Source organism: Populus alba, chromosome 2 (assembly GCF_005239225.2).
Source record: "Populus alba chromosome 2, ASM523922v2, whole genome shotgun sequence".
Classification (NCBI taxonomy): domain Eukaryota; kingdom Viridiplantae; phylum Streptophyta; class Magnoliopsida; order Malpighiales; family Salicaceae; genus Populus; species Populus alba.
In genome coordinates this window covers 10,757,210-10,901,388 of record NC_133285.1, presented here as the reverse complement: position 1 = coordinate 10,901,388, position 144,179 = coordinate 10,757,210, and the positions used below count along the sequence as shown (strand labels likewise).

Here is a 144,179-nt window from a genome sequence, read left to right as displayed (position 1 = left end):
ATCCGATCATTCTTCTAGGAAGAGAAAAAGCTAAAGAATATGTTCTTAATTTGATGTTTCGTTGTCATATTATATGAATATAAATATAGCACGGAGACTATTCATGGAATATTTGCCTTTCCACAAAGTATAAATAAGTAGTAAAAGCATATTTGTTCTCTTTAATTTCTATACTTTCTTTATTCATCTTTACATGGATGAAAACTCTGAGAAACCTTCAATGCAGCACGGTAATTAATATAAAACAGCGTTGAATTTTCTTAATTAAAAGACATGGTCATATTTTAAATAATTATTCCAAATTAATAAATAAAACTATCATTTTACCATGAAAATTTTATTTGACTTTTATTAATATGGGAAATGTAGTTGTAGTTACTTTAAAATATTTTTAACTTGAAAATGTATCAAAATGATGTTTTTTTATTTTTTAAAAATTATTTTTGATATAGTGTATTAAAAATATATGAAAATACTGAAAAAAAATATTAATTTAAAATAAAAAAATAAAAAAAATTAATTTTTTTAAAAATACTTTTAAAATAAAAAATAAATAGTACTGTAATATCCTGGGTAGTTGTACAAAGGACTCGTGCTGCTTGGTTTACTTCAGGAAAGAACCTGCGCGTCTCCAAAGCCCCTTTTAAATACAGCAGCAAGATTCTTTTTCCTGTAGGGTAAAAGGATTTAGGAAGAGGTGACTATAATGTATCCTCTGCCTTTTATTAAATCCAAACTTTGGAGAGGGTGGGACAGATACTTGATTTAAGTTTACTATGTTGGTTTGTTTTTACAATTTTAAAAATGTTTTTTAAAAAAAAAATTTTTAATTTTTTTAATTTTAAATTAATATGTTTTTAGTCTTTTCTAATGTGCTAATATTAAAATAATTTTTAAAAAATAAAAAATTATTATTAACATGTATTTTAGTATGAAAAGTTATTTAAAAAGCAATCGCAATTACACTGTCAAATAAATTTAATTAAATGTGTTCTTGATATAGTGATTGAAAATACTTTTTATTTTAAAAATATAAAAATTAATATTTTTTTTATGTTATTTTATGATTTTGAAAATTATTATAATAAAATTATTGAAAAATAATTAAAAAACATTAACTTTATATTTATTTTCAAACAAAATAATTTTATAAAATACTTTAAAACACACACCTTCAATGTCAAACATTGCTTAATCAAGTCGATTAAATTGAGTAGTACTCTTTCTCGTGATGTGATCAAACTTTGGATTCACAAATCAAAGAAATAGTATTAAAAAACTAATTTTAAAAAAGGTTCAAAAAAGGATCAAAGTTAATTTGTGTACAAAAAGAGAATGGTAAGCCGCTCCAAACACCATCCCGTAAGACAGCTTTAATTTGGCCACAGGTGGCATTGCATGCACCACTCTTTTGCTAGCGCATGCAATTTTGTTTTTTTAAATAATATTAAATAATGCTAAAAGACCAAATCAACCCTAAAATAACTTATTAATCACAAAAAAACCACTTTAAAAATAATAAAAAAAATAATTAGACACAAACTTGATAAATTTTGCTTTTAAGGATAAAATAGTTTTTTACACCGTAATTAAAAAATTTTAAAAAACCAAACAACTCCATTAACTTTTTAACAATTTCATTAATGAGGATAATTAAGTTTTTATATTGTACATGTAAAAGGTAAGAATATCTAATTACCCCCTCATCAATCTTTTTTAAAGATTTTACTTTTATGAGTAAAACATAGTCTTTGCATTGTGCATTTGAAAAAAAGTAAAATAACTAAATTATCCCTTATTAATTTCATCATGACTAATAATGGATCTTATAAAAATACTAAATTATCCCAATCTCAAACTTACAGTGTTTTTATTAAAAAGATAAAATAGTAATTATATTATTCTCATCTATAATACATTGTGCCCACAATCAGTGTTTTTTTTTTTCTTCCCGCTTGGACAGAAAAATGAATGGAAATTCAACCAGTAAGTAGTTGCATGGTTCTATCGTTGGAGGGCAGAAACGACACTTTGTAGCAAGAAAAAGAACGACAGTTGAAAATAATCTAAAGAGGTTGTCTCCACTAGTTTCTAACTCAAGAGGTAAGAAACAACTTTAGAAACTCCGCCATACCACTTCAAAAGCAAAATATGGATTTTGGTCAGCCTATTCCATATATTTTGCCTAAACTAAAAATAGATGATAACAATTTAATTATATATATTAAAAAATATATTTTCAATAAAATTAATAATAAAGTTATTATGAATGCAGTTTTAAAATATAAAGCTCAAAAAGAACAATTACAACGTAAATTTTTTTCATTTTAAAAATATTTTAAATTAATTTTGTTTGATATGAATTAATACATATATTTTAAATTAATTTCTCTATATAATACATAATATCAAGCATTTATTAATAATTTGCCTTCTCATTCAAAATATCTTGGCTCCGCCACTGCCTGAGCTCCTATGTAGGTTATAAATTTTTTAAACTATTTTAATATGTTTTTTACATAAAAAAATCAAAGTGTAAATTGAAAAACCTATACAAACATCTTATTAAATAAATTGATAATCATCTATGTAAATAAATAAAAAAAACTGTTAACAATAACCAAAAGAGAAATATAAAAAAATAATTAAGAGATGAATGTAATTAAAATATTCAATCACAAAAATAAGACATTCACCCAAATGTGTTAGCCAAACTTATTTATTTTCAATAAAAAATAAATCCACACCGTAAAAAACTTGTGACCTAAAAGATAAACATAAATGAAACTGACTAAATATTCATTCCCTAAAAAAATATTATGTAAGGCTAAACATATCAGAATTATTATTTAAAAAAAAGAATATTTTTATTTTCAAAAATAAAGCTCATTTGTGTGTGTGTGTGTGTATAAAGAAAACATAGATGAATTAGAATAATATCTTGAAAAATCAAACACATACAAAACAATTCTAAAAAAGCTTGCAAACCCGCAACCTAGCTCATGAGACTAAGATAAATCTATAGAAAAGAAATTGAAGAAAGCACAAAACTAACACTTTTCTGACAAAAAAAATTAATGCAGAACAATAAGATCGCATGAAGTCGAATGCCTAACAAATAAAATGTTGAAAGATGAAACCAGAAAAAAAAAAAAACCAATCACACAAAAGGATTCTAAAAAAAATAAGGGTGAAAATAAAAAAAAAATTAACAAGAAAGCAAACACAAATTTTTAATTGGAGGGTTAAATTAAATTGAAAAATATCTTTAACAAAAAGGGAAAAAACAAAGAATGAGGGTCAAATTAGAAAAAAATAAAACAAGAAAAATTTTGATTGAAAGATGAAATTGAAAGCTAAAAACTCTTTAACAAAAGGTCTAGGAAAAAAAATAAAATAAAAATCAAAAGAATAAGAACCGAAATGAAAAAAATATGAGAAATTGTAATTGAAGAACTAAATTGAAAAAAAAAACTTTTATAAAAGGAATAAGAATGAAATAATAAAATTAAAAAAATAAGGACTAAAATTAAAAAATAAAAAATAGAGGATAATCATGAACTTTTACTTGGTAGGAGAGAAAAAAGAAAAGGAAAAAAAAATGACCATCGACAACAATCCAATCATTGTACACTGTCATATATCAACCATATGGAAGAAGATATGGTGGCAAATCTAAAGAGTTGATAGAAGGTGAGGTTTGACAACTGGGCTAGGTAGTGTTAAACACGCTGCCTGAAAAGCATGGATGTGACTACCAATTAGCGAGTGCTAACACGCGCCAACAACTTTTATATTTAAAAACAATAAAAAAATCAATGTGAAAAATACCAAAACATCTCTCATGACCTTGGTAATTACAAAAACAACCCTTACTCAACATCTTTAAATTTTGTTGATTCAAGGGAAAAAAAAGTATTTTTACTGGGTAAAAAAAATAAAAAAGATCTAGACACCTTCCAACAATATTTTAATAACCAATAGGCCAATGGAAAAGACCAAAAAACTCCTAAACTCAAGGCTTCTTCTTTTTTTCAACTCTAGGACAACTAGATAATTTTATTATAACAACGCACAATAAACCATGTTTATAGTTACAGTAAGAAAACCCACGTCCTATAGTATTTTGGTTAATATATATGAACACCTTCAAGCTATATTAAACTTGTTTATATTTTCATAAAAGAGTTATGAATTTAAGTGGTTATATAATAAGTTCAACAATAACTTTTTGAATTAATTAAAAGAATAAAAAAATTTAATTGAAATAAGATTCTTAATTTCATTTCAAAGAGTGAACAAATATGTAGTTGAACCTAATTTTAAAAACAGGATCTTAATTATTTTTAAATGTAATTATAATTATAAATAGATAAATGATGATATACTTTTGCAAAAAAATCTACATTTCTCAAAATATAGGTAAATAATTTTTTTTAATAATTCTTAAAGCAATTAGCAAAATTAGGAATTATGCATTTGAGCGATATTTCGATGTGGTTTTGAATTTAAGTGGGTAATTTAAAAAACAAAAAAACCTTGATAATTTTTTATGTAATTCTAAGTTTATATAAGTAGTAGAGTTTAGCTACTAATTACCTAGTCAATCGAAACAAAGGAAAATAAAAATAAATAAAATAAGGTTTTAAGGTATTTAGAAGTGTTTTAGCTATTATGAAGAATTAAATAAATTTGTGGACTTCAAGGGTTTTTACGTAAATATTTTAGATATAAGGATATAAATTAACATGAAAGAAATATAGAGATTAAAATATTTCAAAATCAAGGTTTTGTCTAGAATATTTTGTAACAATGGACAAATTGAACATTTATAAATGGTTAACAATCAAATGTATTTTTATTTCAAGGACCGAGATATAAAGGTGGGTGAAATTTCTTTGAAAGGGAAAAAACTTATCGAACCCTCGTAAAAAGATTAGTAAAATAATTAGTTGTAAATTAAAAAGATAATATAAAACGATCATAATATTTTATTAGATAATTTTATTTTCTTATTGAAATATTTTGTTCATACATAGTTTTTCAAAATATATTGTTTATTCAATAAAAATTACAAGTATAATTTGGTTTTTGAACAATGATGAGTTTTTACTTTATAATAAGTATTTATTAAGGATAATTAAAAATTAATAATTAAATTTAGAAATTTTTTCTAATATGATTTGTGATTATAAATAAATGAACAATGAAAATCAACAACTTTTTCTACATATCCTTACTTTTTAAGTTAACCTAGTATTTGTGCCTGAATTAACTCTAATCACATAATAACCTTCATTAAATAGATAAAATTTAATTATGTGATATTATTAAAATTAAAATTGATGCTATTGACTCATGATAATTAAGCGCACATAGAGAATTATTTTAATAAATAATCAAACATGGATTCAAAAACTATACTTCTCCTATCTACTTGAGTTAATTAGTCATGCATCATATAGAATCTCGATCGTCAATCATCAAGTTTAATCATACAAAATATATAAAGATATCCATGCATCACAATCATATATGTAATAATTTTAAGCACAAATCCTCGTGATAATTTAAAATCCAAGAGTACTAACCTTTTAAAATTAAAAATCATGCTTGTCACAAATTCAGAATAGGACAAAGATAATTTTTTTTTTTTAACGAAAACCATAGAATCCCTCATTCTCTTCTTCCATTCTTTGAATGTGATTCCCCTTCTTTCTTAGAGTTTAGGATTAGTTATGTCGTACGTGTGTGACGTCACAACGATTATTTTCTCAGGTTGGGATCTCTCTAGTGATGGGGAAAGAACAAAGAATTATTGTTTCTTATCACTAGAAAAAAAAAGAAGGATGGAGTCACTATATAATATTTTAGTCACTAGAAACCCTAAGTGGTCTCAGAGTATGGATAAGAAGACTGGTTGTGTATAGAGAGGACATATCATCTTTAGTACACCTTACCTAAATTAAGTTGCATTATTTGTTTGTTTGATATAAATTAAAGTTTGTCATGTTGTCTAGTCATTGATCTGTCTAATGTTTTAAAAAAGTGTTTCCTCGGTAAGAAGATCCTTATCTTACAAGGTTTAAGCTGGCCAATCTAGAATCAAAACATATTTTTGTACTCTTTTCTTTTAATATTAGAAATACATCTTATATATAAGTTCATAATTTGGATATTGGGACAAACAAAATAAAACTATTTTTGGTATTTTTAAAATATAAGTCAAGTTATCATAATTTTAATAAATTGGTTACTAAATTCAAAAATACATGTAAAAATAAAAATATTATTTTTTTGATTTTTTAATATGTTAAAATATATAAATATAACTTAATTTTGAGAGACTTGCCATATGCACATATAAATAAAAATAATTTTTTTTGTGTTTTTCTTAAATATAAGATTTTTGAATTTTTAATTAAAAAAATATTGTATTTAATATTAAAAAAATTCACGTGTTGTGAAATCATATATTCAAATATTAAATATAAAAAAGTGAAAAAAAATATATAATATAAAAGACCTGAAATTAAATGCAAAATCAAACACACTCTCCTAATCTTCCATGATCATGATAAATCACAAAAATCATATTGAACAGCATTACACCCATAAAAATCAAATCAATGTGTGGACCAATTTCATCAAACATTATTTCCAAATTAATTAATCATATAAATCATTGCAAGCAAACACACAAAAATGATTCATTAAAACTCTTTTAAAGGTGCATGCTTCAAAGTCTTGAGAATTCGATCTTCAATAGCAAAGAAAAAAGAGGATGCAAGGCTGCTGCTACTTTTCACAGTTGGGTCAAGTGTTTGCTGCTCCCGGTTTGAACCAAAGAATCATCCACAATTGAAAATAGAGCTAATGCTCATGATGGAAACCCGCTGCTGTTAAGGAATGAGGGACTTTTTTGCTACTAAATGAGAGGCTCTGCTGCTGTTGTCGACTGAAACAGGAAAGAGGAGATGCCGATGCTGTTTGCTGATGTTGCTGGAGTTCACGTGGTGCAGAGCTTCTGGAGTAAGCTGATGTCGCTGGATTTCACTGTTGTTGTTGAGGAGCAGTCGGTTGAAACTCCTGCTGTGGCTAGGACAAGGAGGTGCACGGTGCAGCTGCTAAAGACTTGCCGGAGATTCACAGTGCTGTGCAAGAGCTAGTATTGTTGGCGTCTGTCCATGAGACTGTGGAGCTTCACTGAAAAGAGAGGTTAACCGTTGCTTCTGCTACTGAGAGGTCACGTTGCTGCTACTGGAAGACTGTGTTTTGCTACCGGAACGGACAAGGCGAAGCTGCTGTTTGTTGTAACGAGAACCTGCAAGAGCTGGAAGTAGCTGCACTATTATATAGAGAGGAGGAGGTCATTGTGCTACGGAGGAAGAGAGATGCGAGGGAAGAGTGAATTATTTTTCTCTCTTCACTCCACGGGTTTGGTGTTTTGCTTTGTTTTTGGAGAGAATCTGGGAGACAGTTTTGGCTCTTTCTTTTTCTTAGCCAATTTAACTAATTCTCTCTCTCTCTCTCTCTCTCTCTCTTAATGTTTGGTACAACCATTTATATTTATAGGTAAAATAATTTGTTTTTCTCCTTTTAATTGCTTGGTCCCAAGCAACTAAAAAAATCACTTAAATCTCTCATTTTTCTTCCTTTATACTTTTGATTCTCCTTATCCAAATATTTTTTATTTTTGTTATTTTTTTTTTTTTTTGTATTTTAATATTTTTAAAAAAGACCATATCAACATGGTCTCAATATGAGAAAATCGATCAATGATTTTAAAATGAGTGTTAAAAAAATAAATGTGTCAAAATTAAATTTTTAATTTTTTTAAAAAAAGGCACTAAAAATGCCAAAAATAGTGCCAATACATCAAAAATATATTTTTTGGATTTTTGTTGTTGTTTCTTACCATTTGTTTTGGATTTTACAAAAAAATAAAGAGTATAGAAAGGGTGTAAAAAATCGATTTATGACAAGTTATTTAGAGTTGAGGAGGTGGAGAAGTTTTCTAGTTAATAACTAATTTCTAATTATATCACTTTTAAATTTCCTTAAACTAATCTCATTCTAATGACTTATACATTGACTTTCATCTTATAGAAAGGTTTCATGAGACCACACTTCAAACATGTCATTCTCTTTCATTTAGATGAAAAGATTGATGCCTTGTTTGTTTCCAGGAAAACCAATTCCTGAAATTCATTTTCCTCATTTTTCCCATGTTTGGCATCAATATGGAAAACTAGTCAACGGAAACTTAATTCCAGTCAAAACAGAAAACATAATTTTACCAGAGGAAAGTGTTTTCCTTTTGAAAGAAAAACACTTTCCTTTCTTTCATTACACACATTTTTCTCAAATTCTCAAATCACGGTCTTTCTCTTTTCGTAAACAATTGTGAAGCAGGAACAAGTGCATCATTTCTCTGGAACAATTGAAGCTCTTATTTCAGATATTTGTTTTCTTTTATTTCCTTTATTATGTTTTTATTTTCTTCTCCTTTATGTTTTTATCTTTTTTGTTAGATCTGTAAGAATTATGGCATAAATCCTTCATCTTCTTGATAAATCTGCTACCTGTCATATTTTTCCCATAACATAACACAATTTTCTTCTTCATCTTTCATTGTCACATTCGGTGTGTTCAAAACAACCCAAATTCATCAAGCAAGCCATAAAAAGCAAATGTTTTCCATTCTTCCTCACTCACATCCTGTAGAACCGGCATAACCAAACAAACCACAAATAAAAGCAAAATCCCTACCCTGAAGATTACTGTGAATCAATCAAAGCAAAATGCCCAAACTTCCCCAGCAAAAAGCAGTCCCTACCCTGTTTCCCCGTCCCCGGATCCAGCCACCGTATCCCGGGTGGAAGCATAAAGAGAGAGAGGCAATGTGTAGAACTAGAATTAGCCACCATATCAAGGAATTAATCAACCCTTTCTCTTTTTTTTTTTTTTTTTCAAGTCCCAATAGAAGTAGTAGGGGGAGAGAGGGAGGAGAACTGAGAATGAGGAGCGAGTCTTTGAGGTATAGCCCTCTTGCCCCTATAAGCTTCGATCTTTGTCTTGCTTCTTTTTGCACAGAAAGAGGAAGTTAAGGAATTAGAGAAAGAACAGGGGAATGGCGAGAGAAATCGAGAGGGAACAGGGGAAGGGGAAGGGGAAGGGGATGAGAGAAATCGAAACCGAACAGGGGAAGGGGAATTAGAGGAAGGGGCATGAGAGTTGATTGCAGGGGAACCCACCGAGACCGAGAGGAAGTTTAATAAGGGGAATTAACAGAATCAAATATAAAAACATTGATAACACTAAAAAGCATGATTTTTTTGCCACAATTATTGCTTTATTTTGCTATATTTATAAATGTGCTTGTTTTATTTTGCTTTGATTAATTCATGATTAGTGTTTGATTATATTTGTTACATATGGATATATTTGGAGTAGATGTTGATTTTATTATAAGTTCTTATGCATTTTATGTATTCTCTTTTAAATATTAATTGTAGTTTTTATATGAAATTTATTAAATCTAAATATTATATGATTTTATTTTGTATAAATTTGTAATTTAGTTTTTGTAGAAATGAGTTCCACCTAGAATAAAAAATGCAAGGGCAAGCACTTCACATGGTCTAAGCCTATGTCACACATGTTACTTGAGATATTAGCTGATGAGGCACTTAAAGGAAGCAAACCTTCTTCCACCTTTAAAGCATGATATTTTGTTAAGGTGGCTACAGAAATCAGTCAAAAGTTCAACGTGCATTGTGAGCCTAAGCTCTTGACTATATTCAAAATTTGGGTGTAGACTATGCTTGTTATTTGATAAGTATGTTTACTTGTTTAATTCGGTCTACGATGTTTATGTTTGTAATTTGAACTAATATGTATGTATATGACATTCAAAACTTAATATTTATGCATGACTATGTTTGATGTTAGATATTTATATTTATTTCTTGATGCTTATTTGATATATATTAAAGGGATATTAAAGGGATAATTGCCTTTACCAGTAAAAAAAAAAAAAGTTATCCAAAAAACCCATCAAAAATATTTTTTATATATATTTATCTTTTAAAAAATTCTTCATACCAAAAAAAAAAAACCCCAAATATATAACTCTTACCATAAACTAATTTGGCTTTTTTCATATTTAAAAAAAAACTTATTTTAAGCTTTTAAAATTGAAAAAAATATATTAATAGGTTTCACTTAAAAAATATTTCACAAGCTTATTTCTCTATAATATAATATGACATATATAGTTATATTTTATAAAATAAGCTATGTATGAATATCGGATATAATAAAAAAAATTCATCATTATACTTTTTAGATTTCATTCTTTTATTGTAAGTGATTAAATATTTATATTAAATATTTTATATATATTAGATAAACTTGAAAAACAAATTAATTTATTAATAAATTATTTTCCAGTTCATTTTCCATAACACTACCAAACATCGAAAAATACTTTTCCTAGAATTCACTTTCCAAAAGGAAAACAACTTTCTTGCAAACAAACGGAGCCTGAGATGTCTTGTTTTCATTTCAACTTGAATCATAGTAAAATTTTGTCTATAGCTTCATATAGAATCCAAAAAGTATATGCTTAATCCCACTAGGATTTCTTGTTCAAGTTGGATTGCTACTACAATTAGAATTTTCACTTCTTAGCTTCAATGACTTCTCTCAATGTGCTTTTTATAGTTATTTGCTTGAAATCACCCTTAAAATACTTCATGTAACTTCTTTTTATGCTTTGTGTCTCCATAGAAATTAAGTAAGATATTGTAAAACATAAAAAATGCATAAAAGACTAGTAATTAGGTACTAAAAAGACAAAATAAAATGAGTGTATCAAAAAATTTAAAATAAGGTTAAAAAGGTATCTTTTGAATCAAAACTTCTTCATCTTATTAATATGCTCCTTTTTTGTGGCATTTATCAACCAAAATAATTGTTTTGTGAATAATATCTTATCTAAACCATAAAAAGAATTAATTATATATATGATAATGGAAAAAAAAAAGCGTTCATATAAAAGATAATAAAAAAGATTAAATCAAACAAGTCCCATATATACATATATTCTTTCTTCTCCAAAATAAGGAGGCTAGGGCTTGGATTCAATCTCTAGAAAAGCTCTTGCATATTAAGAACAAAAAATAAAGTCTACTCCATGAAAGTGGGGTTAGCAATTTATTTTAAAAACATGGGTAATTGGTATAATATTTAAGATCAAATTTAAAATAAAGTCCATTTATTTTTAGGATTAACTTTGTTGAAAATTATTTTTCAACAAAAATACTTTAACATGAAATATTAACTTGTTTAAAATAAATTATATGTGAATGAAAAAAAAAACTCTTGGTTGACATGTTTTATAAAATCCAAAAACCCATAGTCTCATATTGAAAGATTACAAGATTTTCTTATAGCTTATATAATGGAATGTTGAAAAGTTAAAATTAGACTTATATGACACCAAAGTTTTAAGAGAGAAAATGTTTTATGCTAAGTGAGCTTTGGACTAGTCACATGCGCTCACTCAAGTCTGAGGATGAGTTTGGATTTGAGATTACTGTAAAATGATTTTTAGGTTCATAAAAAAATATTTATTACCAACCATGATTAAACAATCTAAATAATAACATTTCTCTAACTAGACTGTTTATTTTCAAAGAGAAAATGTATGTCTTTTCAAGGAAAAAACTATCATTTTTTATTTTTTTTATGACGGGTAATTAAGATAAAAGTACAAGAACTAATTCTAGTAATTCCACATCAATTTTATTTTTAAAAATCATTATAAAAATGAGTTTAAGGGAAAATGTTCTGCACACTAAACATTAGCTCTTCTACCTTATTCTCATCTATTTTTCTTTAGTATTTTTTGCTCTATTTTCTCCATTCATTCTAGAGCTTAAGTTCAAGTTTTTTATAGAGAGATTTTTAAATATGTTTTCATAAGTTCATGAATTTTAATTAATAGTGCAACTAATCAAGGTGATGTTATCGGTATCTTGGACGACTAATTACATTAAATCTATTTGTACCAAGTGACGAGCAATAAAGCTTTAAGGATAAATAATACAATCCTTGACACTACCGTAAATACCTCATTTTTTATTTTAAGTGCTCTAACAAGTAAGTATACTAAAGATTTATTTAAAATATTGTTTTTTTTTTATTGTATGTTTAAGACCTTAAGGCTATTATATGTTCTTAAGTTGTTAGTAATTCAATGCTAAGTTTACAAATTAACAAAGTAAAGATACTTATTTTATATTCATATAAATCCATCAAGTTAAACTAAACTTTATCCTTTGCATTTTCGATAACAATCTTAAAACTTTATTTGTTTGTTTAATTTGTCTAGTTTAATTTTTGTATGTGTTTATATGCTTGCTAGCAACTTTGTTTTTCAAGGTTAGGTTCCTCTAATTTGTTATTTCAATGAAATTTAATTTATATGTTAAATTTGAATTAAACCTTTTATAGAAATTGCTAATCCCTAGATCTTAGACTTGTATTTGAATTAAATTGTTTAGTTCAATAACCATGTTTTAATTTTTTGTTATTTTATTTACTTGTTATCTAAATATGAAAAGACAAAAAAATTTAATTATAAATATTTGGATATTATTATTGAAATCTTATAATGAGTTCAGGTTAAGAAATGGTTATTATAAGTAATATTGTTTCAACAAGTATTATTTCGGTAGGGAGGATTCCACCATTATATTTTATGGTTCAAGTTGAGAAACCTAAAAAGTTTAATGATTTGAAATTAAGACTTGGCAACTTAAGATATTGTTCAATCTAACCACAATGGAAAGCAAAGTTCATGATTAAAGAAGCATTAAAGTCTTTAGATGATAAAGTTGATCCTATTATTATGAAAGTTATGGATGCATGGAATCTTATCAATTTTGTGTGTAAGAAATACATCTTGAATGAATTGCATAACTTATTATATGATGTTTATAGTTTAATTATGAGAGGCTTTGGATTAAAAGTATAAAGCCAAAGATGTTGATATGCAAAGGTTCATAGTTGAAAAATTTATGGACTTTAAGATGGTCAATTCAATGATTGTGATAAGTCAAGTTAAAGAGTTCCAACTCATCTTAAATGATAATTAAGATATGATTGTTTTGAGTGAATCCTTCTAAGTGGCTATAATTATTGAAAAAACATGTCATCATCTTAGAAAAACTTTAAAAACTACCTTAAATATAAGTGTAAGGAGATGAGAGTTAAATTCCTTATTTTATGATACAGGATAAAAGAGGCAATTAGTTATCTGAAAAAAAAAAAAAAACCAACTCTTTCATCATGATCCTAAAGCAAATATAGTTAAACAAGTGGCAAAGACCTATAATAACAAAAAAAGCTTGTTGTAAAGAAAATTGAATTACCAAGAAATTCAATGGTAAATGCTTCATCTATAATAATACTAGACACCAAACAAATGATCATAGAAATAAGGCTCAAATGGCAACCCTAAAAGAGAAAGAATTGCTCAAGCCAATGTCACTAATATTGATAACTTCATAAATGAAGTGTTAGAGATGAAATTGTTCGTGGCCGTCTCCGAAGTCAATTTGATCAACAACTTTGAGAAATGATAGGATGATAATAGTGCAACAAGACATATATGTACTGATTAGGATGTTTTCCACTTATACATAAGTGGATGATGGACAACTATAGATGAAAAATTTATCAACATCAAAAGTACTAGATGTTGGGAATGTCATGTTAGATATGAATTTCAAAAAGCTTCTTACCCTTGATAATGTGCACCATGTTGTTGGCAAAAGGAAGAACTTAGTATATAACTCATTATTGAGCAAAAATAGTTTTAATATTTTCTTTTAATATGATAAACTAAAATTAGAATATTTGTAAAAAATGTGTTTCTTTGTGATGACCTTTTCAAAATGAGTGTAATGGTCATTATGACAAAGTATGAGATGAATAATAATAATAATAATAATAATAATAATAATAATACTTTTTCATCTTACTTTTTTTAGTCTTATGATATGTAACTTGGTAGGCTAGGATACATGAATTATAATTCTATACAAATATTAATTAATCTTGAATTATTACCAATTATAGTTTATGAAAAAAAAAATCATAAATATAAAGTTTGTGTAGATTTCAAATTCATAAAGATTTTTTTTTTCAAACAATTAAAAGTAATTAACCTCTAGATTTCGTTCACTCTAACATTGATGATTTAAAATTTATGCAAATTAAAGGTGAGAAAAAGTATTACATTGTTTTTATAGATGATTATACAAGATACTATTATACCTATTTGCTTAAAAGCAAATATGAATATCTTAAAATGTTTAACTATTAAAAAAATAAAGTTGAAGATCAATTTAATAAGAAAATAAAGGTAATAGGAAGTGATAGATGTGGATTATATTTTCAAAATGGCATTATCTATAAAACCACTACTCTTTATTCACTCAGCAAAATAACATCGCTGAATATAAAATCTAATATTAAAAGAAATGATGAATGTCATATTGATAAATTCGGGAGCACCTCAAAACTTATAAAGGGGATAATTATAATTGTCAATTATATACTTAAGTCTTTACTATATAAATTTTGGAAAGATAAAAGACCTTTCTATAAATACCTCAAAATATAGGGGTGTCTTGCAAAATAAAGTCTTCAAGTTTTTCGTAAAAAGGTTTTTTTTAGTATGTTTTTCTAAGTTCATAAATCTTAATTAGTAGTGTATCTAATTAAGATGATATTGTTGGTATCTTTAAAAATTGATTGCATTCCATTCATTTATACAGAGATACAATCCTTAACAACAACATAATCTACTTCACTTTTTTTTATTCCAAGTCTTTAACAAGTAAGTATACTAAACCATTTGTTTAAAATATTATTTTCTTTTAAGTATATATTAACATCTTAAAGCTAATTATGTGTTTTTAAGTTGTTAGTATTTCAATGCTAAGTTTACAAATTAACCCAGTAAAAATATTTATTTTATGTTCATGCAAATCCATAAAGCTAAACTAAATTTTATTTTTTGCATTTTAGATAACAAATGATTGTATGGCTTTATTTAATTTCATCCTCTAATTTTCCATTATTGTTTAACTAGGTTATTTGACAAGCATGTCATTTATTAAAAAAAGTTGTGTGCGGCATTACAAATAAATATGGTTGATGTGTGCAATGCACACAATAGCATGTGCTTGCCGGGTTCAAGTGTTCTGTGCGACATCGCTTGATGGTTGAACACTTGATTTCATGGTGCCATTGCAGACTGCATGGCATATGCAATCAATTGACCTCCAGTTTGACGCCGATGACTTTTTTTTTTCTCTCTTTCTCTTTAATTTCATGCAAAACCCTCTATTTTTTTAAACTAGCCCTTCAATTTGTTTTTTTTTCTTCAGATTTGGCCTATATTTTTTTAATGATTATTTGTTTTATTTGAAATAATTTATAAAACTAGAATTGTTTTTGAATCTTATCCTCCTTCAATTTCTTCATCTATCATATTTGGTCATCTTTTTTTAATTGTTAATTTTTAGGTATTTTTTTAATCATTTTCTTGATTTATTTTATTTTTTTAAAATTTAATACATTTTATTATTTCATTTAATATTTATACTAGATTTGGTTCTTATTCTTTTGATTATTATTTATTTTATTTTTTAATTTTAGATGATTATAAATTTTAATTTGTAATTTTTTTTATGTTTGTCTTCTATGGTAACTCAGTCTCATTACCAATGTCATAGCTTTTGAAGATTAGATTGATTTGATTTTAGTATGTTATTTTTAATTGTTTTTTATAAAAGGGTTTCTCGTTCAAAATGACTTCGTCTTACAGAGAGTAAGGCTATATTAACGTTTTGAAGCTTGAATTATCGATCCTGATGGATTGAACGTCATTTTTATATGGCCCAAAAGCTCAAACCTTCGTCATTTCTCTCCGCCATGAAACTGTACAGCGGCGGGTTGTACTGTTCACCATACAGCAGAGGCTGTAAGTAAAGGAAGTGCAAGAATACTTCAAATTGGTTACAGAATAAATGGTTCATTAGTCCCATATGATCATGATGGAAGTAAAATGCAGCAGACTCCCTTGCGCCATGGCTCATATATGTAATGAAACCACCCTCAGTCGTGAATATGAGATTTTTGTTTTAGTTTTTATCTAGTTAAAGATTATGTATTAAAAGGAACACGGAGATTAAAACCACACGTGGCCGTGTTTGCTGGTGGGGTTGGCGGTGGCGGGCAAAACTATATAGCCGGTGGTGGGCCTGGTGGTGCTGGTGTGGCATCTGTGAGCTAGTGGCGGTGGCTTTCTTAATGATTAATTAGCTAGAAGATTAATGGTGTGAACGGGTGATGAGTTGACCTATCCTCCGGCGACATTAAAGATTTATTTTGACCAGTAGGCATCACAGCAACAAAGAAAAGTGGTCAGTGTCAAGAAATTTCTTCAATTTGTATGTCTGCAAATGAGCCAGAAAAAGAACTAAAGATGGATATTCATCACGGCAGAGAACAATACTATCTGTACAGGAACGGTAAAACACAACCACTACGTACTCCTTAATTGTCAATCAATTTTATGTAATGATATTTGGCTGCATCACTTTAAATTTCATTTAGCAGAAATTAGAAACATTGGTGGGTAGCCGTGTTGACAAGGGATCCCTATCTTGAATTTTTTTTTCTCCACACGTGAGGCCAAATAAAATAAAAAAATATTTATTACATTAAAATATCAACCCTAAGTAACGTTGATATTACGTTAATATTAAAAATAAATTTTAAAAATATAAAAATATTATTTTTATAAATTTTCAAATAATATATACTTTAAAAAATAATCTAATGCATTACTAGTAATTATAGACTGTATTTGAAAACGCGGCCAACCTATATTTCTAACAAATTCAATTTTTTTTTATGAAAAATTAATTTTTTTATATGATTTGAATCGTTTTGATGTGTTGATTTTAAAAATAATTTCTTTAAAAATAAAAAATATTATTTTGATATATTTCAATACGTAAAACACTTTAAAAAATAATTATAATTATACTTCCAAATCATAACTTTAGATTTCATTAGAAATGACAAGATAATTTATTTTTATTTTTTTAAGAAAATAACTGAAACAATTTGTTCTTTCGACGTAATGATGAAACTTTTGTAGGTGATCATGATTCGGAAGAATTGCCCCAAAAAGCTCAGAGTAAAGAAGTGACAGGAAACCTGTTTCTTTGAACCACTAGAGTTGTTATGCACAAGCAAAGGAATATTACACACAGTCCCATTCATTCTTTCTTTAGGCACAAAAAAATTTCTCTAACTCTTTTCATAAATTTATAATCTTCAATATTAATCCATTAGACTAAACACTCATGGATCATCAAGGCTTCTTTAACGCGTAAATATTTTTTTATTAAGTGTGAGTTTGATAATATAATTTTTGTTTTGTGTTTTTTTTTAATGTATTTTCAGTTATTTTTTGATGATTTTGATAACCTTAAGTTAAAATCATCTAATAACTATATGATGGGAGATTGATTGGATTAGAAAGGGAAACACCGAATATTTCTATATAATGTGAGGTAATTATACCAAATAGGGATATTTTAGAAGGCAACCACACCCCATTATACTTGAAAGTAGTCATAAGTATTCATAAACTATATGATGTGAGGTGGATTGGAATAAGAGGGGAAACATTGCATTTTAATATAGGAAGAGAGTTAAGGAGAAGCAAGCACTATTTATGAAGAAAGAAGTCATGAATTGAAGTTCTTCATTATTCTATGATGAAATAGATGTGAAGTGAGATTATCTACCAATCTATGATGTTTATTTTAATGATAATTATGATTTTAATTATATCATCAACAATCACACTAATAGTACAGATGATATAATCAATGATGTTCTCATTGATAAGCTAGAAAATTGAGTGTAAAGAGAACATGAAATGTTTACAATAAAAAATAACAAAAAACCCTCGTTGATTTATACTAAGATGATCTTTTATTACAAGTTTTATATAATCATAAGGTGCTTGATAAAATGATTATATGGATACAACATATGTTGAAGGAGCAAGTTTAAGGTTTGCAACTCATTGCTTTAGAAATTAATGAAAAGGAAATAAGTTGTCGTTAATGTTTCTTATGCAAAATTTAACATGAAATGACTAAAGTCGATATCTAGAATTGTTATATCCTTGATTTAAAGAAAGAAAAAGGGTTGGAGAGTCTTGATTAAACATTTATGAGATCGAGGCAAGAATGATTTCAACTAGAAGATGAGTTTCTTCTGACCTAAAAAATATTTATAGTATTAAGATTACTTAATTGATTAAGGGACATGTAATTAGCATGTGACTTTTTAAAGTATTTTTTTTATAAGCTAAGTGGTTTTACTAGCGGACCAAGACCGTGAATCATTTTCTTTTTTTATAAGGATCTAGTGTTTTAACTAGTACTAGATAGGAGGCCCATTATATGCCGCAAGTCAACCCAAACTTTTTTAACATAAAAAAAAATGTTTAGGCAACACAAGCGTTTCTAAAAAAATGAGTCATTGACTTGATTGTGTTTAATAAGCTTAACTAATTCAAATGATATGATTAATAAAATACAACGATGATAAATAAACTAATAAAGAAAATTGACAACTGATTTGAGCCCATCCATGTTAGCATGTCAAATCTATGACTTGGTTGTGATACTAGGTAATCCCTTTTAAAAAATAACTGAATAAAACTTTGAAACTCAATTATCAAATAATAAAAATATTGAAGGGCAAAACTAAAAAAAAAAATTAATTAAAAAATTCAAGTCAACTCGGGTTAACCCACTAACCTCATAACTATAGGCATATGATTGAAATAACCTCATAAAAGAGATTAAAAAAAAAGTATGAAGACCCTTTTTTAATAAATTAAATATTGAATGATAAAATTAAAAAAAATAAATAAAAAGGATCTAAAAAAACAAAGTCAACCCATTTTAACCTTCAAAATTCTTAACCCATGTCATGAGCTCAGAACTAACCCCATAGAAGGTAAACCCTAAACAATAACGAAGGAAAATTGCAAATCATCAAAGGGATGAAATTGAAAAAAAAATTACAGTAAAAAAAGATCTAAAACAAAAGAAATAACAATTAAAAGAATAAGAACTAAATTTGATATGAAAATAACTCAAATTCAAATGTTAAAAGATGATATTGAAAATAAAATTCAAACAACAATCATAAAAATGATGACCAATTTGATATAAAGATTAAATGAAACCAAATGATGAGAGGAAAAATTAAAAAAAAAATAAAATTAAATGACACCTTTTATATTTTAAAAATAGGAGAGAGGGAAAAAAAAGGAGGAGAAGAAAAAGACCATCAGAGCCTATCCACCACGTCGTTGCGCACATGCACTAAACTAACAAAAGAAGGATGGTGAGGCACTTTCAATGCCGTAGCAGAAGGCTGTGTTTGGAGGTGGGATGACAAAGCACACACAACCCACTCGCAAGCACCAATAATTTTTTTTAATAATATTTATATTTATCAAAAGACCAAATCACCCTACACCAACTTGTTTATTAAAAATATGAAAAAGCCTTAGATATAAGTTTAATATATATATTTTTTATTTTTAAGGTAAAATAATCTTTCCAGTATGACTTTACAACGTAAAAGATTGATTTGCCCCAATACATCATTTTAAACAATGTTGTTTTTTAGAGCAATATAGGCATTACATTGTGTATTTGAAAGGTAAAAAGATTAAATTGTCTATAATCAATTTTATAATGACTAAGTGACATTTAGAAAAACACAATTCTATTCGAACAGGAAGGCCATTGATTTTTTTAAAAGGACAAAATGATAATTATATTATTGCGATGAAGAATAAAATGTATATAAGAGCATAGTAAATTCTTTATGGATTATTATTTTTTTAATTTAAAAGATGTTACTATGGTATAAAGTAACAACTTTCATTTTATGATAATTTATAAAGTTTTTTTTTTCTACAATTCTACTCAAACAATAAGCTTTAGCTATATGAGCTATCTTTAGTTTTTTTTTTTTTAAAAAAACAAAATAGAACAGTAACCTAAAAACTTTGGCAAAATAGCACCATTTAAGAACGTTTTGGCAAAATAACATATTTTCACATTGTCACGCTTCTAAAACATGACATTTATTAAATGTTGCTATTTGCAAGAACGATAAGATAGTTATCATATTTCAGAAGTGTGACAACTTAACATGTTGATATTTACAAACACAACATGTCATGAAATTTAAACTCCTTCCCAGATTGAAGAGCACAGACATACACAACCCCCCTCTAAAAATCATCCTGTACAACCTTTCTCTCTCTGAAAAAACCCACCAATCACTTTTTCCCTTAAAACACCTGTAAATCAAACTTATCTTAGTCTGCAAGCATTCTATGACGTTCTCTTATTCAAAATTCACTACAGTTATTGAGGTAAACATGCTTCATTATTATGAATTTGTGCTTGGTTTAGTTGAAATGAAATCATTGTTTAGGGTTTAGGTTGACTATAGGGTTTGTTGAATTAATGATAAATTAGCTATGAATACCATCAATTATGATTAAACATGAAAATAAAATAAAATAATTATGAATTAATTATTTCAATAAATTATATCTTGCGTTAAATTTTGGATAAGTTTCTAAAATAAAAATTTTGTGTGGATTGGTTAGAATCAACTAATAATGTTATCAACTATGCTTGATGATTTCATACAAAAGAGTATGAATATGGTATGCACAAACATATTTGTAATGTTAGGTAGTGTAGTGGTAGAGTATTTAATAACAATCCAATACATGTGTTGTTATTTTATTGGAGCGAGCTAGTTAGGTAGCAACTGAAATTATTTCTGGATTTTCATGGATAAGTTGGGAGGCTATCATAATTTAATTGATGTCACAGTTTTGAAATGCAACATCAATTAATTATTGTATTTTTAAACTGCAACATTAATTAAATATCACGGTTTTGAACTATAACATTTATAACATTTAAAAGTGTATTATTTAGCTAGAACTTTTTATTAAATTGTCAATTCACCTATTCTTTTAACTTTCTATGCTAATTGTCCAATATGCCCCCTCATCTTTAGCCTCTCTTTTTTTCCTACATCATATGTCCTTGGAAGAATCATAAAACAAAGAATCTTAATTGACAATCATCACAGGAAATTTATACTTTTTACCTCTATTGGAAGGACTGTGCATGAGCATTCACTGAGATCTTGAACAGCTTGCGAACTTCCGTCCGTTGGCGTTGAACTTACTTAAGTTACAAGCATAGGTTATTATCAACCATTGTTTAAATTTCGTCCAAAACATATAATACAATCAATGAGATGCCCCACCATTTATGCAAAAGACATTATTTCTGAGGCCCCCTCTGATGAGACGTATGTATGCAACTCAGGCTGTACTGGTAATTCATTTCCACTTCCTGACAACAAAATGAAATACATAATCATCAAAAAAAAGAAAATGAAAATAATATTAAGGGAGCAGAGAGAAATGGAGAGGTGACTTTAGCACCTTATTGATGGTGACTTATCTCTCTTGAAGGCTACCCCGTATATTAACTCAACTCCCTTTCTCCGCTGATGCTTCATTTTTCTTGGCCTCTGTCTCTCTCTCTCTCTGCCTACATCTTTTCTACTAAAGCGCTCCTTACAAATCCATTTCACAGACATCTGTGTTCATTGCTGACACTTCACCTAGGATTCAACAAAATTTGCTGTTCTAGGAAAGCTCTTTCATTATCTTACCCTCATTGCAGGGGAGTCTTTCTCTAAATGGGGAGGCACTCTTGTTGCTACAAGCAGAAGCTACGGAAAGGCCTGTGGTCACCTGAGGAAGATGAGAAACTTTTAAGGCATATTACCAAGTATGGTCATGGTTGTTGGAGTTCTGTCCCAAAGCAAGCTGGTAAGAACAACTTCACTTTCTTCATCACTTTGTTTACTGTATCCTTTGAAACTAAAGTGTGTTTATGCAATGTTCAGTATAAAAAAAAGTGCCCTGTTGATGGCATTAATCAGATTTGTATTGTGTTCTTCAGGTCTGCAAAGGTGTGGCAAGAGCTGCAGACTAAGATGGATTAATTACTTGAGGCCTGATTTGAAGAGAGGCACATTCTCACAGCTGGAAGAGAACCTCATAATTGAACTTCATGCCGTTCTAGGAAACAGGTATTCTCACTTCCCATAATTAGTCACCCCTCATTTTGAATGTCTTCTTTTTTCTCATGGAAGCTGATACTTTTGAGCTTGTTTATATGAATCCTCAGGTGGTCTCAGATTGCGGCGCAGTTGCCTGGAAGGACTGACAATGAAATAAAGAATCTGTGGAACTCTTGCTTAAAGAAAAAACTTAGGCAGAGAGGCATTGACCCTGTCACCCATAAACCGCTTTCTGAGGTTGAAGACGGAGAAGACAAGAATCCAGCTGCCAGTAGAAACCAAGATAAAGCCTCTGCAGTATCCAATACTGAACTCAAACTCCTCAAAGCTGATCATTCTAAGCCATTAGGAGCAAATTTACAGGAAAAAAGATCATCTTCAATTTCTCCTCATGGCAATCAATTGGAGAGGGAAAGTACTTCCAGCTTCAAGGCCATGAATGACAACAGCAACAATACCAATGACCATGGTAACAATAATTTGATGACACCAACAAGCAACAAGGACTTTCTCTTGGATAGGTTTACAGCTTTCCTCCATGAAGGCTCCACGAGTAATTGCCCGCCCTCGGGTTTTGTGGGACATTTCCCTCTTCCGCAATTGAATTATGCATCCAATGCCAGGCTCGCGACGAACTCAATTCCTTCTCTTTGGTTGAGCCAAACCAGTAAAGCTTCTGGCATGAATTGTGAATTCTCTTCTACTATGATACCCTCCATTCCTCCATCAGCTGTAACAAGCTCATTTCTTTCTTCTTCTATGGGCTACAAGCCTTCCATTATTGTTCCACCAGACAATCCTTCATTGCCCTCTTTTACAACCAACAGTTATCGGCCGTGGGAAACCGGTGCTCCCAGCAACAACAGTAACAGCAGTACTGGAAGCAATGGCAGTACTGAGCTGCAAAGCAACAGCTCCTTCTTTGAGAACACCATCTTTTCTTGGGGATTAGGAGACTGTAGCTCAACGGAAAAGGAGGCACAGAACCACTTGATTGGAAGCCAACAGGAGGACATCAGGTGGCCTGAATATCTTCAAAATCCATTGCTCATGGCTGCTGCTTTGCAAAATCAAAATCAGCAATCCTTGTACAATGAGATAAAAACAGAAACACATCTCCTAACAGAAAATTCAAGTGGTATGTGGCCTGATAACCAGCAGGAACAAGAACCTTTGCAGAATCCTGATATATGTCCGAAAGATATGCAGAGAATCACAGCATCTTATGGATATGTTTAGCTTGCATTGGTACATGGAGCGTCAATTTAGAGGAAATATTAATTATAGAGGCTTGAACAGAAGCTTTTTTTCATTTACAGGTGTGCGTGCCATAGATTTTTCTCTTGTACATAGGTCTGATACAGTTAAAACATTTCTTAACCTCTGGTTTTGGAATAGTTGTGAGCAAAACAAATCCTTTTTTTCAGCTTTTTTACTTCTGGGTGTGGGGTAGAATTGCAGAATAAGGCTACTACTGCCTGTGTATGTTCTCTTCTTTGCCTCATTGCATATTCATCATCATGTTGCAATTCTCTCTGTAAACAATCCAAAACAAACGTTATTTGTCGAAGGGTTTTTTTCAATCTTTCTTCTTAGTGCAGCATGAGTGAATATCTGACCATCCTTGTCAAATTGGATAATTTAGTGTTTCTTTTTTTCTTTTCCGTTTATCCAAAACCTTCCTCTAGGAATTGGTAAATTGATAATCAGGTGAACCTGAAATCTTTTTCTCCGGGAGACAATTGATACTAATCACTTGAACAGCTGCATCTGTTCACTTTTTTCTGCCTACAATTTAAAGAGCACAGCACTTGCAATACGTCTCATTCATTTAAGACTCAAGAAACCATTCCTCCCCGCTCCCTTTTTCATCTGCATGCGCCCCCCCCCCCCCCAAACGCACGCACACACGCAATGAACATAATCACACATGTGAAAGTGTGCAGATTAATATGCATGAAGAAGAGAAGAGGTGAGGGCACCATTTAATAATAGAAGCAAGTTAGGAAAGGGAAACAGAGAGTTCTTCACTTTCTAGTCCGTACACGGGGGATAATGACTGTCAATCTAACAAGGGCCATATGTGTATGTACATATGCTCATGACCTCTAGCTTTCTTAGAACACTAACATTATCTTAAAAAAAAACATTTTATATGTAAAGCAAGAAACTTCCAATTCATGTGAAAAGATCTGTCAAGTCGATAGTGAATTAAAGAAGAAATTGTATATCTGTACACGCACATATATAGCAAATCACTGTCATCTACTTGTCAGCATTCTGCAGAGAGTTGTCCTTGTACGATACTGGGCCAACGCACAACTGATATGAGACTACACACATTTTCATTACCGTTTATTGGCCGCAGTTGAAATTTGCTTGGGATTTAAGAAACGAGCCTGAAGAGTTAAAATCAGTTGAAAATGCTAGGCCTCCTTCCTTCCTCCCTTCCTTCCTCGGAAGTCATGATGAGAAGGATCATATTGTTGGCACAGGAGTGAGGAAAGGAGAAGGAAACTCCCTTGCAAACCAAAAGAGATCGGTATCTTTATAGCACTTGTATAATCAACTTCAGAACACAAGCACACTTTCCAGTTGTTTCTACTTTTTCATAGGCACCAAGCTCATAGGATCAGCTAGAGAGGTTGGAGGAAATTGATGGGAAATTAACATTCAAATGAAAATAACTAGTGACATTGATGGGTCTGGATAAAAGGAAGGGCAAGCTTTCTCTCATCAGAATTCCAATGATTAATGGACAGCAGAACTAGTTGTGGACTGGATTGGACTGGGTCAGAGGAGGACCCACTATGGACAGATAATCCTTCTTACGTGACTCGAAGCCAGCCGAGGAAGATAATCCTTTGCGCAGCCGCATGGGCAGCCATGCCCCCCTCCACTCTCAGCTCACCAGATGGATCATCAAATGAGCAGGCCAAATTATTGGGCCTTTTTGTTTCATCTGTGAATTCTTTCAAACTAATAATTGATGGGTGACCACCGTTCAATTATTTGCCCTTGGAATTTGGCTCTAACACATACTCCCCACCGTCCCGTTTCTTTCCCCAAGGCCACAGCGCTGCAGGCATCGATGCTAAAATCTTAACCACGCAAGGGCATACATATTAAAATGTTGATAAGGGACTATATGTTATATCTAATTTTTTTTTTAATTGATATGATTTCCATTTGCTGGGAGCTCCTTGGAGCTCATACTAACTTCAAGAAATGTGGTTCATTCTTAAATAATTGACAGTAGAACGAACAGTATTCAAAAGAAAATAGAATTATTTGCAGTTTTGGACCATAAAAGAAAAAATAAATAAATAAACGAATTATTTCCAGTTATGCAATCCAATTATTGAGGAAATGACTGAATGGCAATGAGACAAGACAATTGTCAGGAAATTACGAAGTCAATACTATCCAACAAATTAAAAAGACCTCCAGTCCTTGATTTGACTTTCAAATTTACAAGAATTTCAAATCCCCAATTATTTTGTTTTCTTTTTCGGGGAAACCCTCTAATTAAAGTCGAAGAACACCCAGGACACTAAATGTATTTTATTATTATTATTATGAAAGTAGATCATTATTAAAGAAGATAATTATTTTAATAATAATAATAATAATAATTTTCTTCCTCTAACTACCATTCCTGCTTTGCCACTCAATTTTCTTATAACCATTTCTGAACTTCAGCCGGTGTGATGGAGAGGCGTTAAAATCCAATCAAAAGACAGAAACGGAAAAAGAATTGTCAAAGAGTTTAAATTTGAAGAAGAGGGAAACGTGCTTAAATTGTCGAGTGAAGAAAAAGATAACCATTATTATTAATTTTAGTGTAGGTTGTGAGGAGATTTATTGTATATTTAAACAGTGTAATTATTATTATTTTACCTTTCATGTTTTGGCATCGAGGGTAAAATTATATTTTCTATAAGATTCCAATGCTATTTGAGAATTGATTGGGAACAAGAATGTTATTCTATACAGTACAGTAAAAATACTAAATTGCCTTTAGACTCAAAAGATTTGGCCTTCGATCCAGGGGTGTTTGTGTCTTGACATGTTTATTTGTATAGTGAAATAACATTTGTCTTAGAAATATTAACCTTTTAGTGAGGGGTTGTCATGTCTTTGTATGCTTTATGTACATTAAATTTCACTTTTGCCCTTTGAGTTCGATAAATTAAAGGCTGTTTGGGAGAGTATTTTTGTATTTGTATCATGGTTTGTTTGTTTGTTTTTTTTTTTTTTTTTTGTAATATTCGTATGCCCTTAGAGCTGTTTTATCAATTTGCATTATTATAATTTAATAAATTGATAAAGTTAGCCCACACGTGCCATGCATGCATAGGCTCATCGTCACCCCCCACTCTATTCAGGTGGCGTATGGGGGAACATACGGTGGTAAAAAAAGGTTGATCGCTTATTCACTCGACACGGAAGGTGATAGATCATCTTTTAGGGTGGCGTATGTTGTCATGTGAGCGGCGGTTTGATGACGATTGATCTTTGTCCCCCTCCCTTTCTTTTCTCTTTCTCATGCCTCGGTATATGTGCAGAGCTTTGACAAATTCAATTGTGTCCTCCAATTTGTATTTGTTTTAGGTTTGGTCCTCATTCTTTTGATTTCTATTTTTGTCAGATTTGATGCTTCTTTAAGTTTGTTTTGTTTTTAATTCATCCCAAATCATTTAATCTAATTAGATTTTTTTTATCAATCTAGTTTTTATTCTTTATATTGCTATATATATATATTTATCATTTTCTTCATTTATTTTGTTTTTCAATTTAGTGCCTAATTAGTTTCTTTCAATTATTTTTGTGCATTGTTTAGTCCTCATTGTTTTAATTTTAGTTATTTTAAATTTTTATTTTTTTATGGTTTGAATTTTTTCTGTGGTTTTTTCATGTTTGCCTTTTATAGGGTAATCTCAGTTTCATAACCTAGTCCACCAGTTTAGACGATTAACCTAGTTTAAATTTGATCTTTTTTAGGGTTTTTATTTTATTTATTTTGTTTTGTTTTCATCATTTGATATTGAATTGTTGGGTTATGAGCTTCTTGATTTATTCTGATTTCATTTTTATTGGGTTATCCTTGCCTCACATTTCAGATTGAAAGTTGAGTTAAACTGAATTGGCTTGGTTTTTTTTTTTAATTATGTTTTTTTTTCCTTTTCCATTGAATTATTGATCATTGAGCATGTTTTATTAAATATTATTTAAAAACAAATGCACGCGTGATGGGTTATCCCGAGTGTGGGGTGGTAAAATTAACTCGAGTTAGCTTGCATTTTCTTACTACGTTTTTTTATTTAACTTTGGTATTTTTTGTCAAGTGCTTCTTTTGAAGGTTTGATTCTTTTTCCTTGATTTTTTTATGGGTTTTTATTTTTTTAATTTCATCATTTTGCATGAAATAATTTGCCCTTGAGCTTTGTCATTTTTTCAGTTTTCTTTATGTTTGGCTATTATGATGGTGGGTTGGTAAAGTTAACTCGAGTTACCTTATGGTTTTTATTATTATTATTATTATTATTATTATTATTATTAAACTTTGTTTTGTTTGCTAGGTGCTTCTTTTGAAATTTTTTTTTATCCCTTTCTCATATTGCAGGTTGTGAGTTTTTCAAGTTAGGCCGAGTTGATTCGGGTTCACTATTTTGGCATTATATTTTTATATGTTTTTTCGTCTTTGACTTTAGGTTATTAAGTCTTGAACTTTGCGATTTCTTTTTTATTTTCTTTCTGCGTGTTATTTTATTCTTATATCGTGAGTCATGCTTTAGTAAATTTAACCCGATTTATTTCGTGTTATCATCGTTTGAATCTTATTTTTTTTTCCTTGAGAAAATTTGGGCAGGCTCGCGGCATAGCGCGGGTCACCTGTCTAGTTCTCTACTAAATAATAACACGTCATTTTGTCTAAAACGTTTCACCTCACTTACTTGTTACGCATCATTTTGTTTAATATTACAATTTTTAGTAATGCTATATGTGTGGAAGAAGGTTGATTTTTTTTTCTTATTCTCTTCTAGAATGCCTAAGATGTTATAGATGCAATAAATACATGATTATGAAATGATGAAAGAATGATGAATTGATTAGTGCAATCTCTTTCCCCCTACCTTTCTTCTTCTTCTTTTATGTGATTTCAGTGCAACCTTCATTTTAGGCCACTACGAAACATAGCTTTGTATTTTAGCCACTCCTAGGTTTTGTTTAGGTTGGTTCTATTACAGTGTTGTTCACAAGAAGTGGTATTAAAGTCATTGATCTTCGGACTCAAGCTATTGTTCCTGATGCCAGGTCCTAAGATCTCAGAAGGTTTGAGGAATCATTGGAAGCTGCGAATAATGAACAATTACAAAAATATAAGCAACTTATGAAATCACTAGAAGTTACCAAGTTTGTTAAAGAAACTAAGTTTAAGAAGCTCAAAGAACTCATTAATGGGTTGTCCTACCAGCAAAACACTTTTTTATAGAAGTTACAACATACTCCTAGTGAGCCCAACACTAAAAGTGACTATCCAGCATTCAACCAAGAGGATCTTGTTACAATATCAGATTAGGCTTGTGATGGTAGCCACTCCACTTATAAGGTACACAAACCCAAAATAGACTTTTTTAATTTTGATAGTGATGATATGCATAAGTGGTTATTAAATGTAATCATATATATATATATATATATATATAAAAGAGATTTTTAAGGCTAAAAAACTTAAGTTAGCTCTTTACTATCTAGATGGAATGGCCTTGTACTAGCACCAAGAACTTCATGAAAAAAGCAAAAGTGATCAAAGGGTGACTTAGGGTGAATATGTAGAGGCAATATGTTGTCGGTTTAGGGGTCAGAATGATCCACTAAAATAGCTTAAGGATCTTAAATAGATGAGAGATTTGGAAAGTTACATTAGGGACTTTTACACGCTATGGAATAAGGTTTAAATCAATGAGAAGCTACCTTAGTATTTTTCTTAGCAGGATTCTAAGTGAAAATCAATAACTTAGTTAAGATGTTTGAACCTAAAGTCTTAAATCAAGCCTACAACCTGACACTTTTATAAGAAAACACTTTAGCTTATAGAAGATTTCACCAAAATTACAATAAACTTGTCTCATTAACATCAACCAAACAACTCAATCTAGGCCTAGCAATAATAATAATAATAAATCTTATAAAATTTCACCTATATTAATCTCTAATAATCTTAAACAACCTATTACCCATTTCTAACCACATCTAATACAAACCTACCATGAAGCCCATTAAATCTATAAGGAATAATGGGTTTAATGAGAAGAGAGCCAATGAATTGTGTTTTTTGGTATGATGAAAGGTATATACCAAGCCATAAATGTAAAAATAGGAAACTATATTCCTTGTGTATAGTGGATGGTGATGGTAAAGAGGTAGATGATGGTAAGAATATTGTTGAGAAAGAAGCTAGCCTTGAACAAGTGACCCCTTACATATCTATCAATATATTGAAAGGAGTTACTAGTTTCCACACTCTCAGGATGATTGGTAAGGTGGATAAACACCCGTCTTTTATTATGGTAAACTCAAGAAGTACCCATAACTTTATTGACTCCAACATAGCCATCAAGTTATAATACGACCTTAGAATAATCAAGCTATTAACAATGAAGGCAGTTAATGGGGGGAATGATGTTGTTTATAATTATTTAAAAGAATTTTAAGTGGAAAATACAGGGGAATAATTTCATAACTAATCTATTCATTATTGAACTGAATAGTTGTGATGGTTGGCAACTTTAAGAGACATTGTATCAAATTACAAGGAGATATGAATGTCTTTTAATTGGTAAGGGTATGAAGTGGTGATCAAGGGGGATAATCCCATCAAGTTATAGACTATCAGATTTGAAAAGTTTAATAGTCTACTAGACAATTCTACTTGAATAATAGAGGTCAATTTTTATAGCCTAAGACTAATTTCAGAAATGGCTGGTGACTTGTATTTGATATTTGTTACCCTCTCACCTAACAACGAAGGGAACCCTACTTTAGAACTAATACTAAAAACATATCAAAACCTATTTAAAGAACCTAGAGGCTTACCACCACTAAGGCTACAAGATCATTCAACTCCTCTAAAAGATGGAATTAATTTGAGGCCTTACAAACATTTTAGACTTCAAAAAGATGTGGTAAAGAAGATGATGTTTGAAATGTTAGAATATAGGATTATACAGCCAAGCCACAATCCTTTTGCTTCCTCAATTGTCTTAATGAAGAAAAAAGACAATTCATGGAGACTTTGTGTGGATTACAAAGCATAAACTCATAATCAATAAAAAATATTATATACCTCTTATTGAAGAATTACTAGAATAATTAGTAGGTGCAACTATCTTTTCTAAGATTGATTTAAGGGCTGACTACCACCGAATTAGAATAAGTCATGAGGATATTTCCAAGACTGCATTCAAAACCCATAATAGCCATTATGAATTTTCTATTATACATTTTGGCTTAACCAATGATCTAACCATTTTCCAAAATTTGATGAATGAAGTCTCTCGTGAGCATCTTAGAAAGTTTGTCTTAGTAATACTTTGATGATACTTTAATCTACAACCAAACTTCCAATGATCACCTAAGACATCTACAAATTGTGTTTGAGTTGCCATGGTCCCAAAAATTGGTTGCTAAAAATAGTAAGTGTATTTTCTGTAGTGACATAGTGGAGTACTTTGGGCATATTATCTCTAAGATAAGAGTGGCTACTAACCTTAAAAAAATACAAGCAATAATGGACTGATAAATTTCCAACATTATCAAACAACTTAGAGGGTTCTTGCAGCTAATTGGTTACTATAAAATTTTTATTAAAGACTATGGTTCCATATATAAACCCTTAACTAAGTTACTTAAAAAACATGGGTTTGAATGGGAATGAAAAAGCTATTCCAGCCTTTAGACTTCTTAAGAAAGTCATGACTAAACCACTTGTTCTAGTATTGCCATATTTGAATAAATTATTTATGGTAGAGTTTGACACTTTAAGTGTGGAATAAGGGTAGTTCTTATGCAAAAAGGACTTATAGCAAGCCTCTAGGTTACAAGTAACAAGTATTGTTTGAGTATGAAAGGGAAATGCTGACAATATTCCATATTGTCACCAAGTGGAGACATTGTTTATAGGACAAACATTTTAAAGTCAAGACCGACCATATCATCCTGAAGTACTTATTGGACCAAAGGGCAACTTTTCCCTTTCAATACTTATGGCTAGCTGAATTAATAGGTTATAACTATGAAATTGAGTATAAAAAAGAAAGAGAAAATGTAGCAGTTGGTGCACTTACTAGAATCACTAATATAAAACTATGTACTTTGGGGTTATCTACCATTTCAACGAATCTTATAGAAGAAATCAAAGCCTTATAAGTGAAGGATAAGATAGTAAAGGCTATTATCCAGGACCTTCACTGGGATCCTATATTCTATTTTCACTGCAAATAGGTCAATAACCACTTTAACATGAAGGGAAGGTTTGGTTGGTAATGATCTTACATTGCATTAGAAACTAATATCATTTTATTATGATATTGCTATGGGAAGGCATCTATGTCTTTATTACTAGTTGAAAAAGCTAGTAATATAAATATATTAAACAATTAACAAGAAAATGCTTTGTATATCAGAAGAAAAAGGATGAAAATGTACTTCCATCAAGATCGATACAACCTCTCCCTATTCTACAAGCACCATTCATAGACATTAGTATATATCAGAAGAAAAAGGATGAAAATGTACTTCCATCAAGATCGATACAACCTCTCCCTATTCTACAAGCACCATTCATAGACATTAGTATGGATTTCATCGAAGGCTTGCCTAAATTTGATGAAAATGAAATCATTTTGGTGGTGGTGGACCAATTTAGCAAATAAGCACACTTTATGATCTTTAACTCATCCCTACACTACTTCATGAGTAGCTAAGATCTTTACAAATTACATGGCTTATCAGCTATCATTGTAAGCGATCGAGATCCAATCTTTCTTAATCAATTCTGGAACTAACTTTTCATTCATTAAGTGGTTGATTTACATTACTCTACTGCCTATCACTCTTAGTCTAATGGACAAACTAAGATAGTTAACAAGTTCCTATACATGATAGGTGAATTACCAACAAACTAGATCAAATAGTTATTTCTAGTTGAGTGGTGGTATAACACCAACTTTCATACTTCAACTAAGGCTACTAGCTATAAGGTATTGTATGGTCTTACTCCACCAACTCATATACCCTATTTCCCTAAAGATTATATGGTGGAGGCTGATGATAATCACTTGACTACTTAGAGAAGAAATGTTAAGACCAATTTACAACTGCTCAGCATATGATGGTTCACGTGGAAAACAAAAAAAAGGAGTGAAAGAACATTTGAAACAGAAGACCTTGTCTATCTCAAATTGCAACCATATCGATAAAAAACCTGTAGCACACAAAATTTCCTCGAAAATGGCATCAAAATACCATGGTCAATACTTGGATTTGGAGAGAACTGGCATTGTGGCATATCGTTTGGACCTACCCTCCTCCGTAGCAATACAATCGGTGTTCCATGTGTCACAACTGAAGAAGCATATTGGCAACAAAGTGGTTGAATCTTCTCCACCCCAATTTCCCAAGGCGCCAACTCTTCAACCTCAGGTTGTTCTCAACTGCAGAATGGTTGAAAGGAGTAATAAGGTAGCAACCCAGGTTTTGATTCACTGGAAGAACCAATCCCCATCGGACGCTACTTGGGAATTTGTGGAAGAATTCAATTTCAGGTTTCCTCAGTTCTCCCATGAGGACAAGGTTGAATCGAAAAAGAGAGAACTGTCAAGAGTTTAAGAGGGAAACATACAAAAATTATCAAGTGAAAGAGATAACCGTTTATTATTCTCAACCAAATAACAACGCATCGTTTTGTCTTAAGCACTGCACCTCACTTACCACGAACCATTTTGTTTAATGTTTTAGTATTTACTATTTAGTATATGCGCATGTGTGGAAAAAAGGCTGATTTTCTTTCTCCTCCTCTTCCAGAATGCATAAGCTATTATATATGCAACAAATTGTAACAGAATGCATGATTATGAAATGAGGAAAGAATAATGAATTAATCAGTGCAATCTCTCTATCTTCCCCCCTTTACGTGATTTTAGTACAACCTTCATTGCAGGACACTACCACATAGAGCTTTGTAAATCGGATTTTATTCAGGTTGGTTCCATTACAGTGTTGCAGGCAACAGGAATATGTGTTCAGCATTATTCTCTTCAACACAGTAATTTCTTAATGCAAGAGAAACTGCTTACATATGTTCCACGGGATACACCATAATTAGCATTCCTAATTATGTGTTCAGGAGTCACTACCTCCTACTATACTTTCTCGTAGAGACAAAATACTCCAGAAGTTCACAATATGAATGCTTGTGATGATAAGACACCAGGAAAATTATAGCAGCATCGCATCCCTCAAACAGACCTCATCCAGTGCCCAGGGGAGCACAAACAGAAGTTGGGTGTTATCACAATGCATTTATCATCCTCTTCATCTCAGCAGACCTCCTGGGATCTAGCTCTTCAATTGCTCTCTCGGTGAGAACATGCTTGATACGACACATTGACTTCCTCACCTGAATTTCATTGTTCATTCACACAGAACAGAATTTCCCATTAGGTTTGTTAGAGTATAAAAGGGGGCAAAACAAAACAAGAGTCTGCATCATAACACTGACATAAGAAATTAAAAGAGAGGCATTATTCCAGGAATCCTTCTTTTACTTGATCGTCTTTGCAAGATATCAAAACACAAGTGAGAGTACATGGCAAGGCAGCTTATAATTGTCCTAATTCATCTGCCATGCACGCAAGCTTTTTAGTTTCTAAATGCATCGGCTTCTCTATTAGATAAAGCTAGGGTGAACAAAAGGGAGAAAATGATTATGAAACACATTAAGCCCATGTTTGCATGCATATGAAAAGCCAAATAATTTCCTTGGTCTTTCTGATTAGTAAGAAGATTATGTGAGATTTATTTTTAATGATTCACTGGTTTTAAGGCCAACATATTTAAGTCAGTATTGGTGCAGGAAGATAAAGGAAAGCATTTGAGCTGAGAGAAACAATAATGACACGCTCATATCACTATACAAGCAAAGAAAATTGGATATACCTTGGGTAAGCGTTCTGGATTGGGAAATCTGAAGTTCTGGGCATGAAGCATCTGGCGTTGAGTCATCAGCATGTTTTTCTCCTTCAACATAACATACCATAACTTATGAAGATCGTCCCAAGCCTTTAAGCGTAGTTCAGAAGCTTTCCAACTTCGCCCTGGAGAAGGTACAGGTTAAGAGGAAAACACATTCAGTAAAAATAAAGGTTATCGTTTTGCTGAGAGGAACAGAACATAGAGTTTTCATAGATAAGACAGTTTTCTAAGTTGAATAAAGTACTTTGTATTACACTTGCAAAGAAAACGCCATGATGTGCAGAGTAAGATACCATAAAATTGTCAAAAAGAAAATAATTTACACTTGGGCATTTTCAGCACGTTCAGAGGCAATTTATCTGCGAGGTTAGTATCATATAAATTAATATTGAGTCTTTGCTCTATCATTCATTCAGGAAACACAAAAACTAGGGTATAAGAACCACCAAGCATGCAAGTGCACAAGTCTAATATAGCAGGCTTCAAAATAATATCAAGTCATGCAAATATGTACTGCTAATTTATCAGTTCAATTGTTCCAGCCAAGAAAACTTTGGACCTTAAAGCACTTGGACTCATGAACTTTTTGTCACACAAATTGAATCGACAATGAAGAAATTGCAGCAAAATATATAATTGCCCATACAACAGTTTATTTTATAGTGCTCATTATCACAATCCCACACATCCAATAAAATAGGTTTCAGAGTAAGCCAGTCCAACAAATGCATCCCAATCTTTCCCAAAATCTTATCTTGATTCCACATGGCTTGTTGTAAGGCCCTTCTATTTCAGCTATGCCTGTATGTAACACTATATATATTTTAAAACCATGAGCTCCACCAGATTGCCTAATGGGCAAGATGGTAACAAGGAAATAACTCTGGTAAACATTCTAGAAAATGAAGAATATCTTGCATTTATAAAACCATATATGCATCACCTTTGATGACAGAATCAACCACGTGAAAGGTGATCAGTTAGCTACAACCAGAGGCGTTTGATCCTATGTATACATAAATGATTGGATATTATTCTGATATTATTGTGCTTCAATTTTTCCTTCTGTTTTCTTTTCAATTTCTTAACCTTCATGTGTTGAATGCTGCTCTCGTTTCACTAATCAGAAAAGAAACAATAAATTGTTTACCAGCAATATGATGAAATGAAGGGTGGTGTGGTACTCAATTAGTAAAATAAAAGAAAAGAATAAGAGCATCATATCATACCGTATACAATCGGTTTATCCCCATCCTCGCTCCTGTCAAACTCAAAGAAGTCCTTAAGTGGGTTATGTCCAGATGTAGCTGTAGCAGCAGCAGCAGAGGCAGCGGGAGTTTCAGATTTAGCAGCAGCAAGGAGTGTCCTCCCAGTAAATCTTGTCAAAAACATGATTGAAAAATCAGATATCTGCATACACAATTGAGCAAGAAAATGAATTAGGGAAAACCAGAAAATAAAAACAAAGACAAACACTAGAAAACAAATCGTTTGTGGTGATGGGATATATATCAACATTTGAGCCTGCATTCACATATTTTGGACCAAATATGCGTTGGCATGCAATTTTATTGTCAATAAATAAGTAAATAAATAAAAAGAAAGCCATCTGAGCTTTCAAAACCAAATCATTCAATTTTTCAATTAAAATCCTTCTAATCAACTTAATCAAAATATAAATGAAAACGGCAGCTGGGATTTATGATGCTTCTGAAATCCAAAATAGATGAGTGTGAATCCCACGTCAAACAGTTAATACAGATTTTTTATTAAGAAATTATTCCGAGTGATTATAAATTTCAACAAAAGAAAAATTATGCCAAACATAAAGCAAACAGAGAACAAGCAAGTGGAATTTTCTCAAAAGCCCAACACTTGTTTGGCACCGTCATCCCTTGAGATTTCATGCGATCACACAAAACAAAATAACAGGTGAACATAAATTATCATGAGAAATGAAATAACATTTTAACAAACTTGTCTAGTTTGTAAAGTCTCAGAATCATTAAACAAACGAACACCTAAGAGTGACAAACACGACAGCAAAGTGGAGATGCAAAAGCAAGTGTCCCAAAAAACCAGTGCAAGTCCAACAAACCAAACTATTGTTCAACCAAGCTACCAAGACAGCGCCTTTATCTTAAACCACCATATGCAGCAACATCTACATGCATTTCGAGCAAAAACCACCCACAACCACATCTTTACCCTCTAATCCCCACAAAACAGACTCTTTTCAAGCATTTTCAAACACAAACAGCAGAATCATCATTAGTTACTTCAAGCCCTAACTGTTCTCGAGTTCCTTTTAAACTGAAAATCATCAATGAGAGATACCGAAACCAAACGACCCTAAAGCTTATTAACTGAGTTAATGACATATTAAGACTCAATTCATGCTTATGAAAGTTCCAATCATATTCGAACAATCACCTACACTTCAAGTCGTTTCAAAATAAAAGTTATTTGTACCTATATGCAGTCTCTTAAATCGGATTAGTGCCCTAAAGTCATCCTCTAAAGTGTTATGGCGTCGACTGGGGATGCAGGGAAGTCAGTTGAAGAGGCTGGTCGCGCTTCGGCTGTTGGGGTATTGGAGTGGTTTTGCAGAACTGAGGTTTTATGTGGAAATGGGCTTTTGGACTTGGACTTTCTACAGAAGTGTGCTATTTGAAGATGCTGGAAATGGGCTATGTGAAAAGGTTTGGGTTTTACATCTTTTCTCTGTTTTTCTTCTTTGTTTGTTTTTTTTTTAATTATTTTATTATTTCGGAAATTCTACGGAAATTAACATTAAGTCGGATAAAAGAAAAATATAAGAAAAAAATTATGTTTATAAAGTAGGGGTTTTTTTTTTTAAAAAAAAAAATTCAACATCGAAATGAGAATAATCAAAGAGTCAAATGATCAAAAAATAAAAAAAAAAAACATTATTCCAAAAATAGCTTAAGCTCGCCAATATTAACCCATCAAACTAACATGTCAGATTATAAAATCGAAATAACCTGAGGAAAAAAAATCATGAAATTTAGTTTTTAAAAAGGTCAATGTTGAATTATGAGATGAGAGAAAAATAAGTCAAAAAACAATTGATGTCAGCCCTTGTAAGCTTATAAACCCCATGTCCCGAGTCATTTGATCGAAAGCATCAAACACAAAAAAGCCACAAATACTAATTCTTAACAAATTAAATATTAAATGATAAAATAAATAAATAAAATCAACCACATAAAATGATCTAAGAGAAAAAAAAAACAATAATATAAAGCATAAGAAAATATATGAGCCCACTTAAGTTAATCTATCAAACCAATACGCCAAATCATGAGATCAAGATAACCATATAAAAAGAAAATTAAAAAAAAAAACATGAAGCTTATTTAAAAAACAAAATAAAAATTTAATGTCGAGTAATGATATTGAAAAAGAAAATAAGTAAAAAAATAATTTTGAACCGTGACTTGAGCCATTTCATTATAAGCATCAAACCTTGAAAAACCACAAGACCTATTTTTTAATAAATTAAATGTTAATTAAGAGAAAAATCAATCACATAAAAAAAGAATTTAAAAAAAAAATAGCAATTAAAAGAATGAGAACCAATTTTTTTTTTTAAATAATGGATGGATAATTTTGGATTTAAGGGCTAAATTGAAAAGAAAAAATCAATTTTACAAAAAGAATTAAAGAAGAAACAACCAAGAGAATGAGCACCAAATCTTAAAAAAATAAAAATTAATTTTTTTTATTAAATGATAAAATTGAAAACAATTGAAAATTTACAAAATATGCAAGAAAAAAATTAAGGAAAAAAAAAAGAATTATGACCAAATTTGTAAAATAAAAAAAAAAATGTAGATTGAACAATGTAATATTACACACACACACACACACAAAGACCAATGATAAAAATTATAAAATCAAAAGAATAAGAATTGATATTCAAATATACCTAACCAATAGGACTACCTTGAAATTTTAAATGTCAAAAGGGAGGAGAGAAAAAGAGAAAGAAAAAAAAGAGAGAGAGAAAATGGCTAGCAACAATTTATCCATCAAAACCCATCACGTGCTGCTTGGGAAGGAAAAAGGATGTCGTGAGGAATCCAATGACATAGCTAAAGCAAATTTTTAACTGTCATATGACAGCACACACGCTGCAGCATCTCCCACGCACGTGACAAAATTTTTTCAATATTTTTTAAATAATTGTAAAAGATTAATTTACTCATCAACCAATCTTATTATAACAAAATAGAACCAACTTGATATGAAAATGCCCCCCAAAAAAGCTCAAATTGATTTTGAAATTAAGGTTATTTTAGTAAATTTATTGTGTTTAAAAATGTGAAATATCAAAAAAGCCTCTATAAACCAATTATCTAATTATTATTTTTTACTTTTAAGGGTAGTGAAAGTATTTTGCTATTTTAAAGAAGGGATAAAGACTTTTTTACTCCCAAACAAAGCAATAATGACAAATGAATCACATGAAAAAGACCATTTTACCCTTGATCTAAGTCTTTTTTGGCTGATTTGATGAAGGGAAAAAAAATGTTAATTCACTATTACAATCTAGTAAACTCTCTCTAGTGCTACTATGTATTTTCCATGCCAAATATATTTTTGATAAATTAAAAATATGAATTAATTAAAAAAGAAAATAAAAAAGGATGAAAAAAATATTGTATCTCTTTTATCCGTCTCTTCACAAATAAGTATTCAGAAACATAATGCCTTATGCATGTTTCTTTTTAATCCTTAAATTATTTTTTATGGTTATCTAACTTTAGTTTCTTTCAATTTTTGTAGAAGTTCCCTTGTTTTTATTCTATATTTTCTCATTGTCTTTATGGTGTTTCTTCCATATTTCCTAGATGGTTTAGATTGTTTCAATAGTGAATGATATGTCAATTTTACATAGAAAAATATGAAATTTATTATAAAAAGTAAAAGGGTTAATTACACTAAGTCTCCTATATGACATTTATACGTCATGAAGTATCAATTTGGTAGTCTCACAATGACAAGAGGCAAACATGTTAAATTTTACATTGAAACAAAGTTGTTATTTTTGAACAAATCCCAACCAATTTATCAATCTCCATATCATGTCATTGTAATTCAATATCAATTAGCAATAACAAAACCAAATCATTGAAAGATGAAACATGGATACTGTCAAGAGACAATCCTAAATCAATTGAGACTAATCACGGTTGCAAGAAATCAACAGAGGAAATTATTCTCTAAAAAGTCTTGCGCCCTCAATTTCTTTCTCCAATACCATAATTAAATTTCACTTCAATTCCCTCATCACTACCATTATTCATACACTACTAAAAAATTGACAAATACAAATAAAAATATCGATAAAAAAATTTTCATCAATAAATTACAATGACATTTATTGACGGAATATTTCATCACTATGTCTTTCAATATATAGCAATAATTTTTTTTTTGTTAGTAGGGATAAGATTTGAAAATGATGGTTAACCTATCTATTTGGGACTTGACTTAAACTAAGTTTTATATCAAAACAGGTTGAAAATTGATCTGGTTAATTTGTGAGGTAGTCTAAATCTAAGTGAGACTCAATTTACCTAAAGCAATCCATAAACAATATTGTTTTTTTTTTTAATAAATAAATCAAACTATATCATTTTGGATTTATCCAGGTCAACCTAAGTTGATCCGCCAACTATAATCCAGACCTTGGAGTGGATCATGAGCTAAACTAGGTTTTATAACTTTGCATAACTAAATCATTCTATTATAAGGTTATATTTTATAATTTAAATGCTATTGGTATAATACCACTGGTAGAGAAATCAGAGTAGATCTCCATCATGGTTTGGTCAAAATTAATACAAAGGCTAGACTTTACATACACTTCTTTTTTAAGTAAGGATTGTTCTAAGGTTTATTAGTTATCCATAGTAAAAACCAAATCTAAGGGTCGTGTTTTAGTTGTTTAGGAAGGTAACGGTGAATTAAATATGGCAGACGATGTCTTTCAAATTGATGAGTTAGTTGATGCATATCGAGTTGCTCCGTGTACCGACTTATAAGAAAATTTAATTTTTCGTGTACCTAAGAATATTTTTGTTGATGTTGATGTTGAGAAGTTAAATGATGTTTTGAATCAATGAACATCAATTCAATGAAAAAGACTATGATGGACATAACGATGATAAAATTAAAGAAGAAAAAGAAAAAGACATTTTTTTTATTAAATTGTAAACGTCAATGTATAATGAAATTGATTTGAATATAATTAGATACATAATTACCGACGAACTAAGTCAGTCGGAGAGTTCTAGAGAGTTGGAAAAAAAAATTATATGACTTTGTCACTGACCATTACATAAAGAATTATTGATGGACTGAAAATTCATCGATAATTTTAGAGTTTCTTAAACATTTAGGTTGTAATTGAAAATTTCAAGTTTTAATTACTAGTGGAATTACTGATAGACATTTAAAAATATAAATATTTAATATTTTATTGGTAATTTTATCAATGCAAAACCCCTAATTTCATAACAAACACGTCTTCTTGTTTCTTCTCTCTTCCTCTCTTCTCTCTCTATCAATCTCTTTTCTCTCTCCTTATTTTCCCCTCAACTTCTTCATCCACGATGAATCCACAACTTTTCAAGGTAAATATCCTGCCATTTTTAGATTTTCAAAGCTTAATTTTTTGCCTTATGATGCTCCTAACTTGTGAATTTTTTTTTTAATCCTTCAAGAAATGATGCAAGCCTCACTAAGTTGGATTAACATGTAAGGTTTGTAATTTTTTTTTTTAGGTTTAATGTGCTATTTTTATGAGTTTTGAGCATGTATTGCTTTGTGATAGCTTCTGCTTTATTTTTTAAAATTTCTTTGTCTAAAAAACGTTATCTAATACCAAAAAAAATTTCATTTAGTTTGTGTTTATTTTACATTATATGTTTTTTATTTTTATTGTTGTTGTTGGTAGTTTTGATATGTTTGTGTTAAAATTTTGCAATTTAGGGTTTGGGGTTTGTTCAAAAAAAAAAATTATAATATATTGTTCATAAATAGTGTTTTTGTTAAGTTGAATTGAATCTTAATTTAAAGTTATGTCTAAAATTTCAGCATGTTGGGAATGAATTAATTTACAATTTTGGATTTGGTGTAAATTTAGGAGAAATTGATTAGTAAGTTTTTCGTAAAATAATTATTTTTTTTTGTTGTTGTTGAATTGAGTCCCAATTTAAATTTTAGTTAGTAATGCATGTGTTAAGAGAAAATACTATTGTGATTTAGAGTTTGATGTTAATTTTGAAATAATTAATTAGGATGTCTTTTTCATAAAATAAATTGTTTTTATGGTTAAACTCAACTCAATTTAAAGTTGACTTTGGAATTACCTAGTTAGAAAAGATTTATTTTGCATTTTAGGATTTAGGGTTAATTTGGAGGGAATTGATTAGGACGTGTTAAATAATGTCTTTGTTAGGGTTAAATTGAATCTCAATTTAAAGTTTGATTGGTAATATAAGTATATGGAAATAATTATTTGTCAATGTTATATTTCCTTGTTCAATTCTCTTTCTTGTTCATCTTATAAAATAATCAATTTATAAAAATATATTAGTCATAAATAAAATCAACTAGTTTTATGGCTTTATTTATTGATGCAAATTTATAGGTAAATTTTGGATAGTTTCTCGTATAAGAAAGATACTGACAATTTTTTTCAAATAGAAATGTTATTACCCTTTTTAATCCTTTTATTTGAATTTTCTTTTTTAAAAAATAATAAATACATTACTAATAAATTACGACAAACTAAGTATGTTGGAAAGTTCTAAGGAGTTGAAAACAATTTCATGAAATGTCACTTACAATATGTTAATCACCAACGAATATTATCCGTCAATAATATGAAATAAATCACAAATGAAATTATAAATAATTTTATCTATCAGTGATATGACTTACTCACCTATGAAATTACCGATAAAATGATGTTTGTAATTTTTTTTGGTTAGCACACTTTTTCTATTTGTAAATCCATCAATGTTTATATTACTGATGGGTTGACCGACAAAATAGAAATCACAAACAAAATTTTTTTCGACAAACAGTAATCATCTATGATGTCATTGGTAAATGTTTTCCTAATAGAATTACTATCTAAATAGTGATAGAATAATTCGTCAGTAATATACAAAATTCTAGTGGTGATATGGCCCAAAGCAAACCCCATCACATGAAAGAGAAATGGGTTATGATGAATTTGTTGTACCAGATTTTAGAAGACAATGGGTGAAGTAATAAACATGTGAAATTATATTGTAAGTTATGTTTGCTAAATGTTATCATTGGATTTTACTAATATTATTCTTCTGAGTCTTTTCCATTTTGTTGTGTGAAGCATAAAAGATGGGTTTTTAGGGAGAGGCTAAAGGGTTTGTGTGAGCAGGGTAAGATGGGTTAGTGGAAGGAAAAGAATAGATATGGTTTTATCTAGGTTTCTTTTTTTGTTGTTAAAGATCTATGTTTTGGTTAAGTGGCTAGGATTTATTTCTAATTCAATGACAAAGTTGAAATTTTTAATATAAGAGCTATTTAGTCATTAATTGAGATAAAGTAACAATCTTATAAATAATTTAATTTTTTGTTGACCCTTTTTTAGTGTGTGTTAATGGAGATTTAAAGAATTATAAACTTGTAAACTCTTAGATGTAAAGTGTAATTTTTTAAAAAATAAAGGTAAAATGAAAAAAAATAAACTAAAAGAGACTCAGTGTAATTAATTTAAAATAAAATCAAAAGAACAACTACCAAAATTGATATCTGTCAAATTTTCCATATTTATTAATACCAAGTGGGTAGTTGTATAGTTTATTCGCTAAATTTTAAATTTTTTAAAGTTTGGTGATCACTTATAGTTTTGGAATGTTCATTTATGTCCAAAAACTCATTTATTTTATGTTTCAGTCCTTGAAATTAAAGAGGGATGTGAAAACATCACTTAAAATTTTCCAGAAGAGATAAAGCTTTGAATTTGGTGTCTATGGATTTGTGTTTGAGAGTGAAACTTAATGTATACCAAAAAAAGTAGATTAGAGCTTGAAATTGTTTTCTATTTTGGACTAATTAGAATGCGTTTTGTTTTTAGAAGCGAGGTTATAATGGTTCATAAGATGTTTTTTCATGTTCTTAGATGAAAAATAGTTGAAATATGGGTTTTGGGGGTGCATAACTAATCTTGATTTTCTGGTCACTAGAGTTACCTTAGAATGTATAATTAGCTAGTTAATGCTAATTAATAAGTTTTTTTTAATTAATTTTTCATCAAATGATGTATAATGAAAATCTACAATAGGTGAACATAAATTTAAGAACATTAATTATTGATATTATAGATATGTGGTGACACTTACACGTGACTTGCAAATACTTGGAATGTATAATTGTGTTTCTTTAATAATGGTGATATCACATTAATTTTAAAGTTTGATCCCAATTAACAAAAATTTTTATGAAGAACTTTAATATATATTCTAGTCCTTATTTTTATACGCATTGGGTCATTGTTATCAAAATCACGAGTTATCTCTTAAAATTGTATGATGTTATAAGTCAGCATGTATCTAATGTGCAAAACCAGACTAAAAAAAAAAAAAAACAAATAAAACCATATTTGACTCATGCAAAATTGATAAAATCAAACTGATTTTATAAGTTTACTAAATTTGACTTTTGTAATTAGCTTTGACTCAATAGTTATAAATATTTTTTTTTTAAAAAAAGGACTCATTTAAACAAACAATTTATACCATTTATATTCTTGCCTATATTTTTATTTTCTTTCATTTGAAATATAATTTTAATTCTAAAATAATAAATTACATTAAAATTTAAAATATTATTAAATTGGATCTTACTATTTTTTTAAAAGGGGCATTTAGCTAAAGTCTTATTTTATATTTAACATTATTAGATTAAATTATTTATTTCATTTGAGAAAGTCTTCGTATTAAAGAAAACCTATGTCAAAAGATAGCATAAAAATTTTATATTTGTCTATATTTTTTTATATTTTCCTCACATTTATTAAAAGAAAACTCTTTAATATTTGCCTGTATATTTATTAAAAAATATATAATTATGTTACAACTCATATCATGTGGATAAGCATCAAACTAGATATGAGAAATTTTGTAAGAGGTGGGAAAAATCTTGAGTTTTATAGGGTTACATTGTGTGCTTCCTTCAGTAATTTGAGTTTCATTTAACATGGAGCTTTACTGATTGAGAACTTGCTACGATGGAAACATTCAAATTGTCACTAGGTTCTTGTGTACTTCTTATTATTCAGTGATTTCCTCCCTGTATTCAAATGTTTTATTTTGAGATATTTTATCTCTTTATGTCATTAATTTTTTTATTCATACTCTCTCACACATTCTATTTAGATCACTCATTGATTATAATATTGTTGACTCTATTTATCAAATTTTAATATAATTTAATTTCTTGGATGAAATTATACATATATAATTCATTCAAAAATTTTACTTATAATTTTACGATCCAAGTTTACATTGTATTTTTTGTGTCATGTTAAAAAGGTATTTTTGACAACCTTGCATTGGATATTCCATTCGTTTGTGCTTTGCAACTAAATATTCACATGCTTATCTTTAAATTTTACTCAGTATTGATTATGATTATAAAACCTAATTTAGTAAAGTAAATCAACTTGCTGATACAAACTCTAAGTAAAGATCACTTAATTTACATCACAAGGTTTAGGATGATCTCAGAGTTGAATCCTATAAATATGGTCTTGATTTTTTGAAAGTTTCATTAATTCATTCAAAAGAGTGGACTTGGTATTCTAAGGTTTTTATTTTTAACATTAAATAAGAGTGTTAATTGCATGCTAAGGATTTTAAATTTTGTATTTTTTTTTTAATTTATTTAAAATTGACCTTTTCATACATGGTACATAGACAACTTGTATTGAAAGAGCTTAGGCACTCTACTTAATCCCGTCATATAATACATGGAGAGATAAAATTAAGCATAATTTTTTATATATCATAGATTAAAAGTAAACTATCATGATATAAATCTTAAATTAGAAAAACAGTTATCGATATTTGAAATAACATGCTAATAATAAATATATGTTGTGTTTTCTAACATAAGTGGAGCAAGCAAGTCATCAACCTCATCAAAAGTAACATGACAAGTATTAAAGATAATCCTAAAAGTTGTATATATGGACTTGGTGAATAAAAAGAAAATGCCCAAGAATAGCAGGGCGGTGCTTCAGTATTGGGCGTAATGGGTTTTATTCACTTTCAAACACATATTTTTGTTAGATTTGATTAATATCTCCTCGGTTTTGTTAGTTTATTTATCATTTCATGTTTCGAATTAGATTCAATTGATGTCTCGTCAAGTTTATTTATTTATTTTTTTACTTTAATCATTTCTTGTTTTGAAAGATAAATAATTTTTCCAATTTGTATCTCAGCATCATCTTAGTAACTGATCACCAAAGCCAAATTAGTTTTTTTTGCCCTTCTTTTAATCTCTTTGTTGCTATTGCTTTTAACTACCTCACTAACCAATGGATTTGATTTGCTAATTATTATAAAGTACTAAATTGGTATACTTCTAAGACTTGATCTCTTACACTGAGTTTTTCTTCCCATCAAGGTGACACGAGGCCCAGCTTACAGCTGCAAATGACAAAATGTTTCATGTCACCAGATCCATCCACTTCCTATTCTTCTTCAATTTGTTGAAATTACTAAAAACCCTTTCAATTTGTTGAAGCAAAACACTTCTCTCTTCTTCTTCTTTGTTTTTTTTTTTTTGTTTTTTTGCAGTGCAAAAAATCTCCTTCTCCGTCCAATCAACTTTTCTTCAACTGTCCATCCTTTAATGTTGTTCTGTTCTCCAAAATTACAGAATCTCAGGATAGCAACAAAATGTTTGGTCAAGTATTGTATTAAAAAAAACCCCTTCTGACGGACTTTTCAGGCACTGACCAAACACTATTTCTCCCTCAAAAAACAATCCATGCCTTTGGAGCCCTTTTCCCCGCCCCCTTTCTGACTTACCAATGCGTGTGGTCGCTAATTAATATTTAAATGTAAGAGCATTGCATCTATCATCAATGCCATGTTTGAAAATCGAGGCCATAATATCTTGCAATATATATATGTATAATGAAATTCAACTCTCGTGTAACACGTTGATTGATTGCCACATTTCTGTCTTATTGTAATTTATATATCAGATTGATGGAGCCATTGTATTGTATAATGTGGACATTACCACGTTTCTAATAGAAAATTGATCGAAGGTCCAGCCCTTTTTTTTTTTTTTTTAGTGGGGTTAAACCTTGCCTGGCTATAGAGACTGGGTTTAATTTAGCCTATATAACTTGATCATTAACCCAGACTAATGACCAAGTTGCAACAAAACTTGCAGGATGTGATTAGAATTCACGTTCTAGAAGCTTGTACAGTGGGGGAGTTGGTACAAGCATAGTTTTGAAACTCGGCCTGGTATGACGAATCGACCTGGAACCAGGCTGAGCCGGAGCTAAAACCGGGCCAGATTGAAGAAAAAATAAAGAAATGAAAAACCCAGTGTGACCCAACAAGACCCGGCTATAAACCTGTTGACTTTTATTTTATTTTTATTTTTACTAAAATAACATCATTTTGATTTTTTTTAAAATCTAACCCAGCCGACCCGGTGACCCTGTTAAGACCCGATGACCCAGTCAAGACCCGAAACCCGGGCCTTAGACTGGGCTGGGTCTTAAAACTATGGTTACAAGTGCTACTGGACTGGAATGGAGCTCATGGTGCTATGCCAAGAAGGTGTTGTTTGCTAAGGAGCTGAACTATGATGTTGTTCGCTACGCTGAGAAGAGTTCAACGTTGGTAGGTGCAAAGACTTAAATTACGGCAATTGCTAATGGAGATTGTCACAATGCTAGTGTAGAGAGCTACTAGACATCCCTATTGCACAGTCTTATGTTATGATTGATTCTTAAACTTTGATTTTCTTGTAATTTCATTCCTGATGTTATCTAATTGAGTTTGGAAAAATTACATTTGATCATCTAAAATTTCAATCTTCTCAATTAAGCTTTCAAGCTTATTTTTTCACCAATAAAGTTCCCTAATAAATTTAATTTGACATGTTAAAAGTTCAATCAAGTCATTGCACTTAATTAAATCTTTTAGTTTGACCTAGATTAATTCTTAAAACTTAATCAAGCCTATGATTAAATCAAATTGACTTATTAAAAGTCTAATTAAGCCCTCTTACTTAATTTTATGAAGATTCATCAAATAATCATTTAATTTGACTTTAAATTTATATTGTCTTTTAGTCTTTGGTATAATGGGATACAATTAGACTTTCAATTTTGTTCAAAATTCTAACTTGGTTTCTCCATACATTTGAAACCCTTCTTAGCTAGCTCTTGTCAAGTTGTCAATCTTTTTTATTTTTTTTATTTCTTTTTTATTTTTTAAAAAAAAATGGTAATTTTGGAGGTAAACCTAAAATTAGGTTATAACAATTGTCCTCCTTTTACAATGCTTATGACAAAAAATCTTATAAGAGACTTTAAATAGTAAGCTTTTAATGAAGAAAAAAATAAGAGATTGTGGTTTGTAGATTCACCAAATCAAGAAATGACCAATCCTTAAAAAGTATTAGAAATAAGGGTTCAAAAGCTCGCTAGGAAAGAAAAGAGATAGGCATAGAAAGCGTATTATCTTATGTATAAGGACTAGAAAGCGCACTTAAAGAAAAATGGATAGAGTAAGAAAATGCATTATCTAATATACGAGGACTAGAAAGCGCATTCAAAGGAAAATGAATAGGGCTAGAAGGTGCACTATCTGATGAATGAGGACTTGAAAATGCACTTGAAAGGAGAGAGATAGAGCTTGAAAGCGTACTATTTGATAGATGAAGGTCTAAAAACACACTCGAAAGGAATGAAATAAGGCCTGAAAACACATTATCTGATGGATGAGGGTCTGAAAGCGTGCTCAAAAGAAAAGAGATATGGCATGAAAACACACTATCTGATGGATGAATGCCTGAAAGCACACTTAAAAGAAAAGAAATAGGGCTTGAAAATGCTTTATCTGATGGACAAGGATAGAAAACGCACTCAATAGAAAATGGATAGGGTTAAAAGCACACAATCCAATATATGAGAGCTAGAAAATACACTCAAAAGGAAAGAGATAGAGCTTAAAAGCACATTACCTAATGAATAAAGGCCTACAAACGCACTATAAATGAAAAAGATAAGGCATGAAAGCACATTATTTGATGGATGAGTGCCTATCCAAAAGCTTACTCGAAATGAAAAAGATAAGGCTTGAAAGCGCAATATCTAATGGATGAAGTCCTAAAAGCGCACTTGAAATGAAAAAGATAAGATCTAAAAGGGCACTATCTGATAGATGAGGGCTAGAAAGCATAGTCGAACAATGTCAAATATATTGTCTTTAAGAACCTTGTTTCGAAAGAATGGGAGCCTTGTTATGATTAGAAGCTTACTAGGTTCTTTTTGTTGGAAAAGTTTGAGTTTGTCAAAGATACTTTTCATGGACTTCCTAAAAATAACCTAAAAAATAGCCTTATTTTTGTGCATATCAGATTTTGTAACATTGTCCATATCAATTGCCTAAAAACATTGTGTTACTATTAAAAAAAAATAGAAAAAAAAGAGAGGAAGGCATGCTAGTTTATTTGATATAAAAAGTAAAGGTTTTAACTGAAAAAACTACAAAACGTTTTGGCATCTTTGTTGTGCTTTTAACTATAAAAACAAATTTAAATTTAATATCAACATCTAAAATTTCAAAATGAAAGTAATGTCATTAACGTGCCACGCCCACTAAGGTTTAATTATATGTTTAGTTTCAACTTCTTAAGCTATAAGACTTTTTTGCTCAATCTAGATATATTTTTTACTATTTTATTCTCAGCCCTTCTAATTATATTCTTTTTATCATATAATTATGTTTCTAATATCTAGAAAACTTATTACACATTTATGGATATATTAGATTAATATATAAAATATGTTTTTAATTTCATTTGTAGAAAAAAAAATTTAATTGATATACAATTTGATTTAAAAATATTTCTTATCGAAGAAATAAAGTTACAACGACTGGCTATTCTAGTATTCTTAGAATATCTATAATTAGTGAGAGTTTATGTATTTCAATATTTTCTTCAATTATGATTCGAATTTTGTGAATTATGGTAGTAATAACTAATGTTGATATTTTTCATTATGTGTCTTGATCATGCCAAATTACCTTCCCCCCCCCCCAACCAAAAAAAAAAAAAAAAAAAAACTAGAGTAAATCCTAGTTAGTTCATTCTTCATATGAAAGTAAAGGAATTACCATATTTATTTTTTATTTTATCTTTCAATTGTTTTAATTGAATTTTTTTTAGTTTATTTTTTTAATTTCATCCTTTAATATTACATTGATTTTAATTTGGTTTTTTTTTATTATTATTATTTTAAATGAGGTTATCACAATCTCAAACAAACATCTCCCAATTGAATTGATTCCTAATTTTGTTATCATATATATATATATATATATCATCACACCATTAAGTGAAAAATAGTAAAAAAAAATAAAGTTGTTAAACCCAATGGAATCCGTGATCTAGATTCACAAGTTTGACGGGTTAAATCGTGAAACCTGAATCGATCCAATATGTCACCTTCTCAATATGATAAAAAATGTCATCTTGAGATTTTCTTAAAGCCAAATCATATTTTTATTAGTTATCCAAATTGTCATTGGACTTTTCAAATCGATTAGATCATATCAGAGCAATTTCTATGCTGATTAATTTTAAACTCATGCTAGGCAAGTAGTTGATTCAAGAGATTTCAAGGATGACCCACTGGATTGGGGCCCTTTTCCCCTCGTTTGTTTTTTATAAAAATTATGTCTTTTTTTTTATTGAATCTTTTTTGGCTTTTACTTTTTCAATTTCATTATTTAAGATTAGATTTATTTTGAATTGATCTTTATAATTTATTTGAGTTTGCCTTTTATAAGATTATTGCACTCTAAATAAATATCATGATAATTGATTGATGCTTAATTTTATAAGTGTTTATTTTTGTTGTCATATTATTAAGTAAAAAAGTAATTTATTAAAAAAAAAGTTGTTAAACCTAATGAAGTCCATGATTTAGGTTGCATAGGCTGTGTGTAATGTTGTAAGACAAAACCTTAGGAGGGTAGACCTTGAAGAAGAAGCCTCTTTAATAAAAAAAACTTGCTTTTCTAATTCTCTATTATTCAAGCTCATTTTTATCTTTACATTTTAAACTATAAGCTTTTGTTATCATCCAATAAGACATGACTTTAATGAGTAGCTGTTAAGTGCTCAAAAGGATGGCCGTGTTAAGCCACTTTGTTAGAGTATATGCCTAACAATTGTGGTATCAGAGCTAGTTAAACTGTAAAATTCAGATTAATTCAATGTATCGTAGTCTCAATATAAAAAATGTCATCTTGATTTATTTATTTTTTAAATTAAATCATGTTTTTAACTAATAATTTGAATTTGTTGTAGACTTTTTAAGTCGACTGGCGTCATGTTAAGACAACTCTTAAACAAGTTATTTTAAACTTAAACTAAACAAAGAATTAGGTAAGAAGATTTTAAGATTAATTACTTGGGTTAAAATTAATAATAATAGCAAATAGTTTTTTAGAATTAAATAATTTTTTTAATATTCATTTTTTTTTTAATTCCATGGGAGCGTAGCGCGTGATAGTAGTTCGTGGTTATGTCTAATTAAAAATACATGCATAATAATATTCAACCCTTGCGTGCTTGAAAGGATCATGACGTCAAATATCAGGTGGGGTCCAGTATCTGAAGAGCAATCCTAGCCACATAAACTCCGAGCCGGCCTAAATCATAAGTTTTGGGCGTGAGATTGTCCTCTCCAGATATATTTAATGTTTATTGTGATCAAGAAAAACAAATACGTGTACTTATCCCAATCACTCCTCTTGCCATACCAACCGTCCATTTCCATTGCTACCAAGAGAGATGGCTAGAAATAGCAGCTAGTCAATAGATCAACGGTCGGTGAGCGGCAGTGTTTACCATGCCCATTAAGCCATGCTCTGTGTCTAATTTTATCAATATTCTTGGTCCAAAGCACATTGTCTAAGTAATTATCTAGAATTTATTATATAATCTTGGCAGATAAAAAGGGTGGCTGAAGAAATTATATAAAAATAAGATTTTCTAGAGAGAGCTCCTGATATGTATAGTAGTGAAATATGGGGACCCACTCACTCCTCTTCAATGGAATGATGCCATGTGGCGTGTGCGATTGATGCAATAATTTAAGCTGGTGATTCTGTGTTCGTGTTGATGGGTGGACCCCGTTGGGCCCTAGGTGCTGTAAATCCTCCACTCCCTTGGCTTTGAGAGGAGGAGTGGAAGAGCAGAGAGAGAGCTGTAAACGCGGACAGCTGTCCTATTAAACGCATCATCGTCATCAACAGCACAAACATCATTATCAAATCAGGCACTGTCTGGCGGGCCTGATGGAGCCAAATTTATGGCTTAGACTACCAGAATTACTCTCCACACTGCACGTACTGGAGAGGGTAATCTTGGAAATGCAAGTGCAATTTCGAGTGCTTGTTTTATGTGACTGAAATGTTTTACGTGATTGACATCCGTGTATGGGTGAGAATATTTAATGTCACGTCTCAACTCGCTTGCTAGATATTCTAAAGTGAAAAAGTAAGGCATGCCAGTGGCTTCAAATTAATTTTTAAAAAATAAAAAAAATATATTATTTTAAGAAACAAAATCGATATAAAACGCTGTCCACTTCAAAACCAAACCACAAAAAACATGGGCAAACAGCGTGAGAAGAGATTGAACAAGGGCATCCATGTGAAGATCTTTTGTTTTTTGTTTTACTTGCGGTGGTGTTATTCTGTGACTAGCCACAGGCACGGCAAATCAGGGCAAACCGAGCTGATATGAAGTGGTTGTTGGTTCATCAGACGGACCCGTGAGCATTGCCTGTATTAATCTCTGTTTGGCCATGTCCAGGACCTCGTGCTAGGCATGTCGTTATCTATATTCCTTTCCTTGGTTCACAATTGCTCTAATGGTGTAGCTAGCTAGCTAGTCGTGTCCGCCCATTAACACTAACGAATCATTCGCTGCTATTATCTGTGAGAACGTGTCACTAACTACACCGATCCAGCTCGTCTATTCTCTTTAACCTTGCCGTGTTGATTTTTTTACCGTCACTGTTACAGTATTAGGAAATGCAGTTGAAATTATATATATATATATATATATATATATACACACACACTTTAAAATCATTTTAATATAATATGTTAAAACTAATTTTAAAAAATAAAAAAATTATTTTAATATATTTTTAAAAAGAAATATTTTAAAATACGAAAATACTTCTAAACACTCAACCTACGACGGGTCGCATTAGCGCTTAAAATGTCGCGTACCCTATTCATATTACCAAAACAGCCCTCCCAGTCAAGTCCTCCCATGCGAGAAAAGATAGACACAGAGTGAGACCTGGAAAGGGCATATTAGGGATGCAAACAACAACATTGTATAAATACGAATATTTGGTCCGGGAATCATGTTTACACTTTACCTCATCGTGGAACGAGAAACGAATGATTCACAAGAATCCAAAAGCAACAATCATTTAGTTGATCACTTCTACACAAAGTACTGCGCTTTCTCTTTCGCACTTCCTTGAAAAAATTGAAACACCTTTTACGACTTCACTTCTCCTTCCTTTTCCTAACACACTTCCACTTTTGAATTTTGGTAGCTGGTGATCCTCAGTACTTGTCAGTTGGCAAATGGCTTCTGATGCGAGCATGGCCACGCTGTCTTCTTCTGTTCAAGAAGATGATCAATATGATCATGATCATATTGATGGGTATCACCCCCCTAGTCTTCATAACTTTTCTAGGTTGTCCATGTGTACAAGTTCCACGTACACTAATGAAGATGATGATTATCAAGATTGTTATGGGATGACGATGTTTGCGTCAGGACTGAGTACAGAAAGTTTCGATGCTGATGCGGAACTCTCAGATGATCAAAAAGAAGGTAATCACAAAAACATACTGCACCTCTCTTATGATTCTGATAAAGAAACAGGCTGCTACTCGCTTCCAGCAACACCACCTCGTCGGAGAAATCGCGGTGGCTTAAGAAATCAAGTGCAATTAATCGGAGCAACAGATTATGCTAGTGAAAATGAAGCTCAAAAGGGTATTACGAGGCAAAAGATGAGAAAGAATTTGAGGAAAAGAAGGGTCATAAGAGAAAGAAGGATGGACAACAGCAATATGAGTAGTTTTAAAAAGAAAGAAGAGGAGACCACAGGGGCGAGTAATTACGGTTCTTGCAATAGTTTTAGTGGGGAGAGTGAAGGTGGTGGGTTGGTAGTGATAACAAGGCCAAAAGGAGGGAGCAAGTCATTGTGTATGGACTTGGAAGAAGTGAAGGCTTGTAGGGATCTTGGGTTTGAATTGGAACATGAGAGGATGCTGGAGATGCCTAGTAGTCGTGTCTCTGTTTCAGGATCCACTCTTGACAATAGTAGTGGTGGCGATTCTCCTATTGCTAACTGGCGCATCTCTAGCCCTGGTTAGTGTACATTTACGAGTGTCTCTCTCTTTCTTTCTGTGGTAGGCTTACAGATAACAAAAGATAGAATCCTTGATATGATTTAGGGACCATAACTTGAGATCATGGGTGATTGAGAGTTCTGAATATTATCACCACTGTCACTGATTCTTGACTTGGCGTGTTAGGACCGTTGAGTTTCACCTAATATTTTCAGTGTTTCTCATAGTGATCTGAAAGTTAAGTGTTTGTGTCTAATTGAGAGAGAAATTTCTTGTGTAGGTGATGATCCGCGAGATGTTAAGGCCAGGCTTAAAGTATGGGCACAGGCAGTGGCAATGGCGTCTGCATCTAGACATGGTGGCATCTGACTGCTGATGTTTGCGGATTCTAATCTATACTTTTTTGTTTTCACTTTATTTTGGGGGTTGAAGAGAGTTTACCTTACTTATATTAAATGAATTAGTGTGAACATATACTTAGTTTATAATAACAAGTTTGAAGTTAAAAAATAATAAGTATGTATTGATAATTTATCATCACAAAAATATGTTAAACAAAATGTACTCCAAAAATGATAAGAGTTTATACATGTTTAAACATATAAATTCAAGACAACAAAGCTTAAATCAATTATTCTTATATTAAAACAAAAAAAAAATACTTACTTGTTGAAGCGCTTAAAACAATAAATTTTTTATTGTTGTCAAAGATGGATTATTTATCTTTAAAATTTTATTATTCCTCACTTAAGGAAGAGAGTATAAAAATCTAAAAAATTCTTAGATTAAACTCTTCTTCCCCTCCCCATTTTTTTTTAGTGAATTTTGAAAGCTAAAATGTTAAATAATTAATAAGAATTAATTCATACTATTATCAACATTTAATTAACCACCATAAATAAATAATTAAATATAAAAAAACCAAGGGTTTTTTTGAGTAGAAAAAGCAAGGGTTCTTCTAGATTAATTTCTCATTTACCCATAATTGATTTAATTAAAACAAATTTCCCCACATGAATGGAGATTTTCTCACCAGTTTGAAAATGACTTAAAGATTTGTTGAGAAATATTGATTTAGTAGATTATTGCATTAGGATAGATAGCTTTTGACTTTGAACATTCCTTAGTGAAATACTATTGGATTTACTCGGCTAAATAGTGAAAGCAATGTCTTCAACTATTTGGCCTTTTATGCAAATCAAGAAAATAGTACTCATATAGTTCTCTATCTAGAGATTTTATTTGATTCTCATTGTTGTGTTTATTTTGACTTTGAACAACTTTTGGATTTAGAAGTGCTTTAGAGAATTCAGCCTTTATCGAAATTCTCAAAGAAATAGTCATATTTCTCACTCATATAGATGATTTTTCATTAAAAGCATTATATTATAATCAACTTTGTATACCAAGATATGAAAGTTATTAGGAGTTTAACTCATCCTTCATCACGCTGCAGCTAGCACTTACTTCATCATAGAAACAAGCAGGAAATAATAATCTCCTAGTGCTACTGAGAATGTTATATAACTTAGTTTTTCATTTAAACCTAGATATTGGGATTTTCAATCAATTAGGTATGGTTACCATCATTACATTTTATTCATCTTTAAAAAACTTTAAGCTCATTTCCCTATATGAGAATTACACACATAAGCTCTCTTGACAAACATCTGGTTAGCAGATCTGCAATATTTTCATTTGACTTTACAAAGTCAATGGAAATAATTTTATTTAAGAGCAAGTGTTTATGACATATATATCTAGACTTACAATTATGTATACTACTTTATGCCCTTCTAATTGCAGACTAATTATTACAATAGACATAAATAGTTGAAATAAATTTTGGCTAACATGAAATATCATTTAAGAAATTTCAAATCCTTCTAGATTTATTTACAGCTTCATCAAGAATAATAAAATTTGATTCTATCATAGATTTAGTGATATATATTTGTTTGGAGGATTTTCATGACACAACCAATCCAAAATGTGTAAAGACATATCCTTAGTGTTGGATATCCAATTAGCATCATTATACCATTCTAATACTTCTAGGTAAACAGTATAGTGTCGTCCATAGTTAGCGGCGTCCCTCAAATATTTGAGTGCCCTTCGTAGTGCTTTTTAATGATCCATATTTGGATTACTTAAAAAATCTACTCGGTAAGCAATATCAATTCTTGTACAGTTCATAACATACATCAAACTCTTAATTGTCCAAGAATATTTTAATTGGTATATTCTCTTGCCTTTATTTTTGTATAGATAGACATTTATGTCTATTGGTGTTTTCACAATGTTATTGTCACCTTTAAAAAATCTATCGAGAACTTTCTCAACATAATGAGATTAGAACAATACAAATTCATCAGATGTCCTAGAAAAATTTATTCCTAGTATGATATGTGCAATACCCAAGTCTTTCATTTCAAACTTATTTATTTAATATTTTCTTAGTAAACTTGATTATGTAATCATTACTATATAAAATAAGCATATCTTCCACATAGAGATATATAATGAAATACATTTATCTGTGTTTTTCACATAAACACATTGGTCAACTTTTTTTAATTTTAAATTTAATTAACAACATAACTTTGTTAAATTTTTCATGTCATTGTTTATATGCTTATTTCAAACCATTTAATGATTTGACAAGTTTATAGACTTTTTTTTTTTGTTTTCTATTGACAACAAACCCCTTAAGTTGTTCCATGTTAACCTCCTCATAAAGGTCATTATTGTTTTTTTTTTAAAAAAATTGTTTTTTACATCTATTTGAAGTATTTTAAGTTTATTAATAGCTATAATGGCTATTAACATTCATATAAAAATTATTCTTGACACATTTAACTATATGTAAAAATTTTCAATACCTTCTTGTTATTTAAAACATTTAACAACAAGTGTAGTTTATATATATATATATCAATAGTTTTATCAGTTTTCATCTTCTTCTTCTTTTTTGTAGATCGATCCACTTATAGTTTAATGGTTTATTTCTGGTAGGAAGATCCACTAGTTCTTATGTATGATTATTAATAATAGATTCAATTTTATTATTGACTACTTTCTTTCAATAAGAAGTTTCTAGACATTACAGAGTACAATAAAAAATTATCTACAATCTTCTTCTTTAATAATAAAACATGGAAAACAAAATGGATTTTAGCATCTTGTAGAAGTTGTAATTTTTAAGCCAAAACTCTAACCTTTTGAATTACCTTATAAGGGGCATAAAATTAAGGACTAAGCTTGAAAGTTTTCCTTCAAGCAACATTAGTATGTTTGCAGGGTTGCAATTTTAAATACATAAAATCTCCTACATTGAATTCCTTTTCTTCATCTGCCTTTGTCAACTAATTGCTTTATCTTATGCCTTGCTATTTCTAATTGTTTATGAAGAAATTGATCCATGCTCACCCTAACTTGAAGTATTTCTTCCACAACAACTACTAGAGAAACCTTTTGTGTCACAATCTCTTTATTAAGAGTAGAGTATCTATATGAGGGGAATGATAACTGGTATGTACCACTATTAAGTCATTGACAACCACAAATACCCGTTATTAGGATAGTACGTCACTATAAATCTTACGTAGGTTTCTAAGCATTGGTTAAATCTTTCAGTCTGTTTATATGTTTGAGGGTGATATGCAGAACTCATAAGTAACTTAACCCTAAGCTTTTTAAACAATTCTTTTCATAACAAACTTGTGAATATCTTGTCTCTATCAAACATAATTGAGGTTAATAATCCATGAAATCTATAAAAGTGATCCAAGAATGTCTGAGCAATATCTTGAGTAGAAAATAGATATGTTAATACAATAAAATGAGCATACTTCATGAATTGATCCATTAGTACCATAATAATGTCTTTTCCCTCAGATTTTGGTAGTGATTCAATGAAGTCCATTGTGATATTCTTCCATGTGCCACCTGATAAGGGTAAAGGCTATAACAATTCATGGTATACCACTCTCTCCAACTTTTATCTTTTATACATATCATATTCCTCCACTATTTGTTTCACTAACTTTTTCATGGTTGATAAATAAAACAAACCTTCAGCCTCTGGTAGGAATATTGAACTCCAACATGACCTCGTATATTAGATTCATGAGCAATATTTACCAATCTATTCCTTAACATTTTATTGTTGCTAATAAAAGTCATGTTCTTATACCTTAACACTTTATTTGACAAAGTAAATTTTAGCCAACTGTTCATATTCAATAATCTCTCAGCTACCACATTGTTTAGCTTAGGATCCAATTCATTTGACTTGTTAATTTCTCCATACCATATTGGTACAACTTTTATCATAGTATAAATATTACTATGCTCTTCATGTCTTGATTCCTTCTCGGCAATTAAACTATTAAGCAAATCATCATTCCTTGATAAGGCATCTACAACTAGATTTTTTTTCTCTCTCTTATGCCATATAATATATCTCAAAACAAAAAACTTAATTAAGCCTTTTCTTTGTAAGGGTATGTGTATCCTCCGTTTCAATAGGTATTATAGACTTTCATGATCAATATTTATAATGAACTAATCATGTTCTAAATAGTGTCTCCATATATTAATTATCATTAGAATAGTCATGAATTGTTTTTCATATATGGATAATCCTATATGCTAAGGACTTAAGCCTTTACTAATAAAACATAAAGGCCTTTCCTCCTGACTAAACACAACTCTTAATTATACAACACAAACATCAGTTTCAAGCATAAAAACTTTATGATAACCAAGTAAAGCTAACATTAGAGCTTTACATAATGCTTTCTTCAATCTTGTGCTTTTTTATTCCATTTGAAGTTGTTCTTTTTAAATAATTCAGTGAGTGGATTATTGATGATACCATACTCTCTAATGAATTTTCTTTAACAACCTATTTATTAAAGGAATCCTTTTAATTCTTTCAAATATATGAAACAAACTTGGATATCATATCTTCAGTCTTTCTAAGGTCAGTTCTCACCCCTTCAGAAGAGATATTATGACATAGATATTCTACATTTTCTTTAAATAGTGATCACTTGGACTATTTAACATATAATTGGTTACTTCTTAATATCATTGACTTAGTTCTAAAAGGGTTGATATGCAACTCCCACTACAAGATTTAACAGTTTTACCAATGAAAATTTTTCATCGGCGTAAGACACATATTTCATCGATAATTAATTTACCGATGAAATCACCAACGAAAATTCTCTGTCGGTGAATCTTTCATCGGTAATTTTTTATCTTTCGGTAAATTCATTGGTAATAAAAAAAATATTATTACCGACGGATTTACTAGCGGAACAGACGTGTCGGTAAAAATATTTTTTTATTACCAACGGATTTACTGATGGATTTACCGATGGAGAAATTTCTGTCGATAATTATTTAAAAAAAAATTCATTTTATAAAATTATAAAATAATTAAATTAACATAAATCAACATTGTATAATATATACTCAAAATGCTTGGAAAAAAGAATAAGAAAATCAACTCAAACAAATTTGCAACAAATAAATAAAAAAAAATTAATTCAACTAAAAAAATTCATATGAAAAAAATGAAGTTGCAATTGCTAAAAATTTAAAATCCTATAAATAAATCAACTAAAAATTGATCTCATATGAAAAAAAATCTCACAACAAAATTTATACAATTATTAAGAACAAAATCAATTAAAAATAAAATAAAAAAAAATATATAGTGAAAAAAATCATGAAAAAAATAAGGAAAAAAAAAATTGTAAAGCATATTAATTAAAAAAAAAAATACTAAGAGGATAAAAGAAGAAGACATACCCGAGCATGGAGGAAAAGAGAAGGAGATGAGGAGAGAAAAGAAGAGAAAGAAATAGATGTTGATGTTTTTTACATATAGTGAAGAAGAAGAAGAAGAAGAAGAAGAAGAAATAATGAGTCTGTCTCTTGTAAAATAAGCGAATTCAGGTTTTTTACTGGGGCGCGTTACCGACGGATAATTGAATATTAATATTTTTTAATTATTTCATTGATAATTTCATCGGTAATATTTAATTAAAATTTTTAATTTCATAAAAAGTTTTCAGAAACCGCTAAAAATTACCGATGATTTTTCAATCCGTCGGTGATTCCGTTTGTAATATTTAAGTGAAAATTTTAAATCAATTGAATTTTTTCAGAAAGCCGCCAAATAACACCGATGAATTTTCAATCCGTCGGTGATTTTGTTCATAAAGAACAACAATTAACAGTGTAATTGGAAGGTGAACTGTTTTGAAGCTCTCTGGAAAATACCGACGGAAAAATCCGTCGGTAATTTTCTTTGTAATTGATATGATGAACAGTGTTCACAGTTTACCAACGGAATTACCGACGGAAAAAATTTTGTCGGTAAAAAATGACATGTCATCATTTTTTTTTGCTTTGTTTAAATTTTTATTTCCCTCGATATATACCAAGGGAATATTTTCGTTGGTAAAATCCCTCTAAAATTTACCAACGAAAATATTGCCTCGGTATTTTTGTTTGTATTTTTTGATTTTCTTGTAGAAGAATTATATATCAATATGTCATCAAAAACTAACACAAAATTTTTTAAGTAAAGCTCTAACACACTATTCATTAAGTCAAGTCAAATGGCATTACCTTGAATTCGTAATGCCCATTGTGTGTTCTAAAGGAAGTCTTCTCTTTATCTTCCACATTTATCCTCACTTAATGATAACCTAACCTTCAATCTAGTTTTGAAAAGAACTTAAATTCATTTAGTTCAACCATTAACTTCTTTATGAGAGGAATTGAGAATTTATTCTTGATAGTAAAGTTATTTAACTATCTATAGTATACATAAAAATTTCATGTACTGTCATTTTTTAACTAAAAAAACTGGTGATGCAAAATGGCTACAACTCTACCTAATGACTCCATTAAATAACATATCCTTCACCAACTTCTCATTCTCTTTTTTGAAAATGAAGGAACTCCCATAATGTCTGTGACATTAGTAGGTTTTGCACCACGTACAAGAGGAATTCTATGATCTAACTTCCTTATTAGTGGTAAATGCATTGGTTCTTTAAATGCAATCTTAAACTCCTCTAAAAGTGCTTTAACATTTGCATTCTTAGTATTTGAAGTAATCTCCGCAGCGGTAGTGATAGAAACTAATTTTACCACAAAAACCAAAAATATCTTCCTTTAAATCCTTATGAACCTTTTTAGTTGTAATTAAATATAATGTAGCCTTATCAACTATTTCTTTAAGCTATATTATTCTATCATCTTCCTTGAATGAGATTCTCATCTTAATAAAGTCAAATAAAACAGGAGAGTGTCTTCTTAACCAATCCACACCCGAAACCATGTCATATTTTCCTAACTTTAACAAACTCAAATCAGCAAAGAACTCATACCCTTGCATAAACTATATGAACTTTGGACAATAAGTATTGCACTTCATAACATTATCATTAGCCACAATCGCAACCAATGCAATAGTTTTCCTGACCACAACCTTGATTTCTATATAAAGATTACCTCATCTATAAAATTATGGGTTCTTTCATTGTTAATCAAGATCACCAATTCTATTCCCTAATAGCTTTATTTTATTCTTATTGTATTATGGGCATAGCTTTTTGCAAAAAAAAACCATACTCTTCACTTGCATTTTCTTTCTCTACATTAACTTTAGTATTACCCTCTTCCTTGGCTTCCACAAACTCCTTCGCATCTTCTCCATTGCTTTCAATCATATGAATTCCTTTTTTGTTTAACCACTGGCTTGAATTGTATTTTACTCCATATTTATAGTGTTGCCTCAGTCGTTTTATTTGCTCATTGTCTTAGGATGTTGTTTTAGGCTTTGAGATGTGTCATTTATAACTAGATTATAAGGTTTTTAAGGTTGATTTTCTTTCTATTTACTTATATCAAATAGAGCAATTGATCTGCTAACCAATCTACTTTGCGTGGCTAAACTTGATTGCTCTTATCATTAGCTTGTTCGCGTGGCTAAACTTGATTGCTCTTATCATTAGCTTGTTCGAAGGTTTGCATCAAAGTGATTGGTTTTAAGATCTTTAATATTGGTTTAAAATCTTCCTTGAAACCACTGATTAAACTAGATATATAGTAAAATTTTAGCAAAATAGGGTTCGTAATAATCATAAGAGATTTGAGTTCTTCAAACTTCTCTATGCATTCCTCCATTCCTCTTTCTAGGGTTAATTAAGTGAATTCTTCTACTACTCTTATATTTCCAAACCTCATACAAATTCCTTTTTTGAACTCATACCATCTGCCTACATCTCTATTACTTAAAACAAAGTTGTCAAACCAAATATATGCCCTTCCTTCCAAGTATATGGACGCAATCTCAACCTATCGGAAAACTAGAGTGAGGTGTAACTTAAAATACCTCCTACATGTCCTAAGCCAACCTCTAAAGTTCTCTCCATGAAATGATGTTAACTCCATTCTAGGAAGAGCCATATTATATCCCATCTTGTTTTCTTATTGAGAATCCATCTCTTCCATTCTTATGTTACTCCTTGGATTTGGAAGAATTCCATCAGATACTGGATTGTTCCTGCCATTAAACTTCTCATCTTCTTGATTTTTAAGAATGGTCTGTAATGTTGCCATGATCGAATCCAACCGTGCATTGAATTGATCATTATTTCTATGTTGTTCCTCTTATTATTTCTGAGTGCATTCTTCCATTTGCATGAATTCATCATGCATATTCTGCAATTCCTCGTGTATTCACTGCACTTGCTCTTCCAATTTCTTTCTTTGTTCTTCCAAGGCTCTGACCTTATTGTTTTCTACCATGGTTAATGATAGAGTGTTTAATCAAGATTGAGGGTGGATCTTTGGCAGCTCTGATACCAAATTGTTAGCTCGTGAACTAACAAGAGAAGATTTTGAGAAATTGAGAGGGGAAAAGAGAAGAAAAGAGGGAGATATTGAATCTGCACATAGCAGAACTTTCTGGTGTTATTTCTTGAGTATTACATTACAATTGCCTGCACTATATACAATGAGATTCCCGTCAAAAAGCAACTGTCATTCTAACAAACTCCTAACTGTTAACAGTTCTAACAACTAACTAACACAATCACATGACAGGTTGTTAGTTATCCAACTGTTATTCTAAGTGATATGACTCCAGCTTCTTCTTCTTCTTTTTATTTCCCATGTTTTCCTCCCGCATATTCTTTAGTATCCACTTGTGCTTTCATTCCTTATCCTCTTGATTGTGCTGTAACAATTATTTGATTTGGGTGGGAACAGCACTGAGATTGAGATCATGTTACATTGTGTATCTAAAAGGAAAAATAAAATGTATGAGGTTATCTAGAGCCTTGCGTGATGATACTGCTGGAGCCTGTTTTACTTGTTATTTGCTTACAGAGAGAAGACAGTTTGATTCTTCAGGATTGGTAGCTTTTTTATGCTAGGTGTATGCCCCCCGTTCTTTTTCAGAACAGAAACAACCATTGCATTTGTTTACAAGGAAAAACCTTGAGCATTTTAGGTCCAACGCCCTTAATCTAGAGCCAAAGGATTCGCATGGCTGCCAGCAAACAGATCTACCAGTGTTCTTCATTAATATGTCCTTGGAAGATAGTTGTCACCGGTCAAACCTAAACCCATGGTGCTTATAGAACATAACGACACCAAGAATACGATGAGCAGGTTTAATGGGGGTAAAAGTTAACCTTGTAGACTGGGAGAACGTTATGTTTGAAACCACACCACTGCAGAGGGAGATGCTAATTTTAGTTTTCGACAGTTGAAACTCAGCAAAAATGGTGCACGAATTATACAGAAAGAGAAGAAACTGTACGATGATATAAACTTGCTATTACCATTCACATGACTTGAAGCACATCACCTGTGGGATACATGGTGACAACCAGGGCAAAACAAATTATTTAACGTGTTCTTGGCAGCAGAAATGTCGTCATTTTACCCATCTTAATTCAAATTCAATGATCTCAAGCCAAAATATATGTAAACAATGTAGACTCGTAATTCTGACAAAAAAGCATTTCCTCATACAATGAACAGAATTTAAAACTGTGATTGGATTGAATTTCCTGCAATTCTTGGTGTTTAATTGCTGGGTACATTGGTAGGAAAAAAGAATAATTATTCATTTCAATTTTAAGCCCAGCGTACTTTTATGCTCTACTGGGACAGTAAAATACAACGGATAAAGAGAGAATGACGCTATTCACGGCATTCACTCAGCCAACCACAAACAAATCTGTCAAGTTCTACATGAGACAATAAGGGAATGAAAGAAGAGGAAGCCATGAAAGCCAACGGATAGGTTATCACTCACAAGGGTTCGAGATTATGGCAGGTGTTGTCAAAAGGGTATGGACAGCCAACAATTTTAGCAACTTCTCGTTCAAAACACCAGTCTCCAACATATTGTGCAATCATCTGCACGGTGGAAATTTAATTAGTGCAAGTTTTGAAGTTCTGTACATGGACGCACGCAAGCATCTTGTGCGTGCACCAAAACTTTCTAAGATTCTAGCGTTACTTTTGACGCGAAATAATTCGTCCTATTCTTTGAAAAGAACAAGGGACAAACAGATCACATATGAATATCTATTCTATCATCCCTATACGGGGAGAATTATCAGCGAACCATGTTTCTTGTTTCTCAATTGGCAATGAGCAAAACAAGAATTATGAACAAACCATTTTGATGGGATGTTGAAGAAAACTTTTATGGCATCCAGCATTTGATTCCTGAAGTCTGTTCCATAACAGAGAAAGGACAGACCACTATATATATGAATCATATGTTCTAGTTCAAACTGAATATTGATCCAGAGATTCAAATACCAAGCAAAATAAATTTCCTTTCAAAAATTGGATCTGTGATGAATTACAGCGTGCATGATTTTGTTTGCATTGTTTCCAGGTATCACTATGATCAGCTGATGGTGAAGCTAAAGTGCTTCGCACCTGCCAAAAATAAAGAGAAGAAATTATACTCAACCTATCCACCCTTCATCAGGAAATCACCCAGGTCATAAAATAAACTACAATTGTCGAAGAAATTGTACTCAACCTATCCACCCTTCAGGAAATCACCCAGGTCTTAAAATAAACTACAATTGTCGATTTTGATGTTTCAGCAGTGTTCACATGCAATTTCTTTAGCCCTTTTCCTACTGGCTGCTCTGCTGTTCATTCTTTTCTATCTTCTGTTTTCTTGTTTTCAGTAAAATCTTCATTTTCATAATAAAAAGTTTTCTTCACCTGCAGTCCTGTTTAAACCGAGGACTCTTCTACTTGCATTAGAAATCCTGTGTCCGCGATGCCTGCCGTTGGCTTCTTCTTCACTATTCCAGCCCCCTTTGATCCTTCTCTTCCACTTCTTAAAGGTTTATTTCAAAACCTAAATATCCATTGAATAATTATCTTGCTTTATTAATGATTTTGATGTGTTTTGTGATGATAATTTTGGGATTAAATAGTTTTATGGGATTGATATTTGTATTTAAATGATGTTGGCCAAGTCCCTTAATTTTGCATCTTGTTTTATTATTGATTTTGATGTGTTTATGATGATATTTTAGTATTAAGCAATGCTCATTGAATTGATATTTGAGTTGAATGCACTTTTAATTTTGCATCTTGTTTTCTCTCATATTCTTGATCAGCATTGCAACATGTATTTTTTTGTGAATGAACAATGATCTATTCAACACTATGTACTGGGATGCTCTTTAGTTCCAAATGATACAAAATCAATCCTCATTCCAACATATATTTGCTTGAGTTTTATAACATATTTATAAAACCTATTAAGGATTTGGTTTATGTTAAAAGGTTTATTGGGCCAACATTTCAATCTTTAAAAAATCCACCCTTTTTATTCTCACAAATTATATCTTACTATTCACTCTTGATATTTAGGGTAAATGGAATTAGCATGGGCCATTACTTTGAATATTAAAAAGAGTAGCATGTTCTTTTGATTTTAAATGAAAATAAGTCATAGAAATATCTAAGTCCAATATTCACCAAATAAATTTAGTGTATTAGCCTCTTTAATAATTTCTCACATATTTATAAGAATCCAAAAATTTATTCACTTACGGTGAAGGTAAATACACAAGTTATAGCACTAATACAAACATTAATGAAGGGTAACCAACTAAAATTGAAATGAAAAGAGGTGATTGATAAAGGAAAATGAACCTTAAAAGGGTAATTGTCAAGACTTAATCCATAAAGGATCCTCGTATCACTAGATTTTATTCCAAGTAAATGAACTCATTATGGTCACTACTTGGATAAGATTGAGGCATTCAATATTCATTCATTCAGTAAATATTGTGAGTAAATCGTGGATACTATATTTTAAATGAATCTTAATAAAGTATTATTCATGGACCTTTCCTAGAATTTAGGTTGGGTTCAATGAGGCTAGCATAACCCCAATGATTATTCATTGGCATGATTTGATAAATTAATGATTATAGGTAATGATCAAGGTTCACCAATTATAAACATGTCAATTCACTGATTATTATCGAAGGATAATAAGTTGGGGTGAAAAAGATAAATCATGCCTTAGAATGGTTAAACTTGAGCCCACATATTCATCCAAAGTTTAATTCATAGTAGTGGACTCACTATCACCCAGTTATTTAGAATACTGATACATTAAGCATAACAGACTGTTAGGAATAGAAGACAAAAGTAGCAATGCAGCTTATCTCATGTAAGATGTTTTAGGGTGATAGTATCTTTCATTTAGCATAACTAGTCCCTTACTTGGTGAGTATAATATTAGGTGGTGATTTCTTTTTAACATGAGAACTCCCCCCCCCCCTCTAAACACAAACAACCTTTCCTATTCCTAGGAAAGACGGCTTTAATTCGTCGCGATATCAGGTGTGATACTACATCACATACCAAGCCAAATTTTTTCTAACATAAAAAAGATGCTCATGTGACTTTATAGTTTTTAAAGAAGCAAGAAAAATTCAAGACTTGGGTCATTGACTTGATTGGGTTGATCTTGATTTAAAATCATAATTAATGATAGTTGTTTTTAGCAATTAATAAACTTTAAAGACTTAGTTGTTATGATTAAATTAATTTATTATTCCTAATTTTTTAAAATATATTTAGTAAATGATACCTTTATTGAGTTTTGTGTGTGTGTGTGTGTGTGTGTGTAGCATGTGTTTACGATAGAAAAATACATAACTTTCTCATTATTAGAAGTTCATTCAAAAGACTTTCTCATTTTACTTGGTTTCTCGTATATCTTTACAAATAATTTAAGACCTTTCTTTTTTACATATTCCTTTTAAATGTCACTACACTTTATTTCTTATACTTTATTTATTCTAGATTTTGTTCATTCTTTTTTTATAACTTATATTCTTTTTTCATGCAAACCCATCTGGCTTCATCTTTTGCAACTCATCTACTTAAAAATCATGGAGCACAACACTATCAACAACAAATTATGTTATTTAATCATAAACACGACATCGTTACTTTGGGAGTCTTCTCCTCATTTGTGATTTTTAAAGCTATAAGAACATAAAACTAAGTGATTTCCAAACTTTGTTAGGAATGAACAAATTAACTGCATATAAGAGCTTTTATTAAAGTTGAACATGATCTAATATATTTAGCATGTCATAAAAACTAAAACTTATTGTTACACATCCAATAAAAAAATAATTTTCTTGGACAAATTAATACCAAATATAAGTTTTCTACTAGTGCATAGAGAGAGATTGAGTGTAGAAATAGAATCAATCAAAAACAATAAATTATAAAATCAACAACAATAATGGTAAATTTACCTCGCATTCTTAATCATGATTTTGTCAAGACTGAGAAAGCATGATCTTGTTTCTTTCATCCTCTGTTATATTTGAGTACGAATAGCTTATATTATAACCTAAAAGAAAGAAGCTAGATCAAAGTTGTGTAAAACAAACACAACCCTACATTAAAATACCACTAGGAAGAAAAAAAGTGGAGATAAAGAGTATGTACTTGCATTTTTATCACTTACTTTCCATACTGAAGCTTGATGTTTTAAAGTTGCACTTTCCTTCAACATGATTTTATGAAAAGCATTTAAAATGAGAAATTCATAACTAAAAATATTAAACAGAAGTACAAAACTAATGATTAAATAGGTAATTTGACAAATAAAAGGCTAAGAATAATTAGTAGAACTGTAGGATTAGCAATAAATTAAATGTCTTTATTATACACATATTATAAGACTATCACATTGAAAACATCTCACTTAACACTTTCTTCTGTGTTAAAAATAAAATGATAAAACTACTTTGATATTTTCTCATAATTAGAAATAAATGATGCTTCAAAAATGTTATTCAACCCTAAACTCAAATAACTCATGGAAATTAATTTATTAGGGTTAACAATAACCCATAAAAATTAATTTGCGATTTGTTTTAGAGTTTTGAAAAAAAAAAAGAATATTTGGATTAAAATGATTACAGCAAGGCACTTCACCAAAATCATATTAAGAAGACTTTAATGAATATAATTCTTCTTTATTTTACTTTAACCCCACATCTTTTTATAATCTTATTTTGGCCCCCTTTTATTTTTTCCATGTTTTCCCTTTGTCCTATGATTCATTTTTTTATGAACTTTTAAGTCTCTCCAATCCCAAAAGACTTTATTTTAAATTTTGTTTCATCCATCATATTACTAATTTTGTTGTTGTTTTTATTATGTTGTTTTTTTAATATTTTTATCTGGGGGTTTACAGAAATGATCATACAATTTCATTTAAGATCAGAGGCTTGCTATGCCCTTCCTCATCTCTAAGTGCCTAGGTATCCACCATAAATACCTAAATCTTTTCTTGTTTGAACCTTGCCCTTAACTTTAAGGCTACCCCATTCTAAGGTGCTATTAAATGAAAATGATGCAATCTTGGATATGACATCAAATGATCCATTAGGAGTGTCTATTAGGTCTATTCTAAGGCTTAAAATAAAGTAGATTCAAAAGGAGTTCGATGAGCTAACTCAAGAGAGTTGGGTTAAAAAGGTTCAAAAATATCAGTTCGAACCTTTATGTACTTTTCAAGTCATATATTCAACTTCAGGAAGAATTTTTATGTGATTCCAATTGGATTGGAAACTAGACATATGTACATTTTTAACGATATATAGTAGGTTGTTAATTCATCGAGAGAGAACAATGTGTTTTAAATTTGGACAACTTTTAGACATTAATAAAATTCAGTTTTTCTTGAGCAAACTTCTTCTTCTTTGTTAGGACAAGGAGTAAATCCGACTTATCCAGGTATAATTGACCATATGGCGTCATTCGCAATCATCCAATACCTCTAGTTCTTAGTTACAAGTTAACTTTGGGTCAAAGTTCAACCAAACCTGATTATCCGACTTTCTTGGGATTTGTTGTGAATCTTATAATGGGTTGCACGATCACCTAATTATGAGTTTCACATCATATACTTAGTATGCATACTAATATTCTATTATTATTTTTATGTTAAAATCATATTTATTATTAATTATGTTTTTACATGTTTATAGATTTAAACTTGTATAAACTCTAGGTTTTCTTTTAAAAAAAATTATGTTTAGCATGTCTTATTATTATAAACTAAATATCACTGCTCACTGGTCTAATATATAGATAAATTTTGATTTAGCATGGGTGTGCGCAAAGTCCAATTTTGACAACAATATTCAATGACTTAATCTAAAGCACATTAATTCTTTGAAGTTTTCTTTGAATTTATCTAAAAGTATTGTTTTTTATATAATTAGTTGACAAAGCGGGTGGTTAATTAAAGTATGGCATTGGTTGTGAATGTTAATTTCAATTAGAAACATTTATTTTCCCTTTTCTTGCATTAAAAAAAAAAAATTATTTTCCCTTTTAGGGTACAAAATGAAACCCAATTTCGTAAATCTCCATGGCCTGTCATTAGCATATCTAAGTCCCTAATACTCCAACCAATTTGAAACGAGAAGAGCTCTCTCTCGATCTATAGCTACAGACACTGCACCCATTTCCTTCTTGCTTGGGAAGCAAGAAATTTGTGGGCCCCTCAAGATACTCCCTATAAAACTACCTGCATTCAGGTTTCTCATTCCCTCACGCCTTTGGCAACAGAAAATAACAACCTCCTCCTTCACCTCTCTCTCTCAAATACCAAAAAAATGGAAATCACTGTTGAAATGATCAAGGAATCGCTCAAAGACCCTTACTGCCATTACAACGGCTACAACGTCCACGTCGAGAACCACCGCATCCTCACCGTCATCTCCGGCTGCGACCTCACTGTCAGCAAGTGGATCAAACATGTCTCCAAAACCAACAACGACTCTGCTTCCTCCTCCTCCAAGAAATCTCTCATTGTCGGTGTCTCCACCGATAAGCAGTGCATTTCCGGCAGTAAAAGCTCCGAGAATTACAGTCCGTACAACATCCTGCAGCTCTGCGTCGGCTCTCACTGTCTCATCTACCACCTCCCGCACCCTGAGTGTTACTACACCTGTAAGTCTCTCCGAGACTTCTTCTCCAATCCTAAAGTCATAGCTGTAGGTGTTAACATAAAGCCGGTGGCTAAACAGTTAGAGAAGGAGTTTGAGATTAAGTTTGAGAAAGTGATAGATGTCCATGAGCTAGCTGTGAAGAAGATAGGGCAAGAGTTGTTAGATCTGAATCTGAGCAAGTTTGACTTGGATAAGATGGCTAAGGCATTGCTAGGAAAACACATGGATGTTGTGAGGCCTGAGGAGAAAGCGGAGTGGTCTAGTAATACTCCTTACTGTATGTATTACGAATATCATGAGCAGGTGAAGTTAGCAACTGTGGATGCTTATCTCTGTTTTTTGATGGGTTGGGAGCTGTTATATGATGCGGATGAGTGTAAGCGCAATGTTTCTCTTGCCTTAAAGCAGAAGATGAAGAAGGAGAGCAAGCATCTGAAGAATCATAGGAAAAAGAAGACCAAGTTATTGTTTAAGAGATCAAGGGTGGATTTCAGGGATGATACGGTTTGGTAATTAGTAAAGACTTACTTAGTCTCTGTCTGGCTAGCTATTAAGAGGCTAGTATGAGGACTTGCTGCTCGCAGCGGTGTTGAGTAGTGCTGGAATATTCTGGACATGGACGTGGATGACTGGTCAGTACTATCTCTATCTTTGATCAGTCATATTCCATTTGCGAATGCAACTGATAATTCGTCTTTGGCCAATGTGATCAATGAAGGGATGCTATATAGATTTTACAACTATATATGAGATTTATGCTTCAATTCTAATTAATTTAATATATTATCCTTTTAATATTAAAAAAGTAAATTATATTATATCATAGCAACTCCAATATAAATTAATTTTTTAAACATGATAAAAAAAAATCAGGCAAAAAAGGTTTTACAATTAACATTTAACAGCAATTTTTCAAATAGCTATCTAGCTGGTATATTCTTTTAGCGCTCTATAAGCTTTTAAAATGCTAAATCAATAGGTTCCCTATATATATATATGTGTTTCTCTCGTACATAAAAGAATGAAGTACAAATGATGAGTAGCATGTAGCCTCGGGGTAATTCAACTTTATCTCATAAGGGCAAAGTACAGCCCTCTAATCATCAAAATCCTAAACAGAAACCCCTCATTCTGATTGTAAAGGCAACAAAAATATTCTTGCTTGCTTGGGATAGACGTTCTCATCCCACACTTTATTAAGTAAAAAAACAAAATTAAATTAACAAATGTCAAAAATTTATCAAGAAATTGAGCCACTGAGCATCTGGTTCTCACCATCTTCACCAAACTGATAATCCTTGTAGATTTCGAGTAATAGTTCCCTACATGGTACAACGGCTCCAATCTTGATGCAAGCCAAGAAAGCACCTGAAAGCTTTCTATGAAGGCTATATACCTCATCTGGAGGTGGAGTGAGCCTGTGCCTTAGCATTGTTGCCCCAAGGTTTGAAATACTGTGAGTGATATTAGAGGATCGGAAGTCATACCCGCCAGGATTAGAGAATGGCAGTCCCACGATAAAACCAGCCTGAACATGAGCATCCAGCATTGCCTCTGATTCTTCTCCTGAGAGGAATCCAAGCCTCTTTGACATCTCGATCACAACATCTCTTTCACCATTTGCACATGCTACAACCTGATCAAATATCCAGATCAAAGCCCTCAGCACATAAAACATTAAAGATAAATTAGAATCCAAGCATGTCTACAAAAATGTCTTATTTTTGGTACTTGAGTAATGAAAAGCTGAGAACCACCGCAAACAAACGAAAATAATAAGATGCTCCACTACAATTATTTGAGTCGGCTTTTTACAATATTGGCTACTCTATGTCTAGGTAAATTTCCTGCTGAATAAACTACTGAGCCTGTTCTTGTTATATCGAAAGGTGAATTATCTACTGAACTTACTTCTTGTTCATCCATTAATTCTACCGTTAAGCTTCCGGTTACTGTACTGATTGTATCAGTGAGTTCTTATTCTTAGATTTCTTTCTTCATAATAATATAGATACTCTTCTTCAGTTAATTGTTTGTTTATAAATATCTGTCCGTCTAATTCCATTAATTCTTGTTCAGTTAAATTAGTCATTCCTGATTCTTTACGAAAAGCTATTCTATCTGTTACTAAATGAATATGAGCCAAATTCATTTCTATATCTGTCTCTTGATCTGAATCTATATCTCTAGCTAGTGTCTTACTATAGTCTGTAAACCTTACTGAAGTTTCTCCTCTATTATTTTTATAGGTTAAAGGTGACTGTGGTGCTAATATACTCTCTCTTTTTATAAAATCATCTAATTTCCATTCTAAACCGGCTAAATCTTCTGCACTATACTTGGTTGGTTTTATCATTTTTAAACCTTTATTTCCTAACATTCCTACTACATCATCAACTCTCAAATCTGTATCTAGTATTACTACTTCCCATTTTTCCTAGGAATCCAATAAACAGTAATAAATTATTGCCTTTAAATTGTTCAAATCCTTTAGTCTGAATTCCTATTTTTATATGATCTGTGAAGTCTTTCATATCTAATAAGAAATCTGGACTACAACATAAGAATCCTCTGTTTTCATTCAAATCTAGCTCTTGATGGATCTTGCCATCTATCATCATAAATACATATCATTACCTTAGCTCCTATATGTTTTCTAACCATACTTTTAACTCCTATAGTTATCATTCCTAGATGCATTAGGTTATATTCTTCTCTTTTTAATTCTTTTCCTGCATCTGACGAAATAAGATTGACATTTACTGTGTCATTACCACAGCAACTTATTGTTACTTCTCTATTATGCTTATAAAACCCTGTTTTTATTGCAAAAGTACCTGGTGAACCATATAAAGCTCTAGCTCTCATGGTTCATAGATTATGATTTACAAAAGAATTATAATCTTGATCTACATCTACAACTCCGTCTAATTGAACATCTTCTCTTGTTCTATTTCTACTAAATTATATATCTATTATACCACCTGTACTACTTGTACTAGCCCCTGAAGTGTTGTGTCTATTTTCTTGTATAGTTCTACTAGTGCCTGTGAAGGATCTAAAATTACTCATTTTGTGTCTGAAGTAAATCCTGGGATAATCTTATATTTGCTATCTTTAGGCTGTACTGCTATAAAATTCCAAGCTGGCTGGGTTTTAATCTTTTTAGGTCCTTTATCTGAAGAATCTATTTTAAAATTGTCTAACTCAGTAGATGTTTCTGATATAGCTATGTCCTGTTTTTCTTTTAATCTCCTTTCTTGACTTTTAATGATTTCTGCTAACGTTCTTTCTGATTCTTCTGTTTCACTTAGCCTAGTTTTTAGTCTTTTGATAGTGTTTAGTAATTCAGAATCATCAGTTGTTATTTCTTTACCTTTACTATTATTTTTTACTTCTTTTTCAATATTAACAACTCTGTTTTCTAACAGTGAAATTCTAGCTCCTAATTTGATTAGTAATTCTGATAATTCTAATATTAAAGCCTGAATAGTATAATTTTGTTTAATCTGAATTTTATCTCCTTTAGAAGTTGGCTCGTAAGATGTGAATCCTTCTGGGTCCCTGTAAATTTTTGTTTATAGCAAAGCTCTTTGATATTCTGGTCTGTTTTCTACTCCGCTCATGAAAGTGCTATTTCTTTAATATTTAGGGCTATAGCCTTAATCTCATCTTTAAACTTATCTGTTGGTGATTTTATGTTTCTTAAAAAAATTTCAGATTCTAACTCTATATCATTTGGCTTCTGATTTATTTTATCTATTAATCTAGTTAACTTCTCTGTTGTAGGGAGTTTTTCTAAATTAAAGTTATTCTTAAGATTAGATATAGCTCTGTTTTGGTCTACTAGCTGTTCTTTAATATAATCAAAATTTTCTGCTAAATCTTTAAACTTATTTTTATACTCTTTTTTAAATTGATTAAATTCTTCTGTGAATTTCTTTTTTTTCTTTTCTAATTTTACTCCTAGATTTATAATCGAATCTACTACTGTGTTTAGATGCTTGTGTTCTTTAGTGTGAAAATAATGTTAAGGCCTAGATCTGAAAAATTGCACTTTATATTAAACACTTTTCGTTCACTTAACTTGTATTTTCTGTTATCTCGTAATTCTAAACTAAGATAATCTAATCTTTCTAATTTCTTTACACTATTATTGGCTATTGTATCTTCTTTTAATTTTAGCTTTAAATTAATAATTTATTCTTTTAACTAATCTTGTTTGTCCAAGAATCGAAAGGATTACCATTCTTAAGTAGTCATCAACAAATCTTTTAGGATAATCTCGAGCTGCTCCAAAGTCAATGAGATTGATGGTGTTTGTGGCCTCATCATACAAGAAATTACTCCAGTTAGGATCAGTCTGCATAAGAAAAGTGCAACACAAGTAAAGGTGACTACCAGATCAATGTGAAATGATCCAAAAAGATGCAAGGATATTTGCATGCTTGGAGAGAGCGCATGTCATAACAAAGATCAAAAGCAAGCACTCAAAAAATTTGTAAGGTAAAAACAGGGCCCTGCCTGCATGAAGCGGAAGACGAACAATTCCATCAATGTGAGTTCTAGCAACTTTCTCCCAACATAATTACGAGTTTCTTGGTTCAGTGATGCTACTTTATCAATTGGAATTCCTGTAGCAAGGACAAACATTGTATTAAAAGATGACCAAAACCAAAGTTTCATGATCTATAGAGAAACACGGGTGCACACGCACACGCAAGTGCACGCACAGTTTACATTATGTTGTAGGAAAGCTATCATAGCTTTTTTTCTTTCTTTTTTGAAAAAAAAGAAAAGCAAAGAATAGTTATATGCTAATGTTAACACAAACCATTATAAGAACTAAGAAGAATCAGTTGTGCTAGTCAATTCTGTATACATATTAGAAGCTAAGTATCATCATACAGCTAGAAGATTGTTAAAAGTGATAAAAGGATTATCTTTGGGCTAAATTTATTCATGCTTCTAGAAAAATTTTAAGTTAAGGTTCCAATGCCATTGCAAATCAAAATTGATGGTCATGACCACTTCAACCAAAAATCAGATTTTTACATGAACCTTTTGCTCATCAAATGTCGTACTTTTATAGCAGCAGTCCAAGAGTATCTTGAAATGTACATTCATAAGTAATATTCTAGATAAAGAAAGGATAGAAAAATGGAGTAGCAAGTCATAAAACAAGATTTTCAAAGGTGAAAAGCATGATAAATCTAAGACATGAAGAATGACCAATCATTCATGTGCATGAAACCATCAGAAACTCTCGCAAGTGGACATTTACAGTGTGATAAATTTGTTAATAACCTTAGCTTTCAAGGTTAAATTTGACCAGCATATTTAAGCAAGGAAAGTAACACAAAATACTCAGCAATTACCAGAAACAAACTCGGTACTTAAGACTCTTTTACATGAAAGATCATCCACAACCAATGGAACATAAAAGCCCTCAGCATCAGATAGCAGACTGCGGAACTGTTTCTGATTGGCGGCCTCCAACTCATAGTCACATTCTCGAGACAGTTCTACTTTTGCCACCTTCAAAGAATGGCAAAAGGAAAATTAGCATCCAATCCCAACAGTAAAACATAGCTTTACAACTACAGTCAATAATTAACCAGTTTTTGCAGCAAGGAGCGATGGATAGCACCGAAGCATAGACCAAAGACAAGATAAAAGGCACGATTGGTAGCTGATCAAACAACCATAAGACAGGCTCTATTTTGAATCTCACAAATTAAGGACTAAAAACCACTCGGTAGCATGTAGTGGCAATCCTAATACAGCAATGCAAATCCACAGGAAAATACAAATACCTTTATAGCTCTGTCAAGAAATAGTCCTTTTGGAATCAGGTTTGTATAATCTAAAAGAAGTTTCACATTCTCAATGTCGCTCTCAATACTATCTGCAACACCAGGGTACTGAATTTTCATTGCAACCTCCATACCATCCTTTGTCGCTTTGTGCACCTATAATCATTAACAATAATTAAGCCACAATAAGAGTATGAAGCATGAAAACGCATGTGGGAAAGATATATAAATAAAAACAATATCATATAACATATTTAAAAAAGCTTCTAAAAGGATTCTATAAATTAGAGACAAGCGTTTCAAATATGAATAACAGAAATGTAAACTGGAAAAACTAGAGAAAAGGTGGGGAAGAAAGGACAAAATCAGCTTATGAGGTAATAAAATTCATAGAGAATAAGAATTGAAGCTGTATGCTTCAAAAGTTTCACATAATTATAAGTACGAACATAGAAATCCAATAGTTTAAATAATAACATTTAAATGAATATTCACATCTTAGTTGGAAAATCAAACTGAAGCTGGAGAAAACAACAAAGTACTGAACTGTTTGCGTAGCACAACAGTGTAAAGCAGCCCAACCGGATATAAGGCATTGTATGCCCCGTTTGGAATTACATTCCAAATGGGGTTTCATGAAAATTTGAAAAAAAAAAATTAATTGAAATTAATTTTTTTATGTTTTCGGATCGTTCTGGTGTGCTCATGTTAAAAATTGTTTTTAAAAAAATAAAAACATATTATTTTGATGCATTTCCGAGCAAAAAACAACCGCTATCACCCTCTTAAACACCCCCGTGGTTGGTTTAAAAAACACTTCTAAACAATAGCAGGTCTGTCTCAATTTGAAAAGACACATGAAGGTCAAAGCAAAAATGAATGGAATGCCAGGGCCAGGAGTCAACTGCTATTGAATGAACATAAAAATGAGATATGTAGCTAGAATGCTTCACCTGGCCTATACTTGCAGCAGCAATTGGTTCATAATCAAAACTAGTTAACTTCTTTGACCAGTCAGCGCCCAACTCGGCATCCAAAACTTGATTCAGTTGGCTCTTGGGCATCACGTCTGCACCTTGACGTACAATATCTAAAGCAGCCAAGATCTATAAAAGGTAGAAGAAATCAAATATATAATTGAAGGAAAAATACGTCAACAAAAAGTAAGTCAACAGTTTGGAGGCCATGGTCAAGACAAATGATGATCTGTTGTTTCTTTTCTTTTCTATTTTTTTCAAAAAACACCTTCTCTAAAGCCGATGCAGTAAAAGTAAGAGCCAAAAAAGCTTTAATAAAGCAATTATACTATTACTCCTGCTCTATTTTGCAGCTTAAGCAAATATTCTTCAGCAATGCCAGAAATCTCAGCAAACGACAGTCTCCCATAGAAGAGAAGTTAGCATCTCCAAGATAAGGAAGGGATGACATTTTATTATTAATTTATGAGTACCAATTCAAGATACCTCATAATCATATAGCTACTCCTTAGATGAGTTTCTATAACTCATGAATTCAAACCTTCAGATAAAAAGTTGGAATGCAAAATTTACAATTTTGAGAATTTAGAGCCATGAGGACTCCTCGAAAATACACCTGAGGTGCGCAAACATGACATCCTGATATCTAAATAAACAAATGAAATAGATATGTGAATAGACTAAGCATACCGGAGCAGGAACAAGAGATTCGTCCTGTATGCTCAGCATTTGTCCTATCTTGAGCGCAGCTCCACGCATTCTGCATAATGCAAGAGCCAGGCGTTCTGCATTCTTATCGGACAAAAATGGAGAATAAGCAGATTGTTTGTCTTGTGAACTTGGTGTACCAAAGACAAGTCTCTTTGCAGATTCCTGAACTGTTCCCCATGCAAGCCCGGCTCCTAGACCAGCAAACCTTTAGAAGTTATAGGATATAAGTTAAACATATACTCCATGATTCATGTCATTAACTTATAATTCGTTGAATCATCAAGACTAATGCTCTATTATCCTCTACTAAATTGAGCCAATATGTGAATTAACATAACATCATCAGGTTTTGATTTCCAAATATATTGGAAAATGTTATATATAAACTTTACTGGTGTGCATATGCATTAATTCAATCTCAGCCAAATTATACACACACACACACACACACATATAAAGCAAATGATACAAAAGTATGAATTTCAATCGATAATAATAATTAAAAAAAAAAAAAAAAAACTACTCACCCAAGCGCTCTTGTAAACGGACTGGAAGGAACTCTCCTCTCCCGAGGCTTCCTCCTCTTCACCACTGGCGGCGCCACCACGGTTTCCGCCGGTGCCACAGCCACCTCTCCAGCACCTGCATGGCCTTTATTATCTCTATCCAAATCACTAATTTCCTCCTTTGAAATTCGTTTCTCCTCTAAAATCTTGTATTGAAAAGAAACCGGAGTCACGACACCATCACTGGCGCTGCTTTCCTTTCCGTTGTCGCCAATTGGCAGCTGCGATTCAGCTGGGGTTGATTCTGCTGCCAAGTCAGGTGAATTGTTGAAATAAGCGACGGATCCATGGGGCCTGGGAGGCGAAAACTCGCGTACTTTTCCTTTAGTGAGGCCCGATAGGTCGGTGGCGGAGACTATCGCTTTCTTAGCGGTGGAGGCTATTAGGGTTTCGAAATCTCCATTTTCGAGAGCTTTGGAGCGTTTGGCAATTTCCTTGGCTACTAGAGAAATGCCGCTCAGCAGTCTTCCTATGTGATTAAACGAACTCATTGCATGGCGCCCTGTAGATTTGGTTTTGGGATAAATTGTTTTCACCTTTATCCGATTATTGTTGTTAGTAGTGCAATCAATCAATCGATCAGTCAACACTAAATTTTAGAGCGAAAGCTTTTGGTTACGCGAGCGAGAGGGAGAGAGGCTACGTGGTACCTGTCCCTTCCATGAGATTGGGGAGAAAGCAAAGGAAAAGTCGATCGGTTGGAAGTTGAAAAGCAAAGCCTGCTAACGCAAAGGCAGAAACCAAATTGGATTTGGAAGCCAGGCCATCCAAGAGGGAAGTCACAGGTGACGACGTCCCAAAGCCGAAGGGACACATGGCCCGAAAGTCTTCTTGCAAATGTTTTAGGTTAGTCATGGACCACGAGGCCTGAGTAAGAATATTGTGTGGATTTTAGCCCAGTTGCAAATATATGGGCTGTAACTGCTAGCTGTATTTTTTTTTTTTAATTTTGTTTATTTTACTTTGTAAGAGTCCAAAAACAAAACGAAAAAAAAAAAAAAGTCTCCTCGTTTATTGTGTACTAGATAGGTGATCCGTGTTATATCGAGAGTCAAATTTTTCTAATATAAAAACAAAATATTCATACAATACCAGCATTTTTAAAGAAATAAAAAAAATCAAAGACTTGAGTCATTAATTTGATTGGATTATATAAGCTCGGTTAATTTAATAATAAGATTAAAATTACATTACCAATAATAAAGTGAACAAAAAAATTTCGCAATAATTAACTATAAATATGAGCTACCAATATCATACTCAAGAGGGGGGAAAAAACTTGTTAGAGACTCATCGTCACTCTGTTATGAACACGACCCTTACCATCAAAAAAAACTTACTGAGATGATTTTAATATCATTGTGAAAGGTTGCACAATGACAACATAAGATGTTGCACTTGCCTTCAGAACAACGACCCAAAAATAAAATCAAATCAAATAGTATGAAGTGAGCATCTCATGCTTATATTTAATTAATTAGTTTAATTTAAATAAAATAAATAAATTTATTTTAAAAAGGGTAAATTTTACAAAGAACGACAAAAAAAACCCAAGATAACTCAAGTCATTTTAGACTTACTTAAAATCCTATAGAAAACAAATAAAAAAAAATATAGATCAGCTTAATCTCCAATTAAATAAATATTGAAAGATAAAACTAAAAAAAACAAACATGAGCTTATAAAAAGAGAAAAAACACCAAGCAAGCCCAGGAAAATCTCTTAAACGTGGGTTAACCTCCCAAACTCACAGCCCATAAATCATAAACTCGAACTTAATCAAGAACCTCAATTCCCAACCAATTTAAAGTTGAAGGGTGAAATAAAAAAAAATATCAATTAAAAGTTTTTGCTAAAGTAAAAAAAATAGCAAACAAAAGAATGAAAATCAAATCTAATAGGAAAAAAACTGAAGAATGATGAAATAATAATAAAAAAAATTAATTTTAAAAATTATCTCAAATAAAAAATATAGTAATTAAAAGAATTTGGAGCAAATTTAATAGATGAGAGAAGTTGTAGTATGAAATTGAAAAAAAAAACATCCAACTTTATAAATTATTTCAAATAAAACAAATAGTAATCAAAAGAATATGGACCAAATATAAAGGAAAAACCAATTGAAATGCTTATTTAAAATTTTAGAGGTTAGATGTGGAAATCAAAGAGAAGAGAGAAAAAAAAAAAAAGGAAAACAAAGTCAATGACACCAAAACACAGGTCAATAAGTCACATACACCACCTGGAAAATAAGGGACTGCCAAGACAATTCCAACGTCGTCTAGGGAGGAATGGGGTGCCAGGACAATTCTAACACAACCTAGAGAGGAAGGGGCTATCGAGACGATTCTAACATCGCCTAGGGAGGGATGGGCTTCATCATTGTATAACACCTCATGCATCATCCAAAGATGGCTAATGCTCTCCGCATGATATATTTAAGAATTAGAAAATTAATATGTTTTCAAGAAAAATTGAGCAATAAAAATAATTCAAACAATGATCAGCCATCATAATTTTTCTTAAAAAAAATTAGCTTTAGAAGATTTTTAAGGAGTAAAAAATTCAAAATGCTTAAAAAAATTAAAAAGTACTTTGACATTAAGTTATGTAGGCAGAAGCTAAAGACAACAATTAAATAAAGAACACATAAATTTTTAAATGGATGAAAAAAGCTACAAGTGTGAGCCCCAAATTCACAAATTTATTCTCTCTAAAAACAATGATAATGAAGTCTACCTCACTACGAGATTTACAAAGCTACCTTACCTCAACTAGAAAATAATAAATAAATAAAAACCCTAAATTATAAAGGAAAGAAGTATAAAATCCAGAATAAGCAAGAAATCCAAAAATAAAAAGGAAAAACACCAAAACTGTCAAAATTAGAGGGCCTCAACAAGATTTTTGATATTTTAAATATTTGACTGTTCATGTATCAACATAGTGGTTACTATAGGAAAAACAGCCTTTGAAAACTTTTGTAAAAATTTGAATGCGATCAAATGGTCAGATAAAAAAATATGGCCTTTTTTAGTTATTATTCTGACTTGGTGCCACCAAACCTCCTCTTGGGTCTTAACATGTTCCCCTAGTTCATAAATACATCTATTTTATTATTCACGTAATCTGTTTGTGGCAGATAATCATCTAGTTGTTGCAGATTTACATCTGACGGCTCAGAATCACTCGTTATCACATTAAGTTTTTTTAAAAAAATTAAAAATAAAAATGATTTTTTTTAATTCCTAAACAAACAAAAAATAGAAACGCTTAGCAAGTTTTTTGGAATTTTTTTTATCTTTAACATTTTAGAAAGTTTAGTTTGTTTTATATATAAAAAAAAAAATACTCTTAAACATTTTAAGAATTTTAACAAGCGGTATTTTTAGCACTTTTTTATATTTTTAAAAAATGAAAAGAAATTCTTAAATAAAATATTTTTTTTATCAAATATTTTCAAAGATTTTTCTTTGTTTGAGAAAAAGAATTTCTCAAACATTTTTAAAGATTTTAATTGGTATTCATCTTGCAATTAAATATAATTGAATTGACTAAATTTAATTTGAGAATATAGGATAAAAGTTGATCAAATCTTTTTATAAGGATTTATTTGGTAAATTGATACATAGAGGGTTTTGTTTTTTTCCAAAATGAGAGCTCAACTCAAGATTATGTGTGTCAAGAAAAATAATTATGTTTGTTAATAACAACAATAATAATAATAATAATAGGAGGAGGAGGATTGCAACACTTCCAAAACAGAATCGGAATCCTTTACTTTGTCCTTCCATCGATATGCACCACACTTAGACAACCTTCGAATGCCAAAACATTTGCTTAAACCTCTCTTCTAGCTTCTTGCAAGCCAAGAAAACCAAACGCACGATTATTATTAGACACGTAAAAGAGCACTGATGCTTATTGTTTTATTAATTATTTTCATTGGCTTTTTCACCAGATAATGGATTTAATTAGCATTTAGCTAGTCACCTTGTCACATCATATATTAGCAGGTGATGGATTGATAATTTATTTTATTAATAATGGTAGTTGCTAATTTATTATACTTATTTCGATATGTCAAGTTTAAATATGAATTTACATCACCAATAACAAAATCATGAAAATAATAAAATTTAAAATGGATAATATATAATAGGTTAGGCTAGGCTGTTATATTTAATATCAGAACCGATAGCTGTCTAGTTGTGCCAATAAGATCTCTGTGCTTTTTAAGAATGGTGAATTGTCATATCTTATATTAGAGAGTGAGGAATTGATAACTGGCCTTATTAAAAATACTGGTTGTTAACTTATCATACACGTTTTAGGACATTAGACTCAGATATAAGCTTGTATAACCAAAATCAAAACTGTGAAGATGATAATACCTAAAACATATAATATATAACTGGTTGGTCGGGCTGTTACACACCTTCTTAATAAGTAGCCAAGATATGTAATTAAAAAGTTATTTAATATTTAGAAAAAGTGTTTCATCTGAAAAACCCATGATTTATTTATAAAATCCGTGCAACTGCTCGGAGTTATGGACGGGATTTTGCTTTTAAATTCGGAACCAAGCCCCGTAATCTAAATTAATGTGCGAAGTAGGTGAAGGGGGCACCTGGCAAGTCTCAAAAAGCACTCGCAAAATCCAAGACAATGACAGTTAACAGAAAGATGGAAGATGATCCATGATCCATGACTGTTAACTAATTCAGAATTGTTCAAAGGAAAAATCAAATATGCTTACCACCTCAGACTTTGTAAGTGCCATCTCCCTCATTCCTCATGTTGGTGGGTCATCCATGCAATTCTATATAAATAGTCCCATTCTCCTGCTGCTGTAATGGGCGTCGGACCTGTTTTATTTTCCATTCCGGTACTATTTGAAGGTGGTTTTTGCTGCTCTGTGATGATTTATTGTCCAATTATTGCCCACTACCAAGTTAGGAGCTACTATTTTATTTCAAATTATTATGTGGCTAATATTGATGCACCAAACTCATTGCTTTCGCCATAATCTATAAAAAAATGCTGAATATGCTATCTCTAAGTCTTCTTGAAGATGGATACGCAAACCAGCCATGTATGTAACTTGCTATAAATTGGAAACTTCTGAGTGTTTGGCCTTTGCTCTTCCAACATGGGATCGTTAGGTCCTTGCTTTCTCTCTCTCTCTCTCTCTCTCTCTCTCTCTCTCTCTCTTCAATTCATTCATGCACTTTGATCTCTTCATCCCCCTTTTGCTAATGTTTCTCTCCTTTTCTTTTTTCTCCCCTCAATCTGTCACAGTGAATTCTTTCTTTCTTTTCTTGTTTTTTTCTTGTCTTTCAAGTGATTTTCTACTTTATCTCTTATTTAAGGTTCTCAAACCGGGGAAAGTCTTGCAGGTAACCTTCTTAAGATGGACGCTGCTGGGAGGGCCAACGGACCAAAATACGAGTGCTTGCTCTTTGGTACGTTAAAGACAGTAATTAGTTAATGAAAAAGCAGGATGTCCAACAGAGAACTCAGGAAATCTTGTCTAAATTTCTTAATGTATTCACGCTTATGATTAATAATGTTATGTTTTCCAGACATGGATGATACGTTGTACCCCTTGAGTTTGGGTCTCAACATGGCTTGCCGAAAGAACATTGAAGGTTAGACCAGAGTAACCACGGAACTTGTGTCGATATATCAATTGAAGTACATAAATAATGCGGTTTGAGTTATTTTCTCTGCAGAGTTCATGTTGCATCAGCTACATATTGAGGAAAGTGAAGTTCCGAGAATGTGCTTGGAATTATACAGGGAGCATGGAACAACAATGGCAGGTCTAAAGGTGAAATTATATCCTTGATTCTTTAATAGTAGAGTCCTCCCTCTACTTCTTCTTCTTCTTCTCAGCTGGGAGTTTAATTAATGAATCTTAACACAATGACAACCAGGCTCTTGGCTATGAGTTTGATAACGATGAGTTTCATGCTTTCGTTCATGGAAGATTGCCTTACGAAACACTGAAGCCTGATCCGGTGCTAAGGAACATTCTACTTTCCGTCCCACAGCGTAAAATAGTAAGTCAAATTTAAGAAACATATTTCAGCAAAGTAGACATGGAGTGTTGGCAAATTTTCTAAGATGTGCCTTAACGTCTTCAGATCTTCACAAATGCTGATAGGGCGCATGCAGCTGAGGTTCTCAAAAGGATGGGATTCGAAGATTGTTTCGAAGGCGTCATTTGCTTTGAAACCCTTAATCCTCCTCTAGAAATTGCAAATAACATGGATGCATTAGATAATGATGCAATGATTGCAGGAGGTGAGCCAGCGCCAAGTGACTTCGATGGTGCTACTGCCACTGGAAACAAAAATAAAATAAAAAATGATTTAGATAATGGTATCAGCTCCGAGTCACGAATCCTCTGTAAACCCTCTCTGGAGGCCATTGAAGCAGCTATTCAGATTGCAAATGTGGACCCAAGGAAGACAGTAATATTTGACTCATAACTTAAACCTGAAAATTATCATTGTTCTGCTTCAAATTTGCAGAGATCATGTGGAGTTGTATCTCATTTCTTTCTTCTCCCATGTTCCTTCATTCTTCTCAGATCTTCTTTGACGACAGTGCTCGAAACATTGCAAGTGGGAAAGCAGCAGGACTTCATACAGTTATTGTAAGCTCTACAAACCACTGCTTTTCTTGTTATCATCAGTAAACACACAGTAGAACACCCTAGTCATGTGTGATTTCAATAATCATGGCAGTTAGGGAGCCCCGTCCTTGTACCAGGTGCAGACCATGCCTTGAGAAGCATCCACAATATCAAAGAAGCAATACCTGAAATTTGGGAGGATGAAGGAGAGGAGATGGAGCAAGTTATCCAGTCCACCACAGTCGAAACAATGATCCTTGCTTAGGTTTTCCTTTCAGTTGCCTCACATTTACGTACACATTAAACCTGGTTTTTGATGGCAAAGTAACCTAATGGCCAAAGGAGGAAAAGGAAATAAAGTACTGATGGTATATTCAGTCTTCGTGTAAAAAATCTCTACCGTTAAAGTAAAAGCTCATTGTATTTGGTATGGCCATGTAGCGTCATACCCTATATAAGATTTCATTTAGCTAATCTGAAACAGTTGGAGTAAGATGGTAACTAGTGAAAAGTGATTGGGATTCTTATTTGAAAAGGCTTTGTTGAGCTGCAAGTTTGATACAAATGATATCTGGCATTTATGTTCACATAACAGTACTATATGTAAAAAATCTCTTCCTACCATGAGCTTACAAAACATAGCTCATATTTCTCTGAGCCGCGGATGAAGTTTCCCAAAACTAATGCGAAATCAAGGGGGTGGTTGCTCGTGAATTTTCTCAATGATTATGAGAAAACATGTCTCTAGGGTTGTTGACATGATCTTCGAGAATACAATAATCAGCTATCTAGCGGTAGCTCCCCAGAATTAACAACTCTGCATGGCTTCCGAGGATTATCTGACCTGGTTGTCTCTACAGATTCAAGCTTGCGCACAACATCCATTCCATCAATGACATGTCCAAAGACGACATGGCGGTTGTCCAGCCATGGAGTCTGCAGCACAAATTAAGAACATTGGTTGCATAGAATTTCAGTGAAAAGAACTCTTTCTATCGATATTTCAGCACTTCAGCTGTTCACTGAACTTAAAGACTAACAAGGCACAGACAGCCATTATCCAATCCATGTTATGTACGAAAATGATAGGGATCCCAGTTAAAAACTAAGATTGGGATGAAGAGGGAGTTGCCCCAATGCAATACGATACACTAGGCAACTATTTTAGAAGAAAATTGTAAGAAATAACCAATCAAGTCAGTTACAATTTACAACAAATTAATCAAACAAACACAATTCGTGAACCTTCTACAATTTTTAATCTGGACCTCCTATCTGATAAGGAAAACTAACGAACTACCAGGGCCTTCTTTTCTTCTTTACATTCTTGTTTCCAATGTTTCATCAATAAACACTCAACTTCAGGTTTTACATTTCCTTTTAATGTCATCTTTCCAGATCAAAATGCAGAGGAGAAAGAGAAAGAAAAGGATATCTCTCTACCTCCATACACAGAATAAGTAGGAACTCATGCTCTCATTCGTATTCCTATGTACATGACCGCTATCAATTCATTATCTCTATCAGCACAAACCAATCGAGACATCATGAAGTAAATATCTTATCAGATTGCTGCTGCCAAATGTTTACCAGTTGATCTAATAATAACAGGGTATAAATATGTCCAAGTTTTCAGAATTCTAATTCTAGAAGAAGACAACGTGAAACATTTTTTTATAAGAAACACAAAAAATTGTGGAAAGTTTCCACTAGATCTATACTTGAAAAAATGAAGTTGGACAGGCAACAACCAAAAGAACAAAACTGCAACAGTTATATTACCTTTACTGTGCAAATGAAAAACTGGCTCCCATTGGTATTGGGACCTGCATTTGCCATGCTCAAAACACCAGGTCCAACATGCTTCACTGCAAATGATGGATTTAGAATTTTAGCACAATATTAGTCAAATCCTCCCAGGACCCCAGCCAAATCACCCACGTTATAGAATAAAAGATAAAAATGGAAAGGGATGTTTATGTGATGCTCTGAGTTATAGAAGTTTACAGTATATATTTATTCAGGCTCATGAAAATACTCACAGGAAAAGCTCTCATCTTCAAAACTAGAACCATATATGCTTTTTCCACCAGTTCCCTGCAGTTATGAAATTAACAGTTTCTTCTTAGTGAAATCAACTTCCTACTTAAGAAGCAGTATGTGTTAGACTGCAGAAACAGAGAGCTCACATCTCCTCTCGTGAAGTCACCACCCTGGATCATGAAATCTTTGATAATACGATGGAAGGAGCATCCTTTGTAACCATACCCTTTATCTCCTGCATACGGTGTTTTAACATCCAAGGCCAAACACATCACTGTATGATGAAGCCTCAAATAACGCCTCCAACAGATAATCTTTGTTTAAAAATCTCACCTGTGCACAAGGCACGGAAGTTCTCAGCAGTTTTTGGAACAACATCTCCAAAAAGGCCCATTACAATTCTACCCAGGGGTTCACCCCCAACTTCAACATCAAAGAAACACTTGGTCGTCACTTTTGCTTGTAGATCAACATCCTGATACAGCAGGGTTATGAGAACAGAGGACCCTAATACACACACGTGGTTCCAAAGATGGAAGGGGCGGCTTATGCATACTTCAGAATGCCCAAGAGAACACCCCCACCCCCCAAAAAATAATAATAATAATAAATAAATAATAACAGTAATGAAAACCTTGACGGAATCACATACTTGTCTGTATGAATTACACAATCATCTGAAAGTATTCTGAGACAACAAAGACATAGAATTAATAGAGCACCACCACAGGCTGAAAACTGAACTGAAAGTGAAGCTAAAGCCATTTAATTTTGGGTTACTTTAGATTGAAATGTACCAACTATAAGAGAAAAAAATGCTAAAACTGGCCCGTATCATTGTTTGCATTCCTTTGCTAATTTTGTGGACGGACCTATTCCGTGACTAGTTTCAACATTTGAGAGCTAGTTCAGGAGTTGATGAATGTTAGCTAGAGATGCAAGGAAAAAGAAAGGCCATCTTCTACACTGGCAATCATATCTCAATTTTCTATGTCACCACTTAACTCAAAATGGATAGAAAAGAAATTCATTGAGATGTGATATCTGACAGTGAAACTTAGCAGTCCATTGTTTTAAGGGCTTTTTAAATACTATCATTGATGAATACCAAAGCAAAGGGATCAAATAAGTAGTTACATTTTCCATTGAGTTGGCGCATGTCATTCTCTGATTCTTAATATAAGGTGCTTTAGGAAGCCGTATGATAGGGAATTTCGATGCATAGTGAGATCTTGATGTCAATGCTCTTCCAAGGCAGTTCAAGGTTGGAGTTTGAGAGTAACCACCCCGGGCATTTCTGATGGTAGATATCCTATGTGGCCTGCTTGTATTCAAAAAATCTTGTTCATAACTACCCTGCCATGAAAACAATGAATGAGAGGAAAGAAAACAATGGTCACATAGTTAGAGTACGAGATAGAATAGGTAAAAAAAGGAAGAAAATACAAAAATGTACTGCTTGCACAGAAGCAATATGATTTTTATTTTTGTACAATTTGTGAGCAAAGTCTTACTGGCAAACAAATCATTGACCAGCATCAAAGTGTGATGGTTGTTGTCACGGGGTAATTTTTCGCCCTCGAATAAACCCGTGTAGCAGCCTAGTGCCTCAATAGACCCAGCCCTCCCTCACCAATCCCACTCGTGTTTGCCTAGTAACTAAGCAAGCGGAATACACAAGTAGAATAAGATAATCAAAGTGCACAACAAGCTTTACAAGAACTCTTTCCCAACCTTTATTAATCTCGTACACAAAGGAAACTATACACAAATCCGTATGTGTGCTATGCACAAAGATTGCATGCTACACCAAGCTATCTCTAACTCGTACTCTACATGTTCTTGCATGCCCCTACATGCTAAGCATGCCCCATGCATGCCTCCCATCAACTAAGAGCTGCAACTAGTATTTATAGACAAACAGTTACAAGGCACAACTCTCATTCCTACTTTTAAAGAAGTAGTGGGACACTATCTCACCCATGTTCACCCATGAACATAGTGGCCCCATTATCTACCAAGTAGGGGGTTGTTTTCCCCCATGATCTCCCATGATCTTAGTGGGTTGAGAGCAACCCCTGGTCAGCCCCCATGATCCCATGATCTTGGATATCCATAACTACCACTAACCCGCATTCTGCATGTCCACCTGGCAACCCCAACTGTCAGTTCTTGCTGCGTTATTTGTTGAGTTTATCGCATGCCTTGGACAGTCCGTCATCCAAGCTTTAGATCATGCCAAGTCGAACCAACGACTTGCACAAGCAGTTGCGCGCTACCGAATTCGCATCTGCCCGCAAGCTACCAATGTCTGCGCTGCCGAATTCCACGACAGCCCCAGTTCTCGTCAGCCTATCCCCCTGACGAGTTTTCCTGCTTGGCCTGGACAGTCCATCGTCCAGCCCATGTTCGTCAACAATTTGTGCTGCCGATTTTCCTTTGACGAACCTACAGTTGCACAAATCTGCGCTGCCGATTTATCCCATTGTTGGCACAGCTGTCAGCACCCTCAAGCACTGTTTTGGACAGCCTGCCGAAGCGTGCACGTCGTGCACATTTAACACTATTTCAGTTGTCCTTAATCACAAAATTTTGCTTTGGCAAAGCAAATGTGATCAACTCATGTCTAGAGTCTAGAGACCTCATTAGTTCTTCATCTCACTCCTTTCAATGAACTTTTAATCACTGATTAATAGTTAGTTGTTAGAATCAAGTTTCTGTTCACTACCCCTTTTCTTTTTCGCTGCTTTCACTGTTGCATAAGCACTAAGCAGTGTACAGAATGATGAAATGACCGATGCGTTGGCCTTATTTGAATGATTAATACTACCTTTCATAAATTCTCAACTTGTAGTTATTCGAAAAATACGTTTTTTAGATTACAAGAATTCTCCAAAATAAACTGAAATATAAAGAACAGCACGTATAAATTTGGCATTTAGACACAGGCAAAAGATTTGAAGGGCCATGCTTCAGTGATTCCTTGTAAAACCACACCAGCAGCTAAGAATTCAACAAATCCAAGGGAAAGTTGTCCCACATGCAATAAACTTTTGTCTTCTAGCCAAGGAAGCATCTTGATAATTGGAAAAAGGAAAAGTCACATCAATAAAATAATCCTTATTCAAGTTATTAATACTCTTCCAGGATCACAATAATATACTATGAAATTAATACAACTGGAATTAAAAAAAAAAAAATACTAGAACAGAACGCAGAAGACGGGATTCGATAGATTGTGAAATGAATGTTAAGGCCAACTGTCAATCCCATTTTAGTCATAAATACAGAATGATCTTCTAACAAAACCCATTTCTCTACACTTCTCGAAGTTGATAAGCAGTAGTCGCCAATCTGTAAATTACTAAGCCCAGAAACAGACATTGCAAAATAAAGAAACAATCAACAACAAACAAGAACTGGGTTCTTAGCAGCCATGCAACCAGCAGCGTCAACAATGACGCAAGGTGTGTCATGTCATTCACAAACTTTATCTACCAGCATTTGCTTCATTATTCTTGTCTGTGCGTATTTTCCTGACTTGTGTCGTTGTTTCAATGTGTTAAACTAGGGAGAGAGTATGTGAACATGCTATGGAGTACTGAAATACTGACCTGAATAACAAGGCGAGGACTGTGTGCCATTTGCATTGACGATGTAGAGGCCATTTCCTTTGGCAGACTAGACTAGCGTCTTCTTCTTTCTTTTCGGCTGTGCTTGTGTTTTGGAGTAGAGGAGGTTTGAAGATAAGATCACCTTAGCCTTTAGCGCGTTGAAGCCTTTAAGGCAAGGTGTCAAGGCAGAGAGGACAAAACATCGACAGACTTGGGGAGGCACTACCTCGTTTTATCCGACGGGTGTCTTAAAAATATCCGCCTCGTTCGTTGCTCTCTCAACTCTCAAGTCTCATCAACTCATTGTTGATTGGGCTGGGTAACTGCAACCGGCCTTAGGCCATCCACGAGGAGACCACTGCCTAATATCTCTAACCCAATGGGCTAGCTTTAGACTGTTCACATGGCCCACTTAGTTCAATATTTACAAAAAAAATAAAAAAATTCTACTTTTGGTCTTTAATATATTTATGAAGATATATCTACTTGTTAAAATTATATATTTTCATTCGAGAGATTGAAAATATTGTTCACGAATCGTAGAGCCGTTTTTTTTACATGAATAGAAATTAAATGATAAAAGAAAAATGATTCTCAAACTTCAAAAATTAAATCTAACATTTGGACTTTAATATCTTTATGAAGATATATCTACTTGTTAAAAATATAAATTTTCAGTCAAGAGATTGAAAATATTGTTCATGAATCATAGCGTTTTTTCCCACTCAAACAACTCTTGTTTTTTTTTTTTTTTTTTAGTTTTAAATCTCAATCTATAATAGCTAATTAATGGTTGATAATAATGGGAATTAATTCATTATTAATTCTTTAATTTTTTAGCATCTAAAATTTATTATAATTTTTTTAATGTAAGTCTCTTGAGTTAAACCCAAAAATCTTTTACCACAATCTCTTATGATTTTTACACTAAAAACATAGCTAACCTTACTTATGTTTTTTTTTATTTTAAAGTTTGATGATAATTACTTTTAAATAGTATCAATCATCTCTTTGTTATTTTCAACTATTAAGATTTCATCAACATATATGGATCATATTACAAAACTATTATTAAAACATTTTAAATATATGCAATGGTCTTCTTTCATCATTGTAAAACCATCCTTAAGGATAGCTTGATAAAACTTGACATTTCATTATCTAGAAACTTGCTTAAGACCATATATAGATCTTCTAAGTTTGTAAACTTTACACTCTTGTCCTTTAATCTCAAATCTTAAAGTTTAATCCATATAGATTTTTTTATTTAGTTCTTCATTGAAAAATACAGTTCTAATATCCATTTGATATAATTCTAGGTCAATATATGCGACAACAACTAAAATGAGGTGAACTAAAGTAATCCTTATAATTGATGAGAATGTATTTTCATAATCAATTCTCTTTTTTTAAGTTTAGCCTTTTTACTACTAGTCGAGTCTTATAACTTTTTATTAACCCATCTGTCTTATATTTAATTTTAAAAATTCATTTACTTCCAATAGATTTTCGACCTGACAGCAAATTAACCAAGTCCCAAATTTTCGTAGTTTTTATTGATTTTTTTTTCCATAGCTTTAATTCATTCTCTTACTTTATAATTGGATAGAGCATAATTGAATGTTTTAGGCTTTTCATCATCTTGTGGAGAAATCATGAACACTTTCCCTTTAATCTTAAATTGACGACAAAGAATTGATTTACAAATGCTTCGACGAGGTTGAGATTGTTTATGATCTTGCTCCATGAGAATAAAAATAAATAAAATGTCATTCCTATTATTTCCAAGATGATTAAGAGCCATTATTTCCAAGTTGATTAAGAGTTTTCTCTAATGCCTTGTTTGTTTCACGGAAACTGAATTCCAGGAATTCAGTTTCCTCATTTTCCAACGTTTGGCAACCATCCGGAGAGTTAGTCAAAGGAAAGTTAATTCCTTAACTTTCCGGTCAACAAGGAAATTACTTTCACCCGCAGGAAAGTGTTTTCCTTTGCTTATCAAAAGGAAAACACTTTCCTTTATTGATAAAACACATCTTCTTCTCTCTCTGTGTCCGAAAATAATTCTCTCTCTGTGTCCGAAAATAATTTATAATTCACTGCTACAGTAGCAGCGAATTATAATTCACTGCTACAGTAGCAGCGAATTATAATTCACTGCTACTGTAGTATTGAATTATAATTCGCTGCTACTGTAGCAGCGAATTAAAATGCAAAGAGTTGGTTTATTTTATTTAAGTAATGGGTTTTTTTATTAAATCAAAGTTTAATTAACTTTTCAATTAAACTTTTGATTTTATTAATTAAAATAATCTAAAATTTAATTAAATCAATTCTCCAATTAAATGATTTAATTAATTAAACTAGTCAACAGTTTAATTAAATTTTTAAACTTCCAATCATGTTGCCCTTAACCAAATTTTAATTCATCTTTCATTTATTTTATTTTATTTTTCATCATCTTTTTTTTTTAAATAATAAAAATAAAAAGATCAAAATTGGGTTATGACAATTATAAGTGATTAAATATTTTATATTAAATATTTTATATATATTAGATAAATTTGAAAAAAAAAAAAATTCATTAATAAATTATTTTCCAGTTCATTTTCCATAACACAACCAAACACTGGAAAGTGTTTTCCAGTTCATTTTCATAACATTACCAAACATCGGAAAATACTTTCCCGGAATTCACTTTCCAGGAATTCATTTTCCCTGGAATTCACTTTCCAAAAGGAAACCACTTTCCTCTAAGTCTTTTATTGAATAGTTTGTTACGTCATAGTCTAGATTTTTTATTTTATATAATTGAAATCTTTATTAACATAACCTGTCGTTGAAAAATTCTTTTATAGAAATAAAATATCACGCAATTCAATCTCTGGCGGACACTACCACAATGATGAAAATGCAGAAGCTCTATTTTTGCTTGGCAGCTGCGAGACGTTCTTATTTGTGGCATTTGGTGTTTGGAATGTAGTACTGTATATTTGAGATTGCTTTTATTTTTAAGTGTTTTTTAAAATTATTTTTTATTTTTAAAAAATCAATTCAATATTTCTAAGTGTTTTTTAATGATGTTAATATTTTTTTTTAAAAAAACTTAATTTAATATTTCTTTAAATAAAAAAATTATTTTTAAAAAACATCTAATAATTCTCAATCAGAACTGTTACCGCAATAACACATTCTTAGTAGATAGTGTTGGTCCGGCGGAGATAACAAAAGAATTAATGGAATGGTAATGTATAGCAGACAGCACGGCGAACCTCGATTTTTCCAACTGCCGTCTTCATAATATCCGTCACCAGCACCCAACGATCACGCTAACAGCTAGCCCCAACTCATCATTGGCTGGATATGCAAATGGCTGACCTGAGCCGCCCTGCCAGTGAGACCGGAGGCTAATTTCTCCGACCCAGCCCTGTGGACTAGCTTCCCTCCATTTCGAGTTTGACTGCGGTTAAATTTTTATATTTTTCAAAATTATGCTCATTTCGTTTTGAATTTAAGAAGGAGAAAATGCGCTCGTCTCACCAAAGGTTTTGTTTGCAATTTACTCTCTTAAAACGAAATCCAGTGAGAGATTCTCATTTAATACATGGTATTTCTTGAAATATGAGTTTTGAGAAAATACTCGATAAAAAGTTAATTAGTTTTATCTATTTAAAAATATATTTCCAATTAATAAACCAATTAAAAATACAGGAAGGTAGCGTTATTATCTTCCTATAAATGATTAATCTCACTTTACATACATGATTAACATTCTAAACATATGATGTTGCTTTCACACGTATTTCCTAATCATGTATTATTTTAATTAGAAAGAATTATATTTACTAACTATATTTTTAATTCTCGTAAATCAAAATATTTTTTTCATATATAAAATAAAAATATCATACATCTTTTTAAAAATAAATTAATATTTAAGTTAAACTATAATATAAATTTTATTTTAAGTACTAATTTAAAAAGTATTTTTTTTTATGATTCCTAGTCATGCCATACAATATTGAGAATCTTATAATAAAATATTAGTTTTTATATAGAAGCATTGATTTATAGAATTATGGTATTTTTACTCGATATAATTTCAATTATATTTCTCTTTAAAAAAAAAAACATTTAGTTCAAACCAATTGGTTCCTCATCTTTCACCAAATTCAATATTTTCTAAAATAATAATTCAAAATCTACATGACTGAAGAAAGCCTTAGGGTGTGTTTGGTATTGCGGTTGCTGTTGTGGTTGTGGTTTTAAAAAAGTAGTTTTATAAAAAGTACTTTTAGTTTAGGTTGGGTTGGAAAAATAGGTGTTTGGTTAAAACTGTGGTTGAAATTGAGGTTGAACAAAAAGTAGTTTAATGTGTTTGGTTAAAAAAATGCTTTTCAAATTGAGATTATAAAATAATTAATATATATATATACACTAATATTAATGATTTTTAATTTAAATATTGTAGATTTAACTACTGTTATTACATCATAAAATAAATAATATTAATATCAAATATTTTTTATTATTTCATTAAACTATATGTAATGTCATTACATACGAAATCTATCAAATAAGACTATATTTTTCATGGTTTCTTAAGCGCGCAACAACAAAAACTGATTTTTTAATTTATGTAGTGTTATTAAATAATAAAAATTGTGATATATTTATTATTGGAATTGCGATCAAATTCCATAAATACTATGTCATCATGCGATATATTTCTAATTTATGTAGTGTTATTAAATAATATTAAATACTAATTTTTCGAGCAAAACACAATTTTTTTAAAAAAATTACAATTTCATTACGTACAAAAGTTATTCGACAACTACAGTTTCCATGATTTTTTGAGCGTGCAATAAAATTAGGTAAAATATTATCATAAATAAAATTGAGATTACAGTACGAATAAATTTAATTCATCTTAAACTAATTTTTTTTTTTTAAAAAAAATATATATTGTTTATGATTAACTGAACTGGTTTTTTGGAGGAAAAAATAAACTTTACTCACTGATTTTTTAAAAATAAATAAATAAATAAACTTTTTTATACTAATTTTAAAAAAAAAGAAAACACTCCACTGTTCACTGAACAGTGGAGCCATGCTCCACTGTTAGAAGAAAACGTCTTCTAACAGGGAGCCATGCTCCACTGTTCATGTGAACAGTCACCATGGCTCCACTGTTTAGAAGAAAATGGATGAACAGTGGAGCCATGCTCCACTGTTCATCCATTTTTTCCATTTCAAGAAGCAGCCGAGAGCTGCTTCTTGAGATCTGTGGTTGCACCACAGTTAATGGTGGGGTCCACCATTGAAAAATTGTGGTGCAAAGGTTACAAACATAAAAAATTGTGGCTGCGGGTCACCGCAGCCACAATACCAAACACCCATTTAGTCACGATTCTTGATCGTGGAGGGTAATAAAATAATTTTTTTATTCTGGAGATTACTTATCTATTCATTTATTAAAAATCTATTACAAATATATTTATATATTAGAAAACCCTAATTACACTTAATAAAAAAAAATTATTTCATTTGCATAGAAAAACTAGAAAACACTAATAATATTGAATATAAAAATGAAACTAAGCTAAAATAAAATTTTTAAATAAAAAAAATAAAAGTAATAAAGTTAATTTTTTTTTTCAAAAAAAATCTATGCATGAGTCAATCTAAATTTGAAAAAAACTCATTTTCAAATTCAAATTATTCAACCTTCTCAATTAAAAATTATCCTCCACGTAAAAACATTCATCACAGTTTCTTAAGCAAAACTCTTTCTAAAAAAAACCAAAGATTTTTTTTATGTGCCAGATGCTCTATCTTAAGCTTCTAATACTTTTGTATATGTTGCTCCATTATATATCTCATTATTATAATTTTTAATAACAATTTACAACAATTAATTATTAAAAATCGTTAAATTTTGAAATCAAGTTATGCAGACAAAACAAGTAATAATATAATTTATTACAATTAAAGTCCTTAAAAACTAATAACATTATAACTATAAAAAAACTAAAATATTTAATTTTTATTCATCCAAATTTGGCTTGTCAAAAAATTACTATAATCTTTTATAAAAAAGTAATAGGAGAATAAAAAACTAATAATAAAAATAGAAAAAAAAATTCTCTTTAAATAGAAAAAATAAAAAGTACTAAAACTAAAAATCAAAATCTCGAAACTGAAAAACGTTATTCATGGTTCAGGCAAGGCCAGCTCAGCTCAGCTGCAGCTTTATGTGGCTCACAAAATCCAAAATTCGACAACTACGGAGGCAGCAGCAGTAGGGTAGCTGCAAGGAAGAATGAAAGAAAAGAAATGTGGGGTTGTTTCCGTCGCGAGTAAGCGAAATAATGCGCGCCTTTGGAATCCCAATATACTCCAACTATTGCTCCTCTTATCCTTGTCTCTTGCTGCTCCCACCCTCTGCTAGCGTTACCAGCACCAACGCCAACACTGAACTCTCTTCTTTCTCTCCTAAATTCTTCGCAAACCTTAGCTCACAATCAAAGCACCGCCTTCTCTCTCACTTCCGACCCATCCCTCATTGTTCCAATTCCGGGTCAACTTTTTTGGACGACGACGATGATGATCACGACAATGATACTGATGATGATGGGTATTATTCGTATGTAGGTGAGGAGGAGGAGGAGGTGTCAGAAGACTGTGTGAGTGAGGATGGTGTTTTTATAGAGATAAAGAAGCTTCAAAAGAATTCGAGGAGGATTCGGTCCAAGATTTCCATAAATGCTAGCCTTGACACTGTGTGGAAGATATTAACTGATTATGAGAAGTTGGCTGATTTCATTCCCAGTCTTGCTGTCAGTAAATTAATTGACAAGAAAGACAATTTCGCTCGTCTTTATCAGGTATAATTCAACTCCCTCTCTTTTTCCTCAACACTGGGCTTACTTTCTTTCTCTCTATACATCAGGATATGTCATACGAGGTCTGCTTGTTCTAAAGCTTTTTAATTCATAATCATTTGAAAAGTTGCTTTTGGAATGAATATGGCAAGCTAAATTAAATGCATTCTTGAAAATGATATTCCCGCTATTTCTTCTAAAAATTTCGGCTTAATGTAGCTTTAAATTGTATCGGGTGACGGGTGGTGTTTTCTTAATGAAAAAATATATATTAATGATTGTTAAAAAAAGGTTACAAGTGATGGAATGGAGTTAAGAGAGAGTTGAGGGAGGAGCAAGAAAAATTACTTTAGGGAGATTAAACTTTGAAGCAGAGGAGATTGCCAGGCGGTTCATGGGAGAGTAGAATAGTAACTGGTCAGAAGAGAGAAGTGGTTTCATTGCTGGCTTGTGGTGCGAGAATTTAGAGAGGTTGTGCTCTAGAACAAGCTTAAGTACGTTTTGAAGGGCTGTTTTTAGTGGAAATGAGGTGCCTTTTTCCATTAAGGAAGTTTTGATGGGGCATTGTTGGTGGATACGAGGTGCTTTCTTCCATTAGGGAAGTTTTGAGTTTGAGAAATAATATATTGATAGGGTGAAGTTTGTCATGGTAGCAAGTTTAGTGAAATTGTGGGGCATCAAAAACACATAGTTGAAGATTAGGCACCCTTTGACAAGTTTAGTAGAAAGGTTTGAGCCTTCTTGTTGACCAATTATGATTAGACTTCACCAAGCCAATTCTCCATTAGACATCAATAGACTAATTCAGGATCTTTCCATAAATAGCTTAATTTTTCATGTGTGTCACTTGTTATGAAAACATCGATAAACAATTGATTGACAAGTAAATATTTGATTAACTAATAACCTTTTCTTCTATTTACGCAGAACCTTGTTATATTTGTGATTTTCTGATCATTGTAAATTGAATCAGAGGTGTGCGCTGTGGCTCTCTTTCGACATGCAACTGCACACAATTGCACAAGAATGTACACATATTCTGGTGAACAACAACAGACACGCACATGATTTGCCTTTCTCTGCATTTGTGTTTTGCTTAAGAGTTCTTTGTACTGAAACCTAAGCTTGCATCTTAGGTTTTTGGAGGATATTGTTCTATGACTTGAATTCAAGACCGCTTGTTAAAATTCTTTCCCCTAAAAACCTCATGATCTCGAGTTTAGCCAAAACATTTTTCTTGACCTTGTTATATCACTATATTCTTCTTGACAGATTGGACAGCAAAACTTGGCATTTGGACTGAAATTTAATGCAAAAGCAATTTTGGATTGTTACGAGAGAGACCTTCAGACGTTTACTTCAGGAAAAAAACGTGATATTGAATTTAAGATGATGGAAGGTGACTTTCAGTGTTTTGAAGGAAAGTGGTCTATTGAACAGGTACAAATTACCTTTTTCTCTGTTGTTTAGCATCTCTATATTTGCAGGCTATAATTTCATATATTTGAGATTTCAAGCTCCTTGGAATATAATATGAAAATCTATCCAAGTTAGTACACTTTTTTCTAGGAGTGCTGACTTCAGATTTGCAGCATTAAGCAAGATATAGGATGTGCTTTTCTTGCTTACCCTGGAAAAGATTACAGTTGACATGGTAGGCACCTGAAAGATTTGCGTTGTTTTTGTGTTCAATAAAATAATGTGAAATGAGGTTAGTAAAGAAGGTATCCCTTTGTAAAGCAGTTTGAAGAACTGAGGTTACAGAACTCCACAAATAGATACTTCCCTGAAATGATTGAACCAAGAATCTAGTAACATGTTGAATCAATTTTTTTACTGGAGCATGTTGAGATGCTATGTACAAAGCATGTTGAGACCGGTGGAAGAGCCAGGGGAGGCTGGTTGATGCCAAGGAGAGTGTCAAGGAAAAGATAGAGGCAAGTAGCGTCGAAGGTATTTCATACCCGGCTAGCTCATTTAGATGAGGAGCAGAAAGGGAAAGATTGACCGAAAGGCTGAATTGAATGTCCCAGTATCTCATCGCCGCAATGAAATGTAAGAAGATTCGAATAAGGAGAATGCCCTCTAAGCTGAAGTAAACACTCTCAACAGCAAGCCGATCGAGTAGGAAGAGTAACAGCTAGGAGTCAGGGCTTAGGAACAGCTGGCACAGAGTTAGCCAATAACCCAATGTATAAAGGTTTGGGTTAATATTTGGAGTCTGATGCATTTATGCAACTCCACTCTGTGGCTCCTCCCTGGTTCCTCTGCAGTTAATGACAACTGGGCATTCCATCCAGTGCTTAAAGTTTTTTGACTGTGACATTGTGTTTTAGATTAAGAGTAGACATTATATACATCTGCAAGACATCTAATTTACATGAAACTCCATTGATAAAACTTGTCTTAAAAATGCTTCATATATCGTACAATCCCATTAGACACTGAACTCAATAGAAAGTGACTTTCTATTCCTTGACTATTGGGAATGAGCAATTGATCCTTCTTTTCCATCCGGCCTATGGAGGCTATATCCTCTGCTAATACTAAGAAAATTGTGTAGTTTGTCATTGCTTTGTCTGTGTTCTTGAATCCTATTCTGTGCACAAGTTTATTCTATCATTGCTTACACATTTTAATTGATTGATTTGCATTGCACATCAGCGAGCCAATAGTTGACCACCATGTACAGTATATGAATAATAAGCTTGTTGTTTTATGACTTTTGGCGAATAAGTCTTTGAGTATAATTTACTGTTTCATTGGAAAGCATATGATTCAAATATGATGGCTCATGCAGTTTACCAAACCCAAAACTGAAGACTCACTTGGTCAAGAATACGAGACAACTCTTTCATATTTGGTGGATGTAAAGCCCAAGACATGGTTGCCAGTTCACCTAATTGAAGGTAGAATCTGCAAGGAGATAAAGTCAAATCTCACATGCATCCGTGAAGAAGCAAAGAAAAGGATTGGTGATGCCCTGCAGGACCAGTAGTCTTATTGACATAACCAGATAATATCGTCTGCGAGAGCTGTATATTTTGTCGATGACATCGTCTGATGAATTGTGTTAGAATTACAAATAATTCAATTTACCTGCATCTCTCCATCATCTGAAACCACGATCATTTGTCTAAAGAGTCATCCCGTTGGTTTGACAAGTAGAAGTTTGATTCGTAGCACCTGTATCTTGCTCACCAAGAAACCAAATTATATTCGTTTCAGTACTGAGAAACACTCGACTCTAGATTCTGCTCTTCATGTGCCAACTGCTGGTATTTTTCAGCTCTGCCCTGCGCATCGTCCTGTGGATATCCCAAGCGCTCAAATTCTTATTCCTTTATCCCTTTTAACGATAAGGAAATTGACGTAACATTAAAGTGAATCCATGGCTTCAACTTTATTAAAAGAGTGTCTCACAGACCGCAATCTAAGGTGAACAAGATGTTAAATGTAAAGTGAAAAGGAAGGATAAAATGTCCCCGTGGTTGGTCCCAAGTGGCGTAAAAACTAACCAGGAAGAAGAGATCAACTTGTGACATGGGTCCACTAGGTTAAACAACATCTGGATGCAAGTGATGTTACAGCCACTTGTTATTGTTCAGGTGCTTTTACACACAGTCTCTCTGACATCCATTTGAATTCCAAATGGGATCAGCACTGACATCTTGAGTTGAGTAGGCAAGAAAGCTGGATCATTAGGAATGGCTTGACTGCAGAATTGTCCTCCTAGTTTCAACTATATTGAAGCACATGACTTGCCAACCCTAAATCAGAGCACCTCTTGAGTTTTTTTCCTTTTTTCTAAAGGGATAAATCGGATAATAGCAGTTTAAAAATATTGGGGTTAAAAAATACAACATTCCAATAATTTCATGGTTTAGAAACATGATACTTGATATATATATATATATCAGCATTTCAGAAGCGCGATAGAAAAATGATGAATGGTTCATGAATCAGCGTCTCATGAGTTCCTTTTCTTTTTCTAAAGCTCCTCCGTGTAGGCCTGGCTAGCTTCATCATTCATGGCTGCTCATGAGTTGTCATAAAACAGAGGCATCGCTCCAGTACTCTATATAGCGACAGGAGCTCGAGGGCGCACAAAACCAGGTAGACTTAGCCTTTCCTGCCATTAGACTTCCACATACCATGTCTAGTCTGAAGAACAACAGAACAGGGAACCAAAAAAAGATAAAAACAAGAATATATGCCCTTAGATCTCATGCGTTTCGATGCAAGTCATTGCCAAAATGGGTTCGCCTTTGCATCGCTTTCAAGGTTGAGCACGGGTGCAGATAATGTTTGTGGGAAATTGTTAAAAAAAACCATTAACGAATTTTAATATCTCTGGAAACGTAAGTTTTTTTCCCCTCAAGAAATTGGAATCTCTTTCTCCCGAGTTGATTTATCCAAGGAATTTCTTTACATGGAGGAATTCTTTAAGACCTCGAAGGATGTCTTGGTGAATTATAACGCAGTAGTTTTCACCTGTGTGGGTTCCAAATTTAATAAATTAAAAGCAGCATTATTTGTTAAGAAATAAAATGAAAAAAACGCAACATCAAACAGCATCATGATTCTTTTGGCAAGTGTAATAATGAGACACTGCTCTTTTTTGTGCTCAAAGCTTCAGACCCATTATCATTTGATAGGATCAGCTGGCATGTGTGATTGGATAGCTTTTTTTTTTTTTTTTTTTTTTTTCTTGGAGGAACCTTTTGGATTGAGCAAACCCATTATGGGTGTAATAAAGGAAAACACGATGGATTTAAACATAATCACAATTAATCATCATCTCTAAGCACGTAATTCTCAAAACCTGTGACCTTTGGTAAGTAATAATCAACCAAACCACCACAAGTGGATTTGGAGAAAAGGAGTTGGCCTGTCTACTGAAATATTCCCCTTCTATCTACTGTGAAGACTTGAATATATATATATATATATATATATATATATATATATATATATATATATATATATATAAAGAAGTCAGGAAATAAAAAAATTTAATGTTCAATGAAGAAGCATTTTTAAAATATGGAGGTAGTGAAATACTGAACAATGTATTTAAAAATAAAAATAAAATTAAAATAATAACATACTAGATCAACCTTTATTAATTATATTTAATCCGTAAAACTCATAATTTAGAATATAAGCATGTTATAACCCCATGAAATCCAAATTGAAACAAATTTAAAAACACAATTCTAATTAATCAAGTATTGAAGGCCTAAAATGAAAAAAAAAAAATTCTATTAAGAAAAAAGATACAAAAAAATGACCCAAGCAAACCTAAATTGGTGGTGTACACTATATCGCCACTCAAACTAAATTGTTTCTAATGTAAAAAAAGAAAAAGAAAAAGAAAAAGAAAAGAATGCTCAAGCAACGCCATTATTTTTAAAGAAAAAAAAATGAAAATTTAAGACTTATATCATTGACTTGAACAAATCTATTAAGCCATGTTAATTTAATAACATGATTAATTTTTTTTGCAAAAAACAAAAAATAAAAGATTTAAGATAATTCAAGTTATTTTTAAAAGTAGTGACAAATCCTATAGAAAACCAAAAAAATTACAAAGCCGAATCTCTAAATAAATAAAATGTTTAAGGATAAAATTAAAAAAAAAACTTGAATTTTTTTTTTTAAAAAAGATGGTAACATAGCAAGACGATATTTCTTTTAAAACAAAAATTGAGCAGTTAATTTTATTTAATGCAAAAATAGATCTTTAAAAATAAGTCAAATTAAATAAAAAATAACATATATAAAAACCTGAGATAACTCAAAATATTTTTAAAATTAACGAAGAATCTTATATAAATCAAGCAAATAAATAAATTATAGAGCCTAATATCTAATTAAATCAAATTTTAAGAGATGAAACTGAAGAAACATAAATTTAAAAAATAAAAAAAGGAGAAGAAGTGAATCCGGCAAATCTCCTAAACTTAGGTTAAGTTCTCAAATTCGCAACCCATTAAATTCTAGACTCGAGGTCAATAAAAAAGTTTAATTTAATATTGAATGATGAAATTGAAAAACAATATATTAATTTAAAAAACTTGTCAAGATTTAAAAAATAGCAATAAAAAGAATGAGGATAAAATATAACATGTAAATATAATGAAGGAGAATGAAATCATAAAAAAAAAAATTTTAAAAATTATCTTAGAAAAAAATAAATAACAATAAAAAAATAGGAACCAAATCTAAAAAAAATTGATGAAAGATAAAATAAATAAAATTTTTTAATTCCATGAATTAATTCAAATTAGCAATTAAAAGACGAGGGACTAAATTCTTAGAAAAAATAAATTCAAGGGCTACTATGAAATGTTGTAAGGCCATACACAAACACCAAGAAAAAGAGGAAAAAAAAGAGAAGAAAGTCAACCACCGCCAAACCATAAATAATTCTATAACATGCACTGCCCAACAAGGTAGTCCCCACCGTGAGAAATTGAAAATACAAAGGAAGCCCATTTTGCTTCATCATAAGCGGTGGTTTGTGCACATGTCATCTAAAAATAATAAGATGACTCACTCGTTGGTGTGTTAAACGAATACGTTAGTAATTTAATTTTTAGTAATTAAATTGTCAAATCACCACCACATGATTACTATAAAAAAAAAAAGTGAAATTATAAATATGCCCCTTAAATCAAGCCAAAGATTTTTTTTTTTTTCAATGGCAACAAAGTAATCACACTATGTATTATAAATAAGAATTTCAAAAAAAACTCTTAGACCCGAGTTATTTTATTTTATTTTTTGCTTTTAATAATAACCAAATAATTTAAGTATGCAAAGCATTATGAAAATACTAAGCTATCTTTGAACATTTTTAGAATGGCAAGTAAGCCATGTGTTCAAGACCAGTTCATTGTTTTTTTTTTTTTTTTTTTTAAATTATAATAGGTACTTTTAAAATAGTGCGCATCAATTGAGGTTGCGATATTGGAAGCGTGTATTCCACGTGATTTAATGGATTTATAGAGGTATTTCCTTGCGTGCTAACCTTAAAATTTAAATAAAAATAAAAATAAAAACCAATATATATACACATACACATTAACTAAAACAACTGGATAAATATTTTTTTATTATTTATATGAACATGGAAGGAGGTACCATCTCTTTTTTATTTTTTTATTTTATTTTTTAATATTAAATTTGTATTGAATTTTTTTATTGGTTTTTTTTTTTAATTTTATTCGTTTAATATTTAGTTTATTTTAAGTTGATTGTCACAATTTGTTTTAGTTTATTTTGTATGAGGTTATCTCATTTTCAAACAACTATCATAATATTTGGTTTGTGCTCAATTTCACAAGTATATATTTTTGTTTTCATAAAATTAAGTAAAAAATAGTTTTTTAAAAATAAAGTTATTAAACTTCAATGGAGTTTATAATTTGGATCATGGATTTGATATGTTAAGCCGTAAATCCCGGATTAATCCAATATGTTGTCATTTCAATATTTTTAAAAAAATATGTTATTTAATTTTTTTTAGTCAAGTCATGTTTTTTTATCTGGCATTTATATACTTTTAAATTTTTTGAATTAACTAAATCATGTCTAAATAATTTTATATAATTGAATTTTAAATTCAAGTTAAATAATAAAATAAATTAATAGGTTTTTTTTTATTCGACTTGCTTGCACAGCGTCACCTAATGCACTGATAATTACTTAAAAAAAGAACGAATTAGAGTCGTTATATGATGCAGTTTTGGACCTTTTTGCGAGAGATGCCCACTCCAACCACTTTATATGTGTATATAACAAATGTCATTATTATTTATTAATGGATTTAATCATTATTCAATTCTCGTGTGCAAAAATCTTAAAAACAAACTGGAGAAAGAAAAACAAACCTCGAGGGTTGTGACACGTGTATGTAAGAAAAGGACTAATTAGTTAGCGTTGAAAGTAGAACAACGGAGCCTCGAAGGTAAACCTCTGTTTTCAATCTGATAGTTTAGTGGATTTGGTCGAGTCAACAATATGGGGTGGGTGGCTGGGTGTCGTGGAACATGGAGTGGAGTTGGCATCCTGCGCATGTTACCATTAGGGCAATATAACCACACTCATATGTTTTGTTTTTATGTGCAAACATATCTTGTAAGGATCACTGTTTGTGTTTTTTTCTTTCTTTCTTTGCTCTTGTTTCTTGATTAAAAACATCTGTGGTCTGTATCCTGTTCCCTCCGTTCTAGAATAATTGGCCGACTTGTGTTTCGAAGTCGAAAACGTTTTTAATATTTTTCTTCTTTTCGTTCAATAACTTAGTTTTATATATTTTCTTCTCGTTCAATAAGTTAGTGTTTGTGTGTGTGTGTGTGTGTGTGTGTGATACTAACTTAGAATCATAGATGATCTTGAGAGATTCAAGTTCATAAGATTATCTAAAAAAGAGTAGGTGTGTAGCGTTGTATTGTGTAAATAGATTAAAAAATGATGGAATATTTTTTTGTATTTATTGGTGCTTCAAAATTATTTATGTATGTTGTTTATTTGCTTACGATGATGAGAAGATTATAATAACCTCTTTAAATAAGCGAAACATATAAATATAAATAAACACGAATGAAAAAAGAGATAAGATTTAGTCTAATTATAAATCATAACTGATTTTTGAAATATTCAAATCAATAAGGATTATCTAAAAGGAGTAGTTGAATAGCACATATATTTGTATTGTATAAATCCTTTATTTACAAAATTAATAAAAAATAAAAAAATTTCTTGTATTTATTATGTGTTTTTAGATTATTTACTTGTATTGTTTTTTTATGTAGGACAGGAAAATTATGGGAAACTTTTTGGGTGAATGAAAAATATAATTATAAATAAATACGAGTGGAAAAAAAAAAGATATAGCTTAGTCCTGTCAGACCAGATTGTTGTATAGAGCTAAATTTTAAGGTGAAAATTTAACCTATGTGACAAGTGTTAAAGACAGTTAATTTTTTTAGAATTTGCGAGGGTATAGGCAGGAATGTGTGTTTCAATTTGATCTATTGTTTGCCACCAAGCATAGCTAGTTTAAAAACATATTTACTGATAAGAAAAAGAGATGTATAAAAAAAATTAAGAGAATTAGTTCAATTTATTTTTATATTTTAAGCTTAGTCTTCAAAGTCCAATCGATCTCAACTTATTCTTATACTGCATGTCATTCTTCAGTCTATCATGTTGATGGATATTTTTATCAAAACTTGCAGAAGAATTATTTATGTGAAAAACTTAAAATTAACATGGTTTATTAACAAATTAAATAAAATTAATGAATTGTAAAATGTTTTAAAGTTATTTTTATATAATTCATATTATATTTGAGTTTTCTCGCACAATGAAAGTTTAACAAAAATATTTGATAGAATGATATATGGTTGGAAAATAACAAGTGACAACGATTAGACTTGTACAAACAAATTGGATTAAATCCAAAGCATAAAGATAAATTAAAAATCTATTCAGATAAATTGAACAAAATTCATAATATAAGTACAAATTTAGATAATTTCTCAAAAATAATTATTCTATCAAATCAAAATTTATCCAACTAGGTTAATCAAACATGACATGTTATAATGATTATGATTATGACACTATCACATTTCAAACAAGAAATGAGGGTATTAGTCACTTATATAGTACTAGGGTCTTATTTATTTTTAATAGACGTTTTTTTAAAAACAAAACTCATTGTAAGACTAAACTCATGTCAACTAAGATAATATATCTTAGAAGATATTTCGTTTATGAATGTAAATACACATCAATTTTTGTAAACCATCAATACACTTTAAAATACTCGTAGGAAGGTCTTTTACCTTTATACAAATAATATAATGAATCTAACTTTTTATGGGGGTATTATTTCAAGAATATAATTAACAATTAAAATTATATATTCATTTATGAAGGTGCTCTTGAATTTGGTCATGACATTCATCATTTGTTTTAGTAGTTTGGTGGGTAATAAAATTTTGAAAGCATAATTCACTAATGTTTCATATTTTCCACTTAATCACTTCTTATTATCTTTTTTTTTTATTAAGTTGATTTTTAACTTTATTTTTGTAATGTTTAAACATTTCAAATGATTTTTTTTTTAAGCAATTAGATATAAAAAAAAATTCTTTGTGTATTCATTTGTAAAGTAACATTATAATTTTTTCTCACCTCTAGTTTATATAAATTTTAAATCACTAATATCTGAATAAATTAAACCTAAAAGTTCACTATTTTTTTTTAATTATATGAAAATATTTTTTTTGTAAATTTTGATTTTAACAAGCTTTACACTTATGATTTTTTTTAAATCACTAATATCTGAATAAATTAAAGCTAGAGGTTCACTATTTTTTTTAATTATTTGAAAATATTTTTTTGTAAATTTTGATTTTAACAAGCTTTACATTTATGATTTTTTTTTTTAAAAAAAAAATCATACCTGGTAACAATTCAAGATTGATTAACATTTGTATACTATTATAATCCACATGTCCTAACCTACCATGCCATATATTACAAGACTTAAACAAGTAAGAAAAAAATATATTGTTATTGTTGTTGTTTTCTCATCCTTGGTTGAAATAGTTATTATATTTATTATGAAGAGTTCATCAATAAGATACCCTATTTTGACTAACATTCTGTTTTTAGAGAGTATAAATTTGTCAATTTATAAATTTTTCTTAAAATTATTTTTGCTCAATAATGAGTAGACATTAAGTTTTTCCTAATAATAGTAACATGGAGCACATTGTTAAAGTGATAAACTTTTAGAAGTCATTTCCAGTATAACCTTCATAATAACTTGGAAGTTGAAGAATTCTCCATTTACATGTATTCTCCATCCATTTATGTTTAAGTGACAAATATCTTTGGCGAATACATGTTTTGTTGCAAGGTGTGTAGAATATATCTCTTTTAACCTTTAGTTATATTGATTCTTATAACCAAAACTGATGCATAATTAATTATGCTAGTTATCATAATTAATTCATGTTGTTTTGCCTTAATTACCAACCATGAAAAGAACAAAAACCGGATAATTTTTTGCTTTTAAACTAGACTTTTTTCTTTGAAAATAAAAAAGAGGAAAAAGAATGTTCATACTTCTTATTCATGGGTTGAATATATAAATGAGCTAATAAAAAGTAATTCTTATGAACTAAAAAATTATTTTATAATAAACTTAAATCCAAGTTCAAAATAGGTTGCAAAAAATAAACTTAAACACACAAATCCCAAGTTGAGCTGAGCAATCACGTATGACTTTAGTCCAAAACCACTTTGCTTAGACTCGTTTATGACCATTCAACTTCTCACTATATAAACTATAGGATTATATTGCCTTTTTTTCAATATGTGATATTAGGTTCTGAGTTTCACAAAAACATGCAAACTGAGGGTTTTTTAGATCAATTCTCCATTCACCCATAATTTATTTTAATCATATTAATGTTTCAAGTCAAAGAACTTTTGTTGGAGTGTATTTTCAAATAAAGTTTCAATCCTAAAATGAATATATCTCATTTTTAATTTGACCTCAAATGTGCTTATTAATCATAGTTTTAAACAAATTTTCTATTAACATTAGCCTATATAGATGAAATATCCTACATGTCAAACTTGATTTCTCACCATGACATAATGATTGGCAATGTAATATTTGATTATCCATCTTAGCATGTCATAGTCTAACATTATAAAAAACACTAAAAGAAATGAGGAAATTATTGTTCCTCGAATACTATTCACGCACTCACATTTTATTGTGCACTTTTAAAGTGATTTTTTTTCCACTTTGGTCATCAAAGGTTTTTTCTCCTCAATTCAGTTCTTTTGTAGTTAAATTAATGACCAATTAACTCTAATTTGTTGAAAAATAGTAAGATTAAAAGATAAAGAACAAAAATGAAAAAAGAAAAAAAACTTGGCGGCCTCTTTAAAGTTTGTATGAAAAGTTCATTTTAGTCTTTTCACTTATTTATTTATTTATTTATTTATTTCCAGTCCCTTTAGTTTGTTATCATTAAATTTTGATCAAAAAATTCATTTTTCTCATCTTTTAGCCCTTGGTTTAAGGGAGAACAAAGTGTCATCGGATTTTGATAGTAGGGAGATAAAGTCTTAGTTGAAAATGATTTTGAGCATAAAATTGATCAATCTTGGTGTCAATGAGTTTCATTCATTAATGGAAGTCTCACCGAGGTGTTCTTTGTTCATCTAATTACTTGAAATGGTAGATGTGAGTTCGGTAAGTCTTTTGATTTCATGTTAATTTTGGGATTGTGGATTATTTGAGGCTATTTATAGGTTTGTCAAGGTGTATAATGTGTTTTGGGTTAAAACGGGTTGAAAATCGAGTTTTTTAAGGAAAAAAAAAACCCTTGGCTTGAATTTTTAGCGATCTTTTATTTGTCTAAAACTAGGTCAATGAGTGACGCGTCTCTTGTTTTTTTTTTTTTTTAAAAAAATATAAGTGGATAACAAGTTGTATGCCCCTTGAAAAATTAAAAAAAAAAAAACATTAACTCAGTCAAGGTGCGAGGATTTGGGATGGGTGGCCGGTGTGCATGGGCTTGTGAGACCAGGTATGCTAGGTCATCCAGCCAAGGCCCAAGCGATTAGGCCTCTATTTTTTAGTCTTTTTTTTGTCTTTTTTTTTTTCAATCTTATCTTTTAGTTTTGGGTTTTTATTAAATTTCTTTTATTGGCTATTTTTTCTATAGTTGTTTAAAAATTTTATGATGTTTTTTTAATAAAATATTATTTAATTTTACTTTGTTTGTGAATATGTTTTCAAAGAATTTTTTTGATCTTAAAAGGTATTCTTTCTATACACCCTACTTAATTTTTTCTGTTTTTAATTTTACTAAAATGTTTTTCCATACATATTTTTTTATTATTGTTTTATTAAATAAAATATTGGTTTCAAAGAACAATGTTATTAAATACAATCTAATAAACTTATGTTTCAATATCAAATTTCTACATCCACCTTTATCTCTTAACTTTCCAATTTATTCTTTGCCTAAATATCATATAGTTTTTACTTGGTTTTTATATTCAACCTTATATAATATATATTTTTTTCTCTTTGATTTTATTCAATTGGTTTCATGTGCCTGTCTATTTTTTTTTATCATTGATTAAATAAAAAATCATTTCTAATAAATAAAATCATTAAATACAACTAGTTAAATGACTTATATTATGAAATCACATATTTTGATGTACATTTTATCTTTTAATTTTTTAATTTAGTATTTAATTACCAGTAACGATTTTTTGTTTTTGTTTTTATTGACATAGATGAACTTCAATTTATTTAATTAAATGCATGTATAAACAATAGGGTTTCTAGGTTAGATAATCAGTTAATCAATTGATATTAATAATCCCATCTATTCTGCATAGTCAAGGTAGTTGATAGCTTATACTTGATTCTTGGTAGATTAATATAACTTGTGACTAGCTCTTGCAAAAGATTTCTTTTGGTGGAGTGAAAATTCTCTGATGCATAACTAAATATCTTTTTAGAGAGAAAAAATACAATAATATTCTAGAGATAGATGCTCTGAAAATATATATGTAGTAGAGAATGAAGATTGTGAATATTTGTTTTGAAAATCTTATGGCGTATTTATAGCTCATAAATCTTTTTTTTTTTGGAGAAAAAAAAATAGGAGGTAACTTTCTCTTTGTGATATTTTAAATTGCATTGTAAGCTGTATTTTACTTATTTTATCTAATTAAAAATTCATGAGCCATGTGAGAGTTAAGCCCCCATGACTAGGTTTGGCATACTAGCAAGCCTCCTCTCGGGGTGTGCTCATTTTCTTGGGCGTGATTAAAAGAGAAGGGTTTTAAAAGGTTTTTAAGCCTGTTAAAATTGAGTTTATTAAATATAAATACATTTTATAATTGCAAGTGTAGCTTTCTATCCTTCTAAACGACTTATGTAATTAATTTACAAAAATGATAAGTTTGTTTAGTGAATAGAGATCTACTAAACAAATAAATCAATCACTTAGCAATAGACTTATTTTTGTTGTCGAAAAACTAGACAAAAGCAAGATCGATTTTCGTTATGATTCTTGTTCATGTAACAACTGCCAATGAGAGCTGTTTCTGGCAAAGCAATTCAAAAACTTAGCCAGCTTTCCTTTTGTTTGTAATGGTTACATGCAGGGAACGCTGGAGACATCCTGGCAAGAAATTTGAGGACCAAGTTGACTTTTGAATTGGCAATCAATGATTGAATGAAAGAACAGATCCTGGAATTATCTCGCAAACAACCAAATAAATGGACTTCAAATATAGGGTAATAAATTCATGTTAGTAACTATATTAATTAAAATCTTCCCACATCTCTATTTAATATTATGTGAAAATGATTAAAAACCTACACATGTCATGTTGAGTTAAAAAAACATTTAAAATTAGACGGATACCCAACTAGATAAATGACCTATCTTTCGCTATGAGGCTCATCTTTTACTATGAGCTAGACTGAAAAAAAACATTTAAAATTAGACCGATATTGGATCGAATAGATGGTCGTCTTTTGCTGTGAGGCCTGTTCTTTCACTGTGAACTGGATTAATTTTTTTATACTGTAAAAAAATAATATTTAAATATTGTTAATAAATTAATTATTTTAAAAAATCAAGTTAACCTCAACTTAAGTCATAAATTTTTGTATTATTAAAAATAAATAAATAATTTTATTGTTGGAATCTACAGTAAAATTATTAGGTAGGCTCTACAGTGAAAATAAATACAATAAAACAAAGCAAAAAGACATCAATACCATCGTAGATTTTGTTCTACTTTCTCATGTAGATTACAATCTCTCTTCTTTAGTATTTAAATATAAATCCAACAAAATTTGTCATTATTTAACTTAGAAAAGAACCACCAATCGTAACTACAATATAATTTTTGGTAAACGAAAGTCAAAATTAAGAATTGAATCCCCACTTACCCCATCATCTAATCTTGTTGATGAGCATGATGATGATGATGGGCACTGCCACCACCAATCATTTGCCAGAAAAACTAAACGAAAAGAAGAAGAAGAAGAAAAACACAGTCACCGAAGAAAACCATATCCAATTTGCAACGCAGCAGCAGTCTCAACTTTTCAACTCAGCTGAAGAAACTTTTTATTTAATTGTTTTTTTGCCCCAACTTATTTAATTTTTCTGGTTTTTTTTTTTACCCTCCCAAACCATTTGAAAACCCCAAGAAAGAGAGACGTCTCCTTGATGAACTCAAGACTTTGATTCCTCATCATCACACCAAATCCCAGAATTTTGCTTATATTTTTAATTAACACTCACTCACTAATAAAACAACAACAAATACCCACATTTCCTCTCTTCTCCAACATCTTCATCCACAAGTCTAAAACTTGGCTCTCTCTCTTTTTTTCTTTTTCTGGGTTGCTTATTTCTTAACAGCTGTGTTTGTTTTGCATGACTGAATCATGAGGGATAAAATCAAACTGGGTTCTTGGCTTTTCATTTGGGGACTCTGTCAGATTCCATTTATTGCAAGAAAAGAAAAGAAAAATCTAGTCTAGTGACGAATGGGTTTTGCATCTGATGTGTTCCATATGCTGTCTCTCCCCCTCTCCCTCTGTTATTTTAAGACATCTCTCTTAGATCTGTTTGCTGCTGTAATTGATCCACTACTTTATTCATGCCCCTCCACTTCTTCCTTCCAAGGTTAGATCATCACATTTCAAGCTTCATATCTATTAATTTATATGATTTTCTTGATGTTTGAATTCAGCTCGTTGTTTATACTGGTGGGGTTTATGGTCTAGTTTAAATATTTATGGTTTGCTATACACAAGGGGTTCTGGGGTTTTATTGCTTCTGGAGTATGAGAATTTGATGATGTGTAGATACTTGAAGAGTTATAAGGTGGTTGGGAGGTTTCGTGGGTTTTGCGGATTTTGTTTGAGTTGCTTTATGTTGTATGCGCTTATGGTGCGAAGTGAGATAAGCCCTCCATATAAGAGGTCCTGTAAGCCTTTTCTGTGAGGTCTTTATTGCAAAATGGGTAACGGCACTTCTCGTGTCGTGGGTTGTTTTGCCCTTAATGGTAAGAATGGTGTTGATTTAGAGTTTTTAGAGCCACTGGATGAAGGATTAGGCCATTCATTTTGCTATGTTAGGCCGCCTATTTTTGATTCTCCTGCCATTACCCCCTCAAACTCTGAGAGGTTTACAGTTGATTCTAGCACTCTAGATTCTGAGACATTAAGTGGGTCGTTTAGACATGATATGATAGACGATCCCTCAGGTTTGCATAGACCAAACAAGACTTTCCCTGAAACTACATTTAAAACAATATCGGGGGCATCAGTTAGTGCCAATGTTTCGACTGCTAGGAGCGGTAATCAGAGTGCACTGTTTGCTAGTGAAGTGCAAGAGCCTGCTGCTTCATTTGAGAGCACATCATTGTTTGCTGCAATTCCTTTGCAGCCAGTGCCTCGTGGCTCTGGACCTTTGAATGGCTTTATGTCTGGTCCTCTTGAGAGAGGTTTTGCCTCTGGTCCTTTAGATAAGGGCGGTGGCTTTATGTCTGGACCAATTGAGAAGGGGGTAATGTCTGGTCCTCTTGATGTCACTGACAAATCCAACTTCTCTGCTCCACTTGCACGTGGTCGTCGGAGACCCCACTTTCAGCGTTTAGTGAGGAGTGTGAGTGGACCTATGAAAAGCACTCTATCACGAACATTCTCACGACATTCGATGGGCTCAGGTTGGATGCAGAGGGTTTTTTTGCACCCTGTGACCCAATTGGCCTGGCAAGGTAGGGAGCCAAAGTTTCGGACAGAAGCCTCAAGGAATTGCCTTGAATCAGGGCCATCAGAGGGCGAGTATGTGAACATTCGCAACTTGCAATGGGCTCATGGCAAGGCTGGGGAAGATAGGGTTCATGTCGTGCTTTGTGACGAGCAAGGATGGTTGTTTATTGGGATTTATGATGGCTTCAGTGGTCCAGATGCGCCAGATTTTCTGATGAGCCATCTCTATAGAGCTATAGATAGGGAGTTAGAAGGACTGCTGTGGGATTATGAACATAAATCTTCCAATGATCCTATAAAACCTGAACTGTCGAGGAGTAGAATTGCTGAGGCTGGTTCAGGGTGCAGCAATGAAGAGCAGCCAAACGCGAGTCAAGTAACTTCTTGCAGTTTAAACAAATCGTGTAATCCTGGAGATGTCAGGGGTCAATCTTCTAATTGTGAGATAGTGGAGGAAAGTGATGTCCGGGGCAGTCGGCAACAAACATCTAATTGTGAAATGCATAGCAGCTCAGGCTCTGCTTCTGCCTCTATTCCAACTGCCAACTTGGCTGGCAAAGGAAGGAAAAGCATGCGACTTTATGAGCTGCTGCAGATGGAATCATGTGAAGGATTGGGTTCTGCATCAACTTCAGTGGTTAAAAACCAAAGAAACAGATCATGGAATTTTCAACCAAGCTCAGAAGCTTTGGGTTTCAATCAAACTTTGCGAAAAGAACCGTCTAGATCTTGCTCATTGGATAACTGCAAAGGAGATGGTTTTAATCATCGGGGTGAAGATCCAACTACATCAGGAGAAGATGGAGGGATTGGACTTGAATCTGGTAATCAAGGAGGTGGAACTGATCTTTCAGTTTCTGTTCAAAGACAGGGAACGAGAAAGTCTATTATCAGCTCAAAGATCCGGAAAATGTATCGGAAGCAGAAGTCCTTGCGGAAGAAACTCTTTCCCTGGAGTTATGATTGGCATAGAGAGGAGATTTATGCTGATGAGCGAGTAGTGGAACCCTCTGGACCTAGTAGGAGATGGAAATCAGGAATTGTCGATCATGATGCAGTTTTGGGAGCAATGACTCGGGCACTGCAACACACTGAAGAGGAATATATGGAAATGGTGGAGAAGGACCTTGATAAACATGCGGAGCTTGCTTTGATGGGGTCATGTGTTCTAGTGATGCTAATGAAGGATCAAGATGTGTATGTCATGAACCTTGGGGATAGCCGTGCAATATTAGCACAAGAACGACCGAATGATCGTCATCCTAATCCAAATTTGGTGAAGGATGACATGGGGTATAAGAATAGATCCCGAGAGTCACTAGTACGTATGGAGCTGGACAGAATTTCAGAGGAGTCTCCAATGCATAATCAAAACAATCAGGTTAATATGATTAACAAGAATAGAGAGATCTCCATTTGCAGATTAAAGATGAGGGCAGTTCAGCTTTCCACTGATCACAGCACAAGTATTGAAGAGGTGTGCTTCTTGAAATTTTCAAAATGGTTATTATTGTGAATGTGCCACAAATGTTATCTATATGTTTGACTTTTGTATGTTCATTCTGTACTATCCATCAATTGCATCATGAGTTAGAATAAACCTGAAAATTTACAGCATGTATTTATTCATTTGAGTATCAACCGGATAGGATTTCCTTTAAAATCCTAGTGATTCGCCATTTTCTTAAGCAGTAGATCACTTTCTTCCTCTGGTTCTGAAAGATGTGAAGTAAAGGTATCGTGTTGCCAAATTCATGCTCAGGAGCAGAAAAATCTGAATGATTTAAGCTAAAATTTCTGCCAATCGGTTGCCAAACTGTTTGTTGGTTAATATCATTTCATACTTAAGCCACCTGGTTTAAGGATTTTCATAGGGTTAATTAGTCATTAAAATATTTGATGAATCAGTGAAAAAAATAAAATTACTGCTACACTTTGATCATGTTATGCTGTAATTGAAATTTTATCTTGCATTCTTGGATACTTGCTTCAGGAAGTGTTTAGAATAAAGGCAGAACATCCTGATGACAACCAAGCAATTTTAAATGATCGTGTGAAGGGACAATTGAAAGTAACAAGGGCTTTCGGTGCTGGTTTTTTGAAGAAGGTCAGTCAATGTTTCAGCCTTGACTTCTGTTTTCTCTTTGTATTTATCTAGGTGCTTTAAACTTTTCAAAAATCTCGGGATCACAAATGGCCAATTCATCAGTTTTAGTAATTTGTTAACTTGACATGGCTGCTCAATGTTCATATAATCATTCCCATCTATACATGTATTTTTTTTTCACTAGATAGTGGACTGTTGAAGGCAACCACATTATAGCTGGTCTGTAAATACATTGAAAAGGGAAATATGGAAGTTGAAATATTTCCTCGAATGTCCTACTACATGTGTGTGTGTGCGTTTTTATGCATTTGATTAGTATGTATATCCAACGAACCATTTATCTCTGTATGTTTTCTAGTGATTGCTGGCTTAAATGACCTCAGGAGAGCTGATTTAGGGTTGATATGTGTAAACTTTCTGTGACATCCATAATTTCCTTATCTCCCACCTAGCAGTGATTCACATTCATAAAATCATGATGGTCTGCTGGTGAAATAGTTGAGGATTTTGAAAGGAATAATATAAATGCTCATTTGGCATAATTTGAATGCCATGGATTTTCTGCTATGCTTTCTTCCCAAATTTGGTTTTATATGCATAGTAACCTGGGTGAGTATCTGCCATGTGGTCAATTTGTTAGTTATGGCTGAGCTTTCCTTCGGTATTATCTGTTCTATCAACTTTGTCTTTGTTCAGCAATTCCATAGTTCGGTAGTGTCTTCAAGTCTCAATCTCCCGTGTAAGAATAATTGCAATGCACTATGTTGAATCAAGGGGAAAAAAAAAAGGTAAGAGAGAAAGAAAAGTTATCCAATACACCAGACTATAATTCTATTTTTATTTTTTGGTTCTGGAATTGTATTCGTTTAAGGTGCTTGGAACTATGTAATTGTGTGTGTTCTTATAATCTGGAGCTGAGGTGTTTTGGGTTATGTGAGGGTGCTGGGGATGGGCCTCTGCTGAGAAGTGTCAGTTGTTTTAACCAATTTGAAGAGCAAACAGGATTTAAATGTCACTTCAGCAGCAGATTTGTAGAAAGGGGAGAGAGCTGTATTTGTTTATTTTTTATTTTTTTGAAGCTGTAAGGTTGGAAAGGAAGGTTTTCCATGTATTTTAGATTGTTCATGTAATAAGATAGGCCTGAAAAGGGAGTTGAATCTAAATAATTACAGGAAATTAAAGTAGAATCAGGGCACTTTAGTGTGGAGTGATCAACTAGAGTTGTTGAATGAGTTTTGGTCTATGGAGGACGATTGAATTTTATATTTGCAATCCCACAGCAATGACATGATCATGTACCTCTGTCAGGTTAGATTTGGTTGGCAAAATCTTATCATGCAGGCATAACAGAATTTTAGGATTATGAAGGTTGGGGTAGGGGGTTTCTTTATTGTTACTATGATGTTTGGCATGTCAAGGTAATATACAACTCCATTTCTGTTTGTTTATGGATGGAGTCTTAAAAATCATTAAATGCAATGTTGGCAATCAAGAAGCTATACAGCCGACATATTGATTGTTGAAACAAGTACAGGGTGAGATGCGGGATTGAATTTGGGATGCACACTTCTTTGAGAAGTTTTTTCTTGTTTCAGTTTGAAACTTTATTTTGCATCATTACATTTCAGTTGATGGGATGTGAAATCTGTCAAGTTGGAAAATATTTCAGCTCTGCTGTTTTGCCCTTCGATAATTATTCTTTATACCATTTAGTTAAGGTTGAAAATGAGCGTCAATGTTTGCTTGTGCAATTTATTCTTGATGGTCTATTTGAAGTATTCTCATAATATTACGTATCATTCATAGCATTGAACACACTTTTCATATCTTTCATGTGTTCATTGAAATTAAGGCTTTATGTCCAATAAAACTCTTGCTAACAGCTTCCCATTTTTAGCAAATCCTGTATGTAAGCAGGATGCATCATTTGCATATTTACACATTGGCTTATTTGTTTATCTGTTTGTTAACCAACATTTATGGATACTGGTTGCAGCCAACTTGTAATGAAGCTCTGCTAGAGATTTTTCAGATTGATTATGTGGGAAATAATCCCTATGTGAGCTGCATTCCTTCTGTAGTTCATCACCGACTTTCGTCAAGTGATCGATTCTTAGTTCTCTCCTCTGATGGACTTTACCAGTACTTCAGCAATGAAGAGGTGGTTGCTCATGTCACGTGGTTCATGGAAAATGCCCCTGGAGGTGATCCTGCACAGTATCTCATTGCAGAACTTCTCTTCCGTGCTGCCAAAAAGAATGGTTAGTTGAATAAACTTTCTACCTGTCATTTTAATTTCATGATGGGAAATGAAATATACTGATTTTTTATTTTACCTAAATGCTTTGATGGGATGGAGTGGTAGGACATGTACCTTCCAGGAATTGTAGGTTTGGTAATATTTTTATCTGATGTTCCACCTTGCTCTATTAATCTAGCAAGTTGTGGTCTTTCCCATAGTGAGGAAATAATGTTTTATAGCCATGTAGTTTCTCACTTTTTTTTTTTGAATGTCCACATTGAGCTCTTTAAAGCAGAGTCTGACTGGTTGGTGTAATTCAGTTAAAAAAAGAGAGGATAGTGTCGTGAGAAACAAACATGTAATGCGTGTTAAATTGTTAAAGTTGCAGCACCCACTTTGAAAATCTGGCATGAAATCTTTGGCTTGGCTTCTACATCAATTGTTAAGTCTCTTCAAAATTATTATTCAATAACTAAACTGTAAAATCCCCAGCTGCTGGTAGCCATATTTTCAGTTGAAAAAGCAGTGTCTCCTAGTTGTGTAAAGTTCTGCTTTGGTCACAAGTCTTCACCGTTTGATCTTTGCCCTTGATAATAGTATTATAGTCGAATCAAAATCTCTTTATACTTCAGCTATATATGAGTTTGGAACCATAAATTGAAGTCTTCAGCAATTTTCTGATCGTATTTTATTGGAGGTTACAGGAATGGATTTTCATGAATTGCTTGATATTCCTCATGGAGACAGGCGTAAATATCATGATGATGTCTCTGTTATGGTGGTTTCTCTGGAGGGAGGAGGGATTTGGAGATCAGCTGGCTAGTTGTTTTCAGCTTACACATATTGCCTCAATAGTGTAATCATTTTCAAGGGAGTGGTACTCATCGATGCAATTTAGAATGTCTTTCTCTGCAATATAAATTTTTCATCTTATCATTTCTATTTTAAGTTGAGGAATAGTTTATGGGAGGGCAGAAGCTCATCAGTCCATGCTGCTGCTAGAATGTTGCGATCAGATGCCCCTTTAAGTTTCCAGTTTCTAATTATTTTGTATGCCTCATTCATCGTTAAAAGTCCTTATGTTCTTGCTTTTTTTCTCCTTGGAATGGTTTGTAAAATTTTGATGAAAGATTTATTTCCCGCACCGCACCCGTTTTCCGACCTCACCTACTTGATCCTTTCCTGGTGGTTAATGCTTTTCCGTTCCCATGTTCACCAAATTTTGCTCCAGAAACGGCTTTGTAGTATTTTATGTATTCCAATATTATCATTATTATATATTATATTATAACATATGATGTTTACTGTAGCATTTTCTTTTTTCATCCTCAATTTTTTTTTTTTTGATTGCATCTTTCTATATCCAAATTGAGTTAGCATTTGTTCAATTTAGGACAAGTTAAAAAATAGTCCAAAGTAACAAGGATCAATTTTATTACCAATTTAAATTTTGATTTAAAAGTTTATTTTTATCCTTTGATTAATTTTTTTCAATCTTTGTATCTATAATTTTATAAAAAATTTAAATTTGATTCCAAAGTTTATTTTTTTTTATTTAACAGTTTTTAAATTTGAGAGGGAAGAGAAAGCTATTAGAATCCAGATAGTTTTTTTTAAACCTTAATATTATTTGAAAAAAAAAAGATTGAAAGCTGATAAAGAAAATCTTTACCTAGTTTAAATTTGTGTTCTTGGATTGTTTTTTTTTTTTTTTTTTAAAATTTTTTTTTAGCTTGATAAATTAGTTTTTTGATGTTATGAGAGTGTTATTTAGTTTTTTTAAAGGAAAAAAGAGTCAAAAAATAGGCTTTTGACTAGAAAAAAACTAACCCAAGATTTTTGAGATAATGTATTATTTTTTTTTTTAATAAAAAATAGAAATGAACAACTTATAAAAATAAAAAATAAAAATAAATAAATGGACCTAGAGCCTAGGGTATTTTTTAAGGCCCAAGTGTGTCTTGTCCTTGTAATTTTTTTATCCTTCATTTTTACTCATTCCAATTACATCTTTTAACTTTAAAAAAATAAAAATAAAAAAGAATTCCTATGTTTTTGCTATCATATATTTAGCTAAAATAAAATTATTAAAGCCAATGAAGTATAAATAAAAATTATTAAATCTTCAAAGTAAACTAGGTAAAAACTTGCCTAGTATGACCTAGCTAACATGGACAGATGTTTCAGTGACTTGATTAACCTTTTCAAAACTCGATTCTATTTAAAAAAATTAGATGAAAAGTTTCAATTAAACTTTAAAAATCCAACTTATAATTCACTTCTTTTATTAATCATTAAAAAATATTCACAACTTTTATTTGAATTCTTTATTTCCATATGTTTTATCAAAATTAAATACCAAATTAATCAAAACTTGTTACTAATTCTAATTTATTGGTGGCTTTTTTTTTTTTTTTTACTAGGGATCAAATCAAAACACCCATACTATTTTTTACATAAATAAAGAGAGAAAGGGACTAGGCTTGAGACGAAGTGAAAGAGTCTATTAATAAAAGAGAGATAAAAAGGGTTGAATGAAAGAGATATTATATTTTTTTTAATAATATGATTTTATGAGTATATGTATTTAATATGTAAATTCAAATTAAAAAATTTTAAAAACTAGTAAAATTAAATTTGACTTGTATAAAATTAATAAATTATATTTATAAAATCAATAAATTCAATCATATTATTATGTTTCTGTTAATAGTTATGCATCATTTGTCCTCCAGCTACACCGTTTTCATCATATACTATCATGTTTCTGTTATATCGCGTATACATATACTGTTCTTCCTTGATAGCCATTAATTAGTAAATAAATGTCAAAGTCAAATTCATGCCAAGCAGAGTTAACTTCAGAAAAAGGAAAAGAAGAAATGATGGCATATAATATATCAAACTCATGCACTAATTATAGAACTAGCTTAATTTTTAAATTCCTTATACTATATATAAATTTTTATTTTAATTATATATTTTAAGGTGTTTGAATTTTTATATTATTTATTTTATTTTTATATTAATTGTGATATATTGTTACTTACTACTTGACTATAATTATCAATATTTAATTAATTTTAAAAAATTTACTTATAATTTTATAATTTATAATCCAAATATATATTGTATTTTTCAATTTTATGTCAAAGAGATATTTTCGACAACCGTGCTTCCAAATAAATTACTTCCCGTCAGCAAAGAGCTTTGAGCTTTACCTCCAGTGAAGTGTTGACTTGAAGTCTTTTGTTGTGAACTGAATTTGATAATTAATTATTAATTATTAACAATATACTAAAACATGTCGGAAAGTACCGTAGTAATGGATAGTACTTCCCCACATGTTAAGTATGGCCTGAAAATACATTTACTTTTGCTTTTTTTCTTTTTCTTTGATTTTTTTAATTAATATTTTTTTTATTATTTAATATTAATATTTTTTTATTATTTAATATTAATATTTTTTTGGATTATCTCACTCTCATTAGATAAATCACGAATTTAACAGGTTAATCTGGTTAACTAATTTTTTTTTCTTTTCAATCTCATCTTTTATTGCTGAGTTAATTTAAAATTATACTTCATGATTTGTTTTATTTGCTTTCTATTAGGTTAATCCGGTTTCATAACCAAAGAATAGTATTTAATAGATTAATCTGAGTTGACTCGGCTTGTTTTTTGTGTTATTTTTTAATTGAAATCTTTCCCAATTTTTATTTAATATTGGATCAGTTGGGAATTGAGTTTTATAATATATTTTGATTTATTTTTTTATGGGAATATCTTGGTCTAATGATCGGGATCACGAGTTTTGGTATTTTAACCCCTGTTAAATCAACTTTTTTTTTATGTATATATAATTTTCTTTTTAATAGGTTATTTTGGTCTCATGTTCTTCAACATTAGATTTGCTTTTTATCGGGTTGTCCTCATCTTATGACCCGAGTTGTAGGTTTGGTGGGTTAATTTAGTTGACTCTTTTCTTTTTTTTTTTAATTGACTTTTTATTCTTGATTTCATCATTCAATATTGTATTTGATTGAAAATTATGCTTTATGATTTACTTCGGTTTGAATTTTATAAAATTATCATAGTCTCATGATTCGAGAATATTGCTTAAAGGGTTAACCCATATTAACTTAACTAACTTTTTATGTCATTTTTTTAATTAAAATTTTTACAAATTTCATCATTTAACATTAAGGCTAACATGAACGATTGAGAATTGAGCTTCATAATTTGTTTTCATTTGCTTTTTATGAGGTCATCTCAATTTCATGGCCAGATTTGTGGATTTAGCAGGTTAATTCAAGTTAAATTAAGTCATCTTTTTTTATAAAAAAACGATTTTTATGAGGTTATCTTGGTTTCATGATCTAGGTCATGAGTTTGGCATATTGACATGTTTTTGTTTTTGTTTTTTTATGTTTTTGTAATTGATTTCTGTTTTTAGTCTTATAATTAAACATTGGACTAATTAAGAATTGAAACTTTATAATTTGTTTTGATTTTATTTCTATGAGATTATCCAGTCTTATAAATCGAGTCGCGAGTTTGACAAGTTAACACGGTCATTTTTTTTGTCCTTTGTTTAATTGATTTTTTTTTTTCAATTCTATCTTTCAATATTGAGTTGATTAAAAATTAGGTTTTATAATTTGTTTTGATTTATTTTTTATGAGGTTATTATAATCTCATAACTCGAATAATAAATTTGACATGTTTACCTGAGTTGATCCAAGTCAATCCAATATGTTGTTATCTTAATGTAAAAAAAAGGATGTATCTTGAATTTTTTTTTGAAGTCAAACTATGTTTTTACAGGTCGTCCAAGTCGTTTTTGGACAAAGTCAACTGGGTCATATTAAATCAACCCCCCCACATAATTTAGATTTTTTTTCCACTAAAAAAACATTAGCAATATCTAAACTTTCTTTTTATGTTCAAGAAAAATCTGACTCGAACCATAGTGTAGTGTGGGTCAATGATTTAATGTAGACTGATAATTGATTCCTTATTAGATACAAAACTAGCCTCCATACCTACGCTTCGCCGTAGGGCCGAATAATTTTTTGAACAAAAAACAATGTTTAGGTACTAAAAATAAGTTAAAAAAAAAGATATAAATTTATGAAAAATATGTAAAAATGCTAATTAGAGTTAAGTTCAACATGGGACATTCCATCTGTGGTCTAAATTATGTAACTGGAATAATCTGATTAAAAAATAAAAAAAAATTGTTAAGTTTTTTCAAAAAAATATGTTAAACATTTTTAAATCTGTGACCTAAGTTATTAAACTTGAAGTATTTAATCTAGAAAAATCACGAAGTTCAATTCTAAAAAAATTAAATATTAATGGTTGAAATTGAAGGAAAAAAAATTCTAATCATACAAAAAATTTTAAAAAATAAAATTAAAAAAAAATAAGTATCAAGATTATTATAACTACCACTATTATTATTATCACCACCACCATAAAATATTGTTAATATTATCATTATAAGTAACAAATAGCAACATTCTTATTGATATTATACTATTTTAACAACCAAACACCACAATCATCAATTACTGTTATTATTATTATTGCTATTATTATTGTCATTATCACTATCACCATCACAATAACTATTATTAAAAATATTTTTTATTATCATTTTTATTCTTCTTCATCTTCTTCTCTCCTATTATTATTATTATTATTATTATTATTTATAATAGTAGTAGCAGCAACAGTAGTGTTGTTACACCACAACAACAATTATTATTATTATTATTATTATTATTATATTATTATTGCTGCTGCTACTACTACTATTATCATCATCATTATTAAAAAAATAAAAACCATGAACTTGATTTGAAGGATATAATTGAAAATTATAAAAACTTTGACAAAAAGACCAGAGAAAAATAATAAGAAATCAAAAGAAAATGGACCAAATTGAAATCACTATTATCATTGAAAAAAAATCATACACTTGATTTGAAGAATCAAATTGCAAGCCATAAAAAACTTTGATAAAAAAGAAAAGGAAAATAAATAAAAAATTAAAAGTAAAAGAATCGAATTGAAATATCTTATATATACAAATGAAGAATCAAGGGTTAAATTGAAAACAAACAAAACTTCAACAAAAGAGAATATTACTAAAAAACAACAATCAAAACTCAAAGGTCTGAATTTGAAATAACAAAAATAAAATAAAATGAGGATCATAGTGCATTTACGGGGGTAGGAGAGATAAATGAAGGTAGTAAAAAAAAGGATTGTCAACGATATACCAACTAGATTTGGAGCACATGTGTTATCTATAATGAAAGAGGAGACGATGGAGAATAATTTGAGACGGGAGACGATCACTTTTGATAACCAGAAACATCTGCATGCACCGCCTAAAACGCGTGCGATTCCAATGCGTTGGCGCGTAATCTTCATGCGACAACATCTTTTTTTATAAGAAATTATTATTTTATGGTAAATCACGTAACTACCCTAAACCAAACTTACAATCAACAAAAAAAAAATGAGGTTAAAAGATAAAAATACCCTTAGCAACAATGAATTAAATGTCTTGCCTTTAAGGACACTTGTAATTTCATTTGTGAATAAAAAAGAAAAATACATAAATATCCCTACCTGACACCGTTTAATTTTTTTTGCTCCTAGCAGTATTTTAGTCATTTTACTATTATGAAAATATTTAATGGACAAAAACACCCCAAATAAATCAATAATAACTTATGATCCATGTGAAAATAACACAACACTCAAGGCATTAATTTTTTAATGGGAAGGAGAAAATAATCACCACATTGTAGAGTGGTGAATAGAAAAACATGAGTGAATCTCCCATGCCTTCAAGCATATTTGTTATGTTCTCTTTTTTGTGAACATTTAGTAGGAGTGTTTTGTAAGGCGTGTTACTATGGTAATTACACTGAAAGACCTCTCCCACCTACACTTTTCTTGCCAGAAATCACGTCAGGGAAGAAGCAATTTTTTTCTTTAATACTATAACACCCTTTACTTTTCATAAAGACGGACATTCTTCACGGTACTTTAGGGAAAGTACCAAGGAACATTTAATACTAAGGAACCCTGCTTGAGCAGAGACGACAAAGAACCTGAGTTTAAGAGATGGTCCAAGTTTCATGGATTGGACCATTCAACCACTGGTACGAGGGCTGCTGCTTAGCAAAAACAAAAAAAAAAAGCAGATAAAACTAAAGTGCGGTGGTAGAGCTGTCCCATCTCAAGCACCCAATTTCCTTGTTTCTGGTTCTGGTGCTGGTAAAGGTTTTCTTCAAGGCCTAATTTTCTGACTTTCCAGTATAATTATGGACCCAAAACTTGCAGGTTTCTCTCCCTTTAAGCCTTGCCCATCTGTCACCTAATCCTTGAAAGCCTTCTTTTTTCGCTTCACAATGAATAAACTGTACGTTATGGCTTGATTAATTTAGACGCTAACTGAGGGATGCATTTCTTTTATTAATTTAACTGACCCACCAGAAACCCAGGTTGTATTCGTGATCTATACAGAGAAATCGGTTCCTGCTATAAAATATTGCTAGGGTTTCCACATCGAGACCACAACAGGACCTGTCCTTCCTCTGCATCATACTAGTCTCCTTGATTGCTGTACTTCTGTTTTCCATCGCAGGAAATGGCAGCTGTTGTCACCTATCTGGTCATCTTTACTGTCATCTCCAGCGCCCTCGCTTACGATCCTGACATGCTTCAAGACCTCTGCGTGGCTAATACTTCTGCAGGTATGCTTCGTGTAGCTTTGTTTGAACGGGGTTCTTTCCGTTTATAAAACGCCGCCGCCGTCTTTGCAGAATGATTTGGCTGACATTATTAATTCTTGTGGCGTTTTGCAGGAATTAAAGTGAATGGGTTTACATGCAAGGCAGAGACGAATATCACTGAAGCTGATTTTTTCTTTGACGGTCTAGCCAAACCAGGAAAAGTGAACAGTTCAGTAGGATCACTTGTAACAGGAGGCAATGTTGAGAAAATCCCAGGCCTGAACACCCTAGGGGTGTCACTGTCTCGTATTGACTATGCTCCGGACGGCCTTAACCCGCCTCACACTCACCCCCGAGCCACTGAGATGATCTTTGTGTTGGAAGGTGAACTGGATGTTGGATTTATCACCACTGCAAACAAACTGATCTCAAAGACTGTCAAGAAAGGCGAAGTCTTTGTGTTCCCTAGAGGTTTAGTTCATTTCCAGAAGAACAACGATGACAAGGCAGCCTCTGTGATTTCAGCATTCAATAGTCAGTTGCCTGGTACCCAGTCCATTGCCATGACCTTGTTTACTTCAACCCCAGCAGTTCCTGACAATGTCTTGACTAAAGCTTTCCAAGTTGGTACCAAGGAGATTGACAAGATCAAAACCAAGCTTGCCCCCAAGAAGTCCTAATTTTGTTCCTAAGAAAATTCCCAATTCGGTACTATGCTTGATAAAGTCTCTTTGTTGATATTTGTAATTATATATTTTCTTCTTCTTTTCTTCCCTGAATTGAAGAATGCTATTGGATATAAGTTGATGTTCGCTATATCTTAAATTAACAGCAAGATAAATAATAATACTGTCCCGGAATTATGAGTCAAGTTATACTATAGTTTTGACTTGCAACTTACACTTACATGCATCCATTGTCTTCAGCAGGTTGTTACTTTAATTTTAATTTAGTTTTTCTAGTTAGATTATTAGAATCTGGAAGGGTACCTTTTCTTTCATACTATAATTGCTGAAAAACTTCGACGAGGTTGACATCTATTTCTTACAATATATATATATACCACCCATTCATCAACTGAGTGGATTGACCGTGACGATGAACTTGCAGGAATTGCCACAGCTAGCAACCATGCTGATGATTACAGAAACGGAACCCGGCATTTTCATACTTTTTTATGGGCTTAACTGTAGTTTTATGTTTTAATCTGTTTAATCAAGTAGGTTTTTATGTGAATCCATGGGAGCTGTTCTATGGAACTGATGCATGTACCCTCAAGAACACCTGCGTTGCGGCGCAGATTATATGACAGTGCTGGTTGGCCAAAATTCACCAGAGCTATACTCTCAACGTTTCATTTTTTCTTTGTGATTGTTTTTTTAATTGGAATTCACTTTCAAAAAGAGAGTAATTTCCCACAAACAAACGTGGCCTGAGAAAAATGCCAAAGGAAAATTGGCACATCGTGAGGAACTTTGGCACCTATGCGTGAATTTGAACATTGCTTCTGAAGGACTGCCTGAATGCCCAGTTTGAGGGAACCACGTACGCTGAGGGCTGTTACGATTTTCCCATCACTGGTTTGGAGTCTGAAGGACAGGCTCTGACCATTAGATAGCTCAGGCTCTGCCAATTGGCACCCCAATTTCTTGTCATGGCTTCCCATTTATTGGATTTAGACCCTTTGATCCATGACTTAGAGATCTCTCCAGCTCCCCCGACATTTGATATAAGCACCAGCTCAAAGTAGCTCCCTACATTGATGGTAAATCTGAAGCCTCCCCTTCTCTTGCATGTCACCCTCATGTACCAATACCGTTTAAATCAACAAGCCAACCACATAATTAAATACTATTGTCGGAACGGAAGAGCTCTGAGTATTGATGAGAACATACTTCCTGTAGAGAATAGGTACAATTCCAGCTCTGTACTTGGCTTTAGCCTGGAAGGCAGGTCGAGACAAGTCGAAGTGCGGTCGAGGAGGATTGCAGCATCCTCCATTTTCACTAGCACGACGATAGTTAGGCGGACAGTAATCAGTAGCAGTAATGGTAATGGATTTACCCTTAAGGCACCATTGAGGGTCATTGGCTGCATCACAAACTATCCGATAGCGCCGGCCGCCACATGACTCGCCATCATTGAGCAAAGCTGTGCTCAGCTAGCGCCGCAGTGTTTATTCCATAACCATCAGTGTAAAGGTTTCCGTATCCACAGGCACCATCTAACTGGGCATCATTTTGAACAAATATTGTAAGATCATAAACTGCATTTGTCACAACTATTTAGCTCTTTTCTGGCAAATGAACTATAGAGAGTTCAAGTAAAGACATTTTGACATATAATTGAACGAGCACTTTCTCATTGTACCAGAACCATCACTTCCACCATGGAAAGTTGCATGGGCACGTAGCCATGTCGCCGAGGCAAGTACGTGAGGTTGTTTGCAGAAGAGACCCGGAAACAAAAAGATTGCACAGCTGAAAATGGAAAGATATGCCATTGTCTTTTCTGAGAAACAGACAAGGTTGGTTGATGTAATTATTGCTGCTAGCTTTGATATAGAAGAAGATGCATGATGTACACGCGCTGCTATTTATAATAACTGCTAAATCTTCATCTGCTCAATAAAATGTTCGCATGCAAATATTTGAAAAAAGAAACGAAATTTGACTCTAATCATGCAATTGATTGAGTGAATTCCGTTCTGTAATTATTGGTTAACAGATAGGGGTATTAATTAGTCAATTTCTCAGTACGTAGCAATATTGACAAAAACCATGAAACTAACTTTTAACTGCTCTAAATTGAGGATAATGCTGGGGTTTTTTTTCATAAAAAAATCCAAATCCAAATTACATTACTCTTTCTGTTATTAATTAAATTACCTTTTTTTTAATGAATAATATAATTTCTCATTTAGTATGAACATTGAATAATATAATTTATTTCTTTGGTTGAAGAAAAAATGCGCGGATCATTTAGTATGAACATTGAATAATATAATTTTACGAGTGTCAAATCATCTTAAAAATTTAAAAATAAATAAAATCAGGTTGAAATGAATTAAAATCAGCTGAAATCACAAAAAATTGCGATCTTACTCCCGATTTTACAAAAACCTATACTTCACTGCAATATTTCTCTAAACTAATAGCAGCATGTCATTTATGCACACAAAAGAATTGCTGCCAGCTACACCTGAAAGAGGATGACATGGCAAACTTTCTTGTCAGGCTCGATTCCCAATATATCCCCTCTTGCCTCCACTTCAACAGCACAGTTAACCTCTCTTTATTAAATCCTCCTTAATTACTTATTAACTTAACTTTTTTAATACGTCACCTACCAATAGTGTCCCTCATCATTAATGTTATAGCTTATAAACAAAAGCTATTTCTAGCCTAATCAGTTAGTGTTTATCATGCTTTTAAAGTTTTTTTTTTTTTTTTTTTAATTTTTTAAAGTTATAAATTAATAGTTTTTTTATATTTTGGATAGTTTTAATGTCTTAACATTAAAGATAAAAATATATATTATATATAACACATGTATTATAATATTTTTTTTAATAAAAAATTTAATTAAAATCATATTATGTTTGAATTAATTACAAAGTTGATTTAAGATGATTCTTGAATTGTTAAACTTATGATATTTAGAAAAAATTCTTCTGATAATAGATTTTATGTGGGATGGTAACATGGTATAGATATTGAATTGTTGAATTATGTATTTTAAGATGCTTGAATTATATATGAATTTTTATTCGAATAATGAATTTTTATTTGAACCATGTATTTTAAGTGTTTGAACTGTGTATGAAAAATTTTTTTCTTATAATTTTATGATTTTACGATTTATTTTTTATGATTCGAATTTATTTTATATTTTTTATGCTGTGTTAAAAAATATATTTTTGACAACCTTGAAAGATACTATATAGACTCGCTAGAGTTTAATTAGGATGAATAAGTAATCTTCAAATCCCTAAATGTTATCTTCAACGGAGGGAATTTCTAAGTATTTCTTTAACCGGTATTCTAATTACTTTTCTTTTCTTTTAACATATTTATTGTAGTTTCTTTCCTAGCTAAATTTTATATTTATTTATATCATTTCTAGTTAATTGGACCATATTAGAAAGAATAGTTCCTTGTACTTGGATAAATAAATAGTGATTATTTTTTTAAAATATTTTTATTTAAAATAAATCTAAATAATTTTTTTAATTTTTATATTAGCAACAAAACTATTTAAAAATATATAAAAAATAATTTAATTAAAAAAAAAAAAAAACATACTACGGGCCGCCACGTTTGTAGAATCCGTGGTACGTACGTTCTTCCAGTACAGTTAACTCGGCGAGCAAAAAGAGACAACTAACACCTAACAGATGATTGAAGATTCCTGACTAAAATATTAAAAGTCAAATCTATAAAAAAATAAAAATAAGAATTATTTATAATTGATAATACATATTCATAGAATATGAGTGTCAATTGTTCTCTGGTCACGAGTCACACCTAGTTAGGGTGCCGCATATTATGGCATGTCTTCGGGGTAAGTTCAGGTACGTTCTGGCACCCCCCATGTTCTGTGTGGATCAACCCAGTTTTCCTCTTAGATTAATGACCAGAACTCGCCCAAGTCTTGTATCTCCCTCGAACCACGCTGCTGGGTTGCTCATTTCTCATATTCGGCGGCTATTAAAATTAATATTTAAAAAAAAAAAACACTGTTTCTATACATAAAAAAATTATAGACGAAAATAATGTTTTTACTTTTTTGCTCTTCGAACAAAAAAAAAAACTATATATTAGGCTAACTTCTCATGGTAAAAGGGCCTTTATACAAGGAATTTTCACCATTTCAAGATTAACTAATTTTTGAACACTAAAATAACTTAAATACATTTGAAAATAAAATTTATAAACCTCATATAGATGAGCTTTTTCGTATTTTATACTTTTATTCACAGAAAGATGACATACGTAACCATTGAAATAAAAAATTCTTTAACTAAAAAAGCATAATAATAACCTAATTACCCTTGGAAGGAAATATTTATGCCTTTGGACAGAAAGATGACATACTTACCATTCACCGCTTATTTTTTATGGTTAATTATGGTTAATTTTTTATTTATTTATCTACTACTATTATTGATTTTTTTTAATCATGCTGTTAAATTAGTCAAATTTACTAAATTCAGTCAAGTTAATAATTATAATCTTGTATTTTTTTATTTTATTTAAAAAAATACTATGACTTGAACATTCTTTTATGCTAAAAAAAATTAGTCTGCGTAATAATTAGAAGAGGTAACATAAATAAAGGTAAGAGAATAGCATGGGAATTTGGAAATGTATATAATAATGCACAAAGCAGACCATTGCCCTTACACAAGTTTCTCCCCTTTCTCGGTGGGCTTAATCGTAAAATGCCAAGCCACGCCCGAGATGGTTTTTAATATAGACGTCCTAAAATACAGTGCGGACAAACAAAAAAAAAAACAAATGGCACCTTAACAAATTAATTAAAGACGACAAGTTGCAAAGGGGAATAGGCACACTATGAGGAACTTTGGCAGCTATCCTGTGCATGATTTTTAGAATTAGAACTGAACATTGCTTTTGAAGGACTGCCCAAATACCCAATTGGAGGGTGCCACGTTGAGTGCTGTTCTGGTCTTCCCATTGCTGGTTTGGATCTTGAAGGACAAGCTCTGACCATTTAGATAGCTCAGGCTCTGCCAATTGGATCCCCAGTTTCTTGACATGGCTTCCCATTGGTTAGATTTAGACCCTTTGATCCATACCCTAGAGATATCTCCAGCTCCACCGACATTGGATATAAGCACCAGCTCAAAGTAGTTCCTTCCATTGATGGTAAATCTGATGCCTCCACTTCTGTTGCAGCCCACCCTGATGATATATACACCAAAGTTAATAAAACACGAAAACACAGAATTCCAAAATTTCATGTCAAGAGACTCGGAATGGAAGGTGTTAAAGTATTAATAAGAACGTACTTTCTGTAGAGGATAGGTACAATTCCAGCTCTGTACTTGGCAATAGTCTGGAAAGCAGGCTGAGACATGTCGAAATGCGGCCGAGGAGGGTTGCACCAGCCGCCATTGTCATTAGGGAGGTTGTAATTTGGTGGACAGAAATTAGTAGCAGTGATGGTAATATATTTACCCCTTAGGCACCACTGAGGAACCTTCGTTGAATCACAGATTATCTGATAGCACCCGCCACAAGACTTGCCGTCGTTGAACAAAGCGGTGCTCAGTGCCGCGGTTTTTATTCCATAGCCATCGGTGTAAAGGTTTCCATATCCACAGGCACCACCTAAAAGGCCATCGTTAACTCAAAACAGTCAGCACTTTTTTGAACAACTGTATCATCACATGTTGCAGCGCAATACTTTCCCTTAGGGCACATAGAAAGAGAGAATATTGAAAGTAAATAAGCTTACCCATTGTACCAGAAGCATCACTCCCCCCGTAGAAAGTTGCATGGGCTTGTTGCCAAGCCGCGGAGGCTGAGTGAAACTGTGTGCAGTACATACCTAGGAACAAAAATACTGCACAGCTGAGAACAGAAAGGCTTGCCATAATATTATCTGTTCTCCAAGACAATGAAGGCTGGTTTATTTGCTATTGCTAGAGCTAGATAGCTAGTTTAATTTGATAAAGAAGACAGCAAACTCGGCAACTATTTATAATCACTACTCACATTCTGTCAACTCATTAAAATATCATTCAAGCAATGTGAAAAGCGGGGGAAATTGATTGCAACCATGTTGACTGAGCGCAATATATTCCATAATCATTGAATGGCAACAAGGGCGGCATTAGGCAATGTCTCTATAAGCTTGAATTAATAAGTGAGTCAGGAATACTATAAATTAAAGAGTGTTTTTCAAAGAGTCGTTTTGATTATCTAGATGTGCAATTCAATCATGATATTATTTTAAAGTCTCTTGTATTATCACCGAACTAGTTTAAATATCAAAGTGAGCTCCAAACTTTTTTTTTTAAAAAAGGTTAGGTGGTATATTATCCTTCCTATAACTTAGATCAAAGACAAGCCATCCACTCTCTAAGAAATTGACTTCTTCCAACGTTACTTCAAGATGCTCGTAAAGAAATTTCCTCTCGGTAGAAAGTTATTTATTTATCATATTCTTTTGCATTTCCACTCATACTTCTAACTAGACTTCACGGCAATATCCGTCAGAATTATAATTAAATCAGGAATGTGTAATTTTTTATAAATATATGCATCCTCTATATTGCATCAGTTAAGATTCTTGGAATTTGTACAAGTCCAAAACCAGAACAAAAAGTTTGCTTGCAGTAGCTTGTAAGATTCGTGGTACGTTATAGTACAGTTGACGTGCCAATCGCCAAGCAGACAATAAACTATTGCAAGAGCATTTTTTTTTATAGGCAACGCCAACTATATCGTCTGCAACTATATATAACAGAACATTTCCATAACTAACGCCTAACAAGGGTATGAATTGAAGGCTACAACTAAACTATTCAAAGTCAAATAGATGAAAAAACATCAAATGTAACTTCCAAATAATAATTTTCTTTTGTGCTCGCAGCTATGCACGCAACCACTAGGTATATTTAAGAGCTATATATTATGACTTGTTATCAAGAAATAAACACATTTATGGAAGAAATTTAAGATAAAATACAAGTCAATTATCTATATATGTACGCATAGTTATCCTGGTGGTGATGACTAGGTTACCTTTTATCATGGCATGTCTTGGGGGATGTTCACGTTCATGGCACATGGGTGATGACAATCCCAGTGAGCTCACCAAACCAACCAATAAATGATTCACACATGGGATCGTATTGTTTATTTGAAATGTGAGGCAATAGAATATTTAGTCTTGCTCGGCATATTTGCCCAAACGAATGATTTACAACCATCAAGAACAAAAACCGTGAAAGATAATATTTCAAATGTTTTATGGTTGTAAATATATTAAAATAATATTTTTTAATATTATTATATTAAAATAATATAAAAATATTTAAAATATAATTTAAAATAAAAAAAATTAAATTTTGTAAAAAACACTGTTGCACCGTGTAGACAAACAGTGCCGAACTTCTCAGTGAATAACCGATCGGTACATCTGCAACTGATTTCCTTAATGTTGTTCAACTTTGTAATTGGCAGACGATAAGAAAAAAAAAAATGGAGATAAGATTTCATATACCGTGTAGTAATTATAACATCAAACGTCGTATAACTTACGTAATGCATAAGCTCCAGTACTTCAGTAGTACGGCTCGTTGACTTTTGTAAAAAAACTTGAAATTCTCTAGAAAAACAAAACCAAACATGGTTTTTTCATCTTTTTATTTTTAATTTTTTTATTTGCTAGAATGTGTTTTTATTTTAAAATAATTTTTTAAAAAAGTATTGGAAAGTAAATTCTTGAAAAGTGAATTAATTTTTGATGTATTACAATATTATAAAAAGTAAATTGAAAAATATTTACAGTGTTATGTTATGTCATAAAAAATAAACTTAAAAATAACTTATTAATATTTTTTTTAAGTTTATTAAAATATTAATAAAAAAATCTTATAAATTAAAAATTTGAATAAAAATAAAATTAAAAAAAATATTTTATAAATTATCTTGAATAAAATAAATAACAATCAAAATAATAAAGATCAAATCTAACTGATAAAAAAAATTGAAATATGATAAAATTAAAATAATAATAATAATAATTGCATAAAATATTTTAAATAAAATAAATAACAATCAAAAGAACGAGAACTAAATTTGATAGATAAAAAAATTCAATTAAAAAATAATGAGAAAAAAACAAATAACAATCATAAAAATAAAAATAAAAATAAAAATAAAAATTAATATAAAAATTAAATTCTAAAAGGTAAAATTTTAAAAAAATCAAAACAAAAATATATAGCAATAAAAAATTTGATCAAATTTATTATAATCAATAAATAATATGATATTTTAAAATTTTTCACAACTTATAGAAAATATTTTTTACTCAAAATAAAAAAAATCACTTTTTTGAAAACCAAGCTAATTTTTTTTTAATTGAAAAGTATTTTTTATTAATTAATTTTCTTAATAGAAAATAAACACAAAAAAATTAAAAAAATAATTTTAAAAAATTAACTTTCCACTAAATAAATGAGGCTTAATCAACTGATTTCTGAAAAAAAAAACATAAAACTAAGTTGAACTATAATTAAGTCTCATTTTCAAATATATATATATATGTGTGTGTGTGTGTGTGTATTCTTTTTCTCTATGCTATCCTATGGATATAACATCGTCGACCGGTGCTGCATCAGTTATCACACATTGATCGGTGGGGGCTGATAGGGCCGCTAAGGCAGACGCGCTTTCAAATTAATGGGCGTAAATGTATTTAAATAGATACAAATGAGAGCATCATCTAAGTGTTAATTTCTTGGGTAAATGTTGAACAAGCCAGTATGTTGGTCAATCCATTTACATTATACGAACAACTATAAAATCACCTCTTTTTTGTATCCCTTCCTCAAACTCAATTTTCATAGATCTAGGAGAAAAGTCTGGTAAACTTCAGCAGTAACAAGAGTTTAGAGGATAGTCGATACTGTATCTTCTAGTTTGATAAGATCTAACACTAAAAAGACAGGTTCCTTGCATTTGACACCAAAGGAAGATTAATAACATGTTTGTTTTTTGAAAAGTAGTTTTTAGAAAAATTATTTTTTAAATTTTCTTGTATTTGTTTGCTATTAGAAAAGTTGGTCAACAGAAAACACTTTTCGATCAACAGAAAAAACTTTCCAGTCAACGGAAAATATTTTAATCAAAGAAAAATTTGGCTTGGTTTTCAAGAAAATATTTTTCTTTAACTGTGTTTGTTTTTTAAAAAGTAGTTTTCGAGAAATCACTTTCCAAACTTTCTTGTGTTTGTTTGCCATTAGAAAAGTTGGTCAACAGAAAACACTTTCTAGTAAAAAGAAAATTTGGTTTGGTTTTCAAGAAAGTGTTTTCTTGAAAAATTTGAGCGGAAAACACTTTTCAGAAGTTGTGAAAAATTCAGAAATATCATTATTTGCTGATTATATCAAATTTGATCCTCAAACTTTTAATTGTTATATATATTTTGTTTTGAATATTTATTTTTCAATTTCATCTCTTAAAATTTTATTTTTATAGTAACTTTAGTCTTTATTTTTATAATTGTTATTTGCTTTTTTCTTATCATTTTTTTATTTATCAAATTTAATCCTCATTCTTTTAATTGTTACTTATTTTATTTGAAATAATTTATGAAATGTTGATTATTATTATTTTAATTTCTTCATCTTTTATTTTTTTTTAATTTTTTATATTCGATCTCTATCATTTTAAATATTATTTATTTTATTTGAGATAATTTATGAAATTATATTTTTTTTTTAATTTCATTCTTATTTAACTTTTTAATTTGGAAGATTTATTTCTCATTATTTTAATAAACTTGAGAAAAATAAAATATTAATAAGTTATTTTTCAGCTTATTTTCCATGATATAACCAAACACTGGAAAGTGTTTTCCAACTTATTTTCTATTACACTACCAAACATTAGAAAATATTTTCTCGAAATTCACTTTCCTCAAAATTTATTTTTCTATAAAAAATTACTTTCCAGCAAATAAACAGGATCTAAATTCATTTATCCTTCTTGATGCACAATATTCTAGCCAAATCTGTACATTAGAACCTGACTATCAGTACCCCATGCGAAAAAATTTACAGCCATGGGTTAGTCAGCAACATTATAGACTCAGGTTTTAAGGCCATAGAGAAGCACTCTGCTAAAATTATAGATAATATTTTATGGTTTTATACAGTAATTTAAGCTTTTAAGTTCCGATAATTTTTTAAAATGATATTAAAATTTTAAGATAATATAAATTCTGTATAAGTTTTAAATTTAAAAAACTTTGATTGAAGATGTGTTTTTTTATACTAAGCAACCCTATCACACGCAGGTAAGGCTGAGCATTTTCGGTTCGGTCTGGTTTTGGACCAAAATTAACAACCAAACCGAATTTTTTTTTTAAGTTCTTGAACCGAACCGAACCGAAAACCGGTTCAAACCGATTAATTTCGGTTCGGGTCGGTTCGGTTTTTCCCCTTCCAAACCGGTTAAACCGAAATTATAATGCTCAAGCAAATTTCAGATTCAGGCCTAGCAATTGCAAACAAATAGAAATCAATTCCCAGCAATTCCCAGCACCCAAATCTCATCATATTGAGGTCACAAAAGATTAGATCGAGTCCATGATTACTGATTCAACCAAAAGCATTTCCAAAAACAATTACCAAACATTACTGCAGGGAAAGAATTGAACAAAAACATGATCTGAGAGATGAACCTACTAAAACTATCAAGCACCACAACATTTGAGCCAAGAACATGTAGATCTGGCAAAACCGAAAGCAAACGCATGGTTGTTCAAAACCTGACTTCTCAGAGGAACATGGTTGTTCAAAATTTAAACAGTCACAGTTCACACTTTTCAGCTAGTTCGAATCTGCATTCTTTATAAATAAATCCAAGTAGCTGGAAATCAGAACGGAGAGAAACGCAGAGAGCAAAACAGAGGATAGTTTCATTACATTCAAAACAAGCCAACATTTTCACTACTAGATCCGAAAAATCTAGAGAAGGAAACGACTAAATCATTCTTGTCCATCCAGTTACCTACAACCTAACAACTAGTCCTATCCATGCCCTTGTTACAAACCAATGAGCCCATTGGCAGAACAACTTCCCCGCAAAGAACACCTGGCATTAGATGTATTCTTCTCCTTCATCGTCTTCCCCTTCAGCGGACTCTGCCCCAACTTCCTCATAATCCTTTTCCAGAGCAGCCAAATCCTCCCTAGCTTCTGAAAACTCACCTTCCTCCATGCCTTCACCAACATACCAAATTTTCTTGACTTGTTAAGCTTAGCAAAATTATTTTCTAAGAGAGAAGAGATGAGGGGGAGATGCAGAGAGCAAAGGGAGGGGGGAGCAAAGGAGGAGAGGGGGTGGCAGCTGAATGTAGGTTTAGGGTTAAAAAAGCATGAAGAAAAATAAGAGAGGAGAGATGAGGGGGAGATGCAGAGAGCAAAGGGAGGGGGAAGCAAGGGAGGGGGCGGCGGCTAAATGTAGGTTTAGGGTTAAAAACTTTCTATTTATACTTGTTTTTTTTTTTTAAATGGTGGTTTGGTTGAACCGGTTCGGTTCAGTTCGGTTCAATCGGTTTCAGACTTTAGAAACCGAAACCAAACCGAACCGGAATTTTTTTATGATTTTTTAATCGGTTAATTCGGTTTTTTTTTTCAGTTCGGTTTTTTCGGTTTTTTTTTTCGGTTTTCTTGGTTTTCTCGGTTTTTCGGTTTTTTTGCTCACCCCTACACGCAGGTGTAAAGATCCATTCTCTTGCTCTAACGCATAACTCAGCTCAGAAAACATTGTGACTACAAATGAATCTTACTCGATTTAACTTTTTAACTTTTTCACCTCAACTCAAAATTCTTGAGCACTTTCTCCTCCCCTGAACTTTTGCTCCGCTTTAATGTGAACAAACCCATGTGAATTGATCATAACAGCCACGTGTGGCTCTATAGCAACTGTAGTTCCATGGCAAACTACTTCTGAGATATTTTTATACTACGAAAATAATGAAATATTTTCTGGAAATGCATTTCAACTGGTAAATTTAAATTACGTGGGCTCTTTTCAGAATTACCTTCAAGAGTCAATGTGAGGATTTTGGAGTACATGTCTAGCATAATGAAGAATACCACTTGCCTCCTCATTTGATAGGCGTCAAGCAACCGCAGTTCTTCGATCTCCTCCTGCCACTTCTCCATCTCTTCCTCGTGTATCCTTCGGTCCCACCATAAAATTTAGAGAACATAGAATAACCTTCCATCTCAGTTGTTGCTAGACAAAGCTGCAGAAAGCAAGAAAATCATGACATTGCCTCAGTTCTCAATTATTAGTTAAATTGAAAGAATTACAAAAGATCACAGAAACAGGGAAAAAAAAAAGATTGGACACGTTACAAAAATTGGAGGTCATAGAAAATGTCAGAAAGTATCTGTTCATGAGCAAAATTGGAAGAATATTTGCTACTTGTTAATGACACCTTTAAATAATTTGCTTCCTGTAGCAAATAGCAGGGGTGAAGTTCCGGATTTCAACAGAAGTTCACAACGGTTAGAAAGAAAAAGGGAACACAAGGAGCATCAATCTTGAAATCAATCACATGAAGCCGATAAGACCAACAACTAAACACTATTTAAACATGATCCAGGCAGAAAGAACGATGGCATATGCATTTTACAAGTCTTGCCATTAAAAAAAAAAAAAAAAAAAAAAAGATGAAGATGAAGAAAAAAATCGACCATGATAAAATAATTACAGAAATTACAGTATCCTTTATTTCAATAAACTTTACAAGCATCAAATTATCAATACCAGAGGAGGTATAGCATCTTCCAACGAGTCCTTGATTCGCAAAATCCTCTAAACAAAAGTCAACATTTCTAATTCAAGCTAAACGCAGCTATATCCACAGTAATTGGTATAATTATCAGAAAACGTGCGGTTATGTCTCTTCTGATCACTAGATAATTAAAGGAGGAGAAAATTAAAATGCGAGTCAATTCCTTGAAGCAGAAATGGTAAACAAAAACCTATGCTATACAACACTTGGAAGTAATATCAGCAATTTATGATGACAAACAAGTTTTTATCTATGTATTTTTCTGATCGTGAGAGGAAAAGACTTAGAGCTACGATTGATCTCGAACGTCGTGAAGCTAAAACAAGATCGGATCATCTACGGATAAAAAAACAAAACACAAATAAGCGTTCATGATTGTAATATGCATAGCGCGGTTACCTTCGGTAGAATCGTAGCTCAGATAGAAATTGAAGACTGAAAATTGTTCTACGAGTCTGAAAATTGCCAGCGATGGAGGATAGGCAGAGAGAGAGATTTGTGATTGTTGGAAAAGCGAAGCTGTTCGGTTGAATAGCCCCGATTTCTTTTTGAAATCTTGTACCATTTTGGGATGCGCGGGAATTATATTTGCTGCTACCCTCGGGATAAAACTACGACGTTTAAAATGCTCTTAATTTATTTTCCGTCTTTCACTTTGATACCACAAGTTTATTATAACTTAGTTTTTGTAGTTTATCAAAATAAATTAATTAGTTCGTATAAAAAATAATAAATATTCTTCTGATTAATATTAACCATAATTGATTTAATAATATTTTACTCTAAAATATGTCTTCTTTTCTCCTCAATCATTATATTTCATTTACCTTTCCCCTCCTATTTCTTAAAATGAAAATTTGAAAAATAATATCAAGTGTACGAAAATAATTGACTTATAAATAGATTTAAAAACATTAAGATTAAATATATAGTTTCAAAAATCATGATAAAGACACTCCTAAAAGAAAATCCAATTATTACTTTATCAAGCTATTTAATCTAAAACTAAAGCATTTTTTTTTTTGTTAACTGAAGGCATTTATGGATATAATTGAGTCGGGTTTGAATTTATAATTATATCTAAATTAATTTTTAATATTTTAAAAATTATAAATTTGAACAATTTTTGTTTTTGACCTATGCAGGTTGGATACATCATGTTTAACTAAATTTTTTATGGATGTTACAAATATTTATATGTTATGTTTATATTACTAATTCTCACATGTTGTATTTAATTAAAACAAAGATTTAAGTTTAATAAATTATTTATAACCTGTTTTTAAGTTGTGTCAAACAATTTAGAATTAATATTGATTAAAATCAAATAAAATGAAATGATCATTGCAAAAAAAAAAAAAAACATGTAACAACAAATTATGTTAGAACTAATCAATCACTTGATATGTGCTCAGGAGCTCTTTACATGTAGGATCTCTGAGGCCATTTCCGCCTCTTTGATTTCACTAGCTAGATGGGCTTGATTAAAAGTGACCACAATAACCAGCAATAGCTTTCTTCAACAATAACCTTTAATTTGAGGTATAAGTTTTTAGATCTAATCCGGTCCAAGATCCTGGTTTTAGATTTTGATCGGGTTGCTCAAGTTAAATTAAAAAAAAAATCAAAACAATGTTGTTTTATTAAAACAAAAACAAAAATCAACGGGTTGCAACTGAGTTTTTGACTGGGTCAACCTATTAGGTCAGGCGGGTCACCTCAGATTTTTCCTTCTCCTGTTTTTTCTTCAATCATGTCCTGTTCCAGTTCTAAATCAGCCAAGTTTTAAAGCTATGAATTTTTTAGTTTATTTGAGGGCTTGTTGGGCTTTGCATGACGCAAAGAGAGATAGTCCCCTCCATTGCATAATAATCAGATAAACTAATAATCTAAAATACATGGAGAAAAAATTGTTTTTTACATCTTTGTTTATAAAGGAACCAATTATGGTGGAATGTCATAATGAACTTTTTTTTTATTACTTCATTATAAACTTAAATTAACAACCAATTAAAACACATTTATTAAAGAAAAACAAGAATCAAGGACACGAACCATAGTTTTAAAATTTGGCCCAGTTCAAGATTCAGGTTCCTGGTTTTGACTGACTCATTTAGGTTAATTTTTAAAAAAAAAAATCAAAACGACGTCGTTTTAATAAAAAAAATAAAAATCAACAGGTTGCAATCAATTTTTTGACCCGGTTATAACGGGTTTTTTTCTTTTCTATTTTTTTAAACCCGTCTCAGTTCCAACCCTGATTCGGCCGGGTCTCAAGTCAACATATTAGGTCGATCCGGGTTTCAAAACTATAGGAATTAAGATGAAAATAAAAAGGCCAAAAGGAAAGGTAAGTTGGAGATGAAGGGTTGTAATGTTTTCTTTCTTTCTTTCTTTCTTTCTTTCTTGGTTAGTTCCAAAAACAAATAAAAAGTGATGTTCTTTCTTCGAGTCTTTCAACAATTCTATGGAATTAGTGAAAACTGTGATTTTTAACAACTTACTAGCAAATCATTAGTGAAGAGTTAGGAATCGCATGGATGTTTATAATTAAAGGTCATCTCATGCGCCATCATTGCTTCATCAATTTCCATTGCCTAGTCCAAGAATGCTGTCGCCATTGTCAACTCGTTTCCTTTCAAACTCTGACTTTATCAAGACAGTGACCCACCTGGATAGTCATGTGTATAGCATTCTCCTGGGTAATTGTTGGAGCCCTTGTCAACCCTTCAGGTTCAGCTTCAACCCTCTATTCCATCGCCTCGTTTTTTTTTTTTTTTTTCCTTGTGAATATATGATTTATATATTATAACAAAACGTCTTTATGATAGCGTTTTATTACTATTTTAGTATTAAAAAAAATGAAGAGGATAGAGATAGGATGAATATGTAATAAAATAACGTTTAATTACTATTTTATTTTGACTGATTCTTTGGTATCTATCTCTATGTATTCTTTTATTTATATATATATATATATATATATATATATATATATATATATATATATATATATATATATATATATATATATATATGAATGTAGGTGTTCGGACCAGTTTGTGTATACCTCGACTAATCCCACGAGCCCTGAAATTAACAATCATATAAGTCTTCAATAATCATCATATTAGTAACTACAGACTTTGAACCTAAGATTACAGGAAAACAAACTTTTTAATCACAAACTCTAACCACTAAACCACCTTCCAAATCATTATATCTCTATGTATTCTTCTTTTTCTCAGTTGACTATCTCACACTATGCCTCTTCAGCTCCTCCCGAGAGTTAATTGCCTTAATTAAAAAAAATAAACAGACGATTACATTCTACATGGTCAATGATCTAATTAAAGAGTGAGATAAGCATCTATCTCTTTCTTTTCAACCATCATCTTTCAAAAAAAAAAAAAAATGAGCGTCTCTTCTTCTCCAAAAAAAAGGTGTTCTGAAAAAAATAAAAATAAAAATAAAAATAAAATACCT

The 144,179-nt window shown here is 31.3% G+C and overlaps 12 protein-coding genes across 16 annotated transcripts; 7 read left to right on the top strand and 5 right to left on the bottom strand.

Annotated features, from left to right (window-relative positions):
- Positions 1 to 21,738: 21,738 nt before the first annotated feature.
- On the top strand, positions 21,739 to 23,897 carry LOC118044477 (transcription factor MYB61). The gene is made up of 3 exons (XM_035052764.2): positions 21,739 to 22,060; positions 22,194 to 22,323; positions 22,422 to 23,897. The coding sequence occupies exons 1-3, from the start codon at positions 21,928 to 21,930 to the stop codon at positions 23,551 to 23,553; spliced, it is 1,395 nt and encodes a 464-aa protein (XP_034908655.1). The 5' UTR covers positions 21,739 to 21,927; the 3' UTR covers positions 23,554 to 23,897.
- Positions 23,898 to 32,829: 8,932 nt separating this feature from the next.
- On the top strand, positions 32,830 to 33,207 carry LOC140955294 (uncharacterized). The gene has a single exon (XM_073407555.1). It carries the CDS (start codon positions 32,830 to 32,832, stop codon positions 33,205 to 33,207), a length of 378 nt encoding a protein of 125 aa, XP_073263656.1.
- A 346-nt stretch (positions 33,208 to 33,553) lies between these two features.
- LOC118044476 (uncharacterized) lies at positions 33,554 to 37,212 on the bottom strand. 2 transcript variants are annotated; one of them, XM_035052763.2, is made up of 4 exons: positions 37,045 to 37,212; positions 35,802 to 35,982; positions 34,537 to 34,694; positions 33,554 to 33,997 (listed from the first exon to the last, which is right to left on the bottom strand). In XM_035052763.2, the coding sequence occupies exons 2-4, from the start codon at positions 35,962 to 35,964 to the stop codon at positions 33,890 to 33,892; spliced, it is 429 nt and encodes a 142-aa protein (XP_034908654.1). In that variant the 5' UTR covers positions 35,965 to 35,982; positions 37,045 to 37,212; the 3' UTR covers positions 33,554 to 33,889. The 2 variants fall into 2 exon arrangements, with proteins under 2 accessions (XP_034908654.1, XP_034908652.1); XM_035052761.2 differs by lacking the exon at positions 37,045 to 37,212 and adding an exon at positions 36,089 to 37,021.
- A 16,106-nt stretch (positions 37,213 to 53,318) lies between these two features.
- On the top strand, positions 53,319 to 54,815 carry LOC118044475 (uncharacterized). The gene is made up of 2 exons (XM_035052760.2): positions 53,319 to 54,333; positions 54,595 to 54,815. Exons 1-2 carry the CDS (start codon positions 53,538 to 53,540, stop codon positions 54,681 to 54,683), a joined length of 885 nt encoding a protein of 294 aa, XP_034908651.1. The 5' UTR covers positions 53,319 to 53,537; the 3' UTR covers positions 54,684 to 54,815.
- Positions 54,816 to 71,859: 17,044 nt separating this feature from the next.
- Positions 71,860 to 79,691, bottom strand: LOC118044474 (protein ABC transporter 1, mitochondrial). Its single transcript, XM_035052759.2, has 8 exons — positions 78,926 to 79,691; positions 78,378 to 78,603; positions 77,664 to 77,816; positions 76,711 to 76,866; positions 76,273 to 76,432; positions 75,419 to 75,528; positions 75,141 to 75,257; positions 71,860 to 72,530 (listed from the first exon to the last, which is right to left on the bottom strand). The coding sequence occupies exons 1-8, from the start codon at positions 79,453 to 79,455 to the stop codon at positions 72,135 to 72,137; spliced, it is 1,848 nt and encodes a 615-aa protein (XP_034908650.1). The 5' UTR covers positions 79,456 to 79,691; the 3' UTR covers positions 71,860 to 72,134.
- A 4,026-nt stretch (positions 79,692 to 83,717) lies between these two features.
- On the top strand, positions 83,718 to 86,142 carry LOC118044470 (uncharacterized protein C24B11.05). 2 transcript variants are annotated; one of them, XM_035052757.1, is made up of 8 exons: positions 83,718 to 83,736; positions 84,364 to 84,429; positions 84,550 to 84,615; positions 84,700 to 84,797; positions 84,904 to 85,029; positions 85,114 to 85,443; positions 85,563 to 85,628; positions 85,720 to 86,142. In XM_035052757.1, exons 2-8 carry the CDS (start codon positions 84,378 to 84,380, stop codon positions 85,870 to 85,872), a joined length of 891 nt encoding a protein of 296 aa, XP_034908648.1. In that variant the 5' UTR covers positions 83,718 to 83,736; positions 84,364 to 84,377; the 3' UTR covers positions 85,873 to 86,142. The 2 variants fall into 2 exon arrangements, with proteins under 2 accessions (XP_034908648.1, XP_034908647.1); XM_035052756.2 differs by lacking the exon at positions 83,718 to 83,736 and adding an exon at positions 84,041 to 84,129.
- Positions 86,110 to 91,470, bottom strand: LOC118044471 (uncharacterized). Its single transcript, XM_035052758.2, has 7 exons — positions 91,265 to 91,470; positions 88,788 to 89,006; positions 87,984 to 88,125; positions 87,797 to 87,885; positions 87,650 to 87,704; positions 87,390 to 87,475; positions 86,110 to 86,543 (listed from the first exon to the last, which is right to left on the bottom strand). The coding sequence occupies exons 1-7, from the start codon at positions 91,316 to 91,318 to the stop codon at positions 86,388 to 86,390; spliced, it is 801 nt and encodes a 266-aa protein (XP_034908649.1). The 5' UTR covers positions 91,319 to 91,470; the 3' UTR covers positions 86,110 to 86,387.
- A 6,042-nt stretch (positions 91,471 to 97,512) lies between these two features.
- On the top strand, positions 97,513 to 101,407 carry LOC118044469 (uncharacterized). Of its 2 annotated transcripts, XM_073407409.1 has the most exons (4): positions 97,513 to 98,154; positions 99,125 to 99,193; positions 99,424 to 99,591; positions 100,952 to 101,407. In XM_073407409.1, exons 1-4 carry the CDS (start codon positions 97,639 to 97,641, stop codon positions 101,147 to 101,149), a joined length of 951 nt encoding a protein of 316 aa, XP_073263510.1. In that variant the 5' UTR covers positions 97,513 to 97,638; the 3' UTR covers positions 101,150 to 101,407. The 2 variants fall into 2 exon arrangements, with proteins under 2 accessions (XP_073263510.1, XP_034908646.1); XM_035052755.2 differs by lacking the exon at positions 99,125 to 99,193 and having other exon boundaries at positions 97,517 to 98,154.
- An 11,675-nt stretch (positions 101,408 to 113,082) lies between these two features.
- LOC118044468 (protein phosphatase 2C 32) lies at positions 113,083 to 120,668 on the top strand. 2 transcript variants are annotated; one of them, XM_035052754.2, is made up of 4 exons: positions 113,083 to 116,492; positions 117,009 to 117,122; positions 119,119 to 119,383; positions 120,112 to 120,668. In XM_035052754.2, the coding sequence occupies exons 1-4, from the start codon at positions 114,261 to 114,263 to the stop codon at positions 120,222 to 120,224; spliced, it is 2,724 nt and encodes a 907-aa protein (XP_034908645.1). In that variant the 5' UTR covers positions 113,083 to 114,260; the 3' UTR covers positions 120,225 to 120,668. The 2 variants fall into 2 exon arrangements, with proteins under 2 accessions (XP_034908645.1, XP_034908644.1); XM_035052753.2 differs by having other exon boundaries at positions 113,084 to 116,492; positions 120,069 to 120,668.
- Positions 120,669 to 126,681: 6,013 nt separating this feature from the next.
- On the top strand, positions 126,682 to 127,992 carry LOC118044467 (germin-like protein subfamily 2 member 4). The gene is made up of 2 exons (XM_035052752.2): positions 126,682 to 127,142; positions 127,254 to 127,992. Exons 1-2 carry the CDS (start codon positions 127,037 to 127,039, stop codon positions 127,799 to 127,801), a joined length of 654 nt encoding a protein of 217 aa, XP_034908643.1. The 5' UTR covers positions 126,682 to 127,036; the 3' UTR covers positions 127,802 to 127,992.
- Positions 127,993 to 128,681: 689 nt separating this feature from the next.
- Positions 128,682 to 129,624, bottom strand: LOC118044427 (putative expansin-A17). The gene is made up of 3 exons (XM_035052695.1): positions 129,492 to 129,624; positions 129,017 to 129,272; positions 128,682 to 128,922 (listed from the first exon to the last, which is right to left on the bottom strand). Exons 1-3 carry the CDS (start codon positions 129,622 to 129,624, stop codon positions 128,682 to 128,684), a joined length of 630 nt encoding a protein of 209 aa, XP_034908586.1.
- Positions 129,625 to 132,481: 2,857 nt separating this feature from the next.
- Positions 132,482 to 133,800, bottom strand: LOC118044466 (putative expansin-A17). The gene is made up of 3 exons (XM_035052751.2): positions 133,605 to 133,800; positions 133,156 to 133,477; positions 132,482 to 133,048 (listed from the first exon to the last, which is right to left on the bottom strand). The coding sequence occupies exons 1-3, from the start codon at positions 133,741 to 133,743 to the stop codon at positions 132,739 to 132,741; spliced, it is 771 nt and encodes a 256-aa protein (XP_034908642.1). The 5' UTR covers positions 133,744 to 133,800; the 3' UTR covers positions 132,482 to 132,738.
- Positions 133,801 to 144,179: the final 10,379 nt, after the last annotated feature.

Excerpts from the sequence above, each read along its gene's own strand:
- LOC118044466 (XM_035052751.2), bottom strand. The coding sequence starts at position 133,743 with ATGGCAAGCCTTTCTGTTCTCAGCTGTGCAGTATTTTTGTTCCTAGGT. Across the intron at positions 133,478-133,604 it reads TGATGCTTCTGGTACAATGG|GTGGTGCCTGTGGATATGGA; the intron begins GTAAGCTTATTT and ends ATGGCCTTTTAG. Across the intron at positions 133,049-133,155 it reads GTACCTATCCTCTACAGAAA|GGTGGGCTGCAACAGAAGTG; the intron begins GTACGTTCTTAT and ends ATATATCATCAG.
- LOC118044467 (XM_035052752.2), top strand. The coding sequence starts at position 127,037 with ATGGCAGCTGTTGTCACCTATCTGGTCATCTTTACTGTCATCTCCAGC. Across the intron at positions 127,143-127,253 it reads CGTGGCTAATACTTCTGCAG|GAATTAAAGTGAATGGGTTT; the intron begins GTATGCTTCGTG and ends GGCGTTTTGCAG.
- LOC118044468 (XM_035052753.2), top strand. The coding sequence starts at position 114,261 with ATGGGTAACGGCACTTCTCGTGTCGTGGGTTGTTTTGCCCTTAATGGT. Across the intron at positions 116,493-117,008 it reads ACAGCACAAGTATTGAAGAG|GAAGTGTTTAGAATAAAGGC; the intron begins GTGTGCTTCTTG and ends TACTTGCTTCAG. Across the intron at positions 117,123-119,118 it reads GTGCTGGTTTTTTGAAGAAG|CCAACTTGTAATGAAGCTCT; the intron begins GTCAGTCAATGT and ends TACTGGTTGCAG.
- LOC118044427 (XM_035052695.1), bottom strand. The coding sequence starts at position 129,624 with ATGGCATATCTTTCCATTTTCAGCTGTGCAATCTTTTTGTTTCCGGGT. Across the intron at positions 129,273-129,491 it reads TGGTGGAAGTGATGGTTCTG|CTTTGCTCAATGATGGCGAG; the intron begins GTACAATGAGAA and ends AGCTGAGCACAG. Across the intron at positions 128,923-129,016 it reads GTACCTATTCTCTACAGGAA|GGTGACATGCAAGAGAAGGG; the intron begins GTATGTTCTCAT and ends TTGGTACATGAG.
- LOC118044471 (XM_035052758.2), bottom strand. The coding sequence starts at position 91,318 with ATGGCCTCTACATCGTCAATGCAAATGGCACACAGTCCTCGCCTTGTT. Across the intron at positions 89,007-91,264 it reads GTCCTCGCCTTGTTATTCAG|GGTAGTTATGAACAAGATTT; the intron begins GTCAGTATTTCA and ends TTTTCATGGCAG. Across the intron at positions 88,126-88,787 it reads GCGCCAACTCAATGGAAAAT|GATGTTGATCTACAAGCAAA; the intron begins GTAACTACTTAT and ends CTGCTGTATCAG.
- LOC118044476 (XM_035052761.2), bottom strand. The coding sequence starts at position 36,181 with ATGGCTTTCTTTTTATTTATTTACTTATTTATTGACAATAAAATTGCA. Across the intron at positions 34,695-35,801 it reads GGATAAACCGATTGTATACG|GGCGAAGTTGGAAAGCTTCT; the intron begins GTATGATATGAT and ends TACCTTCTCCAG. Across the intron at positions 33,998-34,536 it reads ATCCAGAACGCTTACCCAAG|GTGAGGAAGTCAATGTGTCG; the intron begins GTATATCCAATT and ends AATGAAATTCAG.
- LOC140955294 (XM_073407555.1), top strand. The coding sequence starts at position 32,830 with ATGGCATCAAAATACCATGGTCAATACTTGGATTTGGAGAGAACTGGC.
- LOC118044474 (XM_035052759.2), bottom strand. The coding sequence starts at position 79,455 with ATGAGTTCGTTTAATCACATAGGAAGACTGCTGAGCGGCATTTCTCTA. Across the intron at positions 76,433-76,710 it reads TTCTTGACAGAGCTATAAAG|GTGGCAAAAGTAGAACTGTC; the intron begins GTATTTGTATTT and ends CATTCTTTGAAG. Across the intron at positions 75,258-75,418 it reads TCGTCTTCCGCTTCATGCAG|ACTGATCCTAACTGGAGTAA; the intron begins GCAGGGCCCTGT and ends TTTCTTATGCAG.
- LOC118044475 (XM_035052760.2), top strand. The coding sequence starts at position 53,538 with ATGGCTTCTGATGCGAGCATGGCCACGCTGTCTTCTTCTGTTCAAGAA. Across the intron at positions 54,334-54,594 it reads CTGGCGCATCTCTAGCCCTG|GTGATGATCCGCGAGATGTT; the intron begins GTTAGTGTACAT and ends TTTCTTGTGTAG.
- LOC118044477 (XM_035052764.2), top strand. The coding sequence starts at position 21,928 with ATGGGGAGGCACTCTTGTTGCTACAAGCAGAAGCTACGGAAAGGCCTG. Across the intron at positions 22,061-22,193 it reads TTCTGTCCCAAAGCAAGCTG|GTCTGCAAAGGTGTGGCAAG; the intron begins GTAAGAACAACT and ends TGTGTTCTTCAG. Across the intron at positions 22,324-22,421 it reads CATGCCGTTCTAGGAAACAG|GTGGTCTCAGATTGCGGCGC; the intron begins GTATTCTCACTT and ends ATGAATCCTCAG.
- LOC118044469 (XM_073407409.1), top strand. The coding sequence starts at position 97,639 with ATGCGCGCCTTTGGAATCCCAATATACTCCAACTATTGCTCCTCTTAT. Across the intron at positions 98,155-99,124 it reads ATTTCGCTCGTCTTTATCAG|AGGTGTGCGCTGTGGCTCTC; the intron begins GTATAATTCAAC and ends AAATTGAATCAG. Across the intron at positions 99,592-100,951 it reads GAAAGTGGTCTATTGAACAG|TTTACCAAACCCAAAACTGA; the intron begins GTACAAATTACC and ends TGGCTCATGCAG.
- LOC118044470 (XM_035052756.2), top strand. Across the intron at positions 84,798-84,903 it reads CAACAATGGCAGGTCTAAAG|GCTCTTGGCTATGAGTTTGA; the intron begins GTGAAATTATAT and ends AATGACAACCAG. Across the intron at positions 85,629-85,719 it reads CAGGACTTCATACAGTTATT|TTAGGGAGCCCCGTCCTTGT; the intron begins GTAAGCTCTACA and ends TAATCATGGCAG.